General features: G+C 38.7%; 1 protein-coding gene and 1 long non-coding RNA gene across 2 annotated transcripts; one reads left to right on the forward strand and one right to left on the reverse strand.

Annotated features, from left to right (window-relative positions):
* Positions 1-28039: 28039 nt before the first annotated feature.
* On the reverse strand, positions 28040-107916 carry BARD1 (BRCA1 associated RING domain 1). The gene is made up of 11 exons (XM_070618232.1): positions 107561-107916; positions 96171-96227; positions 89602-89750; positions 75695-76653; positions 66744-66824; positions 64662-64834; positions 52523-52631; positions 46615-46747; positions 45981-46073; positions 31855-31952; positions 28040-30567 (listed from the first exon to the last, which is right to left on the reverse strand). The coding sequence occupies exons 1-11, from the start codon at positions 107701-107703 to the stop codon at positions 30235-30237; spliced, it is 2328 nt and encodes a 775-aa protein (XP_070474333.1). The 5' UTR covers positions 107704-107916; the 3' UTR covers positions 28040-30234.
* LOC139083213 (uncharacterized) lies at positions 41985-52354 on the forward strand. The gene is made up of 3 exons (XR_011539747.1): positions 41985-42094; positions 45729-45872; positions 52255-52354. It is a non-coding gene; the product is annotated as an uncharacterized lncRNA (long non-coding RNA).
* Positions 107917-144179: the final 36263 nt, after the last annotated feature.

The following is a 144179-nucleotide window of genomic DNA, read 5'->3' on the forward strand; positions in this document are numbered from 1 at the left end:
TGTACTCAAAAGACAGATACCCAAAAATAAAATGAGGGACTTTTTTTAGGCAGAATAATTCTATTACTTGTCTTCCTGTGGAATCCAGTTCTCCATTATCACGCACAGTGAGAAAACCGTAGGCGTCCATGCTTTCTCAGAACCCCACCCAGGCAGAGGCGAGAGCGCAGGAGAGGAAGATATTTACAGCGCTCTGAAGGCAAGACGTACATTGTTTCCGGGTGTCTGCTCTCTGCGTATCTGGTCCCCAAACCTCCCTCTTTATATGTGATTATCCCCAAAAGGAATACGCTTCAGAAGCAATACGAAGTCCCTTCGTTATAATCCCACGAAATAAGTAAATATAACTAGAATTCTTATAATCCTCTTTCTCGGTGTGATTTCCATAGACTCTAGAATTTGAAGCCAAACAATTGCCATAAAAATCATCAGAATTACGGCACACAGTTTTTAAGTTTTTGAAAATCTCAAATATTACCGACTGACTCTCTGGGTCTGTTTTCCTATTTGGAAAGAAACCTGTCTCGCATTTCCCAAAAGAGCTGCCAATGGGCTTTCGTGGGAAGAGGTTCTGAGCACGCAGTCAACGCCCAAGTTGCCAGATGCAAGGTAACAGCAGACTCATTAGGAGAACATAGACTTGTGCGACTTCATGCTCGAGTCTGTTTTTGGTTTCTGGTTTGATGGCGTGTTACAGGCAGAGAAAACGAAACTACTCAATCCTTAGTGTCTGTGATTAAATCAACATTTAGATTAAGCATCATTTAGAAAATAGACTCTTCTGCCTATGACTGTAATGAATGTAAAAAACATTCAAAACCAGTTCGCTTTTAATAGAAGTTGGAAAGCAGTCAACAGAATTGTACAATATTTTTGGAGGCTTTTGTAAGAAAGGTATTGGATTTATTTCCTGTTTTGTTAATATTTCTAATACTATTTGTATGAAGTATAGTTGTTGTCGTCCCCATTATCATCATCAATACCAACTCTAAACGGACATTCCCTATGAATTAAGTGAATGAGTGAATGAATGAAAGGACTATAGAAGTTCAGGGAATTATAAACTGATGATTTGCTCTGCTGGTCACTGCAATGCCTGGATTTTGACTCAGACCCCCCACTCCAGAAGGTCCCTTCCTGCAGCTTAACTTGCCCTTCTGCTCCTCCTGTCTTTTTCTTTCTTTTTTCTTTTTTGCAGTCTGCCTTTATTTCCTTTATCTTAGGTACAGGGAATTAAGTTGATGTTCTGCTCCTGGCACTCTATCATTGCATTTGTTCACTTTATTGTGTTTTATTCTATTATCGCTCTGCTTTGTCTCTCTGTCCCCATTCCATTCCCTTTCCCCGTCTCTCACCACCTACTTTACTGTGTTTAAAATATGCCCTCAAATATCCCATTTTTATGTGTATTTAGATAAATATGCATCCTTAAAATATTTGTGTTGTATAAAATTTCATAAATGATACTAGATTTAAATCTCATTATTTATTGACTGTTTTTTATTTACAGTGTTCTTGAGTTCTAACCACATTGTTATCTGTTAATCTAGTCGGTTAATTCTGATAGCAGTATAGTATTGCACCATGTGGTCATCTGACAGGTTAAGTCTTATTGCCCTAGAGACCATTATCTATCAAGGACCAAATGTTGCCCAATAAAAATGCTGCTGTGAGCATCCTCAAACACATCTCTTTATGAGTCTGTGCCAGTTTCTCTGAGATACATACACTGGAATGGCTTCTGGGATCCAAGGGTACATCCATGTTTATTATCACTAAGCACTACCAGGGTATTCCCTAAGTGATTGAATATGAGGATTCTGTCTACCATGGCCTCCACATTCTCACCATGACTTTCTCACTTTTGATGTTTGGCAAAAATTAAGGTATTCATAAACTTAATTTTCAACTCTCTAATTACTAAAATAAATGAACATCTCTTCATATATTTTTTAGCCATCTGGTTTCCCCTTCCTGAATTACCTAGTTGTTGTCCTTGCCTAATTTTCTATTGGGTTTTCTTCCTTTTCCTTGTTAATTTGCAGACATTTCTTCTAAGTTCTAGGTATTAATCCTTTCTTACATTTTAGAAATGGTAAATATCTTCTCTGAATCATCATATTTTAATGTGGTTACAGTAAACTTTGCTAAACAGAAAAAGTTAATTTGTAGTAAAAATCAAACACATGAAGTTTTACCTGATGGTTTATGCTTTGAAGAATCTGATTTTTTTAAAAATCCTCCCACAATTGAAGGTCATAAAGAAATTCTCATGTTTTATTTTACTTAGCTTTCTAGTTTTATCTTTACCAGTTGAAGTCTTTAACTCATCTAAGGTCCATTGGTGTAAAGTAGTAATCTAATTTCATTTTTTCTCTCCATAGAGGGACAGTTTTTCCAACATCATGTATTAATAATCCATCCAATACCCACTGATTTGTAATGCCATGAATGTCAAATACCAAATTCCCATGTATATGTGGATCTATTTCTGGGATCTTTGTACTGTTCCATTAATCAATTCTCTTTTCCTGCACCAGTACCATCTTGTTTTTCTTTCTTTGTAATAGATACCAAGGGTTGATAAGACATATCCTCCAATGTTTTTCTTTAAAAAAGTTATGTTTTCTCATGGACTTTTATTTTTCCATATAAATTTTAGAAACCCAGTTTCTCAAATTCATGAAATAATTCTCCAGGAATTCTAACTGGAATTGCATTGAATTTAAGATTAATTTAGAGGAGAAATTAGGTCTTTACTATGTTCCATGATCTCATCTGTGAATATACTATATCTCTTGACTGAATTTGTCTACTTTACTAACTTTAACAACTTTAAAAATTTTTTCTACTTAAAGATCTTGTTCACTCTGTTACTTTGATTTCTGAACATTTTATAGATTCTGCTGCTATCACGAAAGATATCATATTTTCTTATATTTTCTACTTAGTTTTTATCATCCTTTGCAGAAGAACGTGTGATTGACTTTTGTATGTGGAACTTGTTTCCGTCATTATTTATTTAGATATTTTCTCCTTCCATTAACTCTTTTTTCTCTTTCTGGGATTAATACTAATGAATCATTGACATTTCTACCTCTAGCCTTCATCTCTCTTAATTTTTCTTCCATTCTTCCCATTTTTGTACCCTTTGCTGATGCTTTCACAGAAAGTCCCTCAAGCTGCTCTTCCAAGTCACTTCTTACTTCAGTTATGTTCATTCCTCACTTCAATTGAGTGATTTCAAGAGCCCAGAGGTTAACTGAGTCACCCTGACTGAAGCCACGCAGTGTGAAAGGGTCACTCAGGTGAGCGTTGCCCAAACCCTTGACACACACAATTGTGAGATATAATAAAAGTTTTTCTCAAAGATGCCACTAAGTTTGGCACCGTTTGTTACACAACAATTGATGACCAGATCATCATGAGATGATGGTAAATGAAGGTACTTTGAGAGACAGATAAATCAAATCCCAGGCTAAATTTTGAAAAGAAGATAATAACCTAAAGCTGCTTTAATCTAGACTTTAAAAGGAAGCTAAAAGCAGCCCAGCCTGGTCCCAGTGCAGACAATCTTTTCCCTGCTCCTACCTCTCAATGGTGTCATAGGAGTCATGGCAGAGCAGCAACGTCAATCCCCAGGAGCCTTCCACATCACTAGACTCATCTGTCTGGACCGTTTGGGCGGCACTTCTGTTCACAGTGCTGTGGCCTGTTTATTAACTGAAGTAGCTGGCCTCATTATGAATACATCAAAATGTGCTTGTGTTTGCTCTTTGGATTCTCGGAGTGATTTTTAAAACACCTTTTTGATTTGCTAAGAGCCACTAATGAGGACAGAAGCCATCAATTCAAAAAAACATTAGGCTGCAAAAAGAATAGCTAGCTATCTTTTGTGCTGTTAGTTGACAGTCTGCATACCACAGGGGTCAAACAATGGATTGTCATTCATCAGTAGGCCTCACTAAACAAGACTGCCTACTGCTGACCTTGAAGAAAACAAACCTGTATTTGCCTTTAATTTACCTCAGTTACATAAAATTCAAAAGCCAGCTGCCCAGGAGAGAGCATGAGTGGTGATGTGAGGTAAGAAGGTGTGAGGCTGTTAGACATGCTAAGTCCAAGGTACCACATGGAAAGAGTAGAAGGTCCTTGGGAAAGTTATTGGTTTTCTTTTTTCCTACTTAGCCTCAGTTTTCCTCATCCACAAAAGGAAGATAATAATACCCATTCTCAGGGTCAATGTGAGAGTGTAGTGAGACTTTATATCTAAACTGCCAGAGAAGCACTCAATAAATGAGAGCTGTCACTTTTATTACTGTCATCATCATTATCATTAACAAGGGAGGAATGAATCTTAGTAATTCAGAACAGGGTTAAAACTAGAGAGATTTATGGAAAGAAAGCATTTTGTCAAGATGTCACTCCAAAACCAGAGAAGCTATAGATTATCCAGAAAAACACCAAAAATACCACAATTAATCACTTGGGGGCGCAGGACCAGAATCCAGGAAGTCAGTTTAGGCAAAGAACTCACATGGAATCTAGAGAACGAAGAGCTTATGTAGACAGCAATTTTTGACCCATAAAGCCCATCCCACTTTCTATGCATTGGCAATTTGCTTTGGTTAATTCCCATTATAATAGTCAAAAACAGGGAAATCTTTTGGTGAGGAGCAATAACAATAAAATAGGAGGGAGAGATGTTGTCATCAAGAATTCCTCTTGGAGAGGGCACTCACTATTTAGAAAGAACACTTTAATAAGAGTAGCAGTCACTGTTACTGTTCAGCCTGTATCTTCTTGGATCCCTCTTCCTATTTCTTCATGCCCTTTCACCCCAGCTTCAAAGTGCACTTGCCTCTCAGGGCCCACAGTGGTACCTCCTCTTTGAGAGACTGCACTCAGGCTACTGAGTCCTTCACCTGCACATGCAGAGAGCCTTCAGTACATGACAGTTTATTACCCTTCAGGTTGGCTCTGGCAGCATCAGAGCACGGAAGCCCAGTCTTCTTGGCTCAAGTCAGAAACTAGGAGTTGTAATTTATATTGCACAGGATCTGGTCAAGTCTAGGACTTCTCCTGAGGTTACACCTTTGCTTGGCTTCTTCCTCCTCTATGTTCTGCTTCCCTCACTCCTTTTCCAGTTTCTCCTTGGAAACATCTTAAATAAATCACTTTCACTCAAGATCTCATCTCGGGGTTTGCTGCTGAAGACCCAACCTAAGACAATGAGCCACTTCAGTGTTGGCTGCAACCCCAAAAGGATGCATAAATAACAAAAGGTAATCACTATCTGCCTTCTAAAATTGGTGGGACCTATTAATTGGAGAGCCCTTTGTTTCAGCAGTTTTGAGAATATGAATGTAGCAGTATTTGCTAAGATAGAGCTGATGATTTGTGCAGTATAAGCACTCCCTCACCACCACACACAAACACACACACACACACACACACAAATCATCTCCTCTATAAAATATCAAGTAATGTCTATGTCACACTTTAAGATGTTCACACACAAGCAGATTCTTTTGAAGAACTGGACCACTTGCTGAGTTCTTCATTAGGATGGGCAAGAAGCAAATGTAGAAATTACTCTTGTGAAACTACACAGGGCCAGAGAATTAGGGCACTTTTCTCTCTGGTTACACGTAATAAAAGAGAAGATTTTGAGTTGTGATCAACAAGATGGAACACAAAAATATAACAGCAACAACATTAACCTAATCCTTTTGTGCCAAGTTTCACATTCTGTTATCTAAAGTCTAACATAATGAAGACATTTGCTTCTCTCTTTCCTTCAGTGATCAAACACTACCCTCTACCCTCCCCACTCCTCGGCAGCTCTTCTCCCACATTCTCCTGTCTCCTTCCTTTGGGTGTCCTCCCACCTTCCTATAATTGAAGGCTGATGTCATCTTGAAAGAACATGCAGTCTCTATTTTCAGAGGCTCTGTCATCAGTGCAGCTGCCTGGCATCCTATCATTGCCCATCTCTGTAAGTTAATACAGGAACACAAACCTTCGGTGACATTATGCTAATGCGTAACCTTCCCTGGACACTTTGTGCCTGATGCCAATGTCTAGGTTGCACTGAAATAACACATTGCCCACTTAGACAGCTAAAGCCTACTCTAATGAGTGTCAGAAAGACAAAGAAAAATTATCTTGACCTCATTTGCTAAGGGAATCTATAATTTCTAGAGTGGAGCAGCCTTCTAAACCAAAGATTCTACATGGAAAAATGCCTTTAGAATTCCATAATCTATGTCATCTAGGAGGAGCCCTCAATAGCAGTAGAACTTAAAACTCACTGAGCAAAATCCTGGTGCTCTAATAGCCAATGTAGGCTTTTCATGATCCATACCACACCCAAACTGAAGGGGAAGCAGAGGAAATCCAGTCTTCCCATGTTAATCACGTTCTCCTCTCCTCCCTTCTCTCTCCTCCTCTCCTTCAGGTTCATCAGGCCAATGCAAGTCATCTAGATGCACTAACTTTCCAAGATGTTGAGGCATATAAACTACTGTTATTGAAGCGTCCTATTAGACTTGCTCGCCCTAACAATGGCTTCTCGTGACCATTTTAGCCACCAATATCCCTAGTCTTCTCTTTTACTCAACAAATATTTCTTAACTATGAACTATGTTCAAGCACTTAAATCTTGGGAAAAACATAACATTGAATCACTAAGGGCCTGTTTTCAATGAGCTCTCAATCTATTAGGGGAACTAAAACACCTAGACACAAAAAATCCGTGAGAGATCATGCATTGCTTTAATGACTAGAAGCGTTTCAAGAAGTTACCATTTATAAGCAAAGATAGAGAAGGAGGTTATAGTAATTTTCTTGTTGCAGCTGTAACAAATTACCACAAACTGAGTGGCTTAAAACAACACAAATTTACTCTCGTGTAGTTCTGGAGATCAGAAATCTAACATAAGTTTTAGAGAGCTAAAATCAAGCATCAGCAGGGCTGGTTCCTTCTGGAGGATCCAGAGGAAAATCCAATCCTTGCCTCTTCCAGCTTCTAAAGGCCACATTGCATTGCCTCACTCCAATCTCTGCTCCCATCTTCATGTTGCTTTCTCCCAGTCTGATCTCCTGTGTCCCTCTTATAAGGACCCCGTGATTATATTGGGCCCACCTCAATAATACAGAATAGTCTCCCTATCCCAAGATCCTTAACCAAATAACATCTGCAAATTCCCCTTTTGCCATGTAAGATAACATGTTCACAGGTTCCGGGGATCAGACATGAACGTGGACATCTTTGGGGAAAGAGGAACATTGTTCAGCTATCACAGAGGTGTTCTTGGCCACAGAAGTTTTCTGATGAAAGGCATGGAAGCAGGTGGGGAGATCACTGTTTGAGGAATGACAAGGTAAGGGTTTATGTGATGGAGATGGGGAATCTCCATGTATCTGGTGGGACAAAATGCTACTAAGGAGGCTGAAAACTTTATTCAAAGATAACTAGAAACAATTGAAAGTGTAAAGTAGAAGAGTTTTTAAAATTAACACGGCAGTAACGCACAGAAGGATTTGGAATAGCAGTCTCAAATGTAAATGCTACAGGGGCCAACCAGGCACCTTACATAGGTAAAACGCTCTTAGCGCAAAGAGAACACAGTCCGGGGAGAACTATGGAGGACAGGAGAGCGTAGGCTCCATTCCAAAAAGGCCAGCACCAAGCCAGTTGCTGCCCCGAAGGATATAGACCCAGTGGTATCATAGCATCAGATTTTTCAAAAGAAGTAAGAAACCAGGATTTTATATAATATCTCTCAATTTTTAAATATTAATAACTATTCAAAACCTTTTTCCAAAACATTGTAATATTGAATCAAATATTACACTTAACACACACACAGCTGGCAGTTTGCAGCCTCTGGATTAGAAGAAGGCAAGATGAAATGACAGAGCTCATCCCAGGTTCAGGGCTGGTCTCCACTCTCTATGTGGAAGCATGACTGAGAGTAGGAACATGGTTATGGACTTAATCCTTAAATTGTCCTTTGTCTGATTGCCACATGACAAATATTAACTACCACTATCATCTAGCTGGGGAAACAGAATGTAGACATGAGAGGATAACTAACTCCAAAAGGTTAGCTGTGCTAAGTGTCAATGAGTGCTACCTCAATGGTTGCTACAGGAATCAAAAGGACACTTGGATAGTTTGGCCTGATAGAAGGTTTTAGATAGCATATTTCCTAAAGTCTGATCTCAGTTATTTGGCCCCAGTTCTTATGAGTATAATCAAATATCTTCATTCCTGTAGTAGACGTGGTTGTGGCCTACCTTATAGCCAAGCCCATGGCTGAGTTCTTGCTAATAGAACCTTGATTCTGCCCAGGAATCTGTATCTGTGTGTTTAGGGGAAGCTGGGCTCCTCCCCAATTCTGGGAAAAAATCTTGTTTGGTATAAACCAATCATGGCAATTCCATTTCCCTCCCCAGTGACTGGTTGCAGAATTGGTCCAACAACACAGTTCTGACCATTGAGATGGGAAGGCAGTTCTGCTGGCATAACTTATGAGGGAGTTTAGGGAGTTTCTTTGCTCTTATAAAGGCACAGACACTCTTCCAGATGTGGAAGACTGCTGTGCAGTGTCTGGAGCTGTGGCAGCCATTTTATGTCCGTGCTGGGGCAAGCATGAAAACAAGAACCAACATGCTGAAAGTGGCATGGCCAAAAGATAGCATGAACCAGTGTCAGTGGTGATATTAGCTGCTAAAAGTTAAACATGGGAACACTACAAAAGGTGATGTGTGCTTGGTTCAAGAACCATAAGGAAGGAAATCTGCAAACTTTTATAGCACTGTTTTTAATCAGACCTTTTAGCACCAAAGCCAGATTAGTTGGAAGAGCAACATGAAAAGTGAGAAAGAAGAGAACAGATGAGCACAGTGAAGTGCCCAGGGAGCAGTTAAGAGCAGAACCTGATACTGAACTGAATCTCAAGTTCATGTGCCCATGCACAGTAAGCCAATCACTGAGACACTGGTACTTGGAGATGGAGAAAGGTTTATTCCAATTGGCCAAAATGAGAAGGAGTGAGGATAGGTTCTCTCAAATCCACCTTAACAAAAGAAGAAAGCAGAGGGGTTTATAGAGCTAAGGGGCGTGAGAGGAGGAGTTTAGGAGAAATCTGTGTTTCTTTCACTCCAGATAAGCCCTTGGGCAATCAGACTTATGGGTGTCAATGGGGGCTAGTTATCTGGTGATTGTAACTTCCTTAAAGGCGTTCCTTTTCTTTTGCAAAACAAGCTCCTAAATCCTTGTGACCCTTGAGTCACCTCTCAGGTTAAATAAGAAAACAGCAAATTAACAAGATTAACTTCTTTTCACCTCTGTCTGTGCTGGGAACAAGGTTAAAAGGTAATTACGTTCTTTTTTTCTTAAAGATTGGCACCTGAGATAACAGCTGTTGCCAATTTTCTTCTTTCTTGCTTCTTCTTCCTGAAGGCCCCCAGTACATAGTTGTAGGTCCTTCTGGTTGTGCTATGTGGGGTGCAGCCTCAGCACGGCCTCACAAGCCCTCCTAGGTCTGTGCCCAGGATCTGAACTGGCGAAACCCGGGGCTGCTGAAGCAGAGTGCACAACTTAACCACTGAGCCACAGGGCTGGCCCTGGGTAATTATGTTCTTATTGAATATCTACAATAACCCTCTGGTGCCTGGCTTCAAACTGACTGCAGAGATTCCAGGCAATAATAATGCAGAGAAGAGCAGGAAGACACCAAGCATGGCAGCACAGGAAAGGGGCAAGCTACACCACCTTCAGGCCCTGAGGGCATCACCAAGAGCTCACCAGTCCAGCCAGCCCAGCAATCTGGAGAGTGTTCACCAAAAAGAGGATGATCTCTTAAAGAAAAATTTCAATAACTGCCTAGAGAACCGCAAATGGTCACACTGAAACCCTGCTACACAGTAAGAATGCTGGGGACTTTCAGTGAATGGGCAGGTTAATTTCCACTCATTTAGTAACAAGCTTTATTCTATCAACTCAAACTCTGAAATAAGTGAGATTGTAGGGGCTAAAGGAGGCATGTGCCTCCTTTATGATCAGACAGTGGGGGTAAAACAATAGAGTGTACAAGTGGATGAACAAAGCAAAGGAATGAAGCCAAGAAGCAGCAGAAAAAGCTGCACTCATCTTAAGAGGATGATGAGATTGTTATGCAATTTAACTAGAATAATTTAATTAGAAAAAAACTTTTATCAATAAAATATGACTTCATTGAAGTATGACCAGAAAAGAAAAAGCTAGTTGAACTATGAAAATTATAATCAAGTAAAGTTAATAAGAAATACTCTGTTGGAAACACAATTTGAGAACCTTGACTATATTTTTTATATGTAATTCTCAGTAAAAAAAGTACAGATTAATTCTCTCTCCTTGTTTATTGGTAAATGAACACGTAAATTATTTTTTATTAGCAGATGTATTATGTCTCACTAATATGTATTTTTCTGAAGGTGCTGATAGTGTTTGAAAAGTCCAACACAGCTTTGAGAAGCTATATGTATTTAGGGGGAAACTCAGCAAATTGTAACTGCTGAACAAGTTTCCAAATTCAAAGATAAATTTAATACCATTAATAATTAATACTACTTCACAGGTTGAAATGCAATCTATTTTAAGGACTACTTTATAAAAATTCCACCCTACCAGGGGCCAGTGAATTACATTTTTAGGGAATTTGACCAGTACAATGTAGCTACTTGCCTAAATACCAATGCTGCTGGTGTCTCATAAAATACGGTCATATACATGTATAAATATTTTTACCATGTAAAAAAATATATGTGTATTCCTGGATATATATTATCCTATTGTCTACCTTAGTGATTCTCAAATGTTTTTTTCAGCTTTAACAGATGTAATGGATGATGTTCACATTACCATGGTCATACAGATTTTGCTGAAATAAACAAAGAAATAGCTGAGACATAAGAATTTTTAAATAGTCCCATGGATGTAATACAGAGTTAAGATTCACATTCTTTTTTATACTTTCTTTATCCTTACTTTCTTCCTTATTATAAATTTCCTTATTTGGTAAAATTTTTAAAAAATAATTCAGGATGCAACTTACAAGGATTTAAATGATTTATGTCCTCAGATATTATCAATACATTAATAATAGTTGCATTTCAAGGACAAGGCATTGAGTCGTGTACAGTTTCCACCTAGCTAATGAATTGAAACTCAACTCTTTTCTCCCATACCAGAAGACAGGTGATAGAGATAGCCTTGAGTCTACCTTAATTTTTAACAAAAGGTAACTCATTTATAAATTTTGGTACTCTTGCTAGTAACAAATGACCCATACCTGGTTCACAAACCTTTTCATCACAGACATATAAGTGTAGCTTGCTGTCATTTTTGAGAACAGCTAGCCTACTAAATGCAAACTAATATGTGTTTGCAAAGAAAAAATTCAACTTCATATGTTTGTGCCTTCAGTGAAAAAAAAAAATGTGCTCAGCATAGTAATTCTGAATCTTTATAGAACATGCATTTGGAGAGCAGGGCCAGTAAATATTAATAATTTTTATTATTTTCTACCTCCCGAAGTCATTGCATTCATTCTACCTATGGATCAGAGTTTAATGAAAACATGAAATGTTATTATAGAAAAAACTGCATAAGAAAATTTATTCATCATGCAGATCCTATGCAGATTTTTAAAAATCTCATTATGACCTTAATATGGAATTTCTAATGTTTCTTGTGCCTGGTGATACACGATGGTGGGGGAGGGGCAGCAGGGAAGAAGTGGCTTAAAGGACTCAGGAGTCTGAGTTGATAGCAAAGCTCAACGTGAGTCAACAGTGGCAGGAGGCAATCAAAAACTCTCACATATTCTTTATTAGAAATGCAATATTCAGAGTGAGTTCTCTTCCCTGTCCCTCAGACTATGCCTGGATTAATATGTGCTGTTTGAACCTTACCTTCTTGAATGGGATATGGACAAACAGGAGAGAATTCAGAGAAGAGTGACAGATGGGTTTGAAATCCTGTCATAAAAGAATTGCTTGAGGACATTATGCTAAGTGAGATAAGCCAGTCACAAAAAGACAAAGATTGTATGATTCCACTTATATGAGGTCTTTAGAGTGGTCAAATTCATTGAGACAGGAGCTCAGGGGAGGGAGGAATGGGGAGTTGTCATCTAATGGGTATAGAGTTTGAGTTTTGCAAGATGAAAAGAATTCTGGAGATTGGTTGCACAAAAATGTGAATGTACCTGACACTATTGAACTATTCACTTAAAAATGGTTAAGATGGTAAATTCTCTGTTATGTGTATTTTACCATAACTAAAAATTTAAAATCTGCTAAAACAACTAAGGTTGTTTAATCAGGAAAAGAGAAAGATTCGTGTGGCAGAAGATAGAAGAAAGAGGGCCAATCTATTAATGATGAGTCACTACATGGAAAGTAAGTCAACTTATTCTTGTGACCTTAAGAAAATGCCAGCACCAACTAGTATTAGCTATTGGGCTACAAATTGTAGCTCAACACAAATAAGAATAACTCAACTGTCAGAATGTAAGACAGAAAGATAGAATAAATGATTGATATCTATGGTCCATATTAGTTACTCTGGAATAATTCATGCCCCAAGAACCAGTTAGTAGCAAGGAACTAGTTGGCAGCTGTGATATAATATGAGAAAGCTGCAGGATACAAGATTGATACACAGAAGTCAGTCATATTTCTATACAGTAACAATAAAAAGTCAGAAAATGAAGGGCTGGCCTGGTGGCTCAGCAGTTAAGTTTGCGCACTCCACTTTGGCAGCCGGGGCTTGGCCTGTTCGGATCCTGGGTGTGGACCTATTCACCGCTTATCAAACCATGCTGTGGTAGGCGTCCCACATATAAAGTAGAGGAAGATGGTCATGGATGTTAGCTCAGGGCCAGTCTTCCTCAGCAAAAAGAGGAGGACTGGTGGCAGATGTTAGCTCAGGGCTAATCTTCCTCAAAAAAAAAGTCAGAAAATGAGGTCAAGAAAACAATTCCATTTACAGTAGCATCGAAAGGAATAAAATACTTAGAAATAAATATAGCAAAAGATGTGTAAGGCTTATACACTAAAGAAAACCACAAAACATCATTGAAATAAGTGAAAGAAGAACTAAAGAAATGAAAGACATATCCCACGTTCACAAATTGGAAGACTTAACATTGTTAAGATGGCAACACTCCCCAAACTGATCTACAGACTCAACGCAATCTCCACCAAGACGCCAGCTGCTGTTTTTTGCGTAGACAAGCTGATCCTAAAATTCATATGAAAATGAAAGAGACATGGACATAGAACAACTAAAGCCATCTTGAAAAAGAACAAAGTTGGAGATCACACTTTCCAATTTCAAAACTTACTACAACCCTACAGTAATCGAGACAGTGTGGTACTGGCATAAGACTAGTTTTATAGATTTAAGAAATAGAATGGAGAGTCCAGGAGTAAACCTTTACATTTGTGATTGATTGATTTTTGACAAGTGTGCCAACAATTCAATGGAGAAAGAATAATCTTTCCAACAAATGGTATTGGGACAACTGGATATCCACATGCAAAAGAACGAAGCAGGATACCCACCTGACACCAAATATGAAAATTAACTCAAAATGGATCAGCAACCTAAATGTAAGAGCAAAAACAATAAAAGTCTTAAAAGGTAACAGGAATAAATTTTCATAACCTTGGATTAGACAATGGTTTCTTAGATATGACACTAAAAGCACAAGTGACGGAAGAAAAAATAGATAAATCAGACATCATCAAAGTTAAAAAAGTTTTCTTTCAAAAGACACCATCAAGAAAGTGAAAAAACTCACAGAATGGGAGAAAATATTTGCAAATCATATACTTGATAAGGGATTTGTATCTAGAACACATAAAGAACTCTTACAACTCTTACAACGGGCTGCCAAAGTGGAGTCTTACAACTTACAACTCAATAATAAAAAGACAACTAATTAAAAAAATGAGCAAAAGATACAAATAGGCATTTCTCCAAGGACAGTATAGAAATAGCCAATAAGCACGTGAAAAATGTTCGATATCATTTGTCATCACAGAACTGCAAATTAAAATCAAAATGAGATGCCGCCTCATACCCACTAGAATGTCTAGGATCAAAAAGTCAGATAATAACAAGTGTTGTGGAGGATGTGATGAAATCAGAGCCCTCAGATACTGCTGTTGGCAATGTAAAATGGTGCAACCGCTGTGGGAAACAGTCTGGCAGTTCCTAAAATGATTAAAAATAGAGCTACCACATGACCAACAATTCCACTCCTGGATGTATACCAAAGAGAAATGAAAACACATGTCCACACAAAAACTTGCACACAAATGTTTATAACAACATGATTCATAATAGCCAAATATCCATTTATTGATGAATGGGTAAACAAAATGTGGTATCTCCATACAATGAAAGTTATTCAGCAGTAAAAAGGAATGAAGTGCTGATCAACGCTACAGTACGGGTGAACCTTGAAAACGTTATGCCAAGTGAAAGAAACCAGTCACAAAAGGCCGTATATTGTATGACTCTATTTATATGAAATGATCAGAGTAGGCAAATCCATAGAAACAGAAAGTAGATTAGTGTTTGCCAGGGGCAGGCGGTAGGGCTAAATGAGGAATGATTGCTGATGAGTATGAAGTTTCTTTCTAGGGTGATGAAAATGTTTTCAAATTAGATGGTGGTGCTAATGGTTGCATACCTCTGGATATGCTAAAACCCAGTGAATCATATACTTTAAAAGGGTAAATTTTATGGTATGTGAATTATATGTCAATAAATCTGTTATTTTAAAAAGTAGTCCACACCGTGAGCATAAAAACACAATTCAAATGAAGAAAATAAATTTTCAGTCTTATATGTAAATATTTCTATTTTCATAAAAATGTATGTTTCTTTGTATCAACCATTGATTATATTAGTCACACTAATGTTAAAATATCTAAGTTTCGACTTAATTTTAATTGGACTTACTCGTTTTCTGCTTGGAACTCTCAGTAGTGCTCTGATAACCAAAGAAACAAAGATAAAAGAATCGACTTTCTCTGGTGTAGTCTTTGGCCAATTACATCTTCACAAACAAACACCAGAATATCACCCAAGGCCAGCTTTAAGGTTTCCTTAATTGTCCGTGCATGTAAATGAGCATGTATGCAGGCACAATGTTTCTTTCATTGAAACCATTAAATAAGTGCCAGGCCAAAAAGCAAACAAGAAAACCAAGAATCATGTTTAACACATCACCGATAGAGAAGATATCTATCAACATTGACTATATTTTCATTATGTTTAAGTCCAAGATGAAGGACTTGCTTAGCAGGTGAACCAAATCAAATTAGGCATGGCTCCTTGTAACAACGATAAAGAAATCCAAAATAGAAGTAGTTTATACAAGACCCAAGTTCATCTCTCTCCCATAGAAGAAATGCCAAGTTTGGCAGCCCTGGGCTGGTAGGGGCTCTCCACAGTGTCATTAGGGAACCAGACTCTTTCCAGCTTCCCACTCCATGATATCTGCATGTGATCCTTGGCCAGCAAATAAATCCATCCACTTCCAACAGTAAAATGAAAGGACACCAGAAAGACTCATCCAACACTTCTTGTGACCGATCATTGGCACCTAATCCCACAACTAACGGCAACGTAGTCTTTTAGTTAGGCTAAAAGATTATAAATCTATACTAAGGAAAGAGAGGAGAACGATTAAGAGGAGGCAACAACTCTTTTAGAAATAGAAATCTATGCCATGAAGAATATATGCAACAATGATCAAAACTGCTGTCAGCCCAAGTCTAACTAAACAATGAGCACAGGCAGTTTCAGTTTTCTTCTATGTGCTGACGGTAATTATTCTGCAGCCATTTTAAAAACATGTTTTTCCAAAGCTGTGTACTAGATCAAAAAGTCATGTTCTATGTATACAATGAATTGTTTTGAATCATTAAGCAGTGAGGAAAGATATTTAGAAAAAGCAAGCAATCATCTCAGTAATGGCAGAACCTGAAACAGCTTTTAGGATGCCATGACAATTTCTCACCAAACGTGGAGACTTTTCCCCCTGCTGTGAATTGAAGGTGGCTGTCAATTCTTCAATCCCTCCTTCCCATGAGATGCGGACTCTGTTTCCCCTCCCTTGCACGTACGCTGGCCCTATGCTACGCTTCAATCGAGAGAATGCAGCACAAGTGATGCTATGCAACTTCTGAGGCCAAGCCTCAAGAGATTTGCACTGTCTTCCCTCCTGCTTGAAATACTTACTCTTTTGGAACCCAGCTGGCATATTCTTAGAGGTCTAAGCCAAGTCTACGTGGAGAGGCCAAGTGGAGAAGAACCAAGACACAAGGGAGTTAGGTAGCCAACACCAACTATCAGTCATGTGAATGACACACGTTGAATGACCCAATCCAGTGAAATCTACAAATGTCTGCAGCCCCAGCTGATACTATGTAAAGCAGAACCATCAGGTGAGTCCATTCAAGCCATGGGTTCATGAAGTATGACATATTTTTTAATCCGCTTTGTTTTGTCATATAGTAATATATAACCAACACACACACCCTCCCATGGGAGATCGGTAATTAAGTACAATTCATTTTCATCTGACTTAGACTTAAAATATTCATTGTCTTTTTAAAATGATTCTCAGTCTTCTCAAATCATCAAGAAAAACGCATTTCTCCTCATGAATCAAAAACGATGTCTTCTCTTTAAATCCGTACTGCCTTGACTAGTAGGTCTGGTCATCATGTAAATATTTATTCAAGAAATGATGCTTTTCAAATGATGTACATTCATACTGGCAAAAGTAAACGGGTTGTAAAGAATGAAGACTTTCTGATAAGCAGTGTAAAAATCTCAATACAAGACTTACTCCTTTGGAAATCATTCTGAGCATTTTAAGGAGAATGACATTTACAGATGGAATGCTTTTATTCAATAAAAAACAACCCCGCCCCCACATGAAAAGGAAGGAAAATCACTTTTGGTAATCTTAGTCATATTGAATTGACCTTTGATTTTTGACTACTTTTCAGAACATATTTCCTGTACTGTTACGCAGAGTTTTGCAAGTTTATAAGTTCAGAACCAAATTTTGATTTTACATCTCTTTACTACACTGTAAAGAACAAAACTTCAGACGACAGACATTTTTTAGATCCCTCTCATGTGACTGCTCTGTGGATTTAATAGTCTATGCCAGTAAAGTCTCCCTTTCTAATTCTTGAAGGTGATACTGAATCTATGCGTGACTGAGAATTCAATGTAAAGATTAATCTTGATTGCAATTTATGATTCTCCCATACCACTGAGAGTATATAATTATGAATAGCTCAAGAAAATATTCTTTATATTCTGTTAGGTTAAAAAAATTATGAGGCTTAGGAATAAAACGTTTTTATCCAAGAATATCTCCTTTATTTAACAATGTAAAGAACCTCTTTCAAGAAATAACTCACTACCTTGAAATCATATGAAGGAAGGATAATAAATAATCTGAATTATTATCAGAACTACATACTAGCTGTATCTTGGTGTACAACCAAAGTATTCCATCTATGATTTTAATAGATTGTAAGGCATTTATTAAAGATATCATTGGTTTTATTTATATTGGATTACACAGCATCTATAAAATATTTCAAATTTAGATAGGTAGATTGTTAATATTCTGACAATAATATTATAATTATTGCCAATCTGAATCTTGGAACTGGAGAGCTTCTGGAGTTGCTACCATCTCTAAAATATCAGACCTATTTGATGTCAAAAACTCTTCTTATTTCTCCTGACAGCCAAAACTTTGTCTGCTGTTCAAGTACATCTATCAGCTATTTTTTCTTACCCTTGATAGAATAAGCCCTGAATTTAGAAAGGCTAGTATGGTGTCCAAAGCTTCCTAAATTATAATTCCTTGTATCTATGGAGGACCTAACAATTTACACACACATTTATTACTGATGTGCCAAGCAACCCATAGGATAGTCAAAGATTATTATTTTTTGATATTGGTCAAGAAAATGAAGGTCTGAAACGCTCTTCTGTCAACAGGTAGTAAATGGCCCAATGGAAATCAATCCAGAATGGACTCCTGGTCTAATGCGCTTGCTGCTGTACCATGCTGATTCAGATCACACAATACACTCTAACTTGAAGAACTGATAGCAGAACCTACAACTGCTGACATATAAAAGGAAACTGTAAATTGATTTTATGTTGTATTAGAAACTGCAGAATATTGCAAAGGACAGAGACATAAAGTGTGGTTGCTGCCTAAAAGAGCCGTTGCGGAAATAGCACCTCAGAAGAACATATACTTCCTTCCCGTGTGTCTTCTGCTTCACATCCGCTTAGTGTACTCAGAAAAAAATAGCATTTTTACCATCACTTCCTCTGCAGAACCAATATTGCTACAGGAGAGCAAAATGCATGCTATTCTGCCTCATGAATCCAAAATGTTGCTGAGTAAATCCTAATTTCAGAGTCACAATTGTTGGCAATGATATAAAGCCAAAAGAACCTTTCTTTATTAAAATTTAAAAAAAAATAATAATGGTTTCCATGCTATGTTCTCAATATATAAAATAAAAACAAATATTTGGCAAAAGGTTATATTTGAACCCTGTTTCAGAAATACTTGACTTTGTTCTGATAGAGACAGAAATGTTCAATATCTAAAGTCGGGGATGTGAGAGTGTGCTCTGATATAAGATAGCAGTCACAGATCTTATTATCAGGAGATGGTGATTTAATAAATTTTTGACTTTTATGTGGTATAAATATGTAGCAAAGCTCCAAGAAATTGAGCAACATTGTACTGGCCCAATCGTGCCTGGCAGTGATTTGAAATTAGGTAAAGCAGAATCCTTCAAGCCACAGAGAGCACATCTACATAAATATCAGGAGCTTCTCCATGATTACATCAGCTCTTATCTTTAGAATGGCAAAAACCCAGCAGCTGAAGCCAGAAAACTCCATCAATGCCACAATGAAATTGGCTCGACTCATAAGTGCAGGACGCAAATATGCTTATCTTCCTCCAAGGGCGATGATGACTCTTAAACCTGCAACATTATAGGCTCAGTTCTGGATTTTTGGTAAAATCCAATGACAGCCAGCACTTAAATATTTCTCCAAATATTTTTATGTTCCTTTTTCACTAGATCGGACAAATTTTGCCTCTCTTCTGCATTCTCTTGTTACTAGTACATTTTGCCTAATAATTAGTAAGAATCTTCTCTGAAATGGCCTATCTTCTGAAAGGGTAGAAATGAATTTGATCAGATCAGAGGCAAAAGAAATGTATACAGGCAGTGTCCTCTCTCAAACGCGGGCATATTAAAATCACATTACCTTCATATTTTAAAGCAGATGGGGGAAAAATCAGTTACCCTTTTTAGCCAGGCCATTTCCCAGCATTATAAGAAATTCACCATTTAGCAGTGAACCTGGATATCATTTTTCATGGATTATATTTCTGTTTCATTCATATTGCTTTGGAACTCTTGAAGATTCTTTTATTTAATCCATAAATTATATGGCTAAAATCTGTATTTACCTGTTGTTTATCATTTTAGTGATTAAATATTGCCAGTTTAAACTTTTTCAGTGATACTCACTAACATTAAAATTACCCTGTTCTATAGGTGCACTTTCCTTGTTTTATCTCAGCCTTAGAAATGTTCTTGGCATAACTGTATCTGCGTATCCTCAGATGAACTCAAGCTTTGTCAAAAGAAATGACACCAAAGTGCTATCTAAGTATAATCTGATCATGCACCCAACGTTAAATTAACCTTTGATTATATAATTGTTTGAACAAAGGAACCCAGGCATTGAAAGTCTTTATTCTCCATTAGAGATCAATAAGGAGAATGAAATCAACCACAAGTCATCCACTGGATCGTCTTGGTAAGGAGACCTCCGATGCGAAAGGCTCACTCCAGCAAACAATCCATTGTGCAGTAGGCTCCATGACAAATGGGCTCCTTATGATGGCCATAATGCTCCAAGCCAACCACGTACAGTCCATCATCAGAGACCATCTCTTGTCTTTTAAAGCAAAGACGATGCTATCAGTCCATTATCTATTAAGTGAATGTTTCGTGGTTTGAGTTTCCTTTTCCCCTCGGAATGGAGATAGGTTGAAAGATCCACATTCATTAGTGTCTGGACTACACTCATTTATGGGAAGGTTGGCCAAGGACAGAGGATGAGGGGGCGGCTAATTAATCCCTGTGGAGTTCAAGCCCAATACAGAGGCTTTGTCATCATACTGCCTAACCAATTAAGGTAACTTCTTAAGACCTGAATGTGACCATTTTTAAATATATATTTGCATGTCATTCTTTTGCAACAGTCAAGCTCATTTTTTCTGTCTTACTATTTTAATGCATGGAGCAGGAACATCTTCTCATTCCCTCTCCAACTTCGTCCCTCTGGCTTCCACTACTGCTGCAGCTGCTGTTTAGGTTCGCTACTGGCTATAGCTACTGCCACTCCACTTCTTCCCTAGTTTGATGATAGTCTGTTCTTTCTGCTGTTGCCTCTGGCAGATAATACACACGTGTAATCACCATATATAAACACACATACACTAGCTAGCTCCATCTTCCTCGCTAACAGTTCCATTTTTTGTTGCTGAGAGTCGACACTTTGCGGGTGGGCAGATCATGTGACTTTCTGGTTAAGGAGACATAGGAATCAGCTCTGGGGGGGTGGCTAACAGAGCTGGTGGGCTCTTCTGCCACCTCCTTCCAATCTAAAATGCAGATGAGATGGTCAGAGCTACAGTGAACACGTTATAACAATGCTGCAAAGTAGAGAATGGGCCCCACTGTACCAGCCTTGGACCACTTGGTTCTAGACTTCATGTTACATAAGAGAAAAATAATTTCCTACCTGGTTTGGGCTGCTGCCTTTCAGATCCATGGGACGGATCTACTCCTGACTGAGACAGGTCCCACGTAGTCATTATTTTCTTTATACCAAGCACTTCATACGTTCTCATGTAATCTTCATGACCCTTTAGGACATTACTGTCCCCATTTTACAGATGAGGAGACTGAGTGTCAGGCACAAAATTACCTGCCACAATCATTCAAGTTAACTTTTATAGTTTAAAGTTAGCCCATTACTAACCACTATAGCATGTTGCCTCTTTCACACTGCTTTTCAAAGTTCTCTTTAGAATTGTTGCTTCAGTGAGTTCAGGGGCTGATTCTTTGCACCAAAGACTCTCCTGGAGCCACGTCTGGGTTCAGAGATACTACGGAAGACTGAGGTAGTGGTTAATAGTTCAGGCTCTTGAGTCAGAACATCTGGGCTCAACTCTCAGCAGGACTAAAACAAGCTGTGTGACTTTGGTCAAGTTACTTAAACTCTCAGGGCCTGTTTGCTCATCTTTAAAATGGGACAAAAATAGTACTTAGGAAATAAAGGCTGTTGTGAGAATTATTTAATACATATATAACAATGAAAACAGTCTGATCATGGTAGGCATATGACAACAAAGCATTCACTGCTGTGATTACTATGTAGTCTGGCTTTAAGAAGCTTAGAAAAATTAGGTCACAGTTTCTTTAATAAGAGACAAAGACCATTGACTTTGACCAGTAACTGGAAATGAAGATTTTGGTAATGTTTTGATAGCTACACTAAATAAATGTTGAAATAAAACACAAATTGGAAACAATGGGGAGAAAAGAAAAAAGAAAAGTAATAATTTATAAGGCAAATTTTTAAAAAGTAGTGTCCCATTCATTGAAGTGGATGAATTTCTGATAGCTTTATAAAAGTAGACAATTCCAAGAATCCTGTGGAACATTTTTTCCTCTTGGATGAAAAAGCCAGAAACTCAGTGGAGAGTGTTGAAGTTCAGATTTTTTGAGACTGAATGCCACTGACCAGTCAATGAGGGGCAGGAGAATAATGGTATGGAGGGAATGGAAGTCTAGCAGAGAAGAAAAAGAAGGTAAGCCACAGACAATGCCATCAGTCTTCTGTTCCAGATGTAGGACAGGGATGGAGGCAGAGACCTTCTATGAAGGAAGAACTTATTAAAAACTTCTGGCAACAGAAGTGGCAAGAAGAAAACACCCAAGTATACAATAGAGAAAAGAGGAAAAGCTACGAGTCAAGAGGGAAAAGCTGAGCTCCAGTTCTGCAGCCTTTGAGCTTACTTAACATTTTAAACGAAACGACTGAAGCCGTGTGCTATTTTTAGTGATCCTGGCTTTCACCTACAAACGGAAATGATTTATAAAGGAACGAAATTTTGGAAATGGTTCAAAACAAGAGAAAGAAATGGCTCAGATCAAGATTTTTAATCCACAATTTCCTGACACACTGCACACACTGACGATTCTAGTAGGGACGATCCCATGGAGGAAATGTTCAACTTTTAAATTCCTCTTGCTGGTTACATGGATTCCTTTCCTCCAAAAATTATTACATATTTAAGATATTCCCCAGAGGTAACCACCTGGACATATTTCTCTGGATTATTTACTATGCAAAGCAGGCCCTGAGGTTTACTGCCCCTGACTCCTCCAATTACAGGTATATTGAGAGTTGAATGATTATATTTTCTTCCAGATGAAATGCCACAAAACCACAACCCTATCCTTCAGTGAAGAGGCCTAGCCAATTCTTAACAAATCAGAGTGTAACATAAAAAGACATAAAGCCATTGCTTATACATATTTTTAATTTATTCTTTCTTCCTCTTTCCTCAACCACGGTAAGAGGAGATTAATAGGCTTTCTACTTGATAGTCCAGTCTCAAAAATATCATTTGGAAAAGAAACGGTTGACTAAGTCCTGTGAGCAAGTTGCTCCAAGCCCCAGACAACTAATCTGCCTTAGCTCGTCAAACGTTACTCTCAAAGGGCCAGATTACACCCTTTTAAACCAGGGTATGCCCAATTATTTCCAAATGGCAGAAACAATTCAAAGCCTCAAATGTTGTATTAACTATATATAAAAGGTAAGAATTTCTGGTTTTCAGAAGAATGAGTACAGATATTTAAGGTATTCTTCCATTGCGTGCCCCTTTCTCTGCCTGAAAACCACATTACGTAACCCGATGTAACCCTCAACACAATGCATGGTAGGGGAAAATGACTTCGTAAATGGGAGGAGGGTCAAAACGATGTGCTTGCAGAGGGGACACAGACAAGAAGGAAGAAGCTGACTCACCCCTCAAAACCCTACTCTGAGGGGAAACAACTGCCACTTGAGAAGTATTTACCAAAACAAAGTCAGGGGTGATGGCAGAAAGAAAATATTTTCCCATAAAATATTTAGGTTGTACTCTTTCTCCTGAAGCTACTGAAGGATATACTCCATTAAAATATAGGTGTAAGGCAGAAAACGGATTCCAAGAAAGAAGAGAAGCAAAGGGGTTTCCCGGACCTGGGAGGGAGGGGAAGTCGCAGGACGAAAGCTATGCAGCAGATGTGACGGTCAAATGGTCCACACTGGAGTGGGATGCAGGGGCTGCGGGAGGGCTGTTTCTAGCAAAGACTGAAGCTGGTCTACTGCCCAAACAGGTTTGTCTCAAAGGAAAATTATATTGTGAGCCCTTTTCCAGAGACATCAGAAAGTAGTGAAAGATGTAGACATAAGTTCTAAAGCTTAGACATTTTAAACTAATAAAAATTCAAGGGAAACAAAAAGGTTTACAAAAAGGGAAATGCAATCATTGCAAAACACTTGGAAGAACAGGGGTATTTCCATAGTCATCGGTGTGAAAACCCTCAAAAGAGATTTAAATTCCCTCCTGGGAAGATGGGGAGAGGAAAGAAGGACGCTCAGAGTGCCAAAATGATCATCTACCACGGTAGGAAATCAACAGATGTCTATGATGGATGAATCCACAGAATGCAGTACACAGGCTTACTTCCATAGAAGGCGAATTCCAAAGTCAACTGCTTATTGAAAGAGTACAAAGTGAGGGTTTTGAGTCGACATCGAGAGAGGGGTGAATGAGACTCATGCTTTTTAGTCCAAATCCTTTAGCACTATTTGACTTTTTAAGCTACATACACAAAGGTTTTTCTATGAAATGGAAATTTTTTAAATGCCAACAATCCATTTAAAAAAACCTTTCTTACATTAACAAAAACCTCCTTTCTAATGACTACATCTGAATTCATAGAAAACCAGCATGAATATTAAAAAGATGCATTTTCTAAAAAGGTAGATGAAATAAATCTGGAAAGCTTTAACTACTGTTTAAATTATCTTGAGATTAAATTTGCCAACATAGAAAATGTAACACTGAAAGCAAAAAATTCATTTCCCATTTGTGCCTTCAGCAAGCTGGATTTCCTATTTCTGCCTTGGCTTCCTAATTAAAGAAAAAAACTCTCCAATAAAATATTGATAGAATGTCCTTCTCTTTTGCCAGAGAGTAGAAGTATCACTCAAGGGGAATCAAAAAATGCTTAGTGACTATCATGGGGATATGAACTTATCTGGTCCTAAGAATGAGTCCTAGATACCTTTTCAAAAAATACCTACGTCCAGAGCAAATACTGGTTGGTTCTTCTGCCAAGTGAGTCATGTGTGGCAAGATAGACTTCTGGAAGTCTGTCCTGACACAGAAATGCCCACTAGTGTGCAGGTCTCTACAAGGGCATTCTTCCTGCACACGTGACATGGGCCGGCCCGGCCAACAACAATACCTGTGCAACCATCCGCTTCCTCGTTAGGCTCTCCTGCCAGGGCTTCAGCCCTGTGAGGGCCTTGGCCATGTCTCACTCACCTCACTTGCTCCCAGAAAACAAGAGAGTGATATCCAGTACTTTCCCAGTAAATAGCCCATGAATCAATGTACAAATCAGTGAATCAATATCAGACTCTTGTTAACCTCCTTTTAAAATGTAAAACCAGATACATATTTTTTAAAAGGATAAAATGCATAGGTGTAATTGCTAGTGACTCTTTGCAGAGCACTTTAAATAAGAGGATACTTCCAGAAAAAGTCAATTGCCTGCTCTTTGTGCTTCTGCCACATATCTGCAGCCAAAGAAAGGTCAATAGAAAAAACATCTTCAGATTTCGTTTATTTTTCAGAATGTATTAATTCCCTTTTAAAATAAATTAAATGTCATATTTATCAATCATTACTTCCACAGCCCAGAAAAATAATCCAAATTTACCACGAGGTGTCAGAACTTCAGCAGTCATAGAAAAAGGAAATGATTATTACAATGAGAATGGCGATGACTTCAAGGCACATGCATACCCAGGGCTGTGCGTTTCATATCACCCTCACCCCCACCAAAATTCCACATCCCTTAACTTTAGAGATGTGAGTCTTGGGGGATCAGATATATTACACACACACACTTTTTGCATTGCAGTGGGTGTCTCATCAACTCATGAAAATTATAGCAATCAATTAAAGCTCATTTTCTAATTTTTATATTTTAAGCATAACTATAGGTCTTAATTTAAATGTATAAGGTGTGCACTGCATTTTGTAGAGATGGTAATGACAGATGGTGACTTAGTTTGACATTTTAAAGAAAATCTCCCGCTTCCCCTAGGAGTAAAATCTACTATGAAAATGTTTATGCAGCTTTATCTATAATGGAAATAATCCAAATACTCAATAGCAGGGATTTGGTTAAATAAATTACAATACATCTTGTTGATAGGCTGCTATACAACTGTTGCAAAATATCTACAAGAATATTTAATTATATGGGAAAATATGAGAAGTAAAGTTACATTCAGAGTTTCATTCCTTAGTTACAAAACCTATGTGTGTGTGCTAGAACAGAAAAAAAGACAAGAATGTTAATAGTTGTTATTCTGGGTTATGGATTAACTCAATATTTCCAAGGCCCAAGTAAATGAATAAAATGGAAGGGAGTAAGACAGTAATGCGTGGTGGGACTGTGAACTGAATACATGCCCTTTCAATAACACTCAGTACGTTTTTTTAACACTGCGAAGGCCAAAAAAACTATTTTTCAGTTTATGATCTCTGCATTTGGGGACTATTTTCTTCCTCATGTTTTCGTCCTTTGACAATTTGCTACAGTGATTATGTAATACTTTTGAATACTTTTGTAAGCAGAGTTATCTGAAAACTCGAAGGTAGCCACAGTGGTAACATTCAGAAAGAGACCTATAGATTTCATCAATGGCAGAATATTTTGGTAATATTATTTTAGCCCCAGGCAAAGGGGTAGTGATTTCAACAAATTTATAGTATTAATAATGAAAATATAAGAGTCTCACAAATTATGAACTAAAGGTAGAAAAGATCAACTCCTTTCTTTAGAGATGTGTAAGGTAAGGTTATCCCAAGGTCATACAGCAGAAGGCCTGAGGTGGCAAGGGGGCTTGTGACACAATGCTGACAGAAGTTTGGCCAGTGCTTTCTAAGGTGCGTTTCTTAAGTGTGGAGGCCACGGAGTCCTGGTATCCAAAGGAAATGCATTTAGAGGATGAAAGATACGCAAAATCTTAGCTGTATGGGCAGCAGAGGCTATCCAGATGGGGGCACTTCACTCACAGATGGGGAGAGAAGTCAGAGGTGAGAAATTAGCCCGATAGCTGGGTCCTGGTTGTTGTTAAGGTTAATACCAGTAGAGTGAAGACAAGAGGACAGCCAGCAGTCAAGCTGGAGCTGGGTACAACAGCCAGGACTATTCAGGACTGAGATGAGCTGTGCTACCAAAAGCTACCTTCTAATGAGCTGCTTTCTTAGACACATCTCTGGTGCATCCTGCTCACAGAGGTGCTGGAAGGTGAGCGTGTGTCTCTGAGGTGCTCAGAGCTGTCACACATCCTTACATCCTGGTGAGAGGGACAGTATTTCCCTACTTTATAACTGTAGACACACGTTAGTAAAAAGATGGGAAACACACCCAGGTCCAACTGACTTCCCAGCCTGTGCAGGGCCGTGCCCGTGCTTGTCCTTACTCCAGTCTGCAAGCCTGACTGGAGGCTCACTTGGCCTCGGAGGAGCCTGCACAGGGCGCCTCCTCAGGGCTGGGTGTTAGTCAGTAACCCTGTAAGCTGCTTTCCCACGTCTCCCACATGGCCATTCGGAGAGAAACTTCCAGGTATCAAAAGGTGCACTCTGTGCCTTAGAAAGCTACACAAATAATCAACAATCTCTAATTCATAAGAGAGCAGGCAGGTAAGGAGCCAAACATAATACCTATTGGTCAACTGAAAAAAAAAATTAGAACTGCTCAGTTTTCATTTACTAGGTGCTTCGATGTGCATATCTTTGAAAAGGGTTGACTTACAAAGACATACATTAAGTTCACAATTTGTAGTTCAGTCCATCTTCAAACAAAACACTGGCTTACAGTAATTCAATCAAAGAAGCATTATTTCCTCCCATTTTAACGTGCTCTGGTTAGAGAATATAGCAGACATTTGTGACTATGATGAGGTCCACGAACCATTAGAACACAACTGACTCTGCTCCAACCGGTGGAGGCAACAACAGCTAATGCGTAATGTGGCCCCCGCCCAGCCGCATCTTCTCATCCCCACGGGAAACATCAAACCTCCCAAACAGTCTTCATCTATGCAGAGGTCATTTAATTGCCAAGTTCACAAAGCAGACAAAAGAAATCAGGGCAGCTGAAATAAACAGAGAATCTGATCTACAAAAATGTAAGTATCTAACTCTTAGGTAAATCACTAAAACCTTCACACATTGTTTATCGATCCTTTCAGTCATAATTCTAATATACTTCCTATGGTTTCCATTCCTCAGCAAGTCAAAAGAAAAAAATTAGATAGGGGAAAGTATTAATGGAAATAAGTAGCTACAAAGTAGCAGCTGTCAAGGGAAACAGGTAAAAAACTACAAAACGCAGGTGGAACCCGATCTAGAAAACAGCCACGTGTAATACTGTGGATATGCTACCGCCCCTCTGACTAACAGAACCACAAAGGAATCACTGTGTGATGAGGAACGCTCTGAATGATGATTCCAAACCAACAAGGTTACATTGCATTCAGAAAAATTTATTTAAGGTAATAAAGTATCTAATATACTTTAGAAATATTTCTATCCAAAATTAATTAAAAAGCATTAGTGTTCAAAAAGATAAGCCTTTGTCAGCTGAAAGATGTCCTCACAAGTCTTGTGAAGTCTTATTCTTTAACAGCGCAGAATAAGTCACTTCTATAGAGGAAGCACAAAGAACTTTAATGATTTATGGTAAACAGAAAGGAAGCTTAGATCTATGACAGAAAAATGAAGATAATTACAAGTTTACCTATACAGAAAGTACAAGTTTCAAGAGTTTAACATCAATCAACTGCCGTCAAAACAAATATTTAAAGAAACCCAAAATAAAACTGCTTAACTGTGGGGGAGAAAATAGGACAGAGGGAGAGGGCGTACACGAAGAAAATGAAGGAAGGACAGCAAGCAGCAGCCCCCAGACATGTTTTTACCAACAGAGATTCTGATGAGAGGCACAGACACAAACCCGCCTAGGGACGCAACCACTGAGGCAACAGAAAAGTGACTGAAAGTCAGTCATAAATCAAAAGCGACAACCCGAATCCCGGAGAGTCTTCAATTATTTAGTCCAGACATTATCAACCCATCCGACTTGTCTGGGGCTACGGTGTTCATCACTCTCCCTTAGAACGACACGTGGGACACACACACCACTGGCTGGAGAGAGGGAGTCGAGCCAGTTCACCCCTGAAGGTCGAGGTCAGCAGTATATTATCCTGTTCATATGATATATTTCTTGATATGAAAAGTAACATGTCAAAGAAGGAATTAAAGTAAAATTTATTTTGAAATAATCAACAGATCTCAAATTTCCAAATAAATGGATCTTAAAATGTTCACTAACTTCAGACTCTCAGGCTTCTAATGCAGTGGTTATCAGACTGTTTTTGGCCCACGAGGGACCAAACTGGCCGGTCTCACAGTGTCTCCCTTCCCATGGTTTTAACATTATGAGTACATTCAATTTCCAGGAAGACCTCTTAAAGAATTCTGCCTCTAAAAAAAGGTCTTAAAATGATCTAACCTATAATCTAGCTCGTTGATTCACAAATGAGAACACTCAGACCAGAGTAACCTCCCAGCCCCGCCTGCTCCTCAGCCTTGACTGTCCTGTAGCATGAGGAATCCCTTGCCATTCCTCCCTCTAGACTTATTGTCAGGGCCTTTCGTGTCATCTGGACACAACCTGTTCTAAATCAAGCAATCCCCAACTTCTGCCTCCAGAGCAATCTAAAATGAAAAAAAACTTTACGAAAGAAGAAATTAAGGCCTTCAAAATAATTATTTTTGCAGTACGTAGCAAGGCCTACCGGAAGAAGACTGCTTCCTAATTCAGCTCATTAACATTTGACAGACAATCTGCTGGTCTAGTGAGACTTTCTACAAAATGTCGATACTAAAATGTGTTAGCAAACATGCTCTAAGTATATATACATATATTGTAGATAAGGTTATAAACCGATAGTTAACAATAAGCAAGTGTATATAATAAAAATATGTACCATGAGCCCCATGTTGGTCTTCACCACCAAAGAACAATAATATTAAGGTTCAAAACATGATTTCCTGATGAATAGACAAGATAAAAATAAGGAATAAAAACGGAGAAACAGACATTCAAGTAAATTATAATAAACTAAATAATCGCAATGTGAGATGAAGACAATTGTAGATAAAAGAATAGTTTAACATCTGTGGTGGCACATTTAGACCAGGTACACTATTTTCATTACAATAAAGCCAGAATAATTATTTGACAATATTTTTTGTTTACTAAAAGATGGGAAGTGTTTTTGCTGGTGGCAAGGGTGGATTTTTTTTCATCAAAGAACATTAAAAGGCTGAGACAGTAATGATACCACTTGTATATTTAACCAACAGTTCTGATACCCTCTCATTAATCTTTGATAGCTGATAATTTGAATAGAAAGACATGATGAATCAAAACATATGTCAGTTTTAAAAAGAAAAATCCTTGAAAGCAATCCCAGCATCTAAATGGTTAACACAGAATGATTTCCTAATCTGGCATAAAATTCCTTTCTAATTTAAGTGGGGAAAAATAAGAATGAGTCTACCTATCTGTAAAAATATGAATGATCAACACAGTGCAATGGCTGGGTTCTCACACTGTGTAAGTTCAATGTGAAATGTTCGTCCGGTGTAGTATTCAGTTGTCAAGAGGGAGCAACTCAAACGACATCACGCAATCTATAAACCAGCTGGAAGGAGCCATCCAGACTTTGCCCTGCCGAACCTTCTCTGGGCGATGATTAGACAAATCCTCATAGATGATATACTGCGTGCAGAGGCGCTGATCAGAATCGGGTTTGGCATGGTACGCGACTGTATTGATGGTCTGAGTCACGTCACTGTCTGGCTTGGGCTTTCTGCTGAGGATCTGGCCCCCAGCTGCAGTCACAAGCTTAATAAGGTTGTCCTTTGGATGGTGTTTGAAGGTTCCCCCAAAATAGAAGTAGCATCCATCAAACAGCTTTGGCAACTGAAATAACAAGAAAAAGCTTGTTAGAAGCAGACCAAAATATTTGAAAACACTGCATATGAATGAGGGAAATAAAAATAATAATCATAAGCAGTTAAGAAGCTATTTAATGAGGTGCTGGAACAAGCTGTCTTTCAAGTGAACTACTTGGGTCAAGAAAAACACTGATCCAGGGGCTGGTCCGGTGGGGTGCTGGTTAAGTTTGCACGCTCTACTTCAGTAGCCTGGGGTTCGTGGGTTACACACCCGGCATGGGCCTACATACCACTGGTCAAGCCAGGCGGTGGCAGCATCCCACATATAAAATAGAGGAAGACTGGCAACAGATGTTAGCTGAGGGCCAATCTTCCTCACCACAAACAAACAAATAAATAAATAAAAATACTTATGCAAATAAAGGCTTCCTATTTACAATTTTTTCCCTAAAACTGAGTCACCATCTTGGGTCCTTTCCACTCTCCTCAGATTTTAGGTGTGCTTTGTGTGTGTGTGTTGTGTGTGTGTGTGCATGTAGCAAATGAAAACTGTACATCAAGCTTCTTTTATCAGAATATTTATTCACATTTGGTATGACTTAAAGCCCTAAGAATTCCTAGCGTATCTGACATCTGCTTCAGGGAGACCAAGCTCAACTTTATTAAATTATAAGAGCAACAACTTTTCCATGGACTTTTATCCAGTTTTGCCCATCCCTATTCAGGTCCCTTATATTACCAACCTAAGGTCTCCAGGGCAGCCACGTGGGAACGTGGCCTCCAGAGTTCTAGAAATGTATTCCTTGAGACACAATGCATTATGAAGCCAGGGTTAGGGATCCAGTTAGCTATGAAACACACTTCTGTGTGCTTTATTTTAAAAAAAGTTTCACAGTTCCCTTCTATGAAAATTCTTCTTCGTCATTTCCCATCTACCTATATATCAACAGGCTAATGGAGTGTTATCCATTAAACCTGCAGTATGTGGCAATAAAGACATATGGTGACTAAATCCGAGCAGCAGCTCTAAGTTTTCTTTCAAGTTACTTCCTGTATCTGAGACTTACCGCAGATTCTGAAAGGTTTATGGGAATGTTCAAGATGCCAAAAATCCATTAACAGTACGAAATTATTACCTTCTGGATTTTACTGCTCATCGTGACCCCCTCTCAGAATCAAGTGCTTGAAATAAGCACAATTAAAATTTTAATCAGTCACCTGTACTTGTTGAAAGGGTAGGAGTTCTTCTTGATGGTGATAACAATATTAAGTTATAACAAGAACAATGAAAGTAGCATCAAAAGGAAAATACCAGCTGTTCTCTGTTGAGCCTGCCTCTCTGTGGTCCTTCAGGAATTTCATACTTTTCTTCCTGTTCGTATTCTTTTCTTTGTAGACATACTTTCACCCCTGGCAGAAAACAAGGATAAAAGCAAAATAAATAGCAAGTGAGCATTATTTCTTTCTCACTGAAATTAAGCAATTAACCTAAGTGATTTTTCTTCTTCATGGTTGTTTTAAGTATTGCTCTGAAACAGAGAAAGAAACCTTACTTATGCCAAAACAAAATGTAATAAAACTGGTTTTCCATACAAAGAAAATCTAAGAAATGTTTCCTTTAGAGGACTGAGCAACGAATAAGATTGAACACTAATTTTAGTTTCCTTCCTGAAAAACCAAAGTCAATACACTATTTCATAGACAAGAATAAAAATCTAAATTTTTATTTACAGCAATTACCAAAATTAAGGTGAACACAAAGTCCCTGGTTTAGTTCAGCCACGACGATCTGACCTTGAGCGCTGACCATCTGCACTGCTCGTTTTGGTGGCCATATGTTCAACCTCCCGTCAGAAAATGAGGGATCTGACCTTAAGGGAAGTGTGTTGGTCCTCAGCACCTGGCTCAGCTGGCCACACAAGAGGGCTCTACAGAACTTGTTAAAATAAACAATAAGCAGAGCTTGGGTCATGTTTGGGATTTGACAGGTGCATACTGAAGTTGCCAGTCTAGAGATGACGTGGTTGAGTTTTACAGCAAACAGAACATTCTTCCTCTGGCTTGCATAAGTGTGTTCACAATTCCAGATTAAAAAGCAAGAGCAACAGAGAGCCCGGCCTGGCACTGTCTAGAGTCATTCTACTCACTAGCTCCTGGTTGGTTAAGCCCTAAGTGGGGCCATTAGCTGACAGCCAGCACTAACTTTCTGGCTAAGCTCTAGAAATGACGTGGCCTCAGGAAAGCCCAAGATCACTCATAGATGGTAGGACACAGTCAGCTTAATCTGGAGGCCGCATGTTGAGATACTGCCTGTCACCATCAAGGGAGGGAATTCACGGCACATATATATTTATCTATGCATATCTATCATGCTCTTGTTTTGATGGTATAGAACTAACCTAGATTTGGGATTTGGGGTCAAATGACTTAGCTATCCCAATTACTTGCTTTCGGAAAATTATTTAAACTCTTTGAGTTTCAGCTGCCTTGCCTATGGAAAAAAAAAGAACAAGGAAAATAACAATACCATCTATTTCACAGGGTTGCTGTGGATAAAATGCAAAAATGTTCTGGAAAGCGGATACTATGATAAATTATTTTCATATAAAAACAAACCCTTTACACAATTTGCTATCTGTCTTTAAGATTATTATGCTCAATAACCTCAATTTGATCGTTGAGGGAACTCCAGGAGGGTGGGAACCCTACATCAGTCATGCTTGCATCCTCCAGCACTTAACACACTCTCCCATGGAGCTGGAGCTTAATAGCTGAGGTTACTGCCAAAGTCAGGACAGTAACTCAGGGCTTCTACTCACTGTCTGGTGTTGTTAATATAAAGGAAAAAAGTCTTTATAAAATTCACTAAAGATGTAAATGTTAAAGAATTCTATCTGCACTAATTGAAAAAAAATTACATAGCACTTACAAGAGTTCAGAGCAACAGTCCAAATTCTTAACTATTTTAAACTAGTTTTGATAAAGTACTTTATCGCTTGCTATCTAATGGCTTGAAACTTCACCAGAAAGATTTTATGGTGCATAAACATGTACTTTCAGTTGAGAATTAGACATATATGCTGGAAATATACTGCTGGAACAGTATTTTGAAAAACTCTTGAAAACTGCAGTGATAAAATTCCATGTAGCTGATCCTTACTTAATTCAACAGTGCAATGACTCCAAAGCAAGACAAGAACCACTGCTGGGCCTGTAATCTGGGCCTGCAAAGTTCACCCCTTCTGACTGAAGGGGACCCAGAACCAACAGTTAATCTGATACAGCTACCAGAACAGTCCCAGGATTTCATCTGATATACAATTAAATTCATTTGTGTATGATAAAAAAAAGGCCTCCTGAACTATAAAAATTATCAAGAGAGCAGGAACCATCACTGGAAAAGACAAAGAAATTCAAGCCTCTCCAAAAGTTTCTATCTAATGGTCCACTTCAGACTGATCAAGACTTCATTACCATTTTTAAACTTTTGTAACCATGTGCCCACTAGGACCCAGTTCGAACTGACCCCATCTCTTATCAACAGAGTGACTGAGTTGTTTTTCAGAAAATTTGCAGTCACGTAGCTAGAGCATATGCAGAAGAAGGAATCTTGACCTGAAATGACACCGAAACCAAAGATTCTGCCCCCCACAGAACTAAAGGACCAGAATATGACCGGAACTTGAAAGTCGGACTCTCATCAGAGGCGAGGGGTCCGTTGTCTAGGAAGATCCGGTGTAAGCCCCTTCCACACCTCAGCAGAAAAGTTTAAAACCTTACTAGAAACGTATAAAACACTCCAATCAAAACCGGCCTGGCCAGTGCTTCCATGTCCCAGCCTGCTTCCTCACCCTCTTAAATTTCACCCTAAATCCTGGATCAGGGAGACAGATCTGAGAGCTTATGTCTCCTGTCTCCTTGCAAATCGATCTCACAATAAAGCCTTTTCTTTTCTCAAAAGATGATGCTGTAATAATTGGCTTTTCATGCAAAGAAGGTAGGAGAACCTCATCTTTGTGAAGTACCACGTTCTCTCTAAAACCCTAAACTGACATCATAATATTTCATCTCTGTCTACGTGAGTTAATCTGCAGAACTGGGAGGAAGAGAGGAGACAGAATTGAAACAAATGGTATCTTTTGAGAAAAAAAGTGTTTGAATCCTATTTATTAGGCATATTCTACTTATTCCAAAGTAATCCAATGGCTAACCTTTTGAAGAAATAAATGTGAGAACAGATCTGATTGTCAGAAAGATATTAAAAAAGAAAATTATTCTTTCACATTTCATATTTAGTTCAAATATGGTAAAAGCAAGAATAACTGTTTTCTTGAATAAAACTATCTAAATGCAAAGTTGATTCTGAAAACAATGTAAGACCAGTATAAATATAAAAAAACTGGCAATCAAATATTCTGGAAGTATTAGTGATTCAGATGTTTTAATGAAGTGGGATTCAAAAATATGAGTAATGTGAGAAATAATGCACAACCAATTTTAGTTCCTATTTCTGGAACTATTAAAAAATATTCCGGAAATATTAAAAAAAATTGAACATCATTCAGAAAATATGAAACATTAAGATGTTGTTTTATTGTTACTTTTCTGGGCACAAATGAACAGAATGTGAATAGAATTTACTTACCAAAAACCATTAAGTATATTATGTTGACTGTGTATAAGTTTATTCTTCTTACTCCTGTAAATCCTCTAAAAACAAACTCTCTTCTCACAAATTTTCATTAGTGGAGAACCACCCTAATTTTATAAATGCTATATTACCAAATATTCATCTTATGAGCAGAACGTATCATTATAATCTGAATGTGTAAACACTAGCCAGTGCTAGAAACCTTAATTTTCCATAATTTAAAATAAAATACTCATAATCTCAAGGCTTAACCAAAGCACTCTGGAAGGAATATACTTTTAAAAAAGCAGAAAACCAATGTTAAAATCACACCAATACTGTCTGGTTAAAGAATTTTAGAAAAAAGAGAAAAAATTCTTTAAAGCCCAATTTATTCCATTCTATTTTCTTTCTACCCGTCTCCCTTTAAATGACCAACAACACAATGATTGGTTCCAAGGAAAGGTAACACAAGCGTTTGCTCTGAAAGGCACATCAAGCCTTCTTGTGCTTAGGAACACTAGACAGCACTTCGGTTCTATACTGAGGGGCCATTTTAAACAGTGAATGCACAAAAATGCAAAAAACGTGGCGCTAAGAGATGGACGAAAGGACACTTGTTTACAGTGTGAGAGCTGAGACAGGAGGCCGAGCATCAGTGTCTGACTTCAGCTGGGAACATGCTCGTTGGGCGTCTCAAGTGTTTCGCTGCTGTGTGCGTGTCTACAAAGGCACCGTGAGTACTGATCTGTGGAGTACGAAACATTTTAGCGAGTAGGCAAATTCGCAAATACAGAATCCAGGAACAATGAGGACTGGATATATATTATTTCCATTTCAGGGAACTGAAATGCAAAGAAATTAAGTTGCTTACAGACACTCAGCTATTAAGTGGCAAAATGGGAATTTGAACCCAAGTCTGCTTAGTTTTCTAAAGCCTGTGCATTTTACACTAAAATATACCTTTCTGGTATACAAGATACACCTTGGGGTCGAAAAGGCATGATGTGAATATTACAAATGCTTTAGAGCTGCTTCAGTTGAGATGTTCCAAGATGCTGCCAGATAAGTAAAAGTCAAGATTTTAACAACTGAGTAGTCCATCTCTCCAAAAGCAGTGCTTTGTCAAGAGACCAGAATTTTTCTTAACTTGGGACTCTGAATGCCTACTCACATTCTACCTTGGAATAGCTATCATCCCCAGCACGGGATTCTGAATTTGTGAGTCTTGCCTGTGCCTTGGTGTCACTTTCCCCCAGTATTCTTAATACGAGAAGTATATTTAGCCAAGTTTGCTATGCTGAATTTCTGAACCCCGTTCTTCTCACTAACTTATCATAAATATAATGGTTCCACAAAAATTGTTGGGCTTTTGTAAATTATATTTTTAAAATATTGTAATTTTTAATAATTGCTCACTGAATAAAAAACAGTATTTCTAATATGAAAATATGAGCTTTATTGTATACTGAAAATGAGTCTCAAAATAAAATTTTTGAGTAGGTCAAAATATCATACCAGAAACACTGCCAGTGAGCTCACATTGCGCCATACACTGTTCCCACATTAAACACCAACCTAAAAAAGGGTAGCAAACTAGCTAAATCACTGACTTACCTCAAACTCATTACTTCAGACGTAAAGTATTATTTTTACTTTCTCTTTAATCACTTAAGCATGTAGTTCCCTTCCTAAATTTCCTAATGATATTTACAGAGCGTTCCTAACAGTATCTGTAGATGAGTGAATATGGCAGCACTTACGGCCACGGACTGGACTGAACACTGACCACTCCTCCGATACCTGCCGTAACAAGTGACTGGCTAACGTCTAACCACAGAAATAAACCAATGAGCTGTGCCTATGCTGGCTGCTTCGCCATTTTATGGGTTTATTTGGTTGATTATTTAAAATGTCAAAAAAAAAAGCATATTAAAATGGTATCCATTAATCCTGACAACGTGCTGGTCTTAGTCAGGAGAATGTAGCCTTAACAGATACTCAGAGATAAGCAGGGCATCGGGAGCAACGAGATGGTAGACACCAGAAGGCAACAAGGCGCTTCCATGGGACGAGGCCAGTGCTTTTATAGTGCAAGTACGCCTCAAGTCACAAAAATTCCAGCCCTACAGCAGTCGTTCAGTAAATTTCTGTAAAATAGGTAGAAAAAATCAGTGCTCTAATTACAATTAATGAGCTGAATAAAGAACACATTCCTGATAGTCTCTTGTTCCAGTAACAATTTGCCAACTCCCTATGTCACCTAACACCAACTAAAACAGAATGAAAATATAGCTATTTTTCCCCCTAAAAACTGAAGAACAGTGTCCAGGTCTATAACAACATGCTTGAATGGTGACAAAGTGTTCTACTAGAGTGGCTCTCATAGCACAGAAAACTGAGAATTTTTTGAAAGCTGGGAGTGACATCTAGTCCATGGGTTGTAACTCGAATGCCTACAAGGGCCAAGCAGACCACACGAACACGTGGGGAACCTGGGGTTAAGTAGTAGTAAGTCGTGGAGACTGTGACAAATAGGAAAATGCACATAACACCCAAAGACACAAAAATTAAATGGTTATGCTGGACTAAACCACATAAATTGTATCTGCTTTGGCCTTTACGCTGCCAGTTTTAAACTGATGCTTTGTCTAATCATCCTCTTCATTGCATAGACAAGGAAACTTAAGTCCTAAGAAATTTAAGCAGCTTTCTCAGTGACACAACTGAGATGAGAACTCAGACATCCTCCATCCTACATCAGTTGTTTTTAAATCTTTATTCTTATAGTTGTAAAAAATAAAGCATCTAAGAAAATGGCAGCCATTCTCTACTACTCAGATTTAATAAATTATACCTTACAATAAATCACATGACCACTTAATAGACTACTAAATAGGAGGATTCTGCCTTTCAAGAGATTAGCCAAAAGCTATACCAAATGGCAAAAACTGCCGGCTACCTTGGAGGTGTGGGGACAAGAACATATCTGGCTTTGTCTTCAGTGGATCAATGAGTTTATTCAATCTGACTGATGCCAAAATTACCACTCTCTAATTTGCACCCTGACAGTTTCAGACTGAAGAGGACCTCTTAGTAGACATTTACAACAATTACAAATGCGTATCAACTTCCTAGTGAACCTCTTCTGGAATAAACTAACTGAACTGCTTTACTAAACAAGTAAAGAAACAAGAATGAAATACTTTATAAACTTTCAGCAATTTAAATATCACTAATGAAATGGAAGAATCTACCAGCCAAAACATTACCTAATTAACAAGCCTAAATGAGACGATATTTTAAGGTTTGATTTACTCAATAAAAGTTAAGCAAACAGCAGCAAGAATTCTTAAACCTATTTTCCATGTTAAACAAAATATCAGAAATTTCACACCATTCCTCAACATAAACTCATCTAATGTATAATATACCCTGTAATCCTTAATCTCTGGATATACATCAAGATTTTAAAATAGCCCATTTTCTACCAATTTAAAGATACTGCTTAAAATTTAACCAAAATATATTTTATATTTGTAATACATACTTAATAGAATCCATATTATTCCATCATCTGCCACTAAAATATATTAACAGAAAGATGGAGTCTTATCCTCTCTTCTGAAGAAATAAGTATATTCGAGACCATTTCTTAGCTTTCTCAGTGAATAATTTCCAAACTGAAATGACTTTACATGAATAAGCTGTTATTTATATAAACATAGGTGATTTCTGCATCTGCCAGAATGACACATACTTCAAAATGTGTCAAGACACCATCCTTATAAAATGTATGCTTTATTTCATCTTTTGTACTTCTCACATGTTCCATTATATTTTAAGATTTTGACTGAAGCTATCATTTTGCAAAAATATAGGAATGAATTACCTGTTTCATTAAAACTAAGAGATTCTTTTAGCCCACATGTATTCTGATCATGCCTAGCATCTCAGGTAAGCTGTCCTTTTGCCATGATCTTATTATTTTTTATGTACATAGGTAAGCAGCGCAATTCCCAAAGTACTGCTTAACTCAAAGTCATCAACTCCAAGTCATTAAGGCAGCTCTGGCTACCCACGCAAAGCCTGGAATATCTGTATGCTAATGCAGCTATGACTTCTGGGTTATAACGATTTTTTACAAAGAAGCTTGTACTATACAGAAGGGAATCCCTTTATTCTAAATCTCTAGTAACCACTCTCACCTTCTACCTCATAAAAGCACAGACATCAATGGATGTACATTTTCATTTTGGCAGCATGAACCACTGATGATGTTCACGGATGTCTATTAAGCTTAGTCACTTTTCCTAGTTTTAGAAAGGATCATACAAACAGGAAGGAGTAGAAGAAAAGGAGTTCCTGAATCTACAGCTACACAGAAATGATTAGAGAATCCAGTGAAGACAGAATAAAGCTTTAAAATGGAGATCTGTGAAATTTCCAGAGGGGGAAATTACCCCTCCATTGAAGGCCACAGAATTTGCTCACTCTCTTCAAAAGCTAGAGCAGTAAATAAATCCATATTTTCAAAAACTGTTATTCTTCTGGAGCAACTGGCTATTTGTAGCTGAAATAGCACTGAAAATCAGAATTAAATATCACTCTGCCAACACCAAATGACCTAAAAAAAATAAAATACAGAATCAAATGTAACTCTATGTCAAAACTAAAAGTCCTAACAAATATGTTATTAGATCCAAACTAGGCACTTATATCACTCAAGATAACAGCATATTAGTAAAATAAACTTTGAAAAATTCCCCTTCTGAATCTATTAAAAATGAACACCCAGGATATAAAAACAAAATAAATTATTTTTTAAGTGCTTTGATATTAAGCTTTTTAGTTAAATAGGCTACGATATCACCAACCTTTAGAAAAAAGGAAGTCACAAGAGGAAACCTACGAAGACAAAAATGGAAAACCACCACTCATACTCTTGTTGCCATTTTTGAAAAACTGGGTGGCACGTAAAAGAAATACTAAGCCCAGTATTATGAAATTCTACAGTAAAGAGTGAAAGGACAAAGAGATGAAGGCTGGAAATGTAAAGTAACTGCTGAGTGCTCTGCTCACACCGTCAGAAACATCTAGATTTGAGACATCACAGATCATTAGATTTTGTAATTCCGTACAAATACCATTTAACATCTGGTTATTTGGGATACTTTTTAGGCCAATATTCTAATTACAAGCATGTTTATCTATCAAAACATGTTTCCTCATAGGATAGTAAGCTGAACTTATTTTACTTAATGCAAGCAGATCAAATTCTACCGCAAAGTATGTTACTGTATCATAAAATTTTCTTAGGCAAAATTTGGGTATTAATTCTAAAACCTTGTATTATGAATAATAATAACAAAATAATCCTTCTCTTTATAGACATGGGTTAAAGACCAAACTCAAGTCTAACGTCCAAAAAGTTTTCTAACAATTTAAATACTCATTCTTGGTGGTGTTTTTTAGTCATATTTTTAAAGCTGAAATATTTATGTAACAATTTCCACTTTGATTAGGCCAATCACTATATTAAAATATATCTGTGAGGTCTGAATAACAGGTATAAAAGATCTGGTGTATCAGATCAAGAAATGTACACACATAGATTCTAATTTTCCTGTTTGAGACTGAAGCCCTTACCTATCAAATTAATCTTTGAAAAACACTAAAAAGTAGATATACTTTCTAAACTCTGTTCTTAGCATTTTTGAGAAGCTGAATTTCTTCCGGGAGAAGTTGAATTCATTTAACGGACACACACCGCTTTTAAGACTGTTCTAAACAAAGAGGTCATACCTACCAATAATCTACCACTATTGTTTTTAATTGTGGTAAAACTAGTATACAACACTACATATATTTCAGGTGTACGCTGTAATCGCTATTTGTATACATTCACAGTGATCACCACTGTAAGCCCAGTTATCACCCATCACCATAAAACTGATCCCAACTGCTATTTTCTTTTGGTTGTTTCTTTGTCTGTATGCATTCACCCATTTATATATTGTTGAAAGCAAAGATATAATTGTTTCGCGTTTTTAAAAAATTTAAACAATCCTGTTTTTTCATAATACTTTAGTCTTATATAAAATGTGAATTTTTTCAGAGAATATCTTTAAGCATTCCAGAATTTTCTTAATTCTCTCATATTTAAGTTATTCTTCCTACTTCTTGCTATTAGAAATAACAATGCCAATAGTTTTCGTCTTTCATCTATATTACTTGCTCAGGGTAAATTCTCAGAAGCGGGACTACCAGACTGAAGGATGCTAATTTTTTTTTATTCTTAGAGAAAGTTTGGTAGGGGCCAGACCCATGGTGTAGTGGTTAAGTCTGGTGCACTCCACTTCGGTGACCTAGGTTCTCAGGTTTGGATCCCACGTGCAGAACTACACCACTTGTCAAGCCATGCAATGGTGACAACCCACACACAAAATAGAAGACTGGCACAGATGTTAGCTCAGAGCTAACCTTCCTTGAGCAAAAAAAAAAAGGAACACTCACAGTGGATGTTAGCTCAGAGTGAATCTTTCTCACAAAAAAAAAAAAGAAAGAGAATCTTTGGTAAAGGATTTCTGTAAGCGTGAAATTGCCTAAACAATCTTAGTTGACAGAAATCCTTTAATATATTTTTGATAATTACAAAAGTTTAAATAGAATAAAAATTACAGTTTATTTTTAAAATTCCACAACACTCTCAGTATCCATTTGAAGAAACAAATTTTAATAGAAAAGTGTTTGTTAATCTGATTATGAAGTTATGTATGAAACGATGATGTAATAATTGTCTTTCAGGTTCCATCCTCCTCATCGAAAACAAGAACAAAAGAACACCCTGTTTGGCCCTTTCTCACCCCACGAACCAAGTCCATTCTCAAATGCTGGCATGTTCCTGCAGCAACGCCCTCAGGTACGGAGGACTTTCAAAACTTTCACGGCAGCAATTTGACTTTAACTTAGACGAGAGAGGGGAAGAGGGAGAGGTTATCAAAGAACAGATGACAGCCATCTGCTCTCCCTTTCACCACGAGATGAGAAATGAGGACACAGAATTAAATCTTTTGAAAAACGTCAGGCTAACGAAAATTTTGAAAGCAGTGTACTAAAAGAACAGGTCAGCAGGGGCCAGCCCAGTGGCACAGTGGTTAAGTTCGCACACTCCACTTCAGTGGCCCAGGGTTCATGGGTTCAGATCTCAGGCATGAACCTACACACCACTCATCAAGACATGCTGTGGCAGTGTTCCACATATAAAATAGAGGAAGACTGGAACAGATGTTAGCTCAGCGACAATCCTCCTCAAGCAGAAAGAGGAAGACTGGCACAAATGTTAGCTCAGGGCCAATCTTCCTCACCAAGAAAACAAAATACAAAAAAAACAGGTCAACAAAAGATATTTTATCTTTCTGAGGGCCAGTTTACATCTTCAGGATGCAGTTCCACCTCATTCACACTCTCTCTAAGAGATGAATCAAATGACTTACTTGTACATCTTCTATCTTTCATTCTGGATTCAGAGTCCAGAGTCCTTACCATCACACCACAGAGCTGCCTACTCTTTCATTCTAATCACCTCTTTAATTACCAAATTCACCCTGTACAGGGGGAATCAGCACCAAAACTAGGACTAAAGCAGAATCTCAGCCAGAAAATTAATCTTGAAGAAGGAACTTTTTCTGTCTATTTCTCTCATTTCTGTAAAATAAAGACAAACACCATTCTGTAAGAGATCTGTTAAATAAATATGATGAGATCGAATGGTTGGTACAACAGTATAATTACAGCCTGTTCTCAGAATGTTCATGCTAAGTTCATTAACTGTGACATTGTGAGATACTCTACCTAAATAATGTAGGAAAATAAGATATATCAATTAATTAAGACAAAACACGTTTAAACAGAAAACTTCCAATAGTCAAATTTAGATCCAATGGATCCAAATTGTTTTGTATAGTTCTTTTTCTAATTTGTTTAAATTTGTTTAATTTGTTAAATGAGTCAATTATCTACAGAGAAAGCTTAGATAAAATTTCCTCTTGAATTTACTTGGTTACTAGAAAATACCATAAGAAATCAATATTAAAGTCTCTATATAGCTAAGCCAGTAAAGGTTTTGTCTACCAGCAAGCTAATGGATATCCTCAAATATAAGATCTACTTTTAGAAAGTCATCAATCTTTACAATTAATTTTGAAAGCTTTGGTCCACTTCATCATTCTTTAATATAGATGGTTTTCAACTAGTTTTGAATAGCTCTGAACATTTTTTTAAATCAAACTGAGCTGCCTGACGCTAAGAACAATATAGAAACTGTGAGAAATATATATTAGAAAAGAAGGTATTTGAGGGTTCCTGCCTTCTTTTTATAAACTCAGTAACTACTTAAATTGTCTCAAACCCTGAATCTATTTCTCTTTAGACTTTGTATTAGAAAATATGGGGATATAAACTTCAATAAGAGATTCCATCCATCCTTTATCCTAGAAGAACCACTGATATGAGAGTACTTTATTCACGGCTGTGAGAATCACCAATAGCACACTATTAAGTCAGCTCAAGCCCATCAGTGATTCTATAAAAATGACACGGCCAAGCCATTAAAGTGACAAAACTTCCATTTCTCAAAGACGGCGATTTTATGGAAACAAATCATGTAGTCTGACATGCAACCAGATGCAAGTTCAGCATATTCACAAGAACCAGACTTAACGTTAAGTGGTAAACGCCTTAACATTCAAAACTTCACACGGCTTCTTTATTACTGAGACCTTATTATTATGAAAATCGGCTCCTTCCTAGAACCACTGGCAAGGTTTCTGGCACAAGTTCAGCACAAAAGCATCTACAATCACGGAACCATTTTTAAATCAATTTTTTAAACAGTGAGGCCCAATAAAAGTTGCCACAGATTTGAAAGGAAAAAGAAGGTTCAAAAATAAGAGTGAGACATAAAGAGAAACTTTTTTTGCTACATAAATGGCCAATCAGTCCAATTGCTTACATATCTCTTAAACTGGTCATGACTGGCAGAGACTAATAACAGACACTGATGACAACAGATGGCATGGCATCACCAGTCATAGCCACTTAGCTGGATCAGACCACACCGTGGAGACCAACGTCACAAGAAAAGTGGTAGCTGCATTTAAAAAAGACATGAATATCAATTGCTAAAAGGAAGCTGTTCTACAAACCAAACTAATTTCAAACTACAGGTCAAATTAATAATACAATTAAGGTCTTGATAAATCAAGCATTTCTACCATAAAACCTTCAAAGCACAAAGCCATAACATTTTTTAAAACTAATCCTAATCCATCATTTGCTTCTTAAAAACAAAGTTTCATTAAAAATACTATTCTTTTTTCTTTAACTTTTTAATAGGAAATAATTATAGATTCACAGGAGGTTGCACAGAAATGTACAGGGAAGTCCCATGCATCCTTGCTCCGGTGTACAGGGCTAACATCTTACACAACTACAGCACAATATCAAAACCAAGAATTTGACACTGATACAATCGACAGGGCTTATTCAGAGGTCACCAGTTACACACGCATTCGTGTGTGAGTGTGTGTTCAGATCTATAAAATTCAATCATATGTGTAGCACTGTGTAATCAAGATAGTCAACTGTATCCTCAAAGACATCCCAGGGAACCCCACTGCAGCCACTATTCTTTGCTAAGCAACTAGTTAACAGAAAAGGTCATTCCACTGTCCTATGTTAACCATCGTATCAAAAGTAGATACTTTAGTTACTGAGAAGTAGAAAATAACCCTGTATGAGCTTTCTTTATTTTATTTTAAGTCCGAGGTGAATCTAAGGTTAAGAAAAGCAAATAAGTGGGACCTTGGAGGACGGAAGGCAGCTCTGAAGGTGGTGGGGGGTGACAACCAACAGGGAGAGGGTGACGGGACACATTTCCAGGGGAGGCTTCGATGACAGCTGGAGTAACTGCCCTAAATCAGGTGACACGAGGCAGTCTAAATTTCCTAACAGCTTCCTAAAATATACTAGATTAGCAAAGAAAGCAAAAGGGTGTTATACAGGTAAGTTTTCAGACATCATAAAGGGAAAGCAATAAACTATTTTTGTTTCATAGTCGTATTAAGTTAAACATATCATTTAATAGTAATATGGATTGCTAAAGCTTAAAAGTCTACTATGTAATCCATTTACTCTATTAAAATAGTTTATTATAGAAAAAAGATTTTTTAAATTTATTTTTAAATTTTATTTTTTTTAATTGCAGTAACACTGGATTATAACAATATATAGCTTTTAGATGTACATCGTAATATATTTTGAATTCTGTATACATTACATCATGTTCACCACCCAAAAACTAACTATAGTGCAACCCCTCACATGTGAGCCTAATCACCCCTTTTGCCCTCCCCTCCTTCCCCTATGGTAACCCCCAACTCAATCTCCATAGCTACGTGTGTTTGTCGCTGCTTTTATCTTCTACTTATGAGTGAGATCATATGGTATTTGACTTTCTCCCTCTGACTTATTTCACTTCGCATAATACCCTCAAGGACCACCCATGTTGTCACAAACGGCCAGATTTCACCAAGAAAAAAAGATTTTAAAACCAGAACATACTGTGGACATCTACTAAGAACATCGAAATGATACCATTAATATGAGAAGCTTTTTCAAAATGCAGTGACTAACCAGAGGTAAGAAAATTAGCGTAACTTCCTTAAAAGTTATTGGCAGTAGTACGCTCTGAAAAATGAAATTATTCTACTTAATTCATTTTGTAATTCTCTCAATCCAACACTTACATTCAAATTTGAGGATCCAGCATCCATTGAGAATCCCAAGCATGTATTTCAGGGTACTTTGAATCGTATCACCAGGAACAATGACGTGAGTTACTAGAATACAAAGAAGTAAGAGAAATAGAGATAGAGACCAAAATAGTTTTTTAACTAGTCTGCTTTTCATAATCAGTGAGTCTACATTTTACAAACTTATACAAATTTTCTTCTAAGGCAACAATATTTATACTTAGGTATAAGACTTCTTTTATTTAGTATCATTCTCAACCTGGCCACCAACATAAAAAATCAGATCACAAACTACGTATCTTAAAGCCATAGTTGCAAACACAAATTTTTCTTTTATTTTCAAATTATAACTAAGGAATTAAAGCACTACATTGCATTATAATTTATTTGTCATTAGCAAACTCACAAAATTGCTCTTCTGACACATTGTTCTGTCTTAAAATATGCGCAAAGCTTTAAACTTTACATTTCCTAACTAAATTAAACCTCTAAGTAGTTTATAACTGTAAAAACCTTTTAGATTTATTACAATATACAGTCGTATCCCAATGGTTACAACATATAAATTATCAAAGGGATTATCTATTTAAAAAATTTTTCTATCGAAAATAAATTTAAAAAACCTCACCTGTACTGTCAAACTCAGTACATTTTTTAGCCTTAAGAACTGCTGCAAGTTCACTGAGCATTTTCTGCTGTTCTGAAGAAAGCCCACTGCCTATAAGCACACGAGGTCCACCCCTGTGCTGACCTGTGCTCATCTGTTAATGAAAACGGAGATGCCGCAGTTAAAAACATTGAAAGACTAGAGAAAACATTATTTAACTGACTTTCACTTGATGTAAGCTTGAATTTCTTTCCTTAGCTTACTCTATCTAGCAATTCCCAATAATTTCCACTGGATTGTCACTCTGAAGCTTAAAGCTCAATGCATTTGAATAACTATTTTTCTATTTCTTTATCTTCCCCCCATAAAATGCTACTTGTGATGGCTCTCCATACCCAGGGCATCTTGTTTCTTGATTCTAAATTCAGTCTTTCCAGGGTTTTACAGCTTCACTCTGTCACCAGTAAGCCTTTTTTTTTTTAAGTAACCCAAACCACTCACTTAAAATTATCAATTTCCTTTCTCCCCTCCACTCACTTATTCCAATACAGTTAAACTCAACTTGGTCTGTTTGGTTTAAACTGAGACTGTCTGAAAAATGAAAGAATACTCGAACAGCACTGATCTCAAAGATAGAAAACACATTTTTAACATAGAAAGTTACCTCTCAAAATCAAGAAAATGAAAACAGACAAGGGAATATCAGAGTTAAATCAGATCCACCAACAGTAATAAGTCAATGCAGCCCATGAAATGGAAAGAAGCGCTCTAACAAAGACTAATATATGTTCACTTTAATAGAAAGACTTAGAACTGAGAGGAGACAAAAAAGCCAAAAATAAAGAGAAGGTACCCATGGATAGTATTAGAGATTGGAAGTGAAAGATTCAAAGAAACACTGAGATAGTGTTTTCAATAGCAGTCAACAGAAATTTAATAAATGGAATTGGAGGAAGAGTTAGCCAAAAGCTACCTGACAGGAGAAAAACAATGACCCAGCAGAGAAGAATGGGAAGGTGAATCAGCACTACTGTACAAAAGATCGAAAGCCAGACACTTTAATCTTCAAATACAAGACACAGGGCCCTCCTACGCGTGAGTGTGTATGCATACAGACATGTGGGCTTTCAGAAGCTCCGAAGAACATGAGTGAAACACTGCAGGAGCAATCACCAGTATAGTTCAGCAACTAGAATGGAGAAGGTTGGTATTTAAATATTCACTTCAAATATCAGAGTAGAGAGAATTTAATTTATCCAGTCTGATGCCTGCAATATTACATGGAAACTGCTGGCTACATCTCTAAACACATGATCTTAAGATTCATTCACTCAAAGTATATTAAATGAGATTCTACTATGCATTAATAAGCAAGTATGTATATATTTTTTAAAAATATGTTTATAAAAAGTTTTTCTAAATGGCAAGATTCAGCACTTCAAAGTTCAGCTTCCTGAATTACTTATTCCTCTAAGGTTCAAGGTGCAAAGGTTTCACTGGCCATGCTATGTACGCCACACACATATTTACAACACATTTCTATCCATGTATCTTTCCTAGGCACTAAACTCTAAGATGATGTAACCATGTCCAACCCAAACACTGTAAACACTCCATAACGTGAAAATGGTTCAGTGTACTTTATGGATCATTCAATTACTATATGATGATAATACTAAAAAGCAGCATTTTAAACATTCATGTCAGTTATACAAATAAGTGCCACAAAAATAGCTCTAAATTGAACACATTACTTTTCCATTTATGTAACTCCACTTCACCTAAATTAGCTCTCTGTACAAAACAGTGAAAAGATATCAGTTCTAAATATAGCATAGGATACTATTTCCACCAATCCAAGGAAAACACCAAAGTGGGTCAAGAATTTTCCTATCATAGTTTTTAAATTTGAATAAAAAATAGAAACTGGCACTAATTTCTTGTAGTTAAGGAATGCTATTTAAAAAAACTACACAAAGCAAACAGCTGCCAAGGCCACGTGTCTGACGCAGGGGGCAGGCGGCATTTGATTTGAATAAGCAGCGGTCTCAGAAGCATGAGGTTCCGAAGGTGCTCAAAAAACATCCTGAGGGGTCAACACCTTATTTGCAGAGATTAGATACTATGCACAGTGGCATTAAACAAACTCTCATTTAAGGAATAATTAGATCTGGAACTTTTTCTTAGATAAATTAGTTATTCTGAGTTGATCAAAATTAATATTTAAAAAACTATAGACAGAATACAAAAGATAAACAGGCTGCTCAAAGGGAAGAAGGGCGAGAAATCACACAATGAGCATGGCAAGCTGCTTTTCAAGTCTTTCTGCTCAGAGACTGCTTCTCAGATTTAAGGCAGTGCTTTCCAACAACCATTCATCTTACTGGAAACAAAATTCTCAATGGGCAGCAGAGGACTTCAAATCCTGCCCACACAGCACCCCTTCCCTTCTGCATGTTCTCCTGCAGCAGTTCCCAGGATGGCCTGGAAATTACTGAGTGAAGGATTTCAGACTCAGCTACCAAGCACTTGTGCTCATCTCAGGGGCAAGCACGCATCAGGAAGGGCCCCCGGTGCTCATTCATGCATTCGACATCCACTGACTGAGCACCCGCTATCTGCCAGCCATTATTCTCAGTGCTGAGGCCACTGCAGTAAACAAGAGAGGCAAGTCCCTGCCCTCACATAGTGTATATTCTAGTTGGGAGGAAAGAAAATCAATAAAAACAAAAAAGAATTAGGTCAGATGATAAGTGGTACGGTAGAATAAAGCAGGGGAGTACAGAGTACAGAGTAATACAGCTGTACAGAGATCGCTCTGATAAGACCACACTGCAGTCACATCTGAAGGGAGTGAGGAAGCATGCCACGTGTTCGCCTGGCACCCTACATTTGCTCCTGGCAGAGAAAACGGCTAGTGCTAAGGACTTGCAAGGAGAGGATGAGGGGGGCTTCAGGAAACAGGAAGGCAGCCCATGTGGCTGAAAAAGAATGAGTGAAGGGGAGTCTGCTTGTGGCTGGGGAAAGGCAAGCGCCAGAGCTTAGATCTCCAGGACTATACATAAAGAAACAACCCTTCCAACTTAGTAGTTGTTAACATTCATTATCTTTTCCTTAGTTGAGCATCTCCCATTAAGACGGGGGACAAGCCATGTCCATGTGACATGCAGAAAGTATAGATTTCTTACATTTAATACAAAGCAATAGTATTTGGAGAGCTGAATTGAGAGAAGGATAATCACTTTCCTCTTTCTGAAGGGCACTGCCATCCCCACACTACAAGAATACCATAAAGAGATCTTTATTTTTGACGCATTTAAAATAATCCTCTCCAGCTTTTACATAAAAGGAACATTGGCAAATGACAACTTAGTTATGCTATGTTCTGCCAGAAGAGTTCAAGTCCAAGTGAATAAAATAAATGGCAATTTATAGTTGTTACATATGGTTAGACCAAATGGGTACCAACCTAAGATTTAAGAAATCTGAGTTCTAATTGATCCACTCCAAAAAAAAATTTTTCTACGATGCTTAACCCTGGGCAAATCATACTAGGTCTCAGCTTTCTCATTTGTAAAATGAGATAATTAACCTGCTGATTTCTAGGTTCCCTTCCGGTTCACTACCAAAACTATAGCATGGAGCACACTTACAGGACTGAAGTCTAGAGCAGGAGGTACAGTTTCAAAGCATAAAGGCAACTACCCGTGACAACATCTATGCCCACATCAAACTCTCCATACTGTGAGTGGCCTCCGTATCTTAAACAACGCATCAATCACTACTCCACTGCTCTTACCAGACAGACAGTGTTCCCTGAATGGTCCTAGACCTCAGCTCACCCCTTTCTCTTATTTTTCCCCATCTGAGCAGTTGCTAAGATACAGTGAGTCCACCAACCCTCTCTCTCTAAACGCCTCTTCTTCTCTCCATCCCCACATCACTACCACCACCTATGGGTCCAGTCCTCACCATTTCACACCTGGACTCTACTGCAGCAGCCTCCTAACAAGTCTTCAGTCTCATCCCACTCCCAACTACCCTCTGCGCAGTGCCAATCCATTTGAAAACACTGAGGGTGCCCTATGAACCAGGGAAATAAAGGCTCAACTTCTCCCCAGGGATTTCAAGACCCTTTACAACCTGATCCCAACCTACCTCTTTACCCTTAATTCCTCTTTAACATGTCTTATGCTCCTCTCACCTAAACTTTCCAACGAAAATCCATTCCTCACTTCCTCCATACTAACAGAAGCCCAATTCTGTTCAGATATCCACTCTTCAAGGACTAACCCTATCTTCAATCATGAAGTATGTCAAAACTGCTATGTGATCAGTTCTGACCAATATGACATAAGAGGAAGTCCACTGGAAGGCGTCTGGGAAGGCTTTAGTCCTTCTTGTAATGCTGGACACTGTCATACCCAGAATTGTGGCAATCACCCTATAACCACTAGTAGGGAGATTACTGAGGTCAGAGCCACCAAGCTGAAGAGGGCAAAGTAGAAAGACAGCCAGACTTTGGGTCTCTGGTGCAGCCACTTACCTGCTCAACTACCCAAATGGAGAGCTAGCCTACATGGAGATTACTTTAAATAAGATAGTACACTGTCTTTAAGCATTTGAGTAAGAATTTTCTGTTATTTACAGCCAACAGCATTCCATTCGATACTTTGCTAAAACTTTCACCTTTCAAGGTTTAGACACCTTTGCCACCTTCTCTGTGAGGCTCTTCAGATCCCTCCTGAAGTCAGCTTCTTCCTTCTCTATGATTCTACTGTACATTTTTATGGCTCCTATTATAAATTTATGACAGTACATAAGAAATTCTCTTACATCTATATACCAACTAAACTCTAGCTTCCCAAGGAATAGTCATTCTTTCCACTTTATCTCTAGAGTGTACCTCTCTCCTCAGCTACAGAAGCACCTATCCAACGCCTGTTCAGCATCACCATTCGATGCCTTATAGACATAACATTGGCAAAGAGAACTACTGCTTTCCTTCCCCACGGCAACAAATGGCACCACCATCTATTCTACTGCTAAAGTCATACTAATTCTACTCTTTCTCCACACTTCATACATAATCCATCAGAAAGTTCTGTTGTCATTAACTCAAAAATATATACTAAACCTCATTACTTCTCATAATCTCCAATGAACAGTCCCAAGTGGTCTCTTTGCTTTCATTCTTGCCCCAACCCTGCAGTCTCTTTATTACAAAGGAGCAGAGGGAACTTTCTAAAGCATAAACCAAATCCTATCATTCCCATGCTTTAAATCCTTTCAGTGGTCTCCCATTAATCTTTGACACTCACTAGTCACCAGCAATAATGACTTTCTCTCTAACCTTCCAACACTCTGAGCTCATCCACTGAGGAGCCTATACACTGGTGTTCCCTCTGCTTGAAACACTTGTCCTCCAGCTATTCACCTGGATGCCTCCTCTTCATCATTCAGGTTTCCAGTCAAACATAAGTTCTTTAAGGTCTCTCCTCAAGGCCCCTCACTACAGCAGTGCCTTTTCTGGAGCCCACAACCCCCACTCAAGTACACTCTACAGAACCTTCTTCAAAGCACTCATTTAGAAGGTCCTGAAAGTTTTTGTTGATATTAGTTTATGTATTGACAGTCTGTCTTTCTCCTTTCTCTCACTAGATTGCAAGCTCCTCGAGAATAAAATTCTATCAGTCATGTTTATTGCGGTATGAGTGCTGCCTAAGATATGGAGGAGGGTCAATAAATATTTGTTGATAGATTTATTCTGATTATGTCTTTGAATTCACAGTAGCTAATACACAGGAAGTGCTCAATAATTGTTTGGTGAATGAAAGCAATTTGCTAACTGGAAATTTTTCTATTATGTTCCTTTCATAACCAATTTCAATAAAAGACATAAATTTCCCAAAGCTAAATCCATACTTACTACTGAGCAACGGCTAGTTGATGATGATTCATTCTTCTCTGGGAGCAGCAACAGCGATTTCATATTTTCACTGTCCGCATAATCCACAGGCCGCAGACCAAATATGTTACTGGTAAAATAAGTACAGATAGGTTTAAGCAAATAAAATGTACGACTTGATTCTTAACTAAATGGATGCACTAATGGAACAATTTCTTCAACTTCCTCAATAATATACAATTTTTACTAAAATAAATGACTCTGAATACACGTAAGGCATAAGGATCAAGTAACATAAGCTGCTGAATTCAATGGACAAAAGATGTGAAATTTCAATTTGAAACAAGACCATTACAGGGAGCATTTTTAATTGACTATATTGCTACTAACATACGAATTTTTCACAACTCTGCATTCTTCTGCATTCATATTCATATTTTGAAACATAGCCTCATAATCATTAATCACTATGGGTGAGATGGTTTCAAATGCAAATAAAAACCATTTACTGTAGCTATTATAGGCTCTGCAGTCTATATAAACAAATACAGAAATTAGATAAATTCATAGGCTAGGCATTTAGATCCACTAGAAGGAAAACCATGCCCCACAACAAAGAATTTAACAAAGTAGTGAACAGGGCACTTTTAAAATTAATTTCAGGGACCGGCCCAGTGGTGCAGCAGTTAAGTCTGCACGCTCGCTTCACTGGCCTGGGATTCACCAGTTCAGATCCTGGGTGCAGACCTATACACTGCTCATCAAGCCATGCTGTGGCAGCGTCCCACACACAAAAAAGAGGAAGACTGGCACAGATGTTAGCCCAGTGACAATCTTCCACAGCAAAAAGAGGAGGGGTGGAGGTGGATGTTAGCTCAGGGCTAATTTTACTCAAAAAAAAAAAAAATTAATTTTAATAAGTAGACACCCTATAATCTATAATGATCACAGCCATCACAGAACAAAGTGGTATGGTTCAGAGAACAAGCTGATGCAGACCTCTCAGCAGGTATTAATTCAAAAGCCACAGAACAGTACACTGGACAAGACTTTAGAGATCCAGTACGACTGCTATTTCATAGATGAGAAAACAGAGAGAGAGAGAGGTTCCAATGACTTGAGAAAAGTCACATTTTCCTTGTTTATTCCACTAATATTCAATATTGCCCATCATTAGTCTTTCAATTATAAGTAACTTATTATAATTACGACTTTTGTCTACCATTCCACTTCCTTACATATGGTTTCAAAATAATTTTAATATATTATACTGTGTCCAAAAGTTTTCTATGAGCATTTCTTTTATAATCCTTTATGGTTTTTAACATTATGGTATATCCATATAATGGCCATTAAAGTTCATGTGAAAATGCAATGTGCTAAACAGGATATAAAATGATAAACATAGTACAATACCAGTTTTTCAATTTGTGTTGAATGCATAGAAAAAGATCTGGGAAGAAACTGAAACAGCAGGGGAAGAGGAAGGAGGAAGCTGCCAGCTGTCTGAGGCTCCATGGAGGGTGCACAGATGAGGGATACAGCATCTATTGGGTTTAGAGACAAGGCCATTGACAACCTTGGAGAAAGATGTTTCGATGGCTTAGCAGGAAAAACAGGCTAGTGGATTAAGGAAAGAACGGAATCTCCAGTCCTGCAAATGTTTCTTTAATGACTGCTATTCATGACTATCAGGTTCAGCCACTCTTTCTTCTTGGGACGGTGCTGGATAAACACTGATAAATTCATATTCTCAGATTCCCCTTTAAGCCAGGTCCAATAACGTGTAACCTTCCTCTGGCAAGAGTCTTTCTCTAGCCAAGGTATAATACCTCAATTGTGTTTCAGCTTTCTGATTTACAACAAAGTGATACGAGTCACTGTGCTGGAATTTGGGAAGACCCATACACTCAGAGCAGACAATCAGCTTGCTTCAAAGGGTAGCTGATCTCATTTACTACACATGATGCTTCTCAGTTTCATTCTCTAAATTATTATGCCCACATGCCAAATACACAATCTCCTCGCACACATATGCTGTAATATGACAATCAAAAATTAGAAGTCTGAGTTTAAGAACCAATATTCTAGAGCTTACACCACCAAGTACACAAATGAATAAACAATAAAAAAGCCACACTATATGCCATCAAAAAATCACTGCATACATAAGGACTTTTCCACAAAGATAAATGCAGATTTTACACTTCAAAGAAATAAAATTTAAGAGCCCAATCAAATGCGCTGTAATGCTCAGTAACTATAGTATAGCTATTTTACACAAATACAAATAAAAGTCCACTATGACAACATGAAAGACTGTCACATGAAAGTACTTCCTAAAGTATCACCATCAGCTAGTGAGGACTTTGAACCAAAAAATAACCAATAAAACAATGGTCTTAACAAGTAAAATGCTTTTACCATCTAAAGAACAGCTTCATAAAATGATTAGAAAGATTCTAATTTACATTTAGAGTCTTTACTACACGGCTTACTACCTCATGTGGTCTGTAAACATGTGGTTTCTCCACAGGGATTACGGACAGCTTCTGCTTATACACACAATCACTAAACCCTTAGGCCCCCTTATTGCTACTGGAGAACGGCACATTACAAATGCTACAGACTGAAAGATAATCGGCCAAACCTCAGCCCTATAGCATGGGAGATGGAGTCTATGAAATCCTGGTGCATTTTGGCTTTGTTGTGGACCACTGAAATTTGGAATTAGACACTAGTTTTGCTTCAAAAAACCATAGGAAGAGAAGACAGGACACACGTAAGATTTCTCCTCTATAATGTAGGCACAAAAAAGTCATAAAACTTTTTTCCCCATAATGATATATTTGAATGAATTAATACTTTGCTTACAGACTTGGTGTGAAAAATCAGTTTAAAATGTACATAATTAAATTTATTCTCTTTTTTTAAAAACAGGTAATACATAGAGGAAAAATCACATGTTGTTACTTGCACAAGGGACTATCAATGTGACAGATTATTAATTGAAGACAGTGAAAGTCAGTTATTCTCCATTACTACATAGGAAAGAAGACTTTTTTAGATTTACTGCAACATCATGGATTCTGAATACATACCAATAATTTAATTTGCTATTTATTCAAATGGGTTACCAAGGGAACTTACAGAATGATTTTTTCTAAATGTTCTTAAATATAGTATGCTTTCTATTTCCTGACATATTTTAACCTAAAGCCTTAACACTTAAAATAGGTATTGTGGAGGAGTACCTAGACTTAGACAACCCTGTCCTTGCCTGTAATCCTACTGAGAACAAATACTCATTCAAGAGATGAGTATAGAAGTGCTAAAGTGGAAACTAAAGCCCAAGTATGAGGTGAGACGTAAGAGGGATCCCGAAGGAGGCAAAGAGCACACGTCAGCAAACAAGACGGCCTTGAGATCGAGACGAGAAACCAGAATGTGGGGCATGAATGTGAAGGACCCGTGGGGGTAAGCAGCGCGATTGTTGAAATGGATGGAATTAATGCAAGAAAGCCTTCTATCAAGGCTGAAGAGTCTAATCACTGTATGCTCGTGTGTCAGAGCCAAATACAATATGGAAAACTGATGAATGATCAGGCCTAAAGCAACGGACATTAGAGACAAAAACAGTACGTAGCTGTGAAGACAGAAAGGCACAGGGTCTACGAGTTAAACTACATGGGTCCATGTGACACCAATATAATTAAAACTATTCTCCGAATATTGGAAACCATCGACATCTTCACCACTGAGTGTACATGCTGAGAGCACAACAGCATGTTAACACCTTTCACAGGCACCACTTCTGACAGTTCAGTTCCCTCAACGCCCTACTGAACAAAGTCCCCTATAATTCAGTGAATCCCACATAATTACATATAGATAATATGCTTTTATCTAAACTAAATCCTAAAAATGTTGGTTTTTTCTGGTTACTGAAACATTTTACATGATCATTAACCACTCAGGAGTTGTGTGACTTTAGATGAGTTACTTAACCTCTGGTGCCTCTCTTTCCTCATCTATAAGACAGGGATAACAACACAACCCACTTCACAGGATTGTTGCAAGGACCAAATAAAGTAAGACATCAAAAGCATTTAGAGCCAGGCCGGATGGCCGAGTGGTTAAAGTTTGGCACTCTCACTGCTCCGGCCCAGGGTTTGTTTCCTGGTCATGGAACCACACCACCTGTCTGTCAGTTGCCAAGCTGTGGCAGTGGCTCACAGAGAAGAACTAGAAGGACTTACAAATAGAATATACAACCATGTACTGGGTCTTTAGAAAGAAACAAACAAAGAAAAAAACAAAAAGCACTTAAAATAGTGCCTAGTAGACAGTAAACACTCAGTAAGTGCCTGCTATTAATATTACTATATTTTCATTTTTGGAAGACAGATACAGAATGAAGATGAGGGAACATACATTACACCTGGAGCGTTCACCTCTTCTCTTCATTTTCGCCAATTTGATGATGCCTTTCATGCATGCTTTGTAAGGATAATTTGGATGTGTACTAAGGGAAAGTACAGAAGCCTAGTTTCTCAGCAACATTAAAATAGGAGTAGATTTTCATTTTCCTGTATGGTTCAATGTAAAGAGAGAGCATCAACCAGATGACTTTGAAATCCTTTTTGGATCGCTCAGACTGATGAAAAGGAAGCACTTACTAAAGGATTAAGTTGCGGTGCTCAATGTCTCAGCTTCACCCCAAGGGCAGAGCTCAGAATTGAGTAGAATCCTTTAATGTCCTTTTCTCCTCAAGAAAGATATGGCAGCCACCCACCTACAACAATGCCCGAGGTGAGTTTCACCACTAGTAAAAGGGCAGGAGGAAAGACGGGCAAATTTAAACTTGCACTTGCACACACAGATCGTTCAATCCCAAACACACATGTGGGACGGCATTTTTATGAATGCTAACCCTATCATGCACAACAGGATACTAAGGCAGTCCGTGAATGTAACCCCTTATGAATAAACATGAAATTGCAAACACATACACTTTAATTTTTTAAGTCATTTGGCCTGCTGTGAAAGAGGAAAAAGCACAGAAATTCAAAAGAGCAACTTGTTTTTTTAAAAGCTATAACACATAAATTATCTCTGTTATAGGAGATTAATTTTTAAAAAATTAACTAGGGCAATGGGACAATTAATAGGTCCAATGGTCCATATAATATTTTCTAATTAAGAATTCTAGATCCTTGCATGGAAAACTGTGTTAATGACAGACCAAGTACTAAATCCTAAACTCTACATATATGTTAAAAAAGAAAAGGGACAAATGACATTATGACATTCTGCATACACCCAAAATGGTTCTGACGTGACTGCAGGAGTTTTCGCTTTAGGTTCACACTGGGATGCAGAGAAGGCAGTGGTGAAGAAAGACAGCTGATGAGGTTTTGAACAGTTATCAATATAAGTATTCTCAGGCAACAGGCAACAAAGAAGGATATATAGAAGATATGAACCTTTTTCTCATTACCTGAGGCTCTAATTTTCCCTCATGGGCAATGGGACTCCTATTTTAGCTCATGAGAGGTAAGTTTCTCATACAAAGCACAAGTAAATTCAGAGTTAAATGAATTAATACTGTACTCAAATGCAAGATGCATTTTAAAAATGCCAGTTTGCACAGCAAAAGCTCAAAGCATATTAGAAAGTATTTTAAATAAAATGTGACAAAAAAAACAGCAAGGTGTTAGAACATTAAAATTAAATCAAAACAAAAGATAAAGTCTGGAGTAGATATATAGCCTTCTACTGTACACATATTCCCTCTATAATCAGAAAGACTTAAGACCCATACTCCTTGCAGTAGGAAAATCCATAGTTGAAGATCATAGCCTCTGTGGGAGAAAAACGGGCTGAGGCGCCTTCACTGGTGACCCGTGAAAGTCCTGTATTTCTTAAAGTAAGTAATGAAGATGGCAGATAAAAAGTATCAATAATATATCTAATTAGAATGGATGTGGGGTTTGGTTATCATGCCTTGTCTTATAAGGTTTCAAGATTTCCCTCCACCAGTATTCAATAAGATGCTTTTAAATTCACCTGGCTTTGCAGTAAATAATACTCCATTCTTTCTTTTCCTACGCCTGGTCTTCCATAGACATTCAACACCTAATTATATTTCTGAGTTGTTGACTCTCCCTACCTCCTGAGCTATAAAAATGTTCTCGCTTACATTTTATAAATATACTGAAAAGATAGTTCTTGAGCCTTCTCTCCAATATTTAAAGTCATATGGTCTTAGCACCACTCATGACAACTTAATACCAGAACATACCAGAATACAGAATTTTCTAACCTGGATCCCTTAGCCCTCGTATACAAGCCTTCCTCTCTTCCAAAGACATCCAAGAACAACTCTAAGGCTACATTTCCTTCATCTCAGGTTTTCTTCTCTCCCAGGGCTAAGTTATAAAAATCTTTACTCCTCTTTACAAGTTTGCTTTGCCCTCAATTGAACTAATTCAAACTAAAATTCTCACAGTAGCAGAAAAGGTTTAAGTCAATCAAAATATACCAAATGTTGAGTAAGAAGAATCTACATTTGGTGTGAGGACGTGTGCCTTTTATCAAACATGCATTCAATGTGAACTCCATTAACCATCACTTCTTTATGTCTATAGTGCAATGAAAAGCAACGGGTACGTCCAGTGCTGGCTTACAGGCCTACTTTGGCTTACAGGGCCCTGAAGGATGTGGAAACAAAGATAGTATTTTTTAGCATTCAGTACCCAAAGACTATCACAACATTTAACTAAAAAATATATAAAGGAAGACCTGAAGCTTTATGAGTTTGAGACACTCTGAGATACATACGAGAAATATAGTAAGGACAGCACTTCTTCTCAGACCCTGTCTCATTGGTGTGCCCTTTGCTAAGCATCAGTAAGATGATCTTCATGGGCACCCTCCTAAAGATCACAGCCTCAGATGAAAGAGCAAAATAGGCAAACTTTATTTTTATAGTCCACAGGGACTATTTAAAAATAAACTTAATAACAAAAAAGTCCATTTTCTCCTTAGTATCTACAGTCTACTATTAATACATTAGTATTTCAGAGAGATAACTACCAGCAACAAAACTGGAGAACTCTCCAAATATTATACAATATGCAAATTATCAAAGTCGATAACATTGTGCCGGGGTCGGGGGGGAGGGGTATTTCTGTAAGAGACTCCAGTCATGTTTCAGAGACCAGAGGAGGTGGAAGCACCCAGCCTGCCTTAAGAAGCTGTGAGTATAACTCTAATATCAAAACCTGAGGGCAAAAGCGAAAATGAGAACTACTAATCATTTTAACTTATAACTACAAATACAAAAATCCTAAATAAAACCCTAGCAAACTGAGGTATTTGTTTAAAGACCAACATACTACACTAAGTTAAGTTTACCCCAGGAACGCAACATGGTTTAATATTTAAAAATTTATTAACACCATCAACAGGCAAAAAGTCTAAGATCATCTCAGTATAAGCTGAAAATCATTTAATAAAATGAAATACAATCTTGTTAAAAAGTTGTAAATTAACTGAAAGGAAGATCTTTATTTTTAATATTAATTTTAATATTGACTGTAAACCTACAATTAATATTTTTCAAAAATGAGAATAAAACAAGCATGCCAACTATTACCATTATTTTATACTATTGTTCTGGAAACTTTGACAAATGCAGTAAGAAGTGAAAGTTAAGAAACGATAATTAGATCCTCAGAATTAGATGTTGACTAGATCTAAGAGAAATGCACTAAAATAAACAGCTTTCCTATACATCAGGGACAAGTTATAGTTATTAATAGAACATCCAGTTCACCTGGGCAACAAAAGAACCAAATACCTAGAATAATCTCAATAAATAGGTGCATGTGTATATATGCACACATATGAAACAGATTTAACGCTTTACTAAGATGTATAACAGAATGCTTAAACAAAGAAACATACCATGGTCCTGAGCGAGAAATCAACTTTATTAAACCTACTATAATCTATACACTTACCAATTTCAATCAAAACCCTAAGTTGAAACTTAATACAGTAAATCAAACTTCACGTGAAGAAATAAATTGATAAAATTACCTAATTCTCCACTCCACCTCCCATCCCTACCATCACTACTTTAATTCAGACTCTCACTCCTCCCCTGGATCACTGGACACAGCTCTGTACTGAGCTTCCCGTCCAGCATGGAGGAGGGAGTTTTCAAGTTAAAATGTGAACTCTTTAGCACACAAGGCCTTTCACTGCCCTGTCCACCTTCTCTGGCCTCTTACCTCCTCCTCCTCCTTCTCATTCCAGTCTTGTGTCACTAACAGAAGCTCCTAGAACTAAATGGAACTTGGTTTTATGTTGGTGGAACTTGGTGGATGTTAGCACCCATCATCTTCTCTTTCTCAAAATCCATCCTCTATTCTTCTTTAAAATTCAGCTGAAGTGCTTCTTTCTCTAGAAAGTCTTTCATGACGTCTTCTAGTCACATTTACAGCCCCGACTCTAGACTTCCAGAGAATCTTGGGCACTGACCTATGAGGGCACGTATCACACTGACCATAATCGGTGCTGTACCTGTCTGTTCACGCCTGCTAGAATACAAGTAGCAGACGAAACAAATGAGAAGATGAAGTGAAGGAAGCAATGGAGAGAGTATGAGGAAACATAGCAGGATTTCGTTGGAGACTCAGAAAAGGAAAGCATGTAAGTAAAAAGAAGATTCCAACCTTGAGGTAATAAGTTTGCCAAAATGTCTGTTCTAGAGCTAAGGGATGTCATTTAGAAATTTAGAATAAAGGAAAGGACCCCACTTATCTACAACTTCAATTATTCAAGTACCAAGCCCTAAAGAAGGAGAGACAGAAGAATAGCTTTTGCCATTTTTGATTCCTACCCTTCTTTCAGAGATGAGAAGAGTCTAGTCCTGGTTATTAAGAGAAGGATTCCATTAAGAGTAACAGTAATGTAACAAGCAGAGGAAAAAAAAGAAAACATTTTTGCCAACTCAGATTCTAGAGTCTGAGATATTAATGGTTTAAATGGAACAACAGCTTCAAGCAAAAAAAGAAGAGTAGAACAACTGAGTCCCCATCCTCCCCTAAACAAATGGAGGAGGCACAGGAATGAATTTCATCTATTCTCACCTGTCAGTAGTCAACTTTAGAAAGCCAATATAGAGAACACTGGCAGAAAGACAAATAGAACTTAAATATTTCAAGGCTGTAGAAATTACTTTGGTTAGCCATGATCCTATAAACGGTACCATACTATGGATGCCCGATGGGCAAGAGACTAAGAATTCTTACCAGGGAGCAGACATCATTCACTCTGAGATCTACCAGGAACCAGTTCCGCCACCCTAGAAAAGGAGCAGCTTATGGAAACTTGGTTTTAGACATTCTCTTCACACTTACAGTGAAGTTGGGAGCAGAGGGAGGCAATTCCTATTTTCATATCATCTGACCCTTTATCAAAAGAGAGGAAAAAATACACCATCTTTCCATGCATGTAAACACTAATTCATTTTACAAATGTGGGCGCAGACCGTGTGAAGCACTTGGCAGGACCTGCGAGGGAAGACATGATCCTTGGTACACAGAGCATACAACCTAACAAGAAGATAAGAAGCAAATATACTGCCACCTAAGTTCGATGACAGGGAGGAAGCACCGAAGACAGACAAAAGAATCAGGAAAGCCAGCCGGAAGGAAAGGCCACCTAACGTGAAACCCAAAGAATGAGAAACTGGCCACCAAAATGACTATTCCAGACAAAGGGAAGGCCTATTTAAAGGCTAACAGGCAAAACAGCCTAGCACATTTAAGGAAATAAAGATTTAGAAAGGCTAGTGCAAAGAATGCTTGAAGGAAAGGGGACAGGAGGAACTGTGGGAAGACGAGGCTGCAGGTGTCGGCAGCACCAGACCATCCACGGTCTTATAAACCACGTTTTGAAGTCAATTCTTATTTTAAACACATTAAGAAGTGCCCGTGAAGAGTTTTAAGCAAATAAGTGATTTGGCCAGAGTTGTATTTTTTGAAAGCTCTTGGGCTGCAGTTTGGAGAATGATTAAAGAAAAGTAATCCTCAAAGAAGAGATCAGTTAGAAAACTGGTGAAGCCTCTCAGATGAACAACTACTGCTATAAAATAAAACAGAACACAAAAAACAGCAAATCTTTAATACGACCAACAGTCGGAGAAGGAGGAATAACAAGTTTAGGAACAGCTCCCACACTGTTAGACCCGAGGTTAAATCACCCCCTGCATTTGCCCCACAGCTGCCTTACTATCCTCTATCCAACATCACTCCCAACCTCTTTCTTCAAATGAACCCTCCCCCACGATCCTAACTCCATTGACCAGCTACCCAATACAGTAGCCACTTGGCCCATGTGGCTATTTAAATTATTTAAAATAAAATACATTTTAAAGTTCAGTTCCTTCAGTAGCAACAGCCACATTTCAAGTGTTCAATAGCAACAGATGGTTAGTGGCTACTGAGTGCTCAGCACAGATACAGAGCATTTCCATCACTGCAGAAAGATCTATTGGACAGTGCTGGGCTATAGATGTACCTAAACCTGCCACTTCACTAGGTAAGCCGATTTAAAACAACACATCCATCTGAGAAGGCACCTGTGAAGGCAGACTCGCTCCCTGCCTCGTGCCCACAGTTTGTATATTAATAAGCTTCACAGTGTGGTGAAGAATCATGGTGTACAACCACAAGGCGGGCCCTGTGTTTTGGCTCATTAATCCTCACACTAGGCTCTGAAGAAATAGAAAAGCAGCAGGCATCACCCATGCTTTATAGGTGAGGACACCAAGGCACAGAAATTAACCTGCCTGAGGCTATAAAGTCAATAATGGAGTCACAAATAAAAGCTGGCTTCCCTAATTCCCTGACCAGTGCTACATTCATTAAAGTAGTCATGACTGATTTAAGAACCCAACGATGGAAACTATTCAGTCTCACCTGATTCAAACAACCATTTGCCTTATCCAATGGCTTGCCACACTCACAAGAGGGTCATATCTGTTAGGTCCACATATATATAAATACACACACACACACACACACACACACACGGACCTAATATGCGTATGTGTGTATGTATGCTGTGTGTGTACGCACATGTGGAAAAAAAAAAAACAGAGAAATCAAAATCAGAAGAAGATGCGTCCCTTGAGCTTGCCCCAACTATCTCATCACATGAGATGGGAAATAAAGGCTATTAGACACACTGACCGAGACTAACAGCACCAAGGTACGGCACATTCCTGCATTATTAGCTTTTCAATTATGTTATATGGTTACCTATAAAAAATTACAACCCAGAAGCAATCTCTAATTCTTATTTGCCTCTGTAACCAGAGTAAGCCTGACTTTCGTGTGCTCCTTCCATACCTATAGAAGCAACAGAGGCACAGAGAGGCAATTCCTGCATTTTCATTTCAACTACCTCATTAAAGAATACAATAATATATAGGGAGACATGAACCAAGTTATAGATTAAAGATATAAAAGCCACATTTGGCATTTGCTTGTGACACTCTTAACAATAGTAATTTTAAAATGCAGCCGCCAGCATTTACTAATGCATCTCTGTGCCCTGACACAGCAAAACAATTTACCCAGAGCTTCATCTGAACGACGTGAAAATCTAAGAAATCATTCAACTGCACTTGCCCAACGTCTGAATTCGTACATATTTTAACTGTTGTTATAATACACAGAAAAAGCATAAAAGGAATAGAATATTTAAAAGAATTCTCAAGTATTGGGAAGCAGACATAATAGTTATTTCTATGCTTCTAATTCTTTTCTTATTAGTACGTCCAAATCAATCCACAGAATATAAAAACTAAGTGAATTTTTGCAGAAAATCAAAGCTTCCAAAATTAATTTGACAATTGTTTCTTAATTTGAGAATTGTTTCTAAAAGTGTAAATATATAATTATCATAAAGGAAAAAGGCATGAATGCTGATTTTAAATCCAGAACATAATGGTCACATCTAATTTCAGTTGGGAAAGAGAAGAAAAAGAGCCATCAACTTTATTAAAGTCTTGCTTCATCACAGACCTTGACTCAGGAAAACAAGTCAACTAAAAAATGTGTTTTTAAGTTAAACTACTTACACTGCATTCCTGGAGGCTCCATAGGAAAGTAATAACTTGACTATATCCACATGCCCATTCTTGGCCGCGTCGTGAAGTGGTGAGTCATTCTGATACCCGGTGGTGTTCACCAAGGCCTTATGCTGGAGCAACAATTCCACTACCCTTAGGTGCCCATGATTGCAGGCTTCATGCTAATTAAATAAATAAAAAGAAAAGGAGTGAGAAGAGTGATGAGGAAGAGCAACAGATGTCATAATAAACCCACATTCTAGAAAAACAAATGTGAACCTCAGTCAGGAAATTGGTTCTTCCCTAAATACTCATACAGACCTAAGTTGTTGAGAGAGTAAAAGCCACTACTAATAATCTTTGTGATAAGATACATGGGGATCAAGATCTATGCAATTCATGGAAAAAGATGCTATTCATTTGAGCCTTGGATCAAGTGCTCTTTTTTTAAGAAGAAAATGCCGCTTTAAACCAATATTGGTTCCTAAATTGTTCCACAATAATAAACTAAAAACAACAAGAAGAAAAAGACTTAGAAAGTATTTAACAACCAGATCATGCATAAAATCTGAAATTCTCCAAAGCTGAACAGAATTCACTAAATCAGGCACTTAGCAACATGCTCAGTGGTGCACCCGCACATACATATAACCGTCCAACAAAGTGAATATCCTAGAGATCATTTACAAGACAAGCCTCTCTATCTGCTGAAGCTACAGATTACTGTATGGCTGTTGTCAATGATAACACAAGCAACACGGAGTAGGTGCTCAAAAAGAGCTTACTGAATGAATGACATAACTGGTAACAGAGGAATATTCAGAGATGCCTCACATACAAATCTCTCCTTAGGTCTAATGAACTGTTAACAACGCCATTACATTGTATTCTAATAAAACTCTAGGATACTGTGCTTTTTAAGTACATCTATTCAATTCATAAGCAATACCACACTAAACGTCTGTAGGTCTATTTCTAGGAGAAAGGAATCCAAATTAGGCATCGGATCATCTAACTCACCAACTTTGACTACAATTTGCCTTAGTGGCTTAAAAAAAAAAGAAGTTAACCTTCCTTTGAGAAGGTTAGTTAGCCTGTGGAGTCAAAACAATAAAGTGCCTCTGATCCAGACTAAACCCTCCGAGCTTAAAGATTTGGCAAGAAGTCATTGTACAGAACTTTAAACCTGTATTTGCACCTGGCCTAATGAGAATCTCCCCATTTCTGTGCTGAATCTGCAGTTCACAGGGTAAGGGCATCCACCTCATCTGCTGACACTTCTATGGCTGCAAACCGCATGCTTATTGTCCTAACTAGTCCAGACAGCACTTGTTCCCACGTATTTGCGCCATTCTTTTTCCAGACTATACTTCACACTGCATTTTAAGTAGTCATGCATTGCTTAACGATGGGGATACATTCTGAGAAATGTGTCAGGCGATTTCGTTGTTGTGAGAACATCATAGTACACTTAGACAAACCTAAACGGTACAGCCCACTAGACACCTAGGCTCTACGGTACTAATCTTATGGGGCCAGCATCACATATGCGCTCTGTCGTGGACTGAACCATCATTAAACACAGCGCATGACTGTAAGAACAAGCAAAGACTTAAAAATGTTCAATGTAAGCAAAGATTTCTACTGCCTCTATACATTTGCAATTGGATAGGATATGAGTGAGGTTAGGATACATCCTCAATAAGAATCACTTCTTTGTGATACATTCTTATACCTAGTGCCTCTGACTTCTCTGTTCCAAGAAATCTGGTTCCAACGACATGCAATGCTGTAGAATGGAGCTGATGTCAGCTGCAGCAGTCACCTCCATACATTAGCTAAATTCAGCAATATCCTGTAACTGGATTCCTAAACCTAAAGGTAGTCAGTCAAAAGGTAGCCAACTTCTTGCCTGTCACAATTGAAACGCTAGATGAAAAAAAATCATTTTCTCTTGGTGCAAATATAAGTTCTTCAGTTTAAAAAAGAGAGAGTATAGGGCAGAGGATAACAAATAGACCACTGAATAACTATAATAATGATATAAAACATACACAGAATGAGCATAAAAACAAACAAATGGAAAACTACCAATGGTGTCCATCCAGCATGGTCTTTAACATTTGGGTCGCTCCCATTTTGTAAGAGGTATTCAACAGAAGGTATGTCACCCTAGGAGAACAATGAAAAAATAAAAAGAAATTAAAAATCATCAGGAAAATAAGATATTGAGATTGTTGGGGTTTGTTTTTTGAGATTCTGTCTTCTTCTAGATAGAATAAAACAAATCTTTTCTCTTATACCTATTGCTTATGAGTTAATAAATAGTAAGCTATGTATGTATGAATTGTTCTGAGGTACCCAGTCACGGAAGTGATATGGGCCATCCTTGAATACAGAATGCAAAATCTCTGCTCTCAGCAACCCATATCAAAATTCATTTCAAAATACCAAATAAAGGACACAAGCCAAAGACCACAAAACATAAGGAAGTTTTTTTTTTTGAGCAAGATTAGCCCTGCGCTAACATCTGCCTCCAATCTTCCTCTTTTTGCTGAGGAAGACTGGCCCTGAACTAGCATCCGTGCCCATCTTCCTCTACTTTATATGGTTTGACAAGTGATGGCATGTCTGCATCCGGGATCTGAACCAGCGAACCCCGGGCCGCCGAAGCGGAACTTGTGTCCTTAACCACTGCGCCACCGGGCCAGGCCCCATAAGGAAATTTTAAAGTCATCATTTCATTTGTGGAAAACATCCTTTTTAAGCATACATGAAAATGGATTCTGAGTATTGTTTAAAACAAAATTAAAGACAAGAAGGCTGCTCAGTGAAACCAACATTAAAACTGCCAAAAAACTGTCTTCTTGGAATTACTCTACTTACCTTGAATACATTAATTTAGTTCATATTCACCTTATTTGCTCAAAGATATTCTTCTAGGCAGAAGCAAGGCTTATTTTCTCCAAAAATAACTGACAGCTTACTCTGAATAAGGCTAAACAAACAAAAGTTAATTTACAACTGACAATGTTGTGTCCAACCGGTTTTGAGAAGTGCTTCTTTAAGGAGGAAATCTCTCCCCTCCCACTCTCAGCCCCAATACTCTTCTGAAATGAGCTTTGTCCTCTATTTACTTGATAATGCAGAAGTCACTAAGTCCCCTGAAACCAGCAACATTTGCTTTAATTGATGGTTTGGGCTACCTCTCAAAAACAGCCAATCTAAGATGGTACTTTACCTAGTTTTCTAAAAAAAGCCAAATCCCCAAGGAACATAAATTTTTATGTTCCTAAATTAACAAAATGACCTGAAATATTTAACGGGACAAAAAAATTAGCATTATATATATTTCAAATCAATTGCCTCAGTTCCAATTTAAAATATTTTCTCCTAGTTCCTTAGGGGTCCATACACCTCTAGTACAAGTTACCATGTATGTAGCATCTTTTGCTCTATATTCAAGTCAGTTCCAAGCGAAGTCAGGAGCGTCTGTCGAGACACCAAGGTGAACTTTTTAAACAATCTCATGCATACTGGGGCAGACGAACTGCCAGAACCACGTATTCCCAACACTCAGCACGCAAGTATCCACAAAAACCTTCTCAAACATTTCCCCATTTGAATTCTACATGATAATCACAAAAACACATTAACCTAATGAAGCCCACAAAATATTACAAACATATCTGTGGAATGGAAGCCTCACACGGGCAGAGTCACATAGTAATACAGAGACAGTTTAGAGTGAAAGCAGAATCTCTTGTAAGCTTGCTAGACAGCGGCGCTTTTCTTTCATGTCACCTCTTCACATTATCAAAGGCGTCTTCTGTTAACATTCCACCCCTAGGCTTCCCACAAATGTCAGCTGATTTGCAAACTGCTGGCTTTTTATATCCAATCTGCTTTCTCCTCCCTAATACTTAAAAGTTTGTCATATTTTTATCGTTCTACTTTATGTAAATTTAGAGTCGTGCACATAAATAAAATTATGATAATTAGATAGGGTCCACAGTAACTAGGTAAGCTTGAACCAATATGAAGTTTCCAGGAAATAAATTAACTTCTGCTTCTGATTTCCTTAAATTACTTTTTTCCCTAACAGAACATTTTCTGAGTAATAAGCACTCACTTTTAGGCTCCTCACAACTTAAAAGAATATGAGATTTTCTTAAACCACAGCAAGAAAAAAAATTCATCTAAGAAAAGTATTTACCAAGACTTATAAGAAATTTTAAATGGATTTGGTACTTTCAAGTAATGTCTTAAAGGCTGAAAATGAGGAAGCATGTGTGACACACTGAAGTTTCTTATTGCTAACCTTTCATTCAAAGGAAAGATTCTTCACACATTTGTGCATATTACAGCAATATAATTTACTTTCCAAAAGCACACACACAAACAAAACTCTTTTTCTTTATTATAAAGGTTAGCTCTTCTGAAATACTATCACTAATAAATATCTTTATAAAAATACTGGACATTCCAACTAAGTACAATAATGATGACTTGCCCAAAATGATGGAGCTTTTCCAAGTAAATTAACTGACCAGGTACCTAAAACTACTCCTTTCAGCAACTAGATGTCATTAAAAAAAGTTGAGTCATCTGGGACGGAGATCTAGAATATATTAAACACTTCCCCAGCTTCTTAGTCAGTGTTTACTAAATAAAATAATTTCACACTGGATTCTAACAGCCTAGTCGTGATGATAAGTTACTGGTATTATAAAGCTGTTGCTATTACAAAGGTGGCAGGTGACACAGGGAAACATGGACACTGACTCCAAGAGGTGTTCTAGAAATTAAAATCTTGAAAATATCACCAATGCCAGTTTGCTTGAGTCCTTTGCTCCTTTCCCAGGAAGCTGGTATGAAGGACATGGAACAACACGACTTTACACGCCACACAACATGACTGCCTTAAAGTCTAACGACTTACAAAGTCAGACCTTGAAGGAGGCTCCTCAGGAGGGACTTTCTCTCTACCCGGGAGATTCTCATCACTTTTGTTATGTTATAAGCATGTCATGCCTCGTCAGTTGCCTTCAAAATATTATCTATTATGTCTGCATCACAAATACATCACAACATGACAACTTCAAGCCATGCTTCTATTTCATAATACGTTCATTGCCGTGGCATGAATTATGAGTATTCATTACCATTTTAAGAATCTGTGCTGGAGAACTTTGGGGAATTTTATTCCAGCACCTACAAATTCTCAAGCAGGTAACAAAATAAAATGGTGACATAATAGAACAATAAATCAAAATTCTCTATGTCTAGAGAAATGTCACATACTAAGGTATTTTTTTTTTTATTAAATCAGAAGAATAAACCATATGAGTGCTTATCTTAGTTTAGGCATAATGCTTTCTCATAAAATCTCTCATTTATAACATAATGTTCTCAGTAGCATTTTTTTTTAAAGATTAGCACCTGAGCTAACATCTGCTGCCAATCTTCTATTTTTTTCCTTCTTCCTCTCCCCAAAGCCCCCCAGTACATACTTGTATATTCTAGTTATAGGTCCTTGCTTCTGGTTCTGCTACGTGGGACGCCACCTCAGCACGGCTTGATGAGCGGTGCTAGGTTCGTGCCCAAGATCCGAACCGGGAAACCCCTGGGCCACCGAAGAGGAGCACATGAACTTAACCACTCGGCTACAGGGCTGGCCCCTCTCAGTAGCATTTTAACCATCGGTGACATATATGTTCTAATAGAAACATGGGGAATAAAGAGAGCCTCGAGATGCCAACTTTTGTTCTGGTTAAAAGAGAATGTTCACAACATCCCAGGCATCACATTAATAAATATTCTGCCTCAGGTTCCATAGCATAATAAAACAAAAGTATAAATAAGGAATTCAAGAATAATCCTGTGAGGGTTTGCATTCAAAAGGTGCTGACTGTCCAAAAACTAGGTGGCTGGCCTATAAGCCCAGGATCCTGAGCTGAAAAAAGAATTTGAGAATTGATAATATAAACTGGATCTGCTGATGATATAGTAAGCAGCCTGGATATTTAGGCAGTCTGGATATTTAGTAAGAGCCTTCCATTACCAAGTATGGAGGGATCAAGATAAACAAGATAACAAATGCTTTACATTAACCTGGAAGTCCCACTTCTAAGGATTGATCCTAAAGACATACCTGCTCACACATGAAACAAAGATGCCTCACTGCAGCGCTGTTTATCAAAGCCAAAGGACAGAAACAAACAGGCACCCATCAGTAAGGGACTAGTTACAAGATGCAAATTCATGGAAAGCTACGCTACTACAAAATGTACAGAAAGCTCTGTGCTAATATGGAAAGATTTGCTTATGTTTGCATAGAGAAATTCACAAAAGATACACAAGAAAGTAAGAGATAGGGAGCAGGGAGGGCTTGTCAGCAGTAGGGTGGGTGGCTGGAGGCAGAAACAGGAGCAAGGCTTTCCACTGTAAATATTTTTCTTATTTTTGAAACGTGGAGTTATTACTCATATTTTGAAATTAAATTTTAGATGAGGAATATACTCCAGATAATCACAAAGTTTAACTGAGGAGTCATATAATAAATAGAAACCTAAATGAATGTAAATGCAAATAAATAATGTGAGCAGAGAGAAGAAACTAACTCTGGGAATTCTGAAAAAGACTTATAAGAAGGTACAACATGAGCTGGATTTTGAAGGTTAGGTACAAAAGGACCAGGAGGGAAAAGAGAAAGATGCAGAGGAAAGGATATAAGAGGCAGAGGAAAGAACACATGCCCAGTATTGTTAGCACTAATGATTGCACCTGAATAATTCATAAAGTTAAAGTCCAGGGTGATAGGAGAATGGGGCTCAGATCATGGCTGAGTGGAAAATTCACTCATTTATTCAACAAAATATCAACCTACTATGTGCCAGGCAATGTTTAGATACTGAAGATACAACAGTGAACAAACAGAATTCTTGCTCTCATTCGAAAGAGAGAGACAAGAAACAAAGAGATCTAAAACAACGTCAGGAAAGAATAATAGGAAGATAAACAAAACACCTAAGGGTATGGCAGGGACTACTACTTTAGATAAGTTAGGAAAAGTCTCTCTGGGGGCTGGCCCCGTGGCCGAGTGGTTAAGTTCGCGCGCTCCACTGCAGGCGGCCCAGTGTTTCGTTGGTTCTAATCCTGGGCACGGACATGGCACTGCTCATCAAACCACGCTGAGGCAGCGTCCCACATGCCACAACTAGAAGGACCCACAACGAAGAATATACAACTATGTACCGGGGGGCTTTGGGGAGAAAAAGGAAGGAAAAAAAAAAAAAAGAAAAGTCTCTCTGAAGAGGTGGCATTTGAGCAGAAGCCTGAAGAAGGCAGGGCTGCGGAGGCCATGAGAAGGACTGTGGTTTTGTATTCAGGGGGCCAGGAAGTTACCCATACCAGAGCAGAGAAAGGTAAGATCTGACTTGGGTCAGACTACTCTGGCTGTCATGAGAACTCACCGCAGGAGGTATAAAGAAAAGCAGAGCAAGGCCACTGCTGTGGTCGGAAGAATAATGACTCCCCCCAAAAATGACCACATCCCAATCCCCAGGATTTATGACTACGTTACCTTATATGGCAAAGGGTCTTTGTAAAGCAAATCAGGGACGGAGACATCCTACAGTCTGGGTGGCCCCAGTCTACTCCTGGGAGTCCACAGAGACAGTGAAGCTTTCCCGCCAGATCAGAAAGACGGCATGTGCGAAGGACTCCCACTGCTGGCTGTGAAGACAGGACGAGGGCCACAAACTAAGGACTGCGGTGGTCTCCAGAACCTGAGAACGGCCCTCAGCTGAAAGCCAGGGAGAAAACGGGATCTCAGTCCTACAACCACAAGGAACTATGCAGTTCCTGTCAACAACCCAAATAACGGGGGAAACAGGGTCTCTCCTAGAGCCTCCAGAAAGGGACACGGCTAACAAACTGATTTCAGCCTAGTGACTAAATTCCAGACTTCTGACCCAAAGAACTGTGAGAAAATAAGTCCACCTTGTTTTAAGTCACTACTCTTGTGGTAACTGGTTGTGATTGCAAGTGGTCAGGGCAAGACAGACAAGTGGCTTCTACCAGAGTGGCAGCCACGGAAAGGTGATGGCCAATGAAGATGCCCAGCAGTAAGTTTGGGTAAGACAATAAAGAGTTCCTTTAATAATGTTACCAAGTTCAGAGATCAGTCTGGAAAGCTGTAACTGCAGCAAGGGACGCTAACTAGCCCAAGAGAGCAGTGAAACTACTGCAGGGCCCCTGCCCACCGTGCACACACCAAGTATGCACAGTGAGACCATAGACACTTAAAATCTGGGAGAACAATGGGCATCGGAAGCACACCAAGATGCTGCAGGGGAAACAACAGCTACAACTACAACAAAACCTTTTTCTTTTTTTTGAGGAAGATTAGCCCTGAGCTAACTGCTGCCAATCCTCCTCTTTTTGCTGAGGAAGACTGGCCCCGAGCTAAGACCCGTGCCCATCTTCCTATACTTTATACGTGGAATGCCTGCTACAGCATGGCCTGCCAAGTGGTGCCATGTCCGCACCCAGGTTCCGAACCGGTGAACCCCGGGCCGCCAAAGCAGAACGTGTGCATTTAACCGCTGTGCCACCGGGCCAGTCCCAACAAAATCTATCTCTGACAGCAAAAACCTGGCACTTCCCCTTATCTGCTTTGGCTGCCTGAAAGGCCATCAGCTCTACACTCATTATTCAGCGCAGTAACTCTGTCCTCTGTCCCTGTCCTTGGTCCACTGTATGGTAGTTTTAACTTTAGAGCCACCTCAAACCCTTTCTGAAGCAGGTGGGTACAGAGCATAAATATGACAGCATAATTGCAATATTCGGTTTTCTAGTACACAGATTATTCATTCTCGGCTGTAAATGAACAAATTAGGGTAAGAAAATGAAATGACTACTATTTATAAAGAGGTAAATCTACTGACAAAGCTACTGTTTGTTTTTTTTCAAGTATTTGTTCTGACTCAAAATCAAGCTGAGATGGAAACATACATTCAACTCATAATAAATTTCTAAAAGAGAAGACTTGTTAAATAGTGATTTCAAAAACAACAGAAATAAATTAACTTTTTAAAATATACTATATCAGCATCTGCCAACTAACAACAACAGTATTTCATAAATTCGAGAGAATCAAAATGGGCAATCACAATTCTGACAGGACAATTCTAAGAAAACTGACAATCTGACAAAACTTGCATGAAGTAATCTTGAACATATCAATGGGAAAAATTCACCAAGACAGCATCATGCCACCATTTTTTCCTGTCTTAAGATTCTGCTGGGCTTTTTTCCACAGCCTAGGCCAAAGATAGGCAAACTGTGGCCTCTAGGCCAGACACTAATTTTGTATGCAAAGCTTTACTGGTTTACATATTGTCTATGGCCGCGTTTGCATTACAATGGCAGAGGTGAATGGCTGTTACGACTATATAGCCTGCAAAGCTAAAAATAGTTACTCTAAAAAACAGTTTGCCAAACCACGGCCTAGACACTTAGGTCCTAGGGATCCTCACTAAGAAAGACAAACTATTCTTACGAGTAAAAAAAAATTCTCTACCAGTGTAAGTTGATGCCTGCCTGGTGGTGTGAAGGTAATTTCCAGAAAGGAAAACGCAGAAACTGAAGCAGCTGACATTCTGATGTATGAATCAGAAAAAACAAACAAAAATAATTATCATCATGCTAGCTATTTATGTCTATAAAGTATTAATAACATTATAGTGTTAGGATTATAATAGTGTATATTATGCATGCATTATACATATAAAACAAAATATAGCCTGATTTTTAAAATCATGCTTTGCAAAAATCAAACCAAAATATAACCAGAGACAACTCTGAAAACTCAAGTTGTTCAGGGGATATGTAACCCCCCGCATACTCATGTGGCACGCTCCCCCGGGACTGGCATCAGATATAATCTACATTCACCATTTATTGGAAGACAAAGCAAGGAAAAAAAATAAAACACTAACGGTTGGGAGAAACTCATTTTGTGCATTTCCCTGTCTCCACACAACAACACAGGAATCCCTGGACCCAACGTCTGCTCCACCTTCTTCCAGGATGTTTGACGTTGCTCAACAGCCTTACATTTGGGGGCCTCCACGGGTTCCTTCCAGACCTCCCAAAGCTCTCTATCCTTGCAAAAGACCCAAGGATTTCCCAAAGAATTTACTGAAACATCATAAAAACTATCCTAATTTAGTTCTAAGCTCTCTCATATTATATTTTCATAACACTTGCACGAAATAACAGATCAAAGTCTGTAAAGCTATGGCGCTAACTGCTGCCCTTGATGTGTGGTACTTGCCTCAATTTCAGAGATCAGCCCGCGCAAGTACACCTCACACTCGGCGAACGGGCCTGGTCCCAAGAAACGAACACTGCCACACCCCAGGTTTTGAGGCAATAAATAAAGAGAATTAACTTCAATGAACAGGCTAGTAAAACGAATAGCTGGCCGTGGGGCACGGGGAAGCTTCTTCGTGTTGAACCGCAGTAGCCATTTCTGACAACCAACTTTCTAGATCATTGGAGAGATGTTCAGACCACATCTTTCAACCTTCCAAATCCTGGCAAACATACACAGAAGCTTGTGGCCTCTCACACTGCCCTTAGCTCCTTTGCTAGGTATAAAGATATGTTGGCAGCAGTAGCTTGGCAATGGTCTATAATATTCAAAAAGCACGAGAAGAATGGGTAAACAAAATAGTGAAAACTGAACCAAACCATTATGGGATAGACAAAAACAAAAGCACTTGGGTAAAGTAGAAGCTGAAATATTGAAATACTGGTTTTCTCCTGCAAGATCCCGCTCCTGGGCCCAGGGGCCACTGCTCTAACTGAGGTGGGGATGCAGTCCATATGAATTTTGCTTCTCTGGTTCAGAAGTAGTACATCTGTGGCAGGTTAATTATCCTAGTAGTCTTATGTCATTTTTCACAAACCCCAAGCAAATTGTTTTACTGTTGGTCTCACTCCAAAACTGTATTTCAGAATAAGCATCCTACCTTAATAGAAGCAATATGGAGCAAAGTCTCTCCTCTATGATTTCTTTTTGCAGCCATAAGGCTGTTGGGTGACAGCTTCATTGCTGAGGGGCTGGTCATCATTCGTCTGTAACTTGGACTATTCAGTGCAGAGGGTGTTCCTGGTGAAAGACTAAGAGACTCATCTGATATATTACTGTTTTTACTCCCTAATGCGTCATCAACTTTAAGTTTGCTTGAAGGTGGTGAAGAACAGCCAGGCAATGGGAGGTTTTCTGAGAGCACTGTTTGCTCGACAAAACTTCCACCAGTGCTCAGAATGCTGCTTCTAGATCTCTTAGAAATGGGACTGGAAAGTCTGTTGCGACGACCACGTTTTCCACTATGACCTAATGGCAAGGATTTCTTAGAAGAAAGATAATTTTCACAGAGATTCTTCTCAGGAGTCACTACTTCATCTCTGCTCTTAATCTCTGGAGATTCTATTTGTTCAGCCAATGGTAAAGAGACTTCAGTTAAGCTTCCAAAACTTTCAGATTCTGTTACAGAGCCACTTGCCAGGAAGTCTACTTCACCATTTGTCTGAGGACTAGCAATAATAGATGGTTGGCTACAGAAGGAGACCAGCTTTTCCTTACATTCCTGTTTGGGATCAAGTTCACCATCTTCTTTTTCCGCCTCTAAATTCCACTCTTGGTTGATTTCAGCTAGAGTTTTCTTTTTTTGCTTTTTTCTAGATCTTGTAGAAGCCTTTTTAGCCCTCTCAGAAACATCTCCTGTAGGACTTGGAGAAACATATTCATACATTGAGGCTTGCTGACTATTTTCATCATTTATCATTTGAGGTTGGGTTTGCACTGAAACTTTAGTGACAACATATCTGACCTTCTTACTTCGAGGACTAAACCACATTTTTATTGAATTCTTCTTATTTTCTGCATCATTAAATAAACCTTTCCCAGGTGTATCTTCTTTTGAATCTAATTTTAAAAAAAAAGCAAAAGAAATCTGTTACAGGATTAATCTCTTCCATCTTGAGCTCCCAGAAAATTTTGTTTATAGTTCTCCTTTTATGTGTATACCTCTTTTTCCCTCCTAGACTATAAACTCCTTGAGAGCAGATATTTACTCGTTCAACAAATATTTACTGAATCTTACTTTATTCCAGACAATGTTCTAGGGACTGGAGATACAGCAGAGAATAAAACATAAAATGTATATTCCATTGGGGATAGGCAGAATATGCAAATAAATAAATAGAACATACAGTATGCTGATGGTGATAAAGCCATGAAGAAAACACATGCTAAATAAATAGACAGATACGGAATTTAATAAATAATAGTCAAAAAAAACTAAGACTTGTTAATTGATGCTTAATCTAAAAAAAGAATTTTGAAAAACAATCAATATAATTTACTATATTACTAACAAACTAAAGGAAAACCATGTGATTTTCTCAACAGACACAGAAAAAAATCATTTGACAAACTCCAACATCCATTCACAATTTTAAGAAAGACTCAGCAAATTATGGACAGAAGGGAACTTCTTCAACCTGATGAAGGGCATCTACAAAAATACTCATAGCTATTATCAAGCTTAATGGTGAAAGACTGGAACTACTGTTTTGTTCCTATTATCTTGCTACTATTATCAAGAACAAGGCAAAGATATCTACTCTCACCACTCCTACTCAACATCATACTAAAAGTCATAGACAGCACAGCAAAGTAAGAAAAAGATATAAAAGGCACACAGATTGTAAAGGAAGATATAAAGCTATATCTATTCACAACTGACTTGACTATGTAAAATATCCCAAGGAAGTTTTTAAAAAAAAAAACATTAATAAACTAACAAATGACTTTAGCAAGGTCGTAGAATACAAGGTCAATATACCAAGTTCAACTTCAACTGCATTTCTATATACTAACAACAAACAAACGTAAGCTGAAATTTTAAAAAACAGTATCATTTACCCTAGTACCAAAAATAACAAAAAATTCTCAAATATAAATCTAACAAAATATGTACAAAGTTATTTTTGCTGAAAATTACAGAACATTTATGGAAAGAACTCCTATACAAATGGAAAGACATACCATGTTCATGAATTAGAAGACTCAATATTATTAAGATGTCAATTCTCCCAAATAGATCTACAGACTATAACATAATCCCAATGAAAAGTCCAGGAGGGTTTTCTTACAGACAAGCTAATTCTAAAATTTACATGGAAAAACAAAGAAACCATAATATGGAACAGCAAAAGACCTAGAATAGCCAATACAATCTTGAAGAAGAACAAAGCTGGAGGACTCACACTACCTGCTCTAAAATTATTTCAGAGAAAATGAACCAAGGGGATTAAAGATAACAGTGACAAATGTACCATCTCATATAACCTCGAGTCATGTAAACCAAAACTAATGAGAACAAATGAAGTATAACTACATACTCAAACATACTCCTGAGCAAAAGAAGCCAGATACAAACGAGTAGATAAAAATGGCTAAAACTAATGTAATGTGTAAAGTCAGAAAGGTGGTTATCCCTCTGGGAAAAGGAGGCAGTCACTGGAAGAGGACAACAAGAGAGGCATCTAGAATACTGTTTATTCTTCTGGGTGAGTTCAGTTTGTGAAAATTCATTAAGCTATACACTTTTGATATGTACGTTATACTTTAAAAAGAAGTTTTTTAAAAAATACAAATTTATTATCAGGAATTAAAACATAAAGATTCATGAGAGTTAAAAAATAAGAGTCATTGTTTATTGTCCCTAAGTAGACAAGGTCACATTTTCTTGTACAAACACCTTGCTGCTTTAGCTAAGGTCATCAAGGAAGGCCTCTGTGGGGAGCTCACTTTGGAGTTGAGAGGTAAATGACGAAAGGGAAGCAGCCACATAAGGAGGCAGGAAAGTGTTTCCCAGGCAGAAGGAAGAGCAAGTGCCAAGGTCTTAAGACGGGAACAAGTTTAGCACATACTCAACGGATAGAAAGCCAGCGTGGCTGGAGCTTGGAGAAGGAGCAGAAAATGGAGGGAAATGAAGTCAGACAAGTGAGCAGAGCATTCTATAAAGAGCTCAGTCTCGGGTTTCTCTGCTGATAATCCTTATTCCACCAACCTGTGAAGTGGGAGGGCTTGGGACTTCTCCATCTGCAGTCACTTCCTCAGTGACCTTATATATATGTACATCGTTATCTATATATACACTGACAACTCCAAATGTGTAAGTGCAGCCCAGACCTCTCCCCTGAACTCCAGACTCCAATATTCAAGTGCCTCCCTAGCACTACCTGCAAGTCTCCTCCTAACGAGCTATCTCATACTGAACAGCCCCTCAGACCTGCTCCTCCTACAGTTTTTCCCCATTTCGGTAAATGGCATATCCATAATCCAGTAGCCTAGAACAAAAAACCTTAGAGTCAAACTTGCCTCTGCAATCATATGCAAAATGCAAGTTCTATCAGTTCTACCTGGAAAATATATCCCAAATCTGACCACTTTTTACTACCTCCACTCCTGCCACCATGGTGTAAGACAATCTCATCTCTCACTAGATCATTATGATACCCTCCAAAGTCATCTCCCTGATTATGTGCTTGTCTCCTCCCCCTTAAGTCTATTCTGAACACAGCAGCCAGGTGTCCTTTTATAATTGGTCAGATCATGTCAATGAAACCCTCCAGAGAGTTCCACTCTGACTCTGAATAAAAGTCAAAATCTTCGTAGTTGTCTACAAGGCCAAATACATCTTGATTCTCCCCTTTCCTTCCTGATCTCATCACCCGTTCTCTCCTCCTTACTCACCATTCCAGCCACTGAGCCTCCATGTTGTTCCCCAAACACACTAAGCTGCTTCTGCCTCAGAGCCTTTGCACTTGCTGATCCTTTGCCCAGAGGCCTCTTTTCCAAATATTGGCATGGCTCGCTATCTCCCCAACTTCGGGTCGTTGCTCAAATGTCACATTTTTGTGAGACCACACCTGACACTCTATTTAAACTTACATACCCTCACCTCCCACTTACTTTACTTATGTTTTGGTGTCTTATCTGTCTCTTCCCATCAGAATATAAGCCCTATGAAGGCAAGCTTGTGCCTCAACCCGCCCTATCTCTGGTACCTACACAGTGTCTAGCTCATAGTAGATGCTCAATTAATATTTACTGGCTGAATGAATGGGATCTTATAATCCAGGTAAAGCAACCTGGATCAGACTCAATTCAGGGAAAGGATATAACAATTTACATTTTAGAATGATCGCTCTGGCTGCTATGTGGGAGGAGGAACTTTAGAAAGACAAGAGTGGTCACAGTGACCAATTACGTAGCTATCATCCAAGAGAAAGATCATAGGAGCTCTGATAAGCATTCTAGCAGAAGAAATAGTAAAAAGCATCAAATATAAAATCTAAAAGACCCTAAATAACTAAACCTAGAGGTAGGGGAGAGATGATAAAATGTTTAAAGGCCCAGTAGCAGGAGGACATATAATAACTTAAGGAACTAAAAGACGGTTAGTATACTTGCCTTGCAGAGACCAAGGAAGAAAGTGGTCTAAAGACGAGACTATAAAAATAGGCAATAGCCAGACCACGCGAATTCTTGCTGCAATGTTAAAAACTTCGATACCTATGCTAAGAGCAAGGGAAAATCGTCAAACGTTCCATGTAAGTCAGGTGGTCATGCCTACATCTGCGTTTTTAAAAGATCACTCTTGGCTGTAGTGTGGGAAAAGAGACTGGAAGAAGGCAAGAGTGGATGCAAGAATAACAGTTAAGAGGCCAAAGTAGGAGTATAAGTAGAAGATAACAGACTAGGGAGGTGGCAGCAGACAAAGAAGAAGATTTGAAAAATATTTAAGAGAGAAAATTTACAGGATTTGGTGATGAAATAAATACAAGAACAAGGTGACAAGGACAATTCACAAGGTTCTGGCTTATAGCACTGAGCACACCTAAGGAAACCCTGATGCTGGGAGAGAGTCTGCCAGGGGTCCTGAGAACCCCCATCCCTGCAGGAGCATAAGAAGGCAAGGGCCTGGCTGCTCTTGACGGGGGCCATTTCTCAGGACTATGCTTGCAGCAAGCAATTCTGAGGAATGTGGCAGTGTCTCCCCAGGAAGACACGCAGGCCTGTTTCTGCTTCCTACAAAGACGATCCATTCCCCAAGCTCAGAGTTCCTTTCCTCTATCACAACCCACTGTGTGTGCAGGAATCCATACGGGCCTTTGGCCCATAACGGCTAAAGATACAAAACTGCTAAATAAAACATTAGCAAACCAAATCGAGAAATTTGTAATGTATATATCCTTTCATAAAGCAATTTCACCTCTAGTAATCTATCTTACAAAATAGTCATGCATGTGCCTGCAAACATGGATGTACAAGAATGTTAATCACAGCAATATTTGTAATAACGTAAATTAGGGAAAAGTTCACTCGGTGTTCAAAGACTGGGGATCTGTTAACCATGGAGCATTTATACTACAAAATCTTTTTTTTTCTTCTTTTTTTTTTTGCTGAGGAAGATTCACCCTGAGCTATCATCCACTGCCAATCTTCCTCTTTTTGTATGTGAGTTACCATCACAGGATAGTCACAGGATGGTCACAGACGAGTGGTGTAGGTCCCCACCTGGGAATCGCCAAAGCAGAGTGTGCTGTGCTGAACTTAACTACTAGGTCACAAGAGCTGGCCCTACACTATAAAATCTTATATAGCCATTGTACATATCAACTAACATGCAAAGACCTTCAAGACACTTGTAAGGGTAGCACAATCCCGTTTATGTTTTAAAATTTCTATTGCATTTATGTCCAAATACTTTCATAAGTCATAAAAGAAAGACTAGGTTAAACAAAGAAAACTACCTCTGAAAAAGAAAGGGATTTTGTGCTTTTCAGGTGGGGAAAAGGGTAGAGCAGGACTTTCACCTTTCAGTCTGCACAGTTTCGCACTGCTTGATCAGTTGCAAAGAGAACGTTCTCCGATATTTCTTAGGGAAATTAAACAAATAGAAAACACAACTTGTGTGAGGTCATATATGTGGCTGGTGATAGAGCTGGCCTTCGAACTCAGGGCTGTTTTCACTAAGTACACACTATATGTGATACTGTGACTTATTATAAGAAATTAGATTTGGTCTTCATCCACTGTTCTTGGCACAGAGCTCCTCAAACCCTCCTCATTTCCCATGTAAGAACCACAGGGGCATCTTTTCTTATATTTAGTTGTGTGCCCAGTTCCTGAGTGATGAAGGTGAAGTGGGTGTCTTTTGTTATTCATAACAAGCTCCTTTCAATCACACCTGAGTTTATGTTAATGAAGGTGACTTTCGGAAAAGCCCTGCAGGATGGAGGCCGGGTGCCACCAGGGGAACCAGCCATGATTAGAGGGTTGGAACTTTTAGTCCCGCTCCCTGATCTCCAAGAGGGGAGAACTGCTTGAGGCTGAATCAGGCACCAGTGGCCATGACTTCGCCAGTCGTGCCTCTGCAGTGAAGCCTCCATAGAGACCCAGCAGGGCAGGGTGGGAGAGCTCCCGGGGGAACGCAGGGAGCTGAGGGGGTGGTGCGCCCAGAGAGGGCAGGCGAGCTCCGCGCCCCCTCCCACATCCCTCGCCCTGTCCGTCTCTTCCACCCGGCTGTTCCTGAGGTATATCCTTTTATAACGAACCAGTAATCTAGTAAGTAAATGCTTTCCTGAGTTCTGTGAGCCACTCTAGCAAATTAATCAAACCCCAGGAGGCCGGAGGAACCTCCAATGTACAGCTGTCAGTCAGAAGCACGACCTGGACTTGAGACCGGCATCTGAAGGGGATGGGGGCGGTCCTGTGGGACTGAGCTCTCAACCTGTGAGATCCGATGCTATCTCCAGGTAGGCAGTGTCAGAACTGAGTTAAACTGCAGGACACCCAACAGGTGTCACAGAATGGTTCATGTGCTGAAAATCCACACATCTGGCGTCAGAAGTAAAACAGTAGGGTAGTGGAGTTTTTCTTTGTTCTGTGTGTATCACAATCTCTATACATGGTGTATTTTTAGACCTACCAGGCCTGCCCATTAACAGATGCTCAGGAAACAGTGAATGAGCTGTACAGCTACCCACTTTCTGATTCTGCCAGCAACCCCCTTCACCTTGTCTTATTTTGGTTTTGCCTTTAGGTTCATTCATTTTTCTTCAAAAAATACTCCCTTACAATTCCCTCCTCCCAGCCCATACAGATGTAAAACCAACCCCGGCCGGCCCACAGTGGTGAGCACAGAAACAGTGCTCAGCAAATACCGATGAATAAATGATTTGATATCCTCTCTTAAATCCTGACGGGTATTTATTCCAGGGAGGTTAGAATTCATTTTAAGGGCTAGATGAAAACGTGAGGCTCACTTGTGCATTTCTCTCATTTTAAGATGAAGAATTAACATTAGAGAGAAAGGAGGCGGAGGGTGTCTCCCGCCTGCCCACCCAGTGCTCCTCTCTCCACACACACTGTGGCACAAAAAAGCACCCAGGAAAGACAGGGAGATGGAAAACCAGCCCGCCTGAGAGAATTAACAAACTGTTCCACACTGCCCATACTCGCTCTCCAAATTAACACAGACTTACCACTCTCCTCTGACCAACTGGACATTTTGAATATGTTTTATTTGTTCTACCAAAAAAAATAATAGAGGAGAAGAAAAAGGAAACTAACTGAATTATGTTTTTTTCTCCAGAGAAGTCACTTCTCACTTAAGCTAGAGAGAACTCTGTGTAAAACTTTTCTTATATTACAGAACCTAAAGAAAAATTTTAACAAACCGAGTTCTAAAACTAAGTTAGTTTAAGAAGAAAACCAACAGCCACTTATGCATCTTACTCCTAAGGACTGGAAACATCCACCATGTGGGAAATAAGTGTGTCTGATGTGACTAAGGTGTAATATAAAATTGTCAAGAGTGCTTATTCCTGAGAGGTTTTAATAGTTAAGAGACATAACATAATCTTAATTTCATTTCTCTTATTGTTTCTGGGAATAAACTTCTTTTCAACATTCTCATGTTTTAAAACATCAGCAAGAGAAAAGGAAGCTATGAAATATTTTTTAATTCCTTTTAGATATTTTATTCACACAGAACATTTTCTTATTTTACCAGCTTAAAATTATTAAACAAAATTAGTAAACTAAAAGCTCAAATCTTCTCTAAAGTTCAGAATCTCTTCTTCTGCCTATTCTTCCTTCACCTCGTTTCTTGAGTACCAGAGTACTACCTTTATAAATACATCTGCCAAGCAAAAGCACCTTGAACAGGTAGGAAAAAACAAAAAATAATGGATTTTGAAATACAAATAATTAGTATTTAACTCTAGAAATTTCAGAGACATGATCCCTGCCTAGCAAAAGAATTCGAACTTCACTCCACAGTAACCACCCACCCCTCCCTCCTGGTGGAAATGGAATTATCACCTTGGAAAGACAGACGGTGAACCCAGTTGGAAGCAGGCCTGTGGATCTGAAGAAGGGAGACCCTCGGACATCCTTTTTGTGTCCCAGCTGAACATCGCCTGGTCCACAGGGTGTTGCTAGGACAGGATCTTGGAAATCAAAGCAATCAGAATGGGGTTTCCATTCACACAGAGACTTTATGTCTCGAATCAACAAAGGTCTTTTCTCTACAGGGATAAGTAGATTTCAAAACCAAGCCATTTCTGATACAATCTCAAGTTTAGAGGAAAGGTCAAAATGAAACGTACTTTACAAGAAAGACTCAGGATTACAAAGACTTAAAGGTTAATCCTGTGGAAGTCTGTAAAAACTTGTATTTGACTTTTTTAACATAGATGATGACATTTTCATTTAAAAACAAGTCAAAGCCTGAAGTCCTCAATGCTTATAAAACTTAAAAAATGTAGGATTAGGCACTTAAATGAAAATCAAGGCTTATAAGTAGCAAGAACATTACTCAAGTGACTAAAAAATCTAAATCTGAAAAGACAACAAATTTCACACTCAGGTGTACATATTTTCTAACTTATAAAGAAGTAAATGAAAAGAGCGTATATTCATGTACTTTATATGTACACAATAATTTCACTCATCATCCAGTAATAATAAATGTACTCAAGAAGACTTTAATTATGTATCTTTTCCTAACTAAGCAAGGACACAGCAGCAAACAGGACTGTAAAGTCTGGAATTTAAGCAGCATATCGAAGTTAAGACTGCAAAAAGCAAAACCACCACCACCAATGAAACATAAATCATACTATTAACAGCTACAACAGTTTTATGGGTGAACGCTTCTAAGCATGATAAATTACCATATTCATTTCATGAAGAAAAATATTGATCCTTCCTCTACATAGTAAATTTCTTAATGATGACATTTAAAAGAATCTATTCTCTGAATTTAAATATTTCTGAGTATACCACAAAATATTGAGGAACAGAGATGCACATGTTGCTAAGGAACTACTTAGCCAAGTTTTTTCCTTGAAATTTAATAATAAACTATAGAAAAGGGAGGCAATTAGAAAATGTGATTTAGCCATCATTAATCTACATCAAAGGATTATAATCATGCACATTGTGTGCCTTTCAAATTATTCTCTATTATAGCTTTCACAACAGAAGTTGAGAAATCTCTTTGACAACTAGTCCCTTATTAAAAATCAAAGGGAAGCACTTTGCTACCATCTGTGCAACATTACTGCCTTCACTGAAGAATGATTATTTTGTGAGTTAAGAAGTATTCAGTTCTATTTAAAAAAACAACACCAACACAGCTACTCAAACGCTCATCTTCATCTATTATAGAAAAGTCACAGCATAAATGAAACACTGTGTAATTCACTGCAGAAAGACCAGCATCTCTCCTGAAACCAGAAGAGGAACCTGTGACGCTCTGAAAGCATAATCAAAGTATTTTTTCAATGTCACCAACACCAACACACGCTTCACAGAATCTGACCAGCACCTGCAAGGTCTGATTTAACATGACGCGGGGCAGGAGAAAATAAAAACTTATAAATTTATCTCCATTAGAAGAAAGCAGATTATGTTACAAAGAATAAGGTAAAATTATCTACAAATGGTTGTCAGAAAAAATCATGACAGACAATCTCCTCTCTTTAAAGCACACTGAACCGAGAAAAATCTGTTCAAGTATTTAGAAGCTCATTTTAGAAAGTATTGCCATAAATCAGGCTTCTTTATTGCCAGGATACCATATACTATGTCCATGATTTGACAAGTTCTTCCTAATTACCCACCTAAATTACAGTAATTATATATTCTATAGTAAATGCAAGTAACAAGGTTCACTTGGAAGATAAATTGTGAACGACAGAGTTTTTTAAAAAAAAAATAGAGAAAATGTGAGAGATGTCCAACCATTCCACTTCATCACCTTCAACACTTGAGCATTTAACAGAACGATACGATTTTGGAGCTAGACCTCAGAGATCACTTAAGCGAATACCCTTATTTCATGAGTTCATTTTCCAATTTCCTCATTATAAAGAGGATCAGTCATTATCTGTCCCCAACTATTAGTTCCCCCTACTATTCACCTAGTTCACCTTATACCACTTTAGTTTTAGAAGTACTTGCTAGATAATAAACTAACATAAAAGAACTGAATAAAATACACTGAATAGTTAAACTATAAAGAAACAAAGGGAAATACCCCCAAAGAACCCTCAAATACCACAAGACTAGTTTGTTTTGGGGGGCCTTGGGAGGAAAAGCTGATGATGAAGCAACTGATAATAAATAAAAAAAGCTTTGCATCATGGAAATTACAGATCTGGACAGAAATTTATATTTCAATATGTTTATACTCTAGATTATCATCTTCTACAAAAATAGCAAAGTAGGATGCTACCATTATAAAAGGAATTGTTGAAACCAAAATCTAAGAATTTGTTTTAAAATAGTTTTAATTAAGTTTGGTCTCTGGGATATAAATTAGTCTTAACCCTGCCAATTTTTCTCCAACTCAATGCAACAAATACAACGAATACCTATACTTCTAATGAAAGCATTGTGCTAAATGATAAAACAGTGAGCAAGAACTAACAATATGACCGCCCTGCATAACCTGGGTCCTCAATTTCCTCATCTACAGAATAGAGGGATTAAAGGTGACTTTCTACCTCCTGAAATTCTGACTATACTGTATCCAAACGGTGAAATTTCAATTCATCTTAAAATAAGTAAAATGGTAAAGCCAGCACTGCTAAACTATGGTAAGGATTAATGTAATGATTACTCATTTTAACAAAGAAAACGAACACAAATGGCCTTTGGAAAATGAAGCACTATAATTCTCTCCCCAGACTCCACCTTCACTCTTAAACAAAAAAGAGTATTCCAAAGGCCTCAGGTCCCACACAAAAACTTGTTCTAAACTCAGTAATTTTCCTAAATATCTTTTTTTAATGATGAAATATTAAGGCATTTCATATTCCATGGTCCACAAAATATGAAAACCATTCTCATGATCCAACATCACTAACCACAGTAAAATTTCCTGAGGAGTCATCTAATTCTTCTTTGCACTCCATGGTACCCCACACCCCAGTATGCCATAATCCACTACAGTCAATCCATCAAGGGTTACTCTGCTTCCCCTTTTATCACCATTAAAAATGTCACATTATGATGAGAGATGGTTACTAGTCTTATCAGAGTGGTCATTTTGTAAGGTAAATAAATGCAGAATCACTATGTTGTACACCTGAAACTAATACAATATTGTATGGCAACTATACTCCAATTAAAAAAAAGTCACATTACTTGTTATGGGTTAAATTGTGTCCCTCCCAAAACTTATATATTGAAGTCCTAATCTCCAGTACCTCAGAATGTGCCTTTATTTGGAAATAGGGTCATTGCAAATGTAATTAGTAAAGATGAGTAAGGTGGGACTCTAAAACAATATGAATGGTGTTCTTATTAAAAGGGGAAATTTGGGGGGCTGGCCCAGTGGCCAAGCGTTGGGTTCGCGCGCTCTGCTTCGGCGACCCAGGGTTTCACCGGTTCGAGTCTTGGGCGTGGACATGGCACTGCTCACCGGGCCATGCTGAAGCAGCATCCCACATGCCACAACTAGACGGACCCACAACTAAAAATACACAACTATGTATCGGGGGGCTTTGGGAGAAAAAGGAAAAATAAAATCTTTTAAAATAAGGGGAAATTTGACACAAAGATGCACACGGGGAGAACACATGTGCAAATGAAGACCACCATCCACAAGCCAAGGAGAGAGGCCTGGAACACATCCTTTCCTCACAGCCTTCCAAGTAACCAACCTTACCCTCACTTTGATTTAGGACTACTACGAGCCTCCAGAACTGTGAGACAATAAATTTCTGTTGCATAAGCCACCCAGCTTGGGGTCCTTTGTTATGGCAGCCTGGCAAGTTAATATATTACTGTACAGCAACTGGGGAAGAATCAAAGCAAATCATGACAGCCACAAGGAAGCACCCCAAATTTCAACGCATAGCCCACATGCCTAACAGACCACACATCTTTAAGAATCTAACGAAAGCCACTTTCACACAGACATGAACTTTTCCGTACTGTACCCTTAACTCAAGAGGCTCACTAATCCTCCCCTCTCCCACCCCAACACTGCCGAAGATGCACGACTCCTGATTAAGAATTCCTGCTTCCATCAAGGATACTGTGTGTTTGTGTGTGTGTCTGGGGAGGAGGTGAGAAGCCAGATCACACCCCAATCTTTTAAACTAGAAAATAAACACTCTCAGCACTGCCTTTGAAAAAGAAGGAAAAGAATACAGAGAACTAAACAATGAAATTTTCCTCATTGTGCTCTTAAAGAGGTTTATAACACAACATGACTTTTTTAAAAAGGTAAGTACTTTTTACCATACATGTATATTTACATGTGAAAATAAGTAGAACTTTATCACGATAGCACCTTTTATCATAAAAGAATGGAGTCTCATACAACAAACTGATAACTAGATGAAGAAAACTTTTCATAGATGGACTATGACTGAAATTCCTCTTAAAAATAAAGACCTGGTCAATAAGACTCAAAGTATCTGCCTTGTTTCCTTATTTTGTCAAATCAGCTGCAGCTTTAGTAGCTGACAGTAATACATCAAGCCAGAAATCTAAGATCAAAAGATTTATGAACAGAAACCCAACCATTCTCTGTGAGCATTATCGATCATTCATGGCATCCTGGCAGTCAAGGCAAGGTTCTCCTATAAACACGTGCTAAAATGGCGTAATCTGGTCAATAAAAAGCCAACTCTAATATGTAGTTATGAAGACTGAAAACACTTTACTTTCTTTCCACAGCTAGTGAGTTCTCAGCAGAAGGCACAATGGGAAGACGTATAGTTAATAACAGAGTCTAAGAGCAATTTGAAAGACATTAACCCCCATTTAAATAGAAAAGAAAATGAATATTAGATTTTTGCTCTTTCAAAATGTGTTAATTAATTCAGTCTAGAAAAGCAATCCACGAAAGGTTGTATTCTATCTTGTAAAGTATATTTAAGTGAGTTTAAGGACAAAATCATTATTATTAAGGACAAAATCACTATTCCACATATATTATAGAGAAACTATCATAATTGTAAAAAGCAGGCAGTGCAGGTGGTGAAAGTCTCTGGGCTGACAATGGGAAGAAACAGGCTCCATTTCTCCTGCTTCCGGTACTAACCACATGTGTGACTTTAGGCAAGATCATTGAATCTCTCTGCACCTTGGTTCCTCATCTATAAAACGAGGGAGTCAGACTTAATTACCTCTAAGGTGTCTGCCACTTCTCAAAATGATTACAAACACTATGAATCTTAAAATCTGAAATACGTCATTCATATTTGACATACTTTATGTGACCAGTATGAATTCATCAGTTATTTACCAGAGGGAGACAGTGATTTTTCTCACCTGAAAGCTCATGGCCATGCAGCAAATGTCGAAGCTTACTGCAAAGCTGGATCATGCTGTCCAACTGTCTGTTTATCTTCACATCTTGTATCCAGGCTGGGGTATAACACACTGGACATCCGGTTCCAATGCAGTCACTTACACAATTACTTAAAAAGGATTAAAAAATATACAGATTTATCAACACATGCAGCAGAAAAGGAATTCCAAAAAATAAAGAGTTTGAACAGAAGTCAATGAAGAGGTTGTTGTAACAAACAACAGTCAATTATAAAACATTTGTTAAAATAATGTTTTTGAAAGAGCGTGATATACAACACACACAAAATCTAAATCTAAAGTTGCTTACGTAATTTGCTATGAAGAGACTTGGCCAGACATTACTCTACCTAATTTTTCCCTGCAAATAACTCTATAGCTTCCAAAGGGTGAGAGTACAGAGGGAGAGATAAACAAACACATTTAGTACCCAATGCACAGCAGCCATGGATCGCAACCTTGCCCAGCCCAGACCCTAACACTGCACTGCATGGAGCCCCCCAAAATCACTGCAGAGAGACAGGGAAAGGTATTTTTTGTCTTGTTTTTGGACAAGTGTCTAAAGGCTTTAACGCAGTTTTTGAGAAAAGCTCTCTGATTCTTCCAGACAATTTTATAACCTGTAGACTCAATTAAATTACCTTGGGTTATCTGTCCAGGAGTTAGAAGGGTTTTCCTAACTTTGAGGTTACAAAGTGTTTGCTAATCTAATGAAGATAGACACAAGCTCCTGTAAGAAAAGGGGTTCACAATCCCCCCTGAAGCCTATTTGTGAATTCTGAAACGAGACCTACAAACCCACCCTTCCGTAGGCTTGCCAGTGGTCTCCAGCAGGACTGGGTAATGTAACCACTGCGGAAGCCACATCTCCCCCAAACACTACATCCCTTTCAGGTGACTCACTCATTTGTAGGCACAGAGGATTCTTACAACGTGAGCTTCCTTCAGAAAAAGCCTGTGGCATTGCTAATCTTTGCAACCTTAGATCCTAGCGTAATTCCTGCCACAAAGTAACTCAATAAAGGTTGTAAAATGAATCTATAAACCACACCAGGGCTGGGAGGGACCTTCCCGATCACTGGGTTCAATAAACAGCAACTCTCTAGCAAACAAAGGGACTTCTGTGAGTTTGCTTGCTCACTTGGAACTCCAACAAATAAAATAGGTAAACCGATTCCTCAGGAATTTAAATTGTCAACTGTTGTGCAATACTTAATTATTTGAGGAACACTAGTGAAATATAGTCAAAATCCACTCATCAAGGACCGCAACCTCATTTTCAGATGAAGAAAATGAGATCCAGTTAATTAAGACACTGACCCAGCACCACACTAGTTCTCGGATCAGTCTAGTTCATATATTCCATAATGTTTGTTCATGACTCTTCTCCAATTATTTTATATACATTAATGCAGAACTCTGGGGAAATATCTCAATAGATCTGCACAACTCAGCAAGTCAGTATTTTCCAATGACCGATGTATGATGCCATCAAGTCATGCTGGGTAGAAGATCTATTCACAGTGCGGGAAAAACCGATGGAATTTAACAGAACAGAGCAAAAAAGTTCATTGATACGGTTTTAGATTTCACACCAACAAATCTGAAGAAACTGGCACTTCACAAGTGGTGGTGTAGTATCAAAGAATAGCCATAATTATCTGAAAAGGTTATTAAAATATTCCTTTTCCAACTATAGGGATGTGTAAAACCAGATTTCACACACACACGCGCTTCAACGAAAACGCCCCAACAGACTGAATACATAAGCAGACATGAGAATCTAGCCGTCTTCTCTTCGGCAAGTCAATAAAGAGATTTGCAAAATTATAAAACGGTGCCACTCTTACATTTTTCCTTTGGTTTATAAAATATTTATTTTTCCTAAAAAAGCATTATTTATGTTAGTTTGTAAAGGGCTTACTATTGTTATTTTTAAATGAATTAGTATTTTTTAAATGTCTCAGTTTTATATGGTAAACACACACACACAAACAAAAGCTCTTTGGGGTCCTCGATTTTTAAGAGTGTAAAGTGGTCTGAGAGCAAAGTTGGAGTCCCCCGCCAGGTGTCATCAACGACTTCTATCTTAGAGTCCATGTACAACTTTTATCAGGGATTGGCATGGACGTACCAGAAAGCACCACCACACTGTCAATGAGAGAAAAGTCTGTGCCGCCCCAACGCCCCCGCACACTCACGCTTCAGTTAGATTGGGATAAATACAGCCAAACCAGTTTTTAAAAAACGCTATGGTACTTACAGCATTGCTTGGCCGTTTTACATAGCTCCAAATCTGCCAAGAACACAAACAGCAGCCCTAGTTTTTGGCGTGATACATTCAAAATGAACCAAAACTGCACTGGATCCATTCTTTCCTGTGTTTGTGTCATAAACAGACGACTGTTTTCTCTTTTAAGATGTCCTCATGCCTCTCGTAATATCTCTTTGGCCATTGTAAGTCACAGACCCCTCTATCCAATTAAAGGTATGGATCTCTCTCTCTCTCTCTTACACTCTCTCACACACACAGCTTTACGTATACTTTCATGGAGTTTGTTAGGCCCGAGCAGCTCTGTCACTGATCTATTATATACAGCAAGTGCATCAGCTGAAACAAAACAAATGCGCCTGCTATGGAGTAGGAACAGGGAGCAGGCATCATTTCATAAAGGGATCGTGGGAGGCCTTCTAGAGGAGGTGACATTTGAGCTGAAGTGTAAGTGATGAAAAGTTAAGTTTCAGAAATACTCGGCAGAAGTACATTCCAGATGGAAGAAATAGCAAGTGCAGAAGTCCTGGGGCAGGAGTGAGTTTGGCACGTTTAATGAGCTAAAAGGAGAAGGTGGCTAGAACGGTGTGAACTAGAGGGCAGTGTGGTCTGAGAAGCAGACAGGAACTAGGTCCTGTAATGTTGTAATTGTTTTGGGGTGCCACAAACCACACCTATATAAGACAGCGAACTTAATCAATCAATGTTGTGTGTGTTCTGACCGCTCCATCAACTGACAGTTCCCCCATCTCTCTCCTCTCCTTGGGCCTCCTTATTCCCTGAAACACAATATTGAAAACAGGCCAACTAACAACCCTACAATGGCGTCTCAGTGTTCAAGTGAAAGGAAGAGTTATACATCTCTCACTTTAAATCAAAAGCTAGAAACGATTAAGCTTTGTGAGGAAGGCAGGTCAAAAGGCAAGACAGGTTGAAAGCGAGGCCTCTTACACCAAACAGTTAGCCAAGTTGTGAATGCAAAGGAAAAGTTCTTGAAGGATGTTGAAAGTGCTACTCCCGTGAAGACACGAAGGATAAGAAAGTGAAACAGCCACACTGCTGATATGGAGAAAGTTTTAGTGGTCTGGATAGAAGATCAAACCAGCCACAACATTCCCTTAAACCAAAGCCTAGTCCAGAACAAGGCCCTAACTCTCTTCAATTCTGTGAAGGCTGAAAGGTGAGGAAGCTGCAGAAGAAAAGTCTGAAGCTGGCAGAGGTTGGTTCATGAGAATTAAGGAATGAAGCCGTCTCCATAACATAAACGTGCAGTGAAGCAGCAAGAGCTGATGTGGAAGCTGTGAAAGGTATCCAGAAGATCTGGCTAAGATCACTAAGGAAGGTGGCTACTCTAAACAACAGATTTTCAAAGTAGACAAAACAGCCTTATATTGGAGGAAGATGACAGACAGGACTTTCATCGCTAAAGAGGAGAAGTCATTGCCTGGCTTCAAAGCCACAAAGGACAGGCTGACTCTCCTGTTAGAGGCTAATGCAACCGGTCACTTTAAGTTGATGCCAATGCTCATTTATCACTCTGAAAATTCTAGGGCCCTTAAGAATTATGCTAAATCTACTCTGCCTGTGCTCTACAAATGGAACAGCAAAGCCTGGATGCAGTACATCTCTTTACAACACAGTTTACCAAATGAATATTTTAAGCCTACTATTGAGACCTACTGCTTAGAAAAAAAAGACTCCTTTCAAAATATTACTGCTAATGACAATGCACCTGGTCACTCAAGAGTTCTGATGGAGACGTACGATGAGATTAATGTTGTTTTCATCCCTGCTAACACAACATCCATTCTGCAAACCATGCATCAAGGAGAATTTCGATTTTCAAGTCCTATTACTTAGGAAATATATTTTGTAAGGCTATAGCTGCCATAGACAGTGATTACTCTGATGGATCTGAGCAAAGTAAATTAAAAACTTTCTGGAAAGGAGTCACCAGTCTAGACGCCATTAAGAACATTCATGATTCGTGCAAAGAGGTCAAAATATCAACATTAGTAGTTTAGAAGAAGTTCATTAGAACCCTCAAGGATGACTTAGAGGGGTTCAAGACTTCAGTGGAGGAAGTAACGGTAGATGTGAAAACAGTAAGAGAACCAAAGTTAGAAGTGGAACCTGAAGATGTAACTGAACGGCAGCATTGTGTGCTACAGAGAAGTCGTTCATGGAAGAAATAGTCAACTGATGCAGCAAACCTCATTGTTGTCTTATTTTAAGAAATTGCGACAGCCACCCCAACCTTCAGCAACCACCACCCTGATCAGTCAGCAGCCATCAACATGGAGGCAAGACCCTCTACCAGCAAGAAGATTATGGCTCGCTGAAGGCTCAGATGACCATTAGCATTTTTTAACAATAAAGTATTTTTAATTAATGTATGTACATTCTTTTTAGACATAATGCTATTGCATACTTAACAGACTACAATACAATGTAAACATAACTTTAATATGCACTGGGAAACCAAGAAATTCGTGTGACTTGCTTTATTTCACTCTTCGCCTTATTGCAGTGGTCTGGAACCAAACCTGCAGTATCTCCGAGTTATGCCTGTACAGGGTCTTGTGGACCTTAGTGCAAATTTTCAATTTTATTCTAATTGTAACAGGAAGCCACTGAAGAAGGATTTTAAAAGGGTAATGATATGGATGATCTTCATTCTTAAAAGATCTCTGACAAGAATGCAAAAACGGGGAAGACAACCAGTTATGAACTTACTACAACAGTCTGAGGAGAGCAAATATGATGGTGGCCTGGACCATAGGGTAAACAGCAGTTAATATACAGAAAAAAGGGGAAATTCAAGATTCAGGGCACACTTTGAGGTGGAACTGACAGAACTTAATGATGTGAGATAAGGAAGAAAAAGAGCAATCAGATAAGACCTGTGGTTTTTGCCTCGAGCACCTGTGCAGTCGGCAGTACCATTTATTGCTGTGAAGATGAGTGCGGCAGGCACAGGCTGAAGGCGAGGATGATGGACAGATCTGCTCCGAGCACATCAAGTCTGAGATGGCTTTTCATCACCCAAAGGGAGACGTCAGGTAAGCAATAGGCACTGTTTCCTACCCCATCCTTCTGCTGGTATGCCCCCTATAGCAGACCTACGTTTCTACAAACCCAATTGGGACCCCAAGCACAGCTGCCTCCCACACATCCCCAGCCCACTGAAATCACACCGTAAATTATTTTCATATATGCTTCAACCTCATCTTGCAGTTTGCTCAGGCCAGACAGTCGGTCGTAACTTGAAATAATTAAAAGACTGATTCGAAGGAGACTATATTAACCTTGTCTCACAGACAATTAAACTAAGACATTCAGTCCTTTAATTGATTTCTCCTGAATTAAGAAATAGGATGAGATGAAAATCTAATATTCTAATCTATAAGCCAGGGCTTTCATATTATAACATGAAATAACTGTTATGGCTTGAATTGCATCCCCTGAAAAGATACTGAAGTCTTAATCCCCAGTACCTGTGAACGTGACCTTACTTGGAAATAGGGTCTTTGCAGATGATCAAGTTAAGATGAGATCATCATCATGAGCCCTGATCCAATATAAGTGGTATTCTTATAAAAAGAGGAAATTTGGACACAGAGAAACATGTACACGAGAGGGAATGCCATGTGAACCTGAAGGCTAAGATCAGAGTAGTGTATCCAGAAGCCAAGGAACGCCCAACTGCCAGAAAGCAATGATGCTCCACCAGAAGGCAGGAGAGAAGCATGGACGGATTCTCCCTCACAGCCCTCAGAGGGAACCAGCCCTGCTGACACCCTGCTCTCGGACTTCTGGCCTGCAGAACTTTGAGACAATAAAATTCTGTTGCTCTAAGCCACTCAGTTTTTGGTACTTCATTACAGCAGCACTAAGAAACTAATACAATAACTATAAGAACTAGACTTTCATAATTTGGAAAGTTCACATTCAAAACTAACTGGAAAGATAAAAAAGACATATTTGAATTATATAATATGTACATATTAATGTTTTTTCCCTAGGCTTAGAAAAGCTATTTACTAAGCTTTGTAACTTTGGACACGTCATCCTCTATGAGCTCTGATTTTCTTTTTGTCAATTAAGACAGCTATGAGGATCAAGCTGAGATAATGTACAGTAAGTTACTTTGCAGTTTATGAGAGTTACACAAACATAATGTAACATTATTATCAATATGATTACATGACTATGACCTAGGAAAAAATAGAGTTATACTATATACATAATTACTTACCTACAGAAAATGTGCTCACATCCTCCTAAACACACAGGCTCCCTCAGAATACTAGTGCTGTTTGAAGAAAAGAAAATAATCAAGACTTAGGTCATTGTTAGATAAAAATTTTATACCCAACATTTCATATATCCAAAGCCCAACACTACCATATTGCTCTCTTCCTCAAAGCAGAAGATATTAAGGATGTATTCATCCAGGTTAAATATTGTATCATCACACACCCACTGAATTCAAATAGCAAGTATCAAACTCAGTACAAATTCTAACACTTTTCATAATGTATATACTGTGAAGTCATAGAAAGCAGCAACTTTGTTCAAGCATTTCTAAACCTCTTACAGGCTAACCTCTGACAGGTTGCTTCTTTCAACTACTAAGATAAATCTTCACCTAATGATTCCAACGGTAGACCATAAATCTCAAAACGAGACTCTCAAGCAGGATGACCATATAACGTATTGTCCAAAAGAGAACATTTCTGAGAATGAAGGGGAGTGATAACTGGATAGGATGCTGGGACAGCAGGACTGCCCCAGGAAAACCAGGACATCTGGTCACCTTGACCATAAGAATTTATGGTGTCCCACAAGAAAACTTTGGTTTCTGGCCATTGTTAAGTAGTCACCTATTTTTCATAGATGCCTTGTCACAAGTATAGCCCTTCTTTCAGTTCACAGGAAGTTAACTGTCTTGTTCTTTAAGCAACTGCAAACAGGAATGAATCATCAGGTGGGCAGTCTGCAGATGAATGAGATTCATGGCACAGAAACACAAGTATTCCCAACACTGCCCATCAAAACACCTGCGATATTCGATAATCCTCAAAAGGTAACGGTAAATGCTACTTACTAATAAACACATATCAAGTCATTATGTTCAGAGGGCTTAAGGTAGCGAGAGTAAACAGGAGAAATAAAGCTTTTAAAGGATGAACATTTTTGTGCTTGGTTTATTACACTAACCCTAGGACCTTTAGGTATTTACACCATTATTATCAAATTACCTCTGTACACAAACTACATGGCAATAAAAACAGTTTTCCACATTTCTTGAAAGATCAAAAGTATCACACTGCACATTTTAATAGATATGAACATTAAAGTGAAATTGAGCTTTCAGAAAGAGTGCTGAAAACAGAGTGTACACCCACAATGCTATTCTCAAGATACCAAAAATGGTGCTCACTGACATTATAAAGCCCATTACTTTTTAAAAACTCAAAATATCTGATTTTTCTATCACACTAAGTAGAACATAGTGATAAAAAGATGACTTGGATGTGCCAGCTGCTTTTGTGATCCTGGCAATTAAGATGATATCTGTTACAATGTTCATGCTGCTTCTATAATTTCTGTTTGTTATTTGACTTACAAACCTAATCTCTTATCTCTCCATCAAGTGTGTTGAATTCTACTTCCCTACAAACTCTGCCTCTAAGATCTCAAAAGTGGTGTTATCTCCCCTCCTTCTATCAAAATATCCTCCCGCTATCTCTTTTATTCCATCACCCTGACCAATCCCCCATCGTCAGGTTGCTCTCCACCCCGAGAGAACTCCAGTCAGTCCATTAGCTCCCTGGACTCCCTATCTAACCCAGGCCATAGAGTTAACCACTTTAGGGCCATCTTCCCCCCCATCCTTCCGCCGATCTCTTAGATACTCAGGGATGCCAATCTATAATGCTAGATAAACCCCAAAGTCCACCCCTTCCATGCCTGCTCTCAGGCTATGAATAACCATTATAAATAGAAAGATAAACAAACATGTCTCTATACATTTATCTGGTAACTTCTCACCTTTGTACCTCTACCAAAGGGATGTATTAGATGCTCTGTGAGTAAACAAACAAATGAATAGATGGTTATTCAAAACACTCTCCATGCTCCTAAATCCCATTAACCTTAGTGGAGCCCACAGTGTGAGCGTTTCACCACGCAGATTCATATCCTACCTCTTCAGCTATAACCTACCCCTCTCTCCAGGAATAGCCCTCCTTCAGTCGTTCCTCCTCCTTAAGACATGCTGCTCCATTGTCCCTGGACCGCGTATCTTCCCCGTCTCCTACAGGAGTCCACTCTCGTCCTTATGGTCACCTTTCTTCTTCTACCTGCACCTCAACACGTGCAGATAATCTCTCCTTCCACCTGAAAACAGCTGCTTAGGTCGTGCCTCCCGCTCCACTTTCTGCTCCAGCTCTTCCCCTTCTTGTAGACACGTGTGAGGTCTTAAATAAGTGCTCTGCACCCGCTAAATCCATCTCCTTACCTGCCAGCTTCAACTCCCAGCACTCTGCTGAAACGGCTCTGCAAAGCATTTGTGGCCCTCATTCTCCCGACCTCTCTGTGAAATAACACGGAGCTCGCCTTCTCTCCTGAAACCTCCCCTTTCACGGAGTTTTAATTTTCTTTTGGCATTTTCTTATGCTATTTCAGCCTTTCCTTAGCTGCTGCTTTTCCTGTCTCTCAATGTAGGCCCACCCCCGGCATGCGGTCCACAGCCTTCTGCTTTCTCTGGCAATATTTGACTCAACACTTAATTCTTCTGTTTCTAAGCTTAAATTTCCTTCGTAAGATGACTCTGAATGCTTTATCTATAGTCTGTACCCTTCACCCTGGCAATAAGGTAATGTACTGTAATTAGCAAGAAAGCTAATATCTATGAATAACTGATCAGTTGCACTAATTACTCTAATTAGTGAGTTAGAATGCATTTTTTGTTGCTATTAATAGACAAGGAAAGACATTGGAAGAGTGAAGGAAAAGCATGTGCAGTGTGTATATCGGGGGAAGAAGTGGGGAGGGGAGTCTTAGAGCCAAAGCTGGGAGATGGTAGTGCCAAATTCAAAAGAATTTTCATGGAAGTGCTCAAAGGGTAGATGCACCACACAGAAGGTGGCACTCATCTGTGTCAAAGCTAGACTTCCTGACAATGTCTAGAGCGTAGCTGAGAAGACATACTAGAATAAAAGAATTTTTAATACAACCAGGGAATATCTATCAAAACTGTAAATGCACTCAGCTACTCCACCACCAGGAATTTATCCTTGAGATGCACTCAGATGCTTGCAAAACTGAAACTTCGAAACACCAAATATACGTAGACAACATACCAAAAGCTCTGAGAGATTAAGAAATAATAAAATTAAAATGTCACATATAAATTTTCTTTTAACGAAATCAAAATAGCATAAGACATCTCAAGGGTAATAAAGGATGCTTGGCCTTCAAAATAATGATTCACAGTCCCACCCCATGGCCTAGTGGTGGAGTTTGGTGCACTCTGCTTTGGAAGCCTGGGTTCATTGGTTTAGATCCTGTGTGCAGATCAACACCACTCATCAGCCATGCTGTGGTGGTGACCCACTATAAAACAGAGGAAGACTCGCACAGATGTTAGCTCAGAGCTAATATTCCTCAGCAAAAAAAAAAAAAAAGATTGAAAATTATTTCGTAATTCTAATTCTGTATCATCATGTTCCATGGTAGAAAGTTTACAGATAACAATAAAAAATTCATCTTTCAGAGTAGAAAGTTAATAATGTTTAAAATGAAAAAAATCAAGAAATAGCAATAAAAATGTACTATTTGGAAATGTAGAAGTAAATACTTGAAGAAATAAAAAAGATGAAAGAGACTATGTCTGGAGTATAGAACTCAAGTTTGATAAGGATGAGGCAAAAGAATGTTTTCATTACAGTTTTGTCCTACTGACTTTGTCAACTATGTTCATGTCTAATTTTAATAAGCAACTTTAAAAATGTAAAAGCACATGGAAAAGCATATTCACTCCAGCACTGGTTATTACAGCAAAAGACTGGAAACCATCTAAATTTTACCAAGAAGGAAATGGTTAAACAAATCATGACACATCTACCTGATGTATGTTAGCTTCTCAACTGAAGTATATAATGCTTTTATAGAGAAACTTCTAAAGGATACACAAGAAAATAGTGGGTTCTTGAAGAAAACAATTCAGACCTACTCATCATTCATTTAACAAATATTTAATGACCACATAGCGTGTTAATTCTTTGACATATGCATGCATTACTTTCAATTTTTAAAAACTTACTATTAAAAAGTTCTTCACCATCTGGTAAGTTCCAAGCCAGGCACCCTTCTTGATCACCGCACCTCAATGAAAACCCTGTGTGCTCCTCAGGCCAGTGTCTGTCACATTTCTCAAATACCCCAAGTCCCATTCCAAGCCGAGGACTGATCAGACTCTTTTCTCCAGCCTAGAATACACTTCCTCCTCCCCAGAAACTACTCAAGCCCAACACAGCATCCACATACTGTCCAGGATGGTAAAACAAAAAAGCACAAGAATTCTTGGATTTTAGTTTCCATGCCATCACTTACGCAAAATCTGTACTCTGCCCCAGCCATGAGACAAGACAAAGTTACTGTGTTACGCCCTTTTCTAAGGGGCTTATAATCTTGCTGTGTAGTTTTATAAACCAAGTGACTATATGACTTCAGAGAGGGACAAAATGTTCTAAAGTTCCACAGAGACGGCAACCAGCTGGGGGCTCTGGAAATCAATGTTGAAAACGAAGTACTTTATCTTTGATCTGCCTGATTCCTTTTTATTTATCTATTTATTTTTGTCTCAAAATAGACTGTAGCCCTAAAGACAAGAGATCCCGACTTTCATTTTTTTCTGAGCTCCCCAACACACCTTCCTAGCACGTCGCCATAGGAACAGCAGGACTTCAGTAAGTCCTTAGTGAAGACCTGAATGGAAGACTACACAAAGAAATGCATGCACGTTAACAATTCTATCTACCCTTTCCCTATTTTTTGTTTGATATGCATACATATTAGAAAGAAAATCTCCAGGAGAAAACGAGAAGACATGCGCATGGTGGCAGGATGTCTGTGCCGTGAACATTCAGCTCCTCTTCTCCTTCCCGTCTGCACTCACATGTCTCCCACTTCAGACGCAGCTGCTTTGGAGAGATGGGTGCAGCCAGAGGATTATAACTTGGGCAAGAACTAAGTGGTGAGAACAAACAATTTTTTTAAAAGAAGGTCCTATTGATATAAAACTTTCTTTGCAAAGAAAAAAAGGAAAGCAAATTCGGTTGGGATTACAATACCGAGGAAGATCTATTTCTTAACTGAATGGCTCCCTGAGCTTCCATGAGATATCAACAGCTACTTAATATGAGGCAAGAGAGCTACCACGGTGCTTGTGCATTTGAGAAAATCCCCAAGGCATTTTTAAGTGTGGAGCAACATATTTAACACCAAAATGCACAGGCTCTCCAAGCCAATTAAACAATTTCTCATGTTTATCTTTAGGAGAATAAACACAATTGTTAACAAGTAAGGGATATGGGTAAGGACATGGAAGCACGTTATTTTGTATAGTTATTTTATATACCGGATCCAAGTAACCCACATGGGAAAAATAAGAAACCATGTCTATTTGTTTAGTGTCAACAAATATTGAATAAATCAGTGAGTCAAATATCCCAAAAGTCAAATGGGCAATAGAATTCTATTACTAATTAATTAGTCTAATTATCAATGACTAATTATAATAGAATCTACCATATGAAACAGATAAGCCACAGAGACCATCATGTATACCCAAATCAAATTGTGTTGGCTATTCTGTCTTCTATCCCCAATAACTTCACTTGCAAGCCCGTCCCCTATGCTACAGGGCACAGGAGGGAAGAGTGCTCAGTGTCGGGGAAGTTTCTCTGGCAGTCAAAAGCCCTATATAACACCAGCTATGTGCAGGCCTGTAAGGGAGCTGTGCATGTCAGTTCCAGCTCTGAAGCCCAGGGAGAAAGACCTGTCCCTTTCATACCTGCCCTGAGACCTTACCTCCGTTTACGATAGGCTATTAACCCCAGGGACCTCTGGAGGCTTCTTGGTGATTGCAGTGAATTAACCACGTTCTTCTGGTACTTCCAATGACAAAGTCCCCTTAAATGTGATCCTAATTTAACCTAAATTCTTTCACGTGTTAATTTAACAAACATTAAGACACCATGTGTCCAGCACTGTGGCTACAAATGTGAACCTGTCTTTATGAAACGTGTGGTATAATTGAAGGAGAGAGACATCAGTCAAAGAGGCAAAATACCACATGAGTAAATAAAGCTCACAGTTTGGAGGGATATATGATACATGCTGAACAGCAAATGTCTGTGCCCTTTCCTGTACGTATGTTGTTGCTGTTGTAAGTGCCATCAAGTGGATTCTGACTCCTAGCGACCCTGCGCAGAGGAGAGCGGAACCCTCCCCAGTCTTCTTGTGCCATCCTCTCACCTTCCAGCACTCTACCACCAGACAATGCTCCGCTGATCTTCACAGGGTTTTCATGGCCAAAATTTTGGCAGTGGGTGGCCAGGTCCTTCTTCTTAGTCTATCTTAGTCTGGAAGCTCCACTGAAACCTGTCCACCATGGGTGACCCTGCTGGTATTTGAAATCCCGGTGGCATAGCTTTCAGCATCACAGCAACGCACAGCTGCCACAGTATGACAGCCGACAGACGGGTGGTGTGGTTCCCTGATGGGAAACGAACTCGGGCTGGGCAGTGAGAGCCCTGCATCTTAACCGCTGGACCAGCAGGACTGGCATATGAATATTAAACTTCAGTCAAAAGTTTTAAACAACATTTTGCATCCAATGGACACTAATAATTATGGAATCTGTGAACTGGAGGGAGCCTTAAAAATCAATTCATCCAGGGGCTGGCCCTGTGGCCGAGTGGTTAAGTTCGCACGCTCCGCTGCAGGCGGCCCAGTGCTTTGTTGGTTCGAATCCTGGGCGCGGACATGGCACTGCTCATCAGACCACGCTGAGGCAGCGTCCCGCATGCCACAGCTAGAAGAACCCACAACGAAGAATACACAACTATGTACCGGGGGGCTTTGGGGAGAAAAAGGAAAAAAAAATCTTTAAAAAAAAAAAAAAATCAATTCATCCATTTTCCTCATTTTATACATGAGGATGCTGCAGTCTCAGAAAAGTTACATGAACTGCTCTCCTTAAGAATCTATATGAACCAATTGAACAGTCTGCTGTTAGCCTACTAACCACTCTACAGTCCGGCCCTGTCTTAACTCCCTGACCACCTGACCCACTCCCCTTTTACTCTGCAATACTTTTTAGCATGTTGTTATTTGCTAATAATCCCCCACCCGGCCCACCTATAAAAATCTATCCAAGGCCCAGTTCACAAGCCCATGAAGCTTTCCTCCGCTGGCTCCACCCCAGTACTCCTCTGCATCCCCTGGGCTCTCACCGTAACCGTGCCCGGGACTGTACACACACTTTATCCCTTATAATTAAGCATAGGCTCCTTAAGGGTAGACAATGTCTCACCACTAATGAATGCCCTCAGTGACGGCTTGTGGTCCTGATGAATAACCTGCACCAGAGCAAACGGAGGGAGTGTTCGTCCCGTTTACGGATCACTGGCCTGTCCAAATGCCTCTGAACACTCAAAATTCCTCAAGAAAGGCAAAAGCTGAATGCTGGGGTCAGGAAACCTCCCCTTTATTTCACAAACATTCATACAGCACTTAGAACATAACAGGCACTGTTCTAAGTATCTAATACATATTAAGTCATTTCATTCACATAACAACCTTACAAAGTAGAAACTACTACTAACTCATTTTGCAGATGAAGGAAGGGAAGCATACTAAGATGAGATAATTTGTCCAAAATCACTGAGTCAGGATTTGAAGTCAGGATTCAAAATCCATGCTCTTAACCACGAAACTATGCTGCTTCAAAATATAAGAGATAACTTTAATCCTCATCACCTTTTAAACGACAAGAGAGAATTCAAAAAACAAAATCACCTATCCTAAAAATCACAAGATTACTTTTTGACATTTTACTAAAAGTTGATTTAAAAGGTACTAGAACTCCAAGATACAACTGTCATAGATACCAACCTGCCCCCCCCAAAAATAAGTCAAGAGGTACCTAATTAGTGTAGTTCACAAAATAGTATCATATGGCACCTGGGCTTTTACAGAGCAGCCCCTATTATCATCTCCTGCTTCCTTTAGGAACACATTACTATGCCCGCTGCCAACCTCTCAAACGATAGTCTTCCTGTCTCATTCTTCCAAATCTTTAAATAGTTTCTCTCTGGTTGCAAGGCTTGGACCTAACACAAATGTCACATGTGGCCTCTTGAACAATTTCATCAGCTTCACCTTGGAGCCATACTTATGTTAAACGTCAAGAAAGGATGCCCTGTAATGTGGCCAATCCACCCTCAACCGCAAGATTCTTGCTATAAGACAGATCCAGTGTGCTACACAAGGCAGGCGACAGCTGGGAACACTAGACAATGACAGCTGCTGGCTGAATGTGAGGGTAATCGGGGTCATCACTGGCCCACGGGGTAGAACTCTGAAGCTCTGTAAAAGGACATACTGACAATTTCAAAGAATATGACATTGCATTGAATGGTTGGTAGCAAAAGCAAGAAGCAGACCATCCTGAGTTGCTCTTTCCAAGCAATGATGTCGGGTCGCTACTAAGTAAAGGCAGAGGTGGAAAGAATGCTTTTTTCCCCATAGGTAAGGAGCCACTGGCCATGCTTTACTGACACAGACAGTGCCAAATGTGCAGAAACACCAAGAGGAACGCAAAATCACTTCTAAATATCAAACCCCATGTGACATAAAATTTTACACCAAAAAGAATTTTTTTTTTGAGGAAGATTAGCCCTGAGCTAACATCTGCCACCAATCCTCCTCTTTTTGCTGAGGAAGACTGGCCCTGAGCTAACATCCATGCCCATCTTCCTCTACCTTATATGTGGGACGCCTGCCACATCATGGCTTGACGAGTGGTGCACAGGTCCACACCTGGCATCCAAACCAGCAAACCATGGGCCACCAAAGCAGAACATGCAAACTTAACCGCTGCATCACCAGGCCAGCCCCCAAAAATAATTTTTAAGCTAAGACATTTTACCTGTTAAAACAAAATTTGGCAAACTACTGCCTATGTTCCAAATCAAGCCAGTGGTCCGCTTTTGCACAGCCCTTGAGCTAAGAATGGTTTTTAACGGTCGTAAAAAAACAAAAATAAGGGCCAGCCTAGTGGCACAGTGGTTAAGTTCGTGAGCTCCACTTCAGCAGCTGGGGTTCATGGGTTCAGATCCCAAGTGTGGACCTACACACCACTCATCAAGCCATGCTGTGGTGGCGCCCCACATACAAAATAGAAGACTAGCACAGATGTCAGTTCAGGGACAATCTTCCTCACCAAAAAAAAATAAAAAGAAGAAGAAGAGGGACTGTCTGTGGCCAGCAAAGCCTAAAATATTTACTATATGATCCTTTACAGAAAAAGTTTACAGAGCCCTATGTTAAAATATGCATTCAAAGAACAGATGAGATTTAGTTAATCCATCAGTGGTTCATATATTACTTTTTTTAAAAAACCACTGGAATTCAGTATCATCCTCCAGCCAACTGGATGAGTTATACGAAAAGTCTGGACCTTGTTACTGATATCGCCTTTCAGTCCTTTGGCTCTTATTATCTGCTCACTTCCATTAGAAACTGAAAAAATATTTGAGATGGGATAAACAGTGAAACTGGCTTTATTAGATTCCAGGACCACCTACAGATTATTCATATAGATCACGTATTTTGTCTCCCCCAAGCATTCAGCAAGCAGTTTATGCTTTTTAAAATTTTTATAAGACAGCTATTATTTATCACTTATTCTAAAACCACCACAATACTCAACACTTTACACGCATAATTTCATTTAGTTTCTTTCCTCCCACAGAATGCCAGCTTCCTTAGGGTAGGGGTTGTCTGCTTTGTTCACTAATACCCAACGCCTAGAACAGTGTCCAGCACCTTGCAGGTGCTCAGTTATTTATTATTGTTATTATTAACGAATCCTCACAGGAGGATGAGCTGAGCACTATTATCACTCAGATGGGGAAACTGGGCACAGCGAAGTTAATGCCTTGGGCCACTCGATGGTGTCACAGCTGGAACCTGAACTCAGGCAGTCTGACTCTACAAGGTAAGCGAAGCGCAGCTGCTGCCCTAGAGCCTTCCATACAGAAACGTCAGGTAGGAATATCTAACTTTTGTTGAACTATTAAGGTGGGACTAGCATCGCTTCTATTAGAAACTAACAGAGTCAGATTTAAATTTCTTAATCTCAAATGGATGACCCATGTGCTATGGGAAAACACACACAACTCAGAATATCTTCATGTATTCCTTCTAGCAAAAGTGCCACTTTTCTAAGGAGTGCAATGACGTCATTTTGTCACAGGTTTTATGGTTTTCGTAAAACAAAATAGAAGTGCAAAACGGTGACAGTTCAGTCGTTTTCATTTTTAAAGAAAAAGCTGCTATGTTGCTTATACTCTATGTATAACTAAGTTCTGCAAGCTGAAAATCAGAAGGAAAACAAACATCAAAACAGAGTCCAAAAAAGAAATATGGTCGAGACGGCTACAAGCAGAAAGAAAACCTGCCAGAGTGATACCGATGCAGAAATACTGAGCTGTGCAGAGGGCGGGTGCTCAATAAATGCTTTTGTAAGAAACGAAAAATGAGACAAGCCCTTCTTGGGTTTTACAAACCTTCTGGTTTCTATACTTGGAAGAGCTACAGGAAAAAGACAAGTAAGGAGTACTGGTCAGAACGATGTCTTCAGATCGAATAAAAACCCTGAACCGAGAGGACTTGACGGTGTAACAGCATGAAGAAAAATAAACAGCAAAAAATGATAATAAATAGCATCTCTAAGAGCTGGAACCCCAGATCATTACAGTCTTTTGCCCAAAACAAGGAAATGAGAAATTGAATGATAAATAGAATGGTGGTGTCCATCACACTGCCATCTTCAATCTACCCCCAACAAGGGTCGCCAAAACTCTCCCCTCTCCCCCAAAAAAAGCTGCTACGGGGAAAAGTCAAAGGGGCCAGCTCAGCAAAGAGTGACAGCTGCTTCAAACTTCGCAGGCCTCTTCAAACTTGGCAGCCCTAGGCGTAAGTTTCTGAAATTACCTTCACAAGGACCCGGGAGCCAGTAAAAAGTGCAGATGCCTTAGCCCCACCCCAGCCCTGCAGATTCAAACTGGAGGCGGGCCCAGAGATCGAAATTTTGAACCACAGCTCGAGACGATTCTTAAGCCCGCCAAAGTTGGAGAACTACCGTCTTAGCTGGGTTTGGTGCAAGAAATGGCCAGAGAGCCGCCCAAAAAGGATGTGAATGGGGGCCCAGGAGGGGCTAACGAGCCCCAGATGCCCAGGCAGGTCTTAACTCTGCTCGCCGGCCCGACCGCGGGGCGGGCATGGAAGGAGGAACCCGGAGGTTTGAAAAGACCCCCCGCGCCCGCCCCCTCGAGGGTCGCTCTTTACCAACGCGAGCAGCGCAGCAGCCTCTCCAGCCGGTCGAGCGCGGCGCGGCTGTGGGCCCAGGCCCCGGGCCCCGCCGACTCCGTGGCGGGCGCGGGTCGAGGCTCGTTCCCGGAGCGGACCCTCGGCGGCCGGTTGCCTGGCATCGCCTCGCCTTCGCGGGAAAGGCTCCTCCGAGAGCGGGAGGCCAGCGGACTCGGGCAACGACCGAGACGCAGCAGGCCTGCGACCCGACCCGGCCCAGCAGTTCCCGCGTCTAGGCCGGCGGGACGCCTGGAGGGCGGGGCCCGCGGGGGGCGGGGCGCGACTGCGGAAACGCGCGGCGGCTCAGCGCGCGGGCCCGGGAGGGGCGGGGCCGCGGCCGCACGCCTAAGGGCCTAGGGGCGGGGCCGCGGGGCCTAGGGGCGGGGCCTGTGGGCGGGGCCGCAGCCTGTGGGCGGGGCGCGGCAGCGCGCTCAAGGTTGGCGGGAAAGGGGGCAGGTCCAGGGAACGCCCCTTCCTCCTGGCGGAAAGCCCCGTGGGGCCCTTGGGGAGGGATAAAGGCAAGAAAAAGAGAAAAACGAGTCCTTGCTTTCCCGGAGCAAGGATTCTAGGGACTCTCTGCCTAACTTAACCGAGGGAAAATCAAAAACCCAGAAACTTTTGGTTGAGTATTGTTTATAAACAGTGCTGTTTCCAGACTGTTGAGCTTGGAAAAGCTTTGCTCATGAGCTTATGACGCTCAAGGTACCAATCCCTTTATTCTGAAGAAAGTTGCTTTCTTTTCTCCTGTCTTCTCCCCAGCTATGGAGTGTAAGAGTTGAGTAAAAACAAGGAGAGTTTCTCTGTAATATTAGCTAGTTACAAATGTCTGCTCAAAGGCATGTTTAAAACGCTCTGGTTTATTTTTGAAATATTGTAGGAAGGAAGAACTATTCCTGTACTCTCTAGGTTTTTCTAGCTGGTCTAAGAATTAAATTGACATGAGATGGAGTAACAGGAGAAAATCAAACAGATTTAATAATATGTATAAAGGGGAGAAACCAAGATTAACTGATTAACTCACGAAAATGGCTGACGCCACCACTTTAAATACCATCTTCAGGTAAAAACAAAGGAAGATGTTGGAAGTAGTAGTTTAGGACTTAAAGGGGTGGAAGGCAATTTACATGGAGATGAAAAAGCAAATGTTTGGTAAACATGTTTGCTGGGCCATTATAGAGAGAAATTTGATTAGAATGGGCCTTGCTAGGTGCCTTCCTGTCTGCCACACCCAGAGTTATCTCTGGTGACAGCTCCTTCTTGGGACATGCCTTCTATCCTGAATTGTTTTAGGCAGTTGAGGGGAAGGTCAAAGTTCTTTCTGAGTCTTTTGTTCTTAAAAATAATCGAGTCAAAGAAACACATTTTGGGGTAGCAAATTCTGATCCCCCACAATAAGATTGGAATAAAATTTCAAAAAACTTTTTTTGTTTGTTAAAGATTGTGTCTGCTGTCAATGGTGTAAATTGGGGATTTCAGGAGCCAGAGAGTCCCACTTTTAATCCTTATTCCTCCACTAAATAATTGTGTGATTTTAGTTGAGTCTTAAGTTCTCTGAACATTTGTTTCCTTATCTGCAAAGTGGAGATAATATTTATCCTGTAGATTAGGGGTTTATTAAATGAGATAAATGTTAAATCACCCACATCAGAAGTACTCAATAAATAGTAGTTAATATGAAGATGATTATATTTATAATCAGTACCATTAATGCTTCACTTACCATAGAACAACGTTGAACATTTTTATTGGGGTATAACTTTGTGATTAGAATAAATGAAAATTTCACATTTTGGTAAAATGCTTTAAGGACCAAACCCTTGCTACTGGCCTGTTTGTACCATGCTATTAAATGAATTACGATGCTGGCGCAATGAGTTCTTTTGAAACTGGTAAACAGCCATTGATGATTGGGTAGCTAGTGACTAGGTTTTTTTCTTTTTGCAATTACTGATTATAGTTTTTACTTGTTCACCTGCCCATTGTTAACTGTGCTGTTTAGGCAATACACTACATGACTCCCACTGGGTTCCTATAGGTAGCATCTCCCTGGAGCCTGGGTCACCATGATAATGGGTGTGTGAGCTGTTTTTCAGGAATTAGGACCCCTTTGTCTAGTTCAGGCCAGTTGAGACCACCAGTTCATCAAATGGGCCCACACAGATGCCCAATAAGTGACCATTTGACATCAACAGGCTAAAAACTCCACCCTCAGATCATGCTAATGACACCATTTTGTGAACACGGGTCCTGTGAAGAGGCATGAAGTCTGACTACCGTTGTGCAAATCATCAATTACCTCACCTCTCCTCCATCTCCACCTTTCCAATCATCTATCTCCACATTTCAGACCACCTTGCTCTCAACCCATTAATATCCCTGAGCCCCTATTTTCAGGGAAGCGGATTTGAAACTCATGTTCTCGCTTCCTCACATGGCTGCCTCGTGATTAAACCCTCTCTCTGCCACAACCCAGGTGACAGGCAAAAAGCACCCTGGTTCAGTAACACTTTCTCCTCTTATTTTCCTCTTTTCCTTTCCTCTGTCATTGCCCCATTACCTCTCTCCAAGGCCCATGAAATTCTCGGCAGCTGTTTGATGGTGGTCACAGTAACCTCATCAAGGGAATAAGCAAGATTATTCTCCATTTGCAACTTCTCCATCCATTTCCTCCCTCCCCGCCCTGCTCTGCTACACCTGATGATTTGCTTTCAGTGGAGACAGGATGTGTGTTTTTGAATCAACTCATCCTCTCAGCCCTGGATCCTGAATTTCAAGAGCCAATTCCTTCTCCCATGCCCATTTATATGTGCAGGTAAGAGATGGCCCACCTGGGGCTGGCCCCTTGGCCAAGTGGTTAAGTTCACACACTCCGCTGCAGGCGGCCCAGTGTTTCATTGGTTCGAATCCTGGGCGCAGACATGGCACTGCTCATCAAGCCACGCTGACGCAGTATCCCACATGCCACAACTAGAAGGACCCACAACGAAGAATATACAACTATGTATTGGGGGGCTTTGGGGAGGAAAAAAAAAAAAAGATGGCCCACCTATCCAGGATGAGGTATGCCATCAAAGTGTAAAATCCTGGAACTCTGCTCCCAAAGGAAAACTTCCCCAGGGAAATCCAGTTCATCCATAGGTCTTGTTAACGTCTTAGCTTAGAGCATTGACAACATCCTCTCCCCACTTCAGAAAGGGCAAATTGTGTCTTATTTCCTTTTTGTTTTCCTTGCAAGGACCTCCTGAGTACATCAAGATTTGGTTTGTTGCTCCATTTCACTTCTAGTCTATTCTCCTCTTTCAGTTAAGCAGTATTCCTCAGTACCTTAAACTCTTTCAGAATTATCCATCCTACCCCAGGGGAACACTACGGTCCTGGAGGCAGATTCTCAGGCGTACAAACTATCCTGCTATAGCCTATTTACCCTTCCTTCTCTCTCCATTCCGTGGCCTCGTTGTTTTGATTATCATCTGTGTGCTGCTATCCTCCAAAGGTGACCTGGATCTCTTTCCTGATCTACAGGCTCAATATAATGGTTTATTGAAAGCAGTCTAAATGCTAATTTTTGTCTTCTGTTGTGTTGTGAAGTATTTTACAAAGTAGTAAATCTTTCTCATATTCACTTGGATAAACAAATATAACAAGCAGAATGGAACATAGATAATACCCACAATTTGCTCCTGTGGAAGGTGAAGATATCTCACACGTTCAGCCTGTACATTCACTCTTCTGTGGCTTTTAATTATGGTGTCATGTGGTGGGATGGACTACTTTGACTTTTTTAGTGCATTCTCTTTGTCAGATATAAATTTTATTTGCAAGGACCTCTATGAGACCTAGAGTTCCCTCCCCAAAAAATGCAGTTTAAAAACAATTGATGAAGAACAATTGAATGTGGTATTTGATGAAGTGGAACCAATCTCCACAGCATCTAGGAGTGTGGTAGCTGCTCGCTACTTTTGACTGAGCTAGGCTTCCTATGTGAAAATGCTGCTAAGCTAAGTTAAAGCCATAAGCTTTGTGCTATGTTTTCTGGAATCTGATGTGGCACAACGATTAAGTGCATCGAGCTCTAGAGTCAAGCAGAACTAGGTTATAAACCAAACCTACCATTTCTTAGGATTGCATCCATGGGCCTGTTGTTTAACCTATCTTGGAACTTAATTTCATCTTTTGTAAATTTAGAATTCAAATATACCAACCTCACACTCCTAGGGCGGTTGTGAGAAGGAATTACAAATTATGAAACTGTTCTAAACCAGTAGTGTCACACAACGAATGGAAATCCCTTCATAATGGACTATACTGAGCTTTAATCCTATATTAAAGCTTAACTCACAATAAGCACTGAATACATTTTCCCATTTTTAGGACTGGTTTTAGCATTGTTGAGTTGCACTCAGCCAGTTATACTTGCTTTAAAACTCTCTTATGAAAGAGTACATGTTCTGAGCAAGCAGGAGCCACTCCTTCCATGACTGTTGGAACAGAGATATGTACTGTAACAATTCCTTTGAAAACATGATGCAATAACTCTGAAAGAAAGCTTGAATTCTATCTAATGATCATAATCTCTTTTAGTATCATCGCAAATGACGTATCCACTGGATTCCTAACACCATCTTTGGCCTGATGTTAGGATCTGGTATTGAAAATCCCTGTAGTTTTTGATCAGTCAACTGGGAGAGCTTTCATTTACAACATTTTGTTCTTCCCTTAAAAGCAAAAAAACCTCAGCAAAAAGCTCATCAGTACCTACCACCCAAGGATGCCGTAATGATGAATGTGGATCCCCTCCTGATCAGTACAGTTATGCATAGATATATTGATTAAGTTATTGGCTACAGTGGACCGTACTGAAATGTTTTAACATACTGCAGTCTCTTTAACCTGCCCTTATAGACACAGTCTCGATGTCATGTAGACCTTGGCATTTATTGAAAAATACCCAAGTCTCTAGAAGCATCTAGATATTTTGAGATGGCTTTTGAAAGGAGGTTAACTCCATTCTTGTGAGCACCTGCCAAATTTCTGTCACAGGATCAAAAGTAACAAGTCTAAGGACATAGTTACATTAATATGTCCCTACAGCAGTGATTTTAAAGGTTTTGGTATCTTCTATATTTCCTGGTCATTTATCAAATTCAGTCTGACACAGATGTTTCATTGGTCACTGTTTTTTGTGCAACAGACTTCAGAGTTCAGCCCATTCCACTGCCTTTTATTGCTTGCTATTTTTAAGGAGACACCTCAGTAGAAACCCCCTTTTTCTGTACAGTGTAATTACTGAAGCACATAAAGTGGTTATAGCAGGAATTTATCACTTTCAGGTGGAAATACTCCCAGCCAAATAAAAGATAGAGTAGGAATGCCAGAAGCAATTTATAACAGGCTCACTGACATTTTGTGTTGAGAAGTTCTACCACTGAATAAGTAACAAGTTATAAATCTCTGTAAACGTGATTAGAGCAAGCAAGTTATTCTTTGAGGGGACACTATAATCAAAGAATGCTGTGATGCAAAGCAGGAAAATTCTGTTGACAAAAATCACCAAAAACAGCTGTCAGTAAAATTTACAAACAGCTTGTTTTAAATTCTGTTGAATTCCAGCAGCTGTTTGTTTGCACATAAAATGTTCATTTCAGAAATGAGCATTGGCCCTAGTTTGGGTTGCATTGTGTTTCAAAATTTTGTAATCAGTTTAGTCAAAATTCATGCAATAATTTAAATTTCTTTCAAAGGACAAGAGGTAACCACTGCATGTAAGTATGCTTCATGCACAGTATGTGTTCAATACACATGGGAAAAAATGAGGAAATAACTATATAATATTATTTCTGAAAGCAATGATCAATTAGAAAGTGCATTTCAGCTTTTTTTTCCATCCACATACACTGTTTTGGAAATTATGCCATGTTCGTATTCATTTTCCTAATATTGGTAATAACCTTAAAAGCCCTTCAGCAATCCATTTTAGAGCATAGAAAGCTGAATTAAAATTTAGTTACTGTTATAAAGTCACTGTGAGAGATAGTTTATTAAATCTCTCCTCAGTATTTTTGCATATGCCTTTGTTTAGTTACTTTTCTCACTATCTCAAAACATAATATATATTTTTTCATCTGTGAAGTAGGGATAATAGAAAATACCTCATTGCTGTTGTATGGATAAAATAAACTAATGTACTTAGCAATGTCCTTGGAAATAGTAAGTCTGTAGCTACAGGACCAGGTTAAAGTGACCATATATATATATATATATATATATATATATATATATAATTTATTTTTAGGAAGATTGGCCCTCAGCCTACATCTATGCCCATCTTCCTCTATTTTCTATATGTGGGATGCCTGCCACAGCATGGCTTGATAACCTGTGCATAGGTCCATGCCCTGGTCCAAACCAGTGAAAACCTGGGCCACTGAAGCAGAGCACACAAACCTAGCTGCTGTGCCACTGGCCAGCCCCAAAACTGGCCCCATGATATCAACAACGGAATGTTAAAGTTGTTTGGCAGGGGCAGTGAGAGCCCAAACTGCAAGTCATGTAGCTGGAGCATGTGTAGAAGAGAAAATTCTGACCTGAAATAACACGTGGAACCAAAGATTCCCCGCCAAGGAACCACAATGACTGGGACCAACCAGAACTTGACAGGTAGACCCTTTCCAGAAGGGAGGTCTATTGTCCAGGAAGCCTCTTTCCATACCTTAACAAAAACGGTCTTGTTTGGAGTCTTGCCAATGGAAACATGCTGCCAGCACTTCCGAATACCAGCCTGCCCTCTCTAATCCCTTAAATTTTACCCAAAACCTTGGCCCAGGGAGACGGATTTGAGAGCCATGTCTCCTGTCTCCTTGCTGGTCGACCTTGCAATAATGTCTTTTCTTTTCTCAAAAGCAGGTGCCATAGTATTGGCTTCTCTGCGTGTTGGGTGGTGGGCCGTTACCCGGTAAGAAGTTCTTAATGAATGCTAGGACTTATTACTGTGCAAAAAGCTCTAGGTTCAAGGATAACAAAATGATCAAGAATTTATTCCCAGGTAACAAGAACCACAATATCCTTCTGGATACTCAACTAGACCACAATCCAGTATGTTTCAACTTTTAAAAATGTCTGTGTTCCCCCCGAAAATATATATATCTGTGCCATTTTTAGATATTAAGTTGAGAGATTGGGAAGTTGAGTCAAACCAGAAAACATTATCTTAAAAATAACTATGACAACACTTTTCATTCTCAAGCCAGACATACACAATGATAATCTTTCCTTCCCCTGAATGACTGAAATCACTGAGAAAAATATATTCCATTGGTTTTAAATTTCCAGAAAAGAGTCTATAGAATCCACATTTATCATATAACCCTAAGAATCACCAATGGTATAGAGCCATAACCTGTCCATTTGACAGAAGAAGAAAAGAGATGTCAGGTTTTTTAATAACTATCTCACGGACTCAAGGCTTGTAAGGTGGCTGAATGAGGAAATAGATCCAGGTCTGCCTGACTTCAAAGCTCAAGTTTTAAGAACCTACATAACCTTGTTTTAATTAAGTTCAACTTCAAAGGACATTGTTTAGGGGCAAATCAGTTGAAATACCAGAGTGCATCCTGATTTTCAGTACAATTATGCATTGTAAGCTTACAGAAGTTTAACCTATAGTCTCTCCTCTCAGAGAATTTACTGTCTGGTTACAGACAAGACTAATATAAGAAACAGTACAAATAGTATGAGACAGATTATAATTAAGTGTTCAATGGTGTGATGCAATATAAGTATCATAAAAGCCCAGGGGAGAGAATGCTTAAAATTGCTTAATGAAGATTGGAGTGGTCATGGTTATCTTTCTGGGAGAGCTGGGAGTGGGGGTTGTCTAAAGACAGAGAGCTTTAAAGTAGTAGAAGGAAGGAGATGGATTATTTCAAATGGGCAAAATCACCTGCACACAGAGACACAAAGTATAGGGTAGATAGCACCAGTTTGACTGGACTAAAGATATTAGATTGACGCCTATGAAATTACGGTTTGTGGATCAAAAATGGTCAGATAACAGCAATTTTATCTGGCTCAACCTAATACGTATTAGATGTGATGATTATGGATAGCAGGTAGCTGAATGCAATAATAGCTGAATGCAATAACTCCTAGAATTTGGGGAGGAATCAGTGAAAAGTCACCTTCTGAGAGGGAATCAACAAATAATAACTGAGATTATTATCTGCCCATTTATGCACCCGAAGAGATATTTGGAAATATGTTGCTTAGATATTCAAAGAAAAGCCCAAGTCCTATCAAAAAGCAAATAGAGCAAAATTAAAAGACTGAAATATTTTTTTAAAAAACTTACCTTTTCAGGGTAACTTGAGCCTGAGAATTAAAAATTAAGTTGCATTATTAATAATAACAACCCACCTTTGCATAGTTTTGTCGTCCACCAGTGGTGTGTGGGAGCTGTTTGTGCAGGCCCACAGGAACCAATATTAAATTTGCAGGGATTTTTTTCTAGCTGTTTCTTAAACATAGCCTTTATTAAAAATCATATTATGTAAATTTAGAATTAAATAAATTGTTTCTTAAAGCAAAGGTAAGAATACTTAATATCATCACTTCCTAAATATTGTACGACTTTTTCTTATCTATCCTCCTGATGTTATTTACATTTTTTAAAATCTCTATAGTGAGAATGCTCTAGTACATAATGGTGTGCTCTTGCACATTTCTTGCCAACTCTACGTTTCATCACATCACCTTGGTAGCTTGAAATCAGCAACGGTAAGAGTATTTATACCATGGATATTGGTCAATGCTACAAATTAGGGCTTGATATATTGTTCTGCTGTTTGTTTATTCTAGACTTAGATGAAGAAGATGCTAATAATACAGATTAGTATGTCATGTCTGCAGCTCTCGTATTGCACAAAAAATAGATGATTTTTTTTGCAGTATTCAAAACTGATTCAGCAAACAATTCACTCACGTCATTGAGGAGCAAGTTTCACTTTTGTCTTACTCATTAATTTAACAGGAATATCAACCAGCATATGTGTCTGAATTGCACTCAGTAAGCCAGTCATTTGACATTCACCGCGGCCTCGGTGCATCTCCCCAGGTGTCAGCTCTGGTGTCTCTCCCGCCTGCCCCCTGTGGAAGTCTCAGGCTGTTTCAAACTTACTCACAAATGCAGTGGTATTGGCTGCAATATGACATCCAACTTTCCCCTCTTCTCAGGCTCTGATTCTGAGCCCTGCAGTCATTTCTGCTGCCTGGCTCAGGAGCCTAGCACTCCCAAAGGTCTTGACATCCTCACTTCTTTGGGCCCCACAACCCCTCCTATCCAAAACTGTCTCTCGCTGCTGCCTTTGGAAGGTTCTCCATGTCAACACTGATCTGCTCAAATAGGGAGAATCCCTTTCCCCAGTTCCATGCCTACTCTGAACTAACTGAGTCTTGCCTTGTGCCTTCAGTGTGTCTTAGAACTGCTGTATGGAATTGACGCTGGTTTTGCCATGATTTTTACATTCACATCACAAGTCCACCAGGGTCTGGTTTGAAGGATCATTTTCTACCTACTTTACCACCTTTATGTTTTTCTAGCAGTTATCACTAGCTAACATATTACACATTTAACTTATTCATCTAATTTATTATCTGTATCTCTTTATGGAATGAGTGCTCCAAGAGAGCAGTGATTTCTGTCTATTTATTGCTACATCCCCAGCACCCAGAACAGCACCAACGGCATAGTAGGTATTAGAATGAATGAATGAGGACAAAGTGACACATTATGCTTTAGTCAAAATCGGCTTGGCCCTTTGATGCTGGGGGCATTATTTCTGAATTAAACTTCCTCTATTTTCTCTTTACTTAACATCTAAAGTAAATACTTACTTATGTTAAGTTATAAGTTACTTATGTTAAGCTAATACTTACTTATGTTACTTAACATAAGTAAACTTCCTGGAAATTCCTCAGTCATCTGCGCCCCACAAGTTCTCTAACTATAACTAAAGTCTTCTGCTTGGGGGGTGCAGCTTAGATTCCCCTCCCACACCATCCCCCAACCATACATAAAGTTGTAACTGGAACATTATGATGTAACCTAACTGTCTGAAGAAAAATAAACCCTATGAGTATGTCAAATCAGAATGTAAAAAATGCATTTTCTTAATAGTTCAGACCAGATTTCGTGGGGTGGTTTGGGAAAATTCTTTTTTTTTTTTTTTAAGATTGGCACCTGGGCTAACGACTGTTGCCAATCTTTTTTGTTTTTTTCTGCTTTATCTCCCCAAACCCCCCTGTACACAGTTGTATATCTTAGTTGCAGGTCCTTCTAGTTGTGGGATGTGGGACGCCACCTCAACGTGGCCTGACGAGTAGTGCCATGTCCGTGCCCAGGATCCGAACCCTGGGCTGCCGCAGCGGAGCGCGCAAACTTAACCACTCCGCCACGGAGCCGGCCCCAGCAAAATTCTTGCTAAGAGCCTTAGCTATGAGGGATATTAGCAAAAGCCAAGGTAGCTATAGGCAATATTTAAACTACTTTCCATGGGACAAGGAGAGAGAAGTTAGATTTGGGGCCTGGGAGAAAGGAAGAGAGGGGAGAAGGAGAAGGGACAGAGAAAGGAGCCAACAACATTGTCATGACATTGGTCTTGCAACAAGAAAAGACAGCCAGCGAAAAGTCCCAGGAGTTGGGTGGCTGGGAACTATAAGAACAAATCCTTGGCTATGGAATGCTTCTAGCTGGATATAGGGTTGCTATGGAAACAAACCTGCCATCTGTGGATTTATGGGGCGTGGCTCCCTGGAAAATGCCATGTGAGCTAAGATACCTCATGTTTGAACAGGTAGGTCTGTTTTGTGTAAGTGAAATAGCTACACACATTCTTGTTTCCAGATAAGGGCCAGAGTACATCATTACGTGGCCAAAAAAAAAAGGTGGGAGGGTGCCTGGCAATCTGGGACCTTGAAATGATTAGGAAAGTATGAAATTGTTAGCAAAGATATAAGAGCTCAGTTTTCTGAGAGTCTGGTTGGAAATCTCATCTCTTGTTTTACCTCAGTAGGGCTGGGTAAGAAAGGCTTCTGGGTTTTTTGTTTTGTTTTGTTTTTTTAAATATCGCATACTTCCTGTCCCCGAGGGGAAACATTTTGCTGCCAGAATGAGATGGGCAAACACTATGATGCTAGAAGGTATTTCAGGTTTCTATTGACCCACTCTCAAAACGGTCCATATCCCATGAAATGCAGGCTTATCCTTCCACAAGCAAGAAATGACAGTCCTTATCGGATATTATATCCCATTTTGCCTGAAATTTTTTCTGATCATATTATCTTCTCAAAAGAGTTCTATTTTCACACACTACCTTGATGTCAAAGATTTTCACATCTTTCTGGTTTGTTGCTTTAGGTGAATGTGGATGCTGGGATAGCAGTAATTATCAAAACAGAGAAAGAACAGGAAAAAGAAAACTACCCTTTGTTTTCCCGCTATTTTTAATGGTTAAAAGCAGTTAAAACTCAAAGGAGAAATATAATTTAAATGTATACTTTTTTTTTTTGAGGAAGATTAGCCCTGAGCTAACATCTGCTGCCAATCTTCCTCTTTTTTTTTTTTTTTTTTGTTGAGGAAGACTGGCCCTGAGCTAACATCCGTGCCCATCTTCCTCTATTTTATACGTGGGATGCCTGCCACAGTATGGCTTGCCAAGCGGTGCCATGTCTGCACCCGGGATCCGAACCTGTGAATCCTGGGCCGCTGAAGCAGAACATGCACACTTAACCACTGTGCCACCAGACCGGCCCCATAAATGTATACATATTTTTTTAAAAAATTCATGAGCATCTATTTTTTCTTGAAGGGGAGCAGTAAGGGGAAAAGAGAAGGGATGGAATAACTAACTACTAATGAATGGGCAAAAAAAAACCCAAACCAGGGCAGTGTTCCTGGAGCTGTAAGATATATGTTCAAACCTTGGATCTCCCATTTATGAGTTTTTTGACTCTAGTTAAGCCATTTAATACATCCTTCCAGTTATTCTCAGGCATCAAATGGTTTATGAGAGCTTATGATATACCAATCACTATCTTAGGTGCTGGAGATACAGGGATGAATAAGACCAACGTGACCCTGTCCTCATAGAGTTTATAATCCGTGCTGCCCTTTATTAACTCTAGAATGGGGAAAATGATAATTGCCTTCTCATAGTGTGGCTGTGAGGATCAAACAGAAGACCTTATGTAAAAGAAATTTGTCGATCATACAAATGAGATAATACTTCTCTTAGTCTAAACTCAAAATAAGAGGTACTCAACCAACTCCACATTTTTTAAATTAAAACAAAATTATTAACTTCAATTGTTAGTGCACAATTGCTTCTGTAGAAGAAAATATCATTTTAAAAAAACCTATCAAGGTTTTGTGCAACTCCCATTATGATCAATAGATAATGCAACTTGCTTTGAAATTTCTTCTCTACGTTTCATTTCCAAGTAGGAATTAAATTTCCTTTCTTGAATTATAGGGTGCCAGGATAAACTGTTGAAGCATTGGGCAAGAATCACAAAATCTGAATCATTGTGTCCTAGTACCTGAACCACGGACAAAGAAAACCCTGTAATTTGAATAGAGATATCCTCAGACCTAAGATAATTTTTTATTATATGACATCAGTACAACACAGTAAAAAAAATCCATACATAAAGATAATTTTCTAAAATATTGAATTAAAATAACTATTTAATCTGCTCACTCAGAGAATAGCTTTAATATCAAGTCAAACAGAACCATAGCCCTATGTTCCGTCTTATTTTCATTTATATATTGTATCTCTTTAAATAAAATTACAACACTAACATGTTCACAAATCGAGCCATCTTGACAAGCTCAGCTCTGCTAAGAGTTTTATAATTATTCAAAAATTAAGTATTACTTGGAATGAGTATTTCTGGTATTTCAAGTACGACTTGTTGATAAGCATACCAATTTTGAAATAGTGGTAATACCAGTTTTAAATCATATTTGATCAATTGATCTTCTAAATAAAGTGGCCGTTAACTTTTGAAAACGAAGGATACCAATATAGACTTCGTAAGACAATAAAATAGATAAATGGATCATCTTCTTTTCCACAGACTGAAATATGTTTGCAGCCTTTGTCAATACATCAGAATGTGTATGCATTTCTCTGTCGGGCTTTACTTAAATTTGCAACCAAGTAAGCATAGAACAAAGCATTCCACATTACAACTAAGATCAAATATACATATACATACATAATAGTACACACATATAAATATGTTATTGTAGTAGGATATAAGATTAAACTGATTTATTTTTAAATTCATAAGGTTAAAGCGTTACAGATTCTAGAAATGTAGGAAAGTATTTTTTCTGCTGTAAATTATTGCAGACAATTGGACCTTCCAAAGTGCAAACAACTTGGTGCATGCAAGCATGAAAAATAAACAGATCACTAAATTTGGTTTATGCAGTGTTTAAGAATAAGCCTTGCAGTTTTGCCTTTACAAGGCAAAGGCATTTTAAAATCGATTTGTAATGTAACAGAAAGCCTGTAAAACAGTTTCAGTGGTCGGATAATAGACTGTGGTTGTTCAGTTCTATGCAAACGTGAATCGAGACCTCCGTGATATCCTGTCAAGGGAACAAAACCTAACCTTGCTAAGAGAGCGGTGTGAATTCCAACAGTGTGCTCCTTAAAGGAAAAGCTTAAGGTGAGATATGGCACCATGCTTTTTGGAAGAGAAGAGAAGTACAATCACCTTCCGAGTGGATTGTACTGCAGACTCTGTAGTTTAGAGGAACTTCACATTTTTTTTCTTCTTGATGTACTGCTTAGTACAAATGGTTTACTTATAAAATGCCCAGTTTTGAAATTTTGAATAAAAGTATAGTCCTCATTATGCCGCAAGGTTTGATATGTTTTATAATATAGTAAAAGTTAAAATATTCACGTTTGGGAAAATCAACATTTTAACTCACTGAAATGAATGCACAGGAAGTGTAACTTTACAATTGTGAATTTGTTTTTAAAATAATAATCCTTTTTATAATTACCTTCCAACGTGACATTAGAGGGGATAACAGCTCCTTTCCACAATGTATCACTCATATTCTCATATTCACTCATAAATGAAATGGAGAATATCATGAAACAGTTTATAAAAGTTTATAATCACATCGATGAACCACATTTTGCTTAATAACTGTGTAAATGAGGTATAATAAAATCCTATATAAAGCATGTCTTTGAAAGGACTAGTCATTTCACGTTTCTTTTTTCATTTTCTTAGTCTTTTATTTTTACTTTTTATTTACTTACATATTTTTTGGTGAGGAAGATTGGCCCTGAACTAACATCTATTGCCAATTTTCCTCATTTTGCTTGAGGAAGATGGTGCCTGAACTAACACCTGTGCCAGTCTTCCTCTATTTTGTATGTGGGATGCCACCACAGCATGGCTTGATCTGAACCCACAAACCCTGGGCCACCAAAGCAGTGCTTTTGAACTTAACCATCATGCCACTGGGCTGGCCTCTTTTTATTTTTTTAATTTAGGTCATATTGGTTTGTAACATTGTACCAATTTCAGATGTGCATTACTATCTATCAGTTTCTGGATAGACTGCCTCATGCTCACCACCAATAGTCTAGTTTTTAATCACCATACCTGTGTGCCCCTTTACCCCTTTCACTCACCCCTCCACCCACGTCCCCTCTGGTGACCAGTAATCTGTTCTCATTACCCACGTGTTTGTTTATCTTCCACATATGAGTGAAATCATGGGGTATTTGTCTTTGTCTGACTTATTTCACTTAACATAATACCCTCAAGGTCCATCCACGTTGTTGCAAATGGCACAATTTTGTCCTTTTTTATGGCTGAGTAGTGTTCCATTGTATACATATACCACATCTTCTTTATCCATTCATCAGTCAATGGATACTTGTGTTGCTTCCATGTCTTGGCTATTGCGAATAATGCTGCAGTGAACATAGGGGTGTAGAAGTCTCTTTGTATTACTGATTTCATGTTCTTTGGGTAAATACCCAGTAGTAGGACATCTGGGTTGTATGGTATTTCTATTTTTAATTTTTTGAGAAATCTCCATACCATTTTCCATAGTGGCTGCACAAGTTTACATTCCCACCAGCAATGGATGAGGGTTCTCTTTTCTCCACATCCTCTCCAACATTTGTTACTATTTCTCTTGGTAATTGTAGCCATTCTGACAGGTGTAAGGTGACATCTCATTGTAGTTTTAATTTGCATTTCCCTAATAATTAGTGACATTGAACATCTTTTCCTGTGCTTATTGGCCCTGTGTATATCTTCTTTGGAAAAATGTTCATATTCTCCGCCAACTTTTTGATTGGGTGGCTTGTTTTTTGTTGTTGAGTTGTATGAGTTCTTTATATATTTTGGAAATTAACCACTTGTTGCATGTATGATTTGCAAATATTTTCTCCCAATTGGTGGATTGTCTTTTCATTTTGTTCATGGTCTCCTTTGCCTTGCAGAAGCTTTTTAGTCTGATGTAGACCATTTGTTTATTTTTTCTTTTGTTTCCCTTGCCTGAGTAGCTGTGGTATTTGAAAAGATGCTGCTAAGATTAATGTCAAAGAATGTACTGCCTATGTTTTCTTCTAGGAGTTTTATGGTTTCAGGTCTTACCTTCAAGTCTTTAATCCATTTTGAGTTAATCATTGTTGTGTACGGTATAAGATAATCTACTTTCATTCTTTTGCATGTGGCTGTCCGGTTTCCCCAACGTCATTTGATGTTCCTTTCTCCATTGCATGTTCTTGGTCCCTTTGTTAAAGATTAGCTATCCATAGGTGTGTGGTTTTATTTCTAGGCTTTCAATTCTGTTCCATTGACATGTGCATCTGTTTCTGTGCCACTACCATGCTGTTTTGATTACTATTGCTTTGAAATATATTTTGAAATCAGGGATTATGATGCCTCCAGCTTTGTTCTTTTTTCTGAGGACTACTTTGGCTATTTGGGGTCTTTTGTTGTTCCATATAAATTTTAAGATTCTTTGCTCTATTTTCAAGAAGAATGTCATTGGGATTCTGATTGATACTGCATTGAATCTGTACCTTGCTTTAGGTAATATGGACATTTTAACTATGTTTACTCCTCCAATCCACAAGCATGGAATATCTTTCCATTTCTTTACTCTTCTTCTTCGTCTTTCAATAATGTCTTATAGTTTTCAATGTATAGGTCTTTCACCTCCTTGGCTAAATTTATTCCTAGATATTTTATTGTTTTTGTTACAGTTATAAATGAGATTGTATTTTGACTTCCCTTTCTGCTAGTTCATTATTTGTGTGTAAAAATGCAACTCAATTTTGTGAGTTGATTTTGCACCCTGGACCTGTGTTGTAGTTGTTGATTATTTCTAATAGTTTTCTGATAGATTCTTTAGGATTTTCTATAAATAGAATCATGTCATCCACAAACAGTGAGAGTTTTGCTTCTTCCTTTCCAGTTGGGATCCCTTTTATTTCCTTTTCTTGCCTAATTGCTCTGGCCAAAACCTCCAGTACTATGTCGAATAGGAGTGGTGAGAGTGGGCACAGTTACCTTGTTCCTGTTCTCAGAGGGATGGCTTTCAGTTTTTCCCCATTGAGCATGATGTTGGCTGTGGATTTGTCATATATGGCCTTTATTATGTTGAAGTACTTCCTTCTATACCCATTTTACTGAGAGTTTTTGTCATAAACAGATGTTGGATCTTGTCAAATGATTTTTTTTTGCATCCATTGAGATAATCATGTGGTTTTTATTCCTCATTTTCTTAATGTAGTATACAGCCTTGATTGATTTGCAGATGTTGAACCATCCCTGCATCCCTGGCATAAATCCTGTTTGATCATGATTTAAGATCCTTTTAATGTATTGCTGCATTCAGTTTGCCAATATTTTCTTGAGGATTTTTGCACCTATGTTCATCAGTGATATTGGCCTATGTTGTCCTTGTCTGGTTTTGGCATCAGGGTGATGTTGGCCTCTGGAATGAGTTAGGAAGTGTTCCATCTTCTTCAATTTTTTGGAATAGTTTGAGAAGGATAGGTATTAAATCTTCTTTGAATGTTTGGTAGAATTCTCCAGAGAAGTCTTCTGGTCCTGAATTTTTATTTTTTGGGAGGTTTTGATTGCTGTTTCAATCTCTTTACTTGTGATTGGTCAGTTCAGATTCTCTATTTCTTCTTGATTCAGTTTTGGCAAGTTATATGAGTCTAAGAATTTATTCATTTCTTCTAGATTATCCAATTTGCTGGCATATAATTTTTCATAGTATTTTCTTATAATCTTTTGTATTTCTGTGGTATCCACTGCAATTTCTCCTCTTTAATTTTTTTTTTTTATTTTTGTGGAGGATTAGCCCTGAGCTAACTGCTGCCAATCCTCCTCTTTTCACTGAGGAAGACTGGCCCTGAGCTAACATCCATGACCATCTTCCTCTACTTTTTGTATGTGGGACGCCTACCACAGCATGGTGTGCCAAGCAGTGCCATGTCTTCATCCGGGATCTGAACTGGCAAACCCCATGCTGCTGAAGCGGAACCTGCGCACTTAACCACTGCACCACCAGGCCAGCCCCTCTCCTCTTTAATTTTTAATTTTATTTGTTTGAACCTTCTCTCTTTTATCCTTAGTGAGTCTGGCTAAGAGCTTGTCAATGTCGTTTATCTTTTCAAAGAACCAGCTCTTAGTTCCATTGATACTTTCTATTGTCTTTTTTTATCTCTATTTCATTTATTTCTGTTCTAATTTTTCTTATTTCCCTCCTTCTGCTGATTTGGGCTTTGTTTGTCTTTTTCTAGTTCTGTTAGATGTAGTTTAATATTACTTATTTGAGATTTTTATTGTTTGTTGAGGTGGGCCTGTATTGCTATAAATTTCCCTCTTAGTACTGCTTTTGCTGCATCTCATAGGAATTGATATGTTGTATTTTCATTTTAATTTGGCTCTAGGTATTTTTTGATTTCTCCTTTGATTTCTTCATTGATCATATCATTGCTCAGTAGCATGTTTTTTAGTCTCCACATGTTTGTGACTCTCCCATTCTTTTCTTTTTCTTTTTCTTTCTTTAGGAAAATTATCCCTGAGCCCACTGCTGCCAATCTTCCTCTTTTTGCTGAAGAAGGCTGGCCCTGAGCTAACGTCCACACCCATCTTCCTCTACTTTATATGTGGGATGCTTACCACAGCATGGTCTGCCAAGTTGTGCCATGTCTGCACCCGGCATCCGAACCAGCAAACCCTGGGCTGCTGAAGAGGAACATGCACACTTAACAACTGTGCCACTGGGCTGGCCTCATTCTTTTTCTTGTAGTTGGTTTCTAGTTTCACAGCATTGTAGTCAGAAAAGATGTTTGATATGATTGCAGTCTCCTTAAATTTATTGAGGCTTGCCTTGTTTCCCAACATGTGGTCTATCCTAGAGAATGATCCATGTACACTTGAGAAGAATATGTATTCTGCTCTTTTTGGATGGAATGTTCTCTGTGTATCTATTAATTCCTTCTGATCTAGAATTTCATTTAAGGCTACTATTTCCTGGTTGACTTTCTCTCTGGATGATGTATTCATTGATGTAAGTAGGATGTTGAGGTCCCCCACTATTATTGTGTTGCTGTCAGTTTCTCCCTTTAGTTCTGTTAATAATTGTTTTATATACTTTGTTGCTCCTGTGTTAGGTGCATATATATTCATAATTGTTTTGTCCTCTTGGTGGAATGTCCCTTGTATCATTATATACTGTCCCTCTGTCTCTTCTGTGTTTTTTATCTTGAAATCTGCTTTGTCTGAAATAAGTATCTTAGCACCCACTTTCTTTTGCTTGCCATTTGCTTGGAGTATCGTCTTCCATCCCCTCACTCTGGGCTCGTGTTTTTCTTTAGAGCTGAGATGTATTTCCTGGAGGCAGCATATTGTTGGGTCTTATTTTTTAATCCATCCAGCCATTCTGTATCTTTTGATTGGAAAATTCAATCCATTTACATTTAGAGTGATTGTTCATATATGAGGGCTTAATACTACCATTGTATCTCTTGTTTTCCAGTTGTTGTATTTTTGATTGTTTCTTTTCTGACTGTCACTTCAGTTTGGTGGTTTTTTGTGATGGTTTTCTCTTTATTTGTGATTTGTGTCTCTGCTCTCTTTAGTGGTTACCATGAAGTTTGTATAAAAATTCTCATAGATGAGATGGTCCATTTTCTGATAGCCTCTTATCTCCATTAGTCTAAACAGTTTCCATCCGTCTCCTCTTCCCCCTTGAGTTACTGTTGTCACAAATTGTTCTTTTCTGTATTGTGAGTTTGTGACTAAATTGAAGGGTTTATAGTTATTTTTGAGGCTTTCCTTCCCTTTATCTTTAATGTGATATTATTTACTAACCTATTCTGATATAGAGCTGCAATTTTCTAATTCTATCTCTCTGTTTATCTCCTTGCTCAAGGTTTTGTAAACCTTTGCTTTTTCATTTCAGATGGGAGAGCTACTTTCAACCTTTCTTGTAAGGCAGGTCTTGTGGCAATGAACTCCCTCCGCTTTTGTTTATCTGGGAAAACTTTTATTTCTCCGTAGTATCTGAAGGATACTTTTACTGGATAGAGTATTCCTGGCTAAAAGTTTTTGTCTGTCATTATTTTGAATATATCATTCCATTCCCTGCTATCCTGAAACACTTTTGCTGAGAAATCTACTCAAAGGCTGATAGGGGTTCCTTTGTAAGTAATTTTCTTCTGCCTTGCTGCCCTTAATATTTTTTCTTTGGCATTGACTTTTGCCATTTTAATATTATATGCCTTGGAGAAGATCTTTTTTCACTGGTGTAATTAGGAGTTCTATTGTCTTCATGTACGTGTAAGTCCAGTTTCCTCCCCAGGTTTGGTAAATTCTCAGCTATTATTTCTTTGAGCAAGCTCTCTGCTCCTTTCTCCCTCTGGAATACCTATAATCCATTTCCTAACTGAGTGAGATATTTCTCAAAGAATTTCTTCATTTTTTAAAAATCTTAGTTCTCTCTCCTCCACCACCTGAAGCATTTCTATATTCCTTTCCTCTAAATCACTAATTCTGTCCTCCATAACGTTAGCTCTGTTCTTTGTGGTTCCTAGATCATTTTTTATCTCATTAATTGTGTTCTTCATCTCTAGAATTTCTGTTTGGTTTTTTTTTTTTTTTTTTAGAGTTTCAATCTCCTTGGTGAAGTAATCTTTCTGCTCATTAATTTTATTCCTGAGCTCACTGACCTATCTTTTTGAGTTTTCTTATAACTCACTGACTTTTTTTATGACAACTATTTTGAGTTCTCTGTCATTTAGATTACAAATTTCTGTGACTTCAAGGTTAGTTTCTGGAGACTTGTCATTTTCCTCTGCTCTGGAGTATTAGTATAGTTCTTCATGGTGTTTGATGAATAGATCCTTTGCCAGCACATTTGTGGTAGTATCAGGTTGTAGATTTCCTCTGCCACCACTGGGGTGGGGGCAGGAGCTGTGTTTTCTGATCCCGCGCCCTCTGCTAGAAGTTTTGCCCTGAGGGCTGCTCTGCATTTGTGCAGCTTGGCCACAGCTGCTTGGTAGGTCACACATGCACACACAGGCAGGGGCCTCTGTGTTCCACCAGCAGGTCACTCTCATGTGTATGGGACTGATGCACTTGACAGTGAAACGGCTGAGCTGCTGCACTAGGTGGGATGGGGGGTGCTCTCTTTTGCAAGTGTGCTGGCTCTGCCATCGTGGGTCACTCAGCAGAGCTCCTGCACTTGGAGGTCAGGGCTCACTCATGGGGGCTAAGCTGCCACCACTTGGTGGGGAGTATTCCTATGGGTAGGCTTGCCATGCCATAGTGGGCACTCCCATGGGCCAGGACACCACTCTGAGAGCATTCATGTGCAGGCCTGACTGCCTCTACCTCCCCTTACAGTCATGCTAGCTGCTGTGTGGGTGTCTGTGACCTGGACTTCTGCCACAGGGGAGGATGAGGGGCTATTCACCCAGTTCCACCAAATCCTGGTGATCCAGGCCACCCACATTCAGAAGTAGGGCTGTGTGGATCTCAGGCATCCTGTTTTGCTGCTAAGGGAATCCTCTGTGGTTAATGAATGTCCATTTAGTTATAACTTAGAGGGGAGAGACAAAAGGACCAACTCACTCCACCAGGATGCTGATGTCACTCCTCATCATTTCACATTTTATGTTGGAGCTATACCACTGGTGAGATTTTCTTTAAAATAACCCATTAAGATCAATTGTAAGGTATCTGACAAATATAATTTGCAAATATATAGCCTCTTAAGATTCAAATTCAAGCTAAAATTTTGGCCTAACACTCACTTCTATTATGTATCTATATTAGAACTAGGGGTGACCAAAAGATCAGGTACTCATTATCTATACTTTCTTAGTATATATTGGCAGGGTAGATACCAATATTTCTCATTCCTCACATTTGTGAGTGATCTTGTCCGAATCATAACGAGCAAAGCTATTCAGTCATATCCTCTTGTTCAATTACTCAAGCCAGGAAGAGATTGAAAATTTATTCTGGTGGTGGTGTTCTCTGATACTTAGAATTAACAAAAAGAACATGTTGAACAGGAAGAGATTCAGTTTTAAATCCAGAATGAAAGGGAAGAAAGTGAGAGATTTGTTTCCACATTGCAGAATAGTAATACAACAAGAATGGAGATTTTGCATATTGTACCTGTTTGACTTGTTAAAACTTGATTTTTGTGTAGAAAAATTTTTTTTGGTCAGAAAAGTATTTAGAAAGATCTGTAAAATGTACCTGTTTACCAAGCGATAAATAAAACAACTCAAAAAAATGATCTCTGATTCCCAGGACATTCAAGAACAGAGTATTGATAAAAAGAAAGACAAGTACCTTAGCAATTGCCTACATTCAGGAGACAGGGGAAGCAAGATGATCTTGGAGATTAAAAGAAAAAAATTAAGCCATAGAGGAAATATTTAAGTTTTGCGAACAAATGAAAAGCAATAAGATATATTGAGGTAAGAAGAAACCATTTGGTTTGAAACTAATTTAGCCTGACCTTGTTTTTCCAGAAAGGCCCAATATGGCCTGTGGAGCATGCATTGTACATCTGCTTTAAATATTTACAATGTCCCAAAGACAAGAATGCTGCCTTTAAAGATATAGATGTTGCCTCCCCTCATTTCAGCATTTCTTTAAAGATGAACATTTCTTCCCAGAAACTAAAGTTTAATTACTGACCTACTGTGCTCCTCTTGCAACCATTGACCTGCAGTGCTAGCAAAAGATCTTGTGACTGGAGTAAAAGAGATCTTCCTGTCATATTTGAATATGTTCCTTGTTCCAAGATGATAGAAAACCATGCTACACCCCAAGTTTTTGGAGTGCTTCCTTCCTTGATGAGGTTCTCTCCTGGGCTATAGTCCTCAAAATTGGTCACATAATAAACTCACCCCAGTTTTGATTTATAGATTGATTATGGATTATTTGAGTCAACAGCTTGAAAAATCTTATTTTGAAGAAGAATTTGGGATTCTAAGTGAGTATTCTGTGTGAGGGGAGGAAGAAACTGAAAAATATTATTGCTCACATTCTTTTTAAAGACTATCCTCTGGTGCTGAGAGATGTCAAGTGTTGAGAACTGGGAAAAAGCCACAGACTTTGGTTATTCCATCCCCAAAAGATGATAGTATTCCAGAAGAAGTGTTATTACCTCTGTCCCAAAGATGCCTTCTCTTTCATCTTTTTCATAATATTGAACTTGGAAATGGCTCTGGCTCATTCCTTTTCCTGTTTTTGCCCAGAAGATCCTTGTGATCTGACACTATTTGGCACTAGCAAAAGTCCACTTAAGGTGGATCCTCTTAACCCCGGGGCCAAAATTTCATAAGAAATACTGAAGGAGAATGAAAAAAAAGAGAAGGAAGAAGAGAAGGAGGAGGAAGAAGAGGAAGATGAAAGAACTGATGAATCTTTAGCTTCAAAAATGAAATAAAAATTGTGGGGAAAAAGATTATATTTAACAATATTTAGGTTATAATTACAATTATATGTTCATTTTCAGAATGAACAAAGAATGAGCCAAAAATTCACTGGGGTATAACTTGGCAAAGAAACGTTTTTGACAGAAGTTGTGACATCCTCAATCCACATGTTCCCAAGGCTTCTCTGAATCCTTTGATATTCAAATACTCCTCATTTGAAGCTTCTACCTTGTCATCACGTTAGTTGCTTTTCTCTTGTCCAGTAGTTGAATGGTTTAATTCTCAGTCACCTGTGATTCCAGCAGTTCTCCATTATCACTTTCAGTGACTTCAAGAAAGTTCGCACCTTGTGTAATACTTGTATTTTCACTTTGATTTTGATTGCATTGTATTTTACATCATATTGTCCAGATATCAATGCTTTAAGCAATGAGGAGTATAGAGGCTAGTGTTCGACATGGAGCATTCTGTCTTACTTCGGTGGCAACTAATTTTATACATGGCCCATTTTGTGTTATGGATTCGTAAGTATATTGTGTTTTGCTTTTCTATACAATCTTATATAAACCCAGGAATTTGATTATGAAAACTCAGAAGAAAGATCTCTCTGATCTCTGAATAATCAAGAATGACTTGTTTTTTCAAACATCCTATAAATGACTAAATTTTTCTACAAAGAAACTATAATCGAGAAGTATGTTTTTATTTCATCCTCAGAAATCTTTGTTATGCTATGCCTAAGTCATAATAGTATATTTTGGGACTATTAGTCTAGTCTTTAGGAAGTCAGTTGTTTATCTCAAAGTTTAACTACAAAAAATAAAGCAAAAATACAATTGCTTACTCATTGTCTTAGTATGGCTGCTGAGCAGTCAACAAACAAACACATAATTCTCTATTTTAATGGCTTTTCTCCATGGTAGTTTAAATTGGTAAAAATTATTAGTCAGTTTGTTAGATTTGACATTGACTTTGTTAAGTTGTTTGTACACATAGGAAAAAATAACTACATGCAATTATAATCTTATGATAAAATGCATATTTGCAGTCAGAAAAATATAACATTGGTATGAGACTTGTTGCCAGGAAATAAAGCTAACTCTACCAATTAGTATTTCTGGAAATTTTCTATTAAAGGGGTGTATTGATTCATTTTGAAAGTTTCTCTGGGTTAATTTGAATTTGCGAATCATGTTTATGCAATTAATTAAGATGATTAAAAAATGTAAATCAAACAAGTCTATCTAATGCTTTTCAAAAAGTAATTAAAATAGGCAATCTGGCAAAATCCCACTTATAGTTTTAAATCTCCACATTCTATTTTTGTAGTTGATGTAGGAAAAATCATTATACTGCATCATAAAATGCATTTGTTTGACCTTGCAAAAAGAAAAGACTTACTTTTGGAAGAAACATCTCCATTGCCAAATTGCTTTGCATTTGGTTGTATTAGAAACCAAGCCGTTGCTGGCCAACAGGTAGTCAGTAAATGAAAAGATACAGCTAGAGATGCGCTTCCTTTCTGCCATTTTGAATGTTTTTCTATTCTAGTAATTTAGTCCTTATCATGCCCTTTTTGAAACATCCATTTTTTGTGTGCCATTTCTTTGTTTAGAAAGAAATATTCTGTGGACTTCCTCATTGCTTTGAACAATGGGGACCACTTTTGACAATGGACTTGTTGATTCCACTTTTCCCCTATTGTTGGCCACCAACATGCTCTAGAAATATTAGAAGGACAGTGGCCATAAGATCTTTTTAGATCTTGGTCCACAGCAGGGACGAAAAACTCTCTGTTTCATACACATATTCCTCTCAATTTCCAACTAATGATTAACCAAGAAGTACCATTATATAAGGATAGATCAGGGAAATAACGTAAACAACAACATTGTCTTAAAATGATTCTCAATGATTGTGAGTCTTGCTTTAAATTAAATTCCTCAATAAACTCACTTACACAGTAATTTTAGTTCATGCATATCACAATTTAGTAAATTCCCAGAAACTTAGCAGTACATAAAAATTACGAAATGATTTAAAATTTCCCAAGGAGTTTTAAAAAATTATATATTACTGTGAGAAGTGCATTAAAAAAAAAAAGATTATGCAAATGCTGGACCATGATGATTGCCATGTCTTTCTTCCAAACAGTCTCTATGGAAACTTCAAACATCATCTGTCATTTGACTCTGTTTCTCTGAAGCTTTCCAATTCATGACAATATAAATGGCACACATCAAATTATGGTAGAGGAACCCCGAATTGTGTGTCTGCATGCTCAGATTTTAATGTAGTCTCCTACTCACCAGAGAAGTCACAATATTCATAAATTTAAGTTTTTATTGCATCCCCTCATCTGCTTTGCTACAACTTAATTTGTCTGCTTAAGTCAGACAAATTGCCGTTTGGTCTTTCCTACACTATTCTCTCACTTTTACTTGCTTCTACATTTATTCCTACACTCAAAGTATTTTTTTTTCCTTTCAAGAGAAGACCCTTTCCTCATGCAAGAAATCCATAAAGATATAACAACTCATGGACAGTTTTCTCAAATTCAACCAGCCTTCCTCTTTACCTTAAGAACTTAGCTGGCCTTTTAGCCTTGTATATAGCTGCAGTTGATAATGAAAAAGATTTAATGAATTTGAGCATTCTCCTCTGAATTTATTATACTTCCTCAATTGCAGCTATCCTAGTGACCATCATTATTCCATAGTCTCATAGAAACATGGAAGCTGTTCTCCTTTTACTAAAGAAATTATGCAATTAAACATGCACTTCTGAGAAATAGCCTACCAGGCCCACAGCCTCCTTTTGAGAGATGCTTCTGTAAGAAGTGCTTTGTGCATAACTGGACCTGCTGATGCTTATGCCAAAGTTGTTAGCCTACGGCTAGGCAGCCTGGCACCAAAGCTCTGTCCACAGGAGATAACCTATATGATGCTGCTGAATCCTTACCATGAGGAAAGTCAAAACTCAGGCTGGGAGGAGCTAAATCGCCATGATGGTAGATAAATAGACCAGAGAGATATTGTGAGCTGAAAAATACGATAGTCTGAAAAAATAAACGGATTCATGCACGGATCACTGGAACGGCCACTGGATAGCTGAGTGCCAATATGCAATTTCATGCTTGTGTCTACATCGCATTTACATTTTGTATACTGAGTAAAGGCCAACTAAAGTCAACACCAGTTTCTCAGTAAGGGAATTTGAGAGAAGTGTTGGAAGTATTGAGTGATCACGCAACATGCTGGGCTCAAAAAAGCCTTTGCCACAGCAGTCAGTATGACCACACTTGCTTTGCAAGGAGATTGTGGTAGGCTAAATACTAGCCCCCAAAGACATGAAGGTCCTAATTCTTGGAATTCGTGAAAGTTATATTACATAACAAAAGAGAACGTGCAAATGTGATTTAAGCAAGGATTTTGAGATTGGGAGATTATCTGGGTGGGTCCTAAAAGCAATCACAAGTGCCCTTTTAAGAGGGAGGCATGGGGGCCACCCTGGGGCTGAGTGGTTAAGTTCACACCTTCTGCTTCAGCAGCCCAGGGTTTCGCCTTTTGGGATCCTGGGTGCGGACCTAGCACTGCTCATCAGGCCATGCTGAGGCCATGTCCCACATAGCACAACTAGAAGGACCTGCAACTAGAATATACAACTATGTACCGGGGGCTTTGGGGAGAAGAAGAAGGAGGAGGAGGAGGAGGAGGAGAAAGATTGGCAACAGATGTTAGGTCAGGGGCCAACTTTTTTTTAAAAAAACAAAAGAGGGAGGCAGCCAGAGACTTGACTATAGAGACAGAAGAGGAGAAGGTGGTGTGATGATGGAGTAAAGAGAGACTTGAAGATGCCACAGTGCAGACTTCAAAGATGGAGGAAGGGGCTATGAGCCGGGGAATGCAGCTCTAGAAGCTGGGAAAGGCCAGAAAACAGACTCTCTCCTCGAGCCTCCTGAAGGAGCTCGGCCTGCCACACCTTCGCTTCAGCCCAGCGAAACTCATTTCAGACTCCAGACTCCAAGAACTGTGAGAGAATAAACATGTATTGTTTTATGTCACCAAGTTTGTGGTAATCTGCACATAGCCATAGGAAACTAATATGGAGATGTATGTGCATATTCCATCTCTGTAAGTAATAAATAGAGTAGGAGATACACATTAATTTTTTCTTTTCCACACAATAAGCGGATTTAGGTGCTTATTTAATGTAAATTTCAATAATTTGACAATCAAGGGTTGCTCCTGACAAAATTTTGATTAAGTACGAGGTGTGAATATCTTCAACTAGCAAGCAAATTCTTAAAATTATTAATACTAATGTGAATTGCCACTCTCTATATTAGTATTATTGAGATTAAAAAAATGCATCCGCAAATATAAAACCTAACTGAGTCTACATCTTTCAAATCTTACTATCTAGTTTTACCAAAATAGTAGCACGTATCTAATTAGGTTAACGTTTTCAATTTAAATTGCATTAGTTTTATACTTTAATTTATATTTAATTTGCAAATTTGTTGATTTTAATTTTTATTTTTGTATTTATTTTCATTTATAAGAGCCATTAGCCTGAGGAGTTGAGGCTTAGTTTTATCTTCATATAGATTTCAATCAACATCAGAGTCTGAAACTTTTTTCTTTTAAAAAGCTGCTATTTTAAATGCTGCTGGATTGAGGAACATTATTCAAAGTCTTTGTGAGGCTTAGCTAGGCAATGCCCTTCTATTACTCCATACTGCTAAAAGATAAACTGAGGCATATGAAAATTTTTAAGAGTTCATTTGAGCGAAAATCTGTTCCAAACGGGCAGTGCCAAACCGGAAGTGGTTAAGAGCGCTCCGCCACTGACAGGAGCCAAGGGAAAGACTGATACAGATCATAGACAAGATGCTGAAGAAAAGAAAGGATATTATTAGATTGGCTATATTTCAGCTTAGTTGGCTGTTTGTGGTTGGTTGTCCTGACCATGTAGATTTTTTAACCTTGAGACATTTACAGGCCTGGATTTTGGTTATATATTCTGCCACAGCATGAGCCACCTCAGTCTAACGGCCTCCTTGTTTAATTAATTTAAGAATACTTTCTCAATGAATGTCCAGTAATAGAAGATGTCTCTTGAAGACTAAGAAAACTTACAGCACTCATACCCACCTACACTTTATCATGAAAGGTATTCCCAGATATCTTTGCTCTGGGATGGAATTTGATAAATGCAATCTTTACAATTGATTCATCAATTGGATGAGTTAAGCATAGTCTTCAGAATAACTACATACCCACTCCAGTTAGAACTTTTGTAGTTTGAATATGAAAAGTTTCAGTTAAGACGATATTTGTCCTTAGGTGACAGTTTACATAATATAAATTCAACAAGTAAGAAATGAGACAGTTAATAGATGGTGGTGATAGATGTCAAAAAATTTAAACTCCTTAAGTGTTACTCATCTCTGAAACTCAGCTGCTTTTCATTTCTTCCGGGAAGGCTTTCCAGGCCCCCAGGATCCACTAGTGGGCACAGTACACTTCCTTTATGCTCTCAGGGTATCTGTCCTTGCTGTGGGGTCTTCCCACTAAGCAGTGGGGAGAAGACAGGGAGTAGGTATTTGTTTTTATTTAATCTCTGTATCTCCACTGTCTCAAAGGCGGGCCCTCCTTTCCCTCCATACCAGCATGCCTAGTATATAGCAGGCACTCAATTGACATTTATTGAATGAGTCTAGCTCCTACAAATTAAAAGAGGAGCACTTTTAATAAAACAGACTTTCTCAGGGGCACTCAGCAAATGTCAAGGCTTTTAACTGCTACCTAGAGAAATTTGACACTGGAATGTTGACATGGAGAAGCCACATTTGCATTTATTTGAAGGCTGTGTTTTCCACTGACTAACAGGCTACATCGAAAGTCTGGTAACTTGTACTCCAATAATGCAGCTGTAATAAAAATACGAAGTGGATTGAGAAATTACCAAAACGCATAAACTCCAAGCTTATTACTCTATAGTGAAGAACATATTCTCTAGTGAATTTTCTATTCCTCAATGATCTATGGCCACGTAATTATCTCTAGACTCCAGTCAAATCAATTACAGTGTTAGTTCTTACAGCTTCCAGACAGGAATATCCTTCTTCTGTCCAAATCTTCATGTTTCCTTGTGCATCCAGGTTTCATTGCACCACCAGGTGAAAGCTTATTTTAAAAATGACGCGTTCTTTGAATGATTTGCCATATTTGAAAAAAATAGAAAAATAGGGGCTTTGAAATCAGCAGCAGTACAATTGAACTTAATCCATGTCTACTAAGGCTTTATCTTTGCTTACCACTTTGCTAAACACCGTGGGGCTTAGAAAGAGGGGCAAAACAATGAACTGTGTGGAGCCCTACGGCTCAGTCATGTGAAACGTTTAATAACATTATAAAGCAGAGTATGATTAAGTGTCAAAATGAGATATATAGTTAGGAAGGGCTTTTGATGTTCTGCAGAAAGAGAAAGACATCAGCAGAGGGCTAAGGGAGTCAGCCCACGGCAGGTTCAAGACGCAGATCTCTACCATGGACAACAGACTTGGGTAAGGGGAGGCTGTGGAGCTGGGCAAGGTGGCTTAGCACAATTAGGAGGAAAGGCAGAGGAATTACCAGCAAGGAGAAAAGAGTCTAAGGACATTAGAGAAGAACTCTCTTTAACTCACAGTTACATTTTTATTTGGTACAGAATTATACGTATAAATTAGTATGACTCAGGTTGAGTTTACTATTGTTATTTGTATTTGTTTATTTCTTGTTTGTTTCTCAAGAAATTTTAGGTAGGTTGCAAAAGAATACTGGCAATAAAATAAACTAACATTAAAACATACATAAAGAATCTATCATTTCAAAAAGTAGATGGAATTTTCAAAGGTCAAGACCAAGGAGAAAAACAGAACAGAAAAGTAGACTTTATAAGGTTTTTCACAATTCCTGTATTTGAGCCACAGATCTGGATCTGAGCTTCCTGGCAATTAAAGAAGAAAGGGATGTCATTATAATATTTTAATTTTTGTATTTGTTTAAGTCAGGGATTCTTAAATTGGGTCCGTGGAATCCTTAATAGTTCATGAACAACCTTCAGGGGGCCCATGAACATCCTGGAATTTTATGCAAAATATTACTTATACAGGAGGTTTTTCTGAGGAAAGGGTCCATAATTTCATCAGATTCTTGAAGGGGTTTGTGACCCCAAATGTTAAGAACCATTGAAAAAGTGATGTTAAATTTACAGAGCACTATCACATAACTATATCATCTGAGGCCCAGACAGTTTAAGTCCAAGGTCAAAATTAGGAGTCCAAGTGCTGAATTTGGCCTGTTGATATGTTTTGTTTGGCCCACACAGCATTTTCGAAAAAATGGAATTGCCAACATTTAAAAGTCTTGAAAAACTGAAAAATCTGGCAATATGGGACTCCTATTTCAGCGTGGTAGAAACTATCTACTAAGCTGAGAAGGAGCTGCCCCTGGAACCAAGCTTATGTCCTCATTTATCCCATGCTCATCACCCCCAAGAGTTCTGGACCCATTTGTTCATCCATTTCCTGCCTAGCTGCTGTAGATGTTTGTGTTTGAGAGTCCCAAATTAAATAATTTGTGCAGAAGCTGATAACTGGATCTAGTTTGGGCTCCAGTTTAGAACAGAGTCTCTATCCCAGTGGTTCTCAAACTGTATGCCTGCTGGAACCCTACTGTTACATGCTCACCTTTGCTTTTTTTGTTACCATTTTTCTAATAAGCAAGTGTCAATAGACACAGCTATAAATAGTTTATGATGCTTATTTAGTGGCTTTTTTCATAAGCACATGTACTCACAATTATTTTATATTTTATGCATATTTGCATTCATTCAGAAATATTTCTTGAGCACTTACTATATATCAGGCACTTTTCAAGTTCTATAATATATATTTCTGCTGGTAAAGTATTTCCTAACTTATATGATGAAAATAAATATATATAATATCTTATAACATTCATAATGTTCTGTAAAAAGAACTGTGAATCCATGTGTTCTGTGCCTAAGCACAATCACTGCCCTCCCCAAGCTACCATCCATTAAATTATTTGTGTCTGTTTGTTAGACTTCCATGCATAAAAAAGGTAACTCTAGAAGAACCGTGTTTCTTTCCCCCTTAATTATAATTCAACTAACATAGATCTTTTTCTCCAAGCTGGTAGATGGGTTAGCTGATATGTTACCTTCTCCTGCGTGGCTTTCATACTCTTCGTAGAATTCTTGGTTTTCCATCAAAAACGTCTCCCTCCCTTAGCCTTGCTATATCAGTAAATGGCACGGCCATCAGCACAGCGCGTCAGTTCAAGTGTTTAGGAGATAGCCTTAATTTCTCTTTCCCTCATCTCCTCCTCAATATCTAACCTAATTGGTTTTGATCACTGTTGACCGTACCTTCAAATGCACCACAAATCCATTAACTTACCTCCATCTCCTCTGCTCTTACCCTCGTGCTCCACCATCTCTCACCTAGACCAGTGCAGTAACCTCACTATTAGTTTTCCTATTTCTATTCTTGCATTTTTACAATTCATTCTCCACACAGCAGCCAGAGTGATGCTGTAAATGGAAACAGAACTCTGTCACTTCACTGCTTAAAACTCTCCTACGGCTCCTTCTTCCACTGGAATCAAACTCAAACCCCTTACTTTGGTCTTCGTGAGCCTCATAGTGTAGCCCCTGCATCCGTCTCTAATTTCATGTCCTACTGTTCTCCCCTCTGCTCACTAAAATGCAGCCACACTGGCTTCTTGCAGAAATACTGAGAAGGCTAAGTCTGTTCCTTCGTTAGGGCCATCACATTTCTGTTCCCTGGGCCAGGAACATTCTTCCCTAGTTCTTTGTGTGCTTGGCTTCCTCTTATCCCTCAGATCTTCCAACAAATTTCATGACCTCAGAGAGGCCTTCCTGGCTTTCTAATCTAAATGAGTTGCCTTCCCATCCTATGCCAATCAATTGCCCTCATTACCCTGCTTTATGATGTTGTTTTATACATTTGTTTACTGTCTGCTTTACCCACTTGATCATAATCTCCATGAAAGCAGAAAATCCTCTCTTTCTTACTCATCTGAATGCCAGGATCAGGCACTTGTTCACTTAAATTGGTTTCTGGCATACAGGTGGCTGAAAATATTTGTCGGATGAATGGTGAATCAGTAAATGCACGAAAATAAACCAAAAAAATGGCCAACACTCTCAGAGTCTAAACGTGCTGACTCATGACATTGCAGTTCACTTTTCTGACACTCAGAGATGTGCGGTACATAAATGGTCCCATGATGTACGTAGTTGAGTTTGAGGATGGATGGATGGATGGATGCTGGATGGATGAATGTCTATTTGATTCTCTATTTGTTGATTGTGCTTAAGTATATCTGTGTGAGAAAAGCTCAATGGCTCACTAGATTTTGGTTGAGAGGGCATTGCCTCTGACCTAGCCACATGAGCAGCCATACTCTTACCTAGTATCTATCAGTTTCACAGAAAATAAACTAACAGATTCTTTTCTTTCTTTTTTCCTAGCATAATTCACTGCCTGCTTTCTGAAACTATTTTCAGGCTTCAGAGAAAAATGGATTCACGAAAACCACTTTAAACAAAGACCAATCTTTAAACAAACTTTTGATATGGGAGACAGTACCATTTTTAATCATGCAAATTCATAATATTTGATCAAAGGAAAAGCATAGTGACTGAGTGCTATGCAGAAAATATGAAATATATGCTAATGTTTCTACTATATGCATTTGGGTTGGCAGAAAAAAGTAGTTTTTTAAAAGATAGGTCTCTATAGAGCTGTATAATTCACTTATAAGAAATGATAAATAAAATCTTTTTTTCCTAATTAAATAGGAGGTAATGGAGGATCTAATCAATTTTTATTAAAAATGAAGAAATGAATTATTTTAATAAATGTCAAAGTTTAGTTTTTGAGTCAGACAGAAAAAAATATTTAAAGTCACATAGGAAAAGAAAATGTTCTTCTGGGACAAAAATAAGGAAGGCACAGAAGATTCCTGCTGAGGCAAAAGAGAAAATTCAAAAAGATTTTTAAAAAAATTACTGCAAGACTCATATACCATTTTAGTCTTAAAGAAAGGTGCTTTCCTGCTTTATGAAAATATTCAGAACCTGTCCCTAAATGTACGTGGAATTACAACCCCTGCTGAATGCAGAACAGAACACAGCAACTTTTTCTGGGAGACCTGGGTGTTATGAATAAGGAACCTCCAGATTTTCCTTGAATGCCAAGGAATGTTAAATTCATAAAACTTACTAACAATAGCGCTGACATTTGTGTAATACTTTTAGATTATGGACACTTTCAAATACATTATCTCATTTGGTTTTCAAAATAACCTTTGGGGAAATCAGAATGTATTTAGTGGTACTTTACTGATAGGGAGCGGTCAGGGCAGGCCAGCAGTCACTCAGTGCTGCGCTGAAATAATTGAAGTCCTCCCGCAGCCCAGCAGCCCTCTACTGGGCACCAAGCCTCTTATCCACAGACCGCCTCAGTTCAGCCTGCAAAGGCCCTGGGAGACACGGTAATTTACATCTCCACTAAGATGCAATGAGCTAATCTAGATTCTTTTCTGTGGGCGGACTTTGGCAAGGGGTGAAGTAAAGGGTCCGGGAGCACGCAGATCCCGAAGGAACCGTCCATGTCCCTTTGTGGAGGAGGTTGCTGGGACGAAGTAGGGGCCCTTGAAGAGAAACCTGGTCTTTTTCACAGGTCTTCTGAGGCCCCCATCCTCACTTTAAGCTATGCTAGTGAACTTCATGTGTGCAAGTATATTTATGTTCTTGAGATTTTTAATCTGTGTTGGTTTTTAAAAATAATGAATCAAGGCATAGTTTAAATTTGCTAAGTGATGCTTAAACTAAGATGTGAAGAGTGCGTAGGAGTTAGCCAGGTGCGGAGGAAGGGAAAGTAGCACATTCCAGGAAGAGAAAGCAGCATGTGTGAAGGTCAGAGGCAAGAGATGGTATGACCCATTTTATTACTATGCGCCAGAATAATTCACTGAGATACCAATTTGTGTTTTGGTTGCACGGCTGCAGATGGATCAGAAATACAAGAACTATTTTTTCTCTCCCTAATATGCTTCTCAGTCCTACCTAGGTTTTCAGTTGAAGAGACACCTGGAGTTTGTCTTGCAGAGTTAAGAAAACTTGGTTTTGTAGAAGATAGTCCAAGAAAGGGTATGGGCTCCGAGACTCTAAGATCAGCAGCTGGACATGATAAAAACTGAAAGAGGTTCCCAGAGGGCTGCTGACTAGGGGTCCCGGAATCAGCTGACCTGTCCTCCACCGCCTCATGCATCCCAGGGAGGTGTTAGGAGCTCCAAGAAGAATGGCTGTGCCCAATTGTTACTGCACAAAATGGGGGTTCTCTGCCCGATGAGCCTAAAAAAAGGCAATTATTATACCACTAGGTTTTGAGATAAGAAAAGCCTTTATGAAAGGTTGACCAGCAAGGAGACGGAGGCAAAGGTCTCAAATCTGTCTCCCCAGTTCGGGGTTTGAGGTGAAATTTCAGAGGTTAGAGAGAACAGGCTGGTGCGCAGAAAGCTGGCGGGGCAGGTTTTTGGTTGAGGGCTTTAAGCATTTCTGTTCAGGTTTTAAACACTTATGGGGACGTGTGGAAGGGGCTTTAACACTGGATCTTCCTGGAAAGCAGACCCCTCGCCTCTGCTAAGAGTCGACTCCCATGTTCCAGTGGTGACCTGGTTCTTTGCTTCCAAGGAGGGGGAATCTTTGTTTCCAGGGTCATTTCAGGTCAAGATTTTCTCCTCTGCGCATGCTCTGGCTACATGATCATAGTTTTGGCCCCTGAAAAACAACTTTTAATCACTCTGTTGATAAGATGGGGTCAGTTCAAACTGGTCTCAGGGGGCCCGTGCTTACACTATCACGAAGCTCCCAGTCTGCAAGGATCTCAGTGCTCATCTTACCAACGAAGCTTCTTTACAAAGAAAATCCAGGCTTGGACAGGCAGTGATCTCTGTGGGCCAAAGACAAGACGTGCTGGATCTGAGATGGGCGTGGCGTTGGCCGAGGGATATGTGTCTTAGTTTTTTGGAATTGTGCAATTGTCATAAATACTCATTTCAGATATTTCAATTGCTTAACTTAGACTCAGAGATCTTCAGACTCTGAGATCTGATCCAGGCCTTTGGAACATGAGTGGCTTGTACTTAACCTTTGTCTCCATATTTTGTAGGGTTTCTGAAGGTTTCAGGATCATCATTTCCTGCACATTTATAGATTTTAGAATTAGAAGTATTCATTCTTACAATGATTTGATAAAGTCTATATTTTACAATTGTCATGGTCACATGTAACAGAAATCCATATAAAGGGAGAGCAAAGGTAGAACATTTACCATGTAAAGGTAAAAATAAGAAGTAACACTCATCCATGTAGCGCTAGCTTTTTCCCAAGTACTGTTCTAAGTGATTTAGCTAGATTAAGTCATGTGATCCTCTTAACAACACTATAGGTAGATACTATTCTTATCCCAAGTGTGACTATTGCCAAGAGAAGGGTGGTGGATGAAGAAATGCAAACCAAGTAGGCAACATTTTCCATGAGGAGAGAAGATGACATCGAGCACTGATGAAGTAAGCTAAAGGTAATTCCTGGACCAAATTCAAATGCTATCATAAGGGGGAAAATCCATTATTTGTACCAAAGTTAAAACTGGATACCGAACAACTTTTGGCCACATTGAGAATGGATGTAATGATTACGTGGACTTATTTTGGCCTCTACTTTCTGGGAGTCTGTTGCTTTTTCTGTCTAAGGCCTTTTGGCGTTATCCCTCTTGGGTTCTCATTGAACAATTGAGGCTTACTGCCAGATGACTTCCTGCATTATTAGGTGGCTGCACCATCCTGGACCTAGCCATCATTTCCAGGGCATCAAGGGGCATCCCATTGATTATAATAAGCCAAAACACACTGCCCTTGGAAATTTTAGGTACTATTGTTCAATAGACTCTACTATCCAATTTATTTTACAGCAAAATCTATCACAAAAGCATTCAGCAAATTAATCTGGCTTGACTGCCAGGAAGTTCTTTTGTTATTGTATTTTCCCCCCAGGGCACCAAGAAGAGTTTGTTCAATTGTCATTCATATTATTCCCAATGTTTTGTTGTCCTTAGGCAAAACTGACATGGCTGACACGACATGGCAAACCCCAGGTAAAACTGGAAGGTAGCCAAAGTTCATTTTGAGAGTCCTTCCTTCTTTTCATGCAGAGCTCCTCCCTTTTCTTGAGAAAGCCTGGTTTGTATTCAGCCCCAGGAATGCTCAGATATCCATTAAAACTCTGGATTCATGAACTATTTGGATACCAAAAATGTGTCATCAGGCTTGAACTGATCTTCCCATTGCTAAATCCACTTCTAAATGCTCAGTCCTTATTTGACCTGACTTATCGGCAGCATTTGGTACAGCTGATACTCCCTCCTCTTTGATAAACCATCTTTTTTTTTTTTTACCTTGTTGCCCTGTTCCTGG

The sequence above is a fragment of the Equus przewalskii genome, chromosome 5 (genome assembly GCF_037783145.1).
Source record: "Equus przewalskii isolate Varuska chromosome 5, EquPr2, whole genome shotgun sequence".
In the NCBI taxonomy this organism is placed as follows: Eukaryota; Metazoa; Chordata; class Mammalia; order Perissodactyla; family Equidae; genus Equus; species Equus przewalskii.

Excerpts from the sequence above, each read along its gene's own strand:
- BARD1 (XM_070618232.1), bottom strand. The coding sequence starts at position 107,703 with ATGCCAGGCAACCGGCCGCCGAGGGTCCGCTCCGGGAACGAGCCTCGA. Across the intron at positions 76,654-89,601 it reads GCATGGCCATGAGCTTTCAG|ATTCAAAAGAAGATACACCT; the intron begins GTGAGAAAAATC and ends TTTTAAAATTAG. Across the intron at positions 46,748-52,522 it reads CAACTAGCCGTTGCTCAGTA|ATGAGCACAGGTCAGCACAG; the intron begins GTAAGTATGGAT and ends TTTCATTAACAG.